General features: G+C 40.0%; 1 protein-coding gene across 2 annotated transcripts; it reads left to right on the top strand.

Moving 5' to 3' along the window:
* The first annotated feature begins 44442 nt into the window (after positions 1-44442).
* On the top strand, positions 44443-117269 carry LOC126456828 (secretion-regulating guanine nucleotide exchange factor). Of its 2 annotated transcripts, XM_050092630.1 has the most exons (6): positions 44443-44553; positions 73370-73732; positions 77073-77259; positions 96351-96584; positions 104349-104504; positions 115185-117269. In XM_050092630.1, exons 1-6 carry the CDS (start codon positions 44536-44538, stop codon positions 115343-115345), a joined length of 1119 nt encoding a protein of 372 aa, XP_049948587.1. In that variant the 5' UTR covers positions 44443-44535; the 3' UTR covers positions 115346-117269. The 2 variants fall into 2 exon arrangements, with proteins under 2 accessions (XP_049948587.1, XP_049948588.1); XM_050092631.1 differs by lacking the exon at positions 96351-96584.
* The last annotated feature ends 1793 nt before the right edge of the window (positions 117270-119062 follow it).

The raw sequence follows: 119062 nt of genomic DNA, 5'->3' as shown, positions 1-119062 counted from the left end.
ACCATGCTCGGTGTCTGCATTGCTCACACGTTCTTTGTCTCACTTCTGACTGGAATTTCGTTGGTTAGGCGTCTGTGGCGCTAGTTGTCATCCCCCAATATTTACACCAAGCTGGATTTTATGATTCCAACAGTAAAATGCCGTATTTGGCTGTTTTCATATTACAATTTGCGTACTAAGAAAATATAATGCTTAGAAGCGCTGATGCTTCAAAGATCTATCCTTTTTTTGTGTAACTTGATGTTGTTAAAATCGGGAAACGCGACCTATGTATGTTCACAGCTCCAAATGAGGGTGTCACAGAAGGAAAGGCCAATGTTAATGGATATGACAAATGGTCATTTGGAGCAAAAAACTTCATATGTACATATGCCCTATTCCGAATGGCTTTCGAAATAGAACACATCTAATGTACACTATTTATTTTTCTGTAAACCAGTATTCAATAGATTGTCAGGTTTACACATGTACAACAGTTTAGGCCCGTCCACACGCAACGATCTATCTGCGCAAATGTCTGCGCACATAACATCTGCGCAGACAGATCGTTGCGTGTGGACAGAAGATTTGCACCAACCTGAGGTGTGTGCAAACCTGGAAGTTGGAGTTGGAGGTTTGAGCGAAACCTCTCAAATCTGTCGGTCCATACGACATCTGCGCAGACAAGCTGGAGCGTGTGGACAGGAGATCGTCGCAAAACTGGCGCGAAACAGCTGTTTGCTCAGTCTAGTGTTTGTATTTGTGTGCACAGGGCATTAAAATGGCTGATACTCGTCAGTGTTCTCAAGAGTTTGTAAGTGAATTCATTGAAATATACAGAAACCACCCATGTTTGTGGAAGATTAAAAGTAAAGAATATAGTGACCGAGACAAAAAGACTGCAGCATACAATGCTCTAATTGAAAAATTGCGAGCAGTTGGCGCCTCGGCAAACAGAGAAACGGTAATAAAAAAATAATTTCGTTGCGAACTGGCGAAATTATTTGCGGATGGATGTCGAAACTTATAATTATCTCATATTATGAGAAAAAATACTTGTATGAGAAGGGCAATTTCTCCTCATGAACGCCTGGCAGCAACATTAAGAATCCTAGCAACAGGAAGGAGCTACAATGATTTGGAATTTTCATCTGCAATATCGAAACAAGCATTGAGTGAAATAATACCCAACACATGTGAAGCTATTTACGCTTTCCTGAAGGATGAGTTCATGAAGGCAAGTCAAGTAAATTAGTCTGTCAGCGAACTGTTTACCGAAAAGAGTTATCCAAAGTTCAGAAATCTAGAAGATCTGGTGTAGGAGTAGATCAAGTATACCAGCCAACGTTATGGTATTTTGATCTATTTGGCTTTCTTAGTGATCAAGAAACGGCAAGACCAAGCAGGAGTACAATTGAAGATGAAATTGTAGTGCCAATGTGCGAGGAAATGGAACACGAGGTTATGTAAAACAAAACAGGTTCGCCCTGCAACTCTCGCAGTAAATTTACGTGACAAAACTGCTTTCGCTTTAGCAGCCACTGTCTGCACCATTTTGACCGCTTTCTCTGTTTCCTGCGGTTGGTCTGAATGTTTTTTGCAACACAAGTTGTGAACACAGACCACAACAGAACTTCCTCCATTTCTATTTTTCAAAATAACTGAATTAAATTTTGATGTTTTCGGGGAGCGTAGTCGCTTGCCACTGATATTTCTTTTCTACACCGACAGATGGCGGGCGAGTAGTAGATTGGGGTTTGTGTTGTGTGAACACACCACATTTGCAGCGATCTTTTGCATGTACAGACATCTGCGCCGATGTCTGCGCAGACAGATCGTTGCGTGTGGACCGGGCTTTACACTGAAGCGCCAAAGAAACTAGTATAGGCATGCATATGCAAATACAGAGATATGTAAAGTCTAGTTTACACGACAACATTGGGTTGCGCATTCGTTGCATGGAATGAGTTGCATGCAAATGGTTTCATATTTGACTGTAGAAACGGCGAAACCAGTATACACTCCAGTTTCATCGTTTTTTGGTTCCTAGGTCGTATCTGAAATGAAGTTTTTGGTATCTGCACGTCGGACGAGTTGTGATGGAGTTGAAACTTGTTGCGTGGAATTAGAGTTAGTTGTACGAGAAGGGGTAAAGATACAGTAATGCATGAAGTACTGTCACCAGGACTGAAATTACGTATCACATTGCATGCATTACAATCGGGAACACTCAGCATGTTATAAGATGCGGTTTTAGTTGATGATGACGCTTTTTCATTAACGCCAATAATTATTAAAATTAACAGTAATAATTATTAACATTAACAGCGCTAATTGCTCGAAGCAGGCTGTGTTAAGAAGAGAATGGTTTGCAAACTACTTTCTTGAAGATAGATACAGTGGCAATATTTCAAAAATCAAACATATGTGAATAGGGAGCACTGCTGCGACCTTTTAAATAGATGAATATTGAATAATGAATGCAGCTTCTTCATTTGTGTAGCCTTCCCAGTCAGCCAACTCGAGCGATGGAATTTTTTAGTTTTATAGATGAGAGCATTTCCACAGCTAGAATTACAGTTGCTTGTATTTTTCTTAATTCAGTTGTATATGTGCTCCTAATTCAATAAATTTTTCCCTGCAGCTCAAACATGGTCAAACTATGTTCTGATCGCACGTGACGGTCTCAGGAGCAGCATTATGTTGCTTATTTTTGTAATCAGCATCACTGAAATCCCACAAACACCTATGCAGAGCATAGATATACGAAAAGCGAACATTATTCTCCGTTCCCCACTTCAAATTTCAGTTTGTTTACACTCTACGAACACACATAACCTCAAAACTCATGTAACTAGTGTCGCGAAAGTTGGAACACGCCGAAAGTGTTTAGTTTCACCGACGAGTTGCGCAAACGCGCGGCGAGCGTGCGCAATGGCTGGTAGCGCAATGGCCTGCAATCTAGTGTTGTCGCGTAAACTACGCTTAAACAGGCAGAATAAGGCGCTGCGTTCGGCAACGCCTACATAAGACAAAAGTGTCTGGCGCAGTTGTTAGAACGGTTACTGCTGCTACAATGGCAGGAGTTTATACATAGCGTTATGCACGAGCAGTGGGACACAGCATCTCCAAGGTAGCTATGAAGTGGGGATTTTCTCATACAAACATTTCACGAGTGTACTGTGAACATCAGGAATCCGACAAAACATCAAATTTCTGACATCGCTATGGCCAAAGAAACATCCTGAAGAACAGGGCCAACAATGACTGAAGAGAATCATTCAACGTGACAGAAGTGCAACCCTTCTGCAAATTGCCGCAGATTTCAAAGCTGGGCCATGAACAAGTGTCAGCATGCGAACTATTTACTTTTCGTGCCGTAGGTCTACTCTTGTACCCTTGATGACTGCTTGACACAAAGCTTTATGCTTCACCTGGGCCTGTCAACACCGACAATGGGATGTTAATGACTGGAAAAATGTTGCCTGGTCAGACAAATCTCGTTTAATACTGTATGGAGTGGATGGACATATATGGGTATGGAGACAACCTCATGAATGGATTGTTGGAGCTGGTGGAGGCTATGTAATGGTGTGGGGCGTGTGCAGTTGATGGGATATGGGATCTCTGAAACGTCTAGATACGACTCGGACAGGTGCCGCATATGTAAACGTCCTGTCTGATCACCTGCACCCATCCATGTCCTTTGTGCATGCTGACTGACTTGGGCAATTACAGCAGGTCAATATGACACCTCACACGTCCAGAAATGCTCCAGGAACATTCTTCTGAGTTTAAACACTTCTGCTAGCCACCAAACTTCCCAGACATGAACATTATTAAGCATATCTAGAATGCCTTGCAAAGTGCTGTTCAGAAGAGATCTCCACCATCTCGTACTTTTACATAATTATTGCCAGCCCTGCAATATTCATGGTAGCAATTCAGTTCCCTCCAGCACTACTTCAGACATTAGTTGAGTCATTGCCATGTCATGCTGTGGCACTTTTGCGTGCTCACAGGGGCCATGCATGATATTAAGCATGTGTACCAGTTTCACTGGTTCTTAAGTGTGTTGTATATTACACCATGCATTTTACAAAGTATCAATTGGAAAATATATATTTTTAAAGCATTTACCTCTTAGCATTATCATACAAGTCACATTACAGCTGTTGCATCCTCCATCTGTGCCGGATTCAGAAGGCCCAGTGGAATTGTCCAACCGCCTTATCATCTTCAATCCACAGGTGTCACTGGATACGGATATAGTGGGACCTGTGGCCAGCACATCACTCTCCCAACCATTGTAAGTAAGGATCAGAGTCGCTACTTCTCAGTCAAGTAGCTCCTCAAAAGATCTCACAAGGGCTGAGTTCACACCATTTGTCAAAATGCTTGACAGACCTGCACAGTCACCCATCCAAGTGCTAGCCAAGCCTGACAGCATTTAACTTCAGTCAGCTGATGGAACCAGTATTTCAACTCCAGAAGGCCTTTGTTACAGTTGTTACACAGATCACAAAAAGTGTTCGAATATCAAACCATCAACTTCAGAGCATTTTGTGTTCGCTGTCTGAGTGCTTCTGTAATGAGGGCAGCAGCCTCCATGATGCAACCGAACAGTTCATCTTGCGTATTTACCTTCCATTCATACCTGCCACGTTAGCCGAGAGCGGTAATGAGCTGCTTCGTGGACTCAGGTAGGCGCACTGGCCCCGGATCGAATCCGCTCGGCGGATTAACGACGACGGACAGTGTGCCGGCCAGCCTGGATGTGGTTTTTAGGCGGTTTTCCACATCCCCATAGGTGAATACTGGGCTGGTCCCCACGTCCGGCCTCAGTTACACGGCTCGCAGACACCTGAGAACTTTCGCATTGTTTCATGGTTTACACTAGTCGCAGAAAGTTGGGGTACTTCCATTCATACAGACTTCATCCAATCCCATAAACCAAAATATAATGCTGCAAGGTGTTGCGATCTAGGTAGCCAGCTAATTGTATTACCATGACCGCCGGCCGGCGTGGCGGAGCGGTTCTAGGCGCTACAGTCTGGAACTGCACGACCGCTACCCTCGCAGGTTCGAATCCTGCCTCGGGCATGGATGTGTGTGATGTCCTTAGGTTAGTTAGGTTTAAGTAGTTCTACGTTCGAGGGGACTGATGACCTCATAAGTTAAGTCCCATAGTCCTCAGAGCTATTTGAACCATTTTTGTTACCATGACCAATTGGGGTAAGTACAGTTTAGATGTTCCATACTACTTGCGTGACCAAAGGAACTTTCTCAAGGTGTTCAAAAACGAATTTTTCAAAAGATACAAGTAATTTTGTCCCATCATTCGCCAACAACTGCACCTATCAACATAATGTGTTCTCTCTCAGAAGCCATTTGGAATGGGGAATATTCCATATGAAGTTTATTCTTCAAATGAGTGTCCCTGTGATATTCCTGAATATTGACTACTCCTCCTGGGATACACTTTGTAATAGTCTTAAAATACCTGCACAAAGTACTTGGAATAAAGTACTGTTCTAGCAGAGCAGAAAAGTGTTGGCTGTGCTGTATATCCACTATACTTTGTAACTGAATTGTTCGATGAAAATGGCTTTTTTTTTGTAAAAGCAATGTTTCTGTTTTAGAAGCATAGCGATTCAGTTTGTGTCTTGTACTTTGAGCATGGATATTTAATTCTTTCCTGTTAGTTATGGTTCAAATGGCTCTGAGCACTATGGGACTTAACATCTATGGTCATCAGTCCCCTGGAACTTAGAACTACTTAAACCTAACTAACCTAAGGACATCACACAACACCCAGTCATCACGAGGCAGAGAAAATGCCTGACCCCGCCGGGAATCGAACCCGGGAACCCGGGAGCGGGAGGCGAGAACACTACCGCACGACCACGAGCTGCGGACAGTTGTAACAGACCTAGATGATTAAAATATTTGCTCATTTCCCAGAGGTGAAAAGAATAAATACAGGAAAATGAGGTCTTCTGTATACATCTTATGACTTTATGCTGTTCATTGCTCTTTTCTGAGTGAGAACAATGTTTCAGTTAGGTGGGGAGAACAACGAAACGTGTTATGCTATTAAACCACCTTAAATCACTCTTAATTCTTGGTCTTAGATATTAAAGTTCAGGAAAGCAGTTCTACAGCGTCAAGTCTAAATTAATCCGCTACATCTAAATTTTTGGATTTCTACATAATGTCAGTCAATTATGCAGAACAGCCGAAGTGCCGAAATAATTCTTGTGTGGTTACAAAGTTTTTCGTTCTTTATTACTTTGTTTTAACGAAACCAGGATAGGAAAGCATAAGAAATCCGTTCACAAAATATATCGTGCATATAAAGGAACGAAAACGAACTACAAAATTAAAACACAGTATGCTACCAGTCTATAATTTACCAAAGAATGACATTCTCAAACTTTATGAGAAGTAAACAACACAAATTCAGAAGTAGCGTGAGGCCAATAGAAGGTATCAGACAGGCACCGAAATGTGTCTTCTGAACGAAAAATGTTGTGCTTCTTGGAAGGAAGATGCAGAAAAGAAATCATTAATTCTGCTAAACCATTATGTATATTTTTAACAAAAGATTTTATTCCATGCTGCTGACCAAATTTGCTTGCTTTTTCACTTTCATGTTCATGCATACAGCATTTACAGATCACACATCATGTCATGAAATAAACAAGACGTTAGAGAATACACAAAGCGTATCAGCATCTCATAAACCACACAATAAAAGCATAATAAGTGCACACTCGTATGTCTGGATTCACGTTAAAGTAACTGGTTTTAATGAAGCATCTGGTTTGAAACAAATTGACTTCCTCAGCAGAAAAGAACATTTCATTTCAATTGCTTAATAAAAGCCAAGTTTATTTACAAAACCTATCGAAATAACTTCCATATACTGCAAGACGATTAATGTCGTTGATAATGTGGAAATAATATAAAAACAGTAAATTTAAATTAGAAACAGATTAACTTAATCTCCCATTATCATGTGAATATATTTTAATTGACTTGATAATTCCCAGTCACAGAAATCCATTTTGTTTTCATTTGATGTGAGAGCTTCATATGAAGTGAAAACAGAAAACACCAATATAAAGAAATGTAAACATAGTCATGAGGAGACTACCTCCACTCCAACTCAGACACCTTTGTAGATGCACAAATCTTGCAGCTTGAGTATGCTCGAAAAATTTCTCCAGATAGATTCTGGCGTCTTGCTAAAAGAGGGTTAGAATAAATGGAAACAGCGTTGCCTGCATATGCTGAAAACAGCCATTAGCTGAAGCCAAGGAGAGGCCTATGCGCATATGCAGAACCGAAATGTTTCTCTGTTTGGCGGATTATGTTAGTGTCAAGATGCTCTGCTTTGTTTGCACATGCTCTTATGTGGTGTAACAATTAATTCTTGTGTTCTTGCTCTTTGTTTTCTGATCTATCGAGTTTTTTCGTTCTGTTTGCCATTAATAAAGGTGAATTGGTCTGTGGCTGTATGTGAAAACTATGCTCAGAAAATTAATAATAATTTTCCCAAATATCCAGAAACTGTGAGCAGTAGACACATCTCTGTGGCATTAGATGATGGAAATAAAGTTATAAATATTGCTACTGATATCTGTAGCATACATTTCAAAGAGAATGATACTGTTACTTCCACACAAAGTCTTAAAGCTTACTGCAGTACAAACATTTCGCCTTATTAAAGCGATATCTACCGATAACATTTCGCCTTATTAAAGCGATATCTACCGATAATGTTGCATCCTCTAGCTAATAGAAATCATAAATAAATGATACAAATAATGCTCACAGAACTCATACAAGTGCTCTTAACATGTTTCCAAGGTCTCAGCTGCAAATGAAAAAAATTACCGGTTATGTATTATTGCAGAATTTATAAAGAAAATAATGATTGTGGCAAATGTCTGAAGAGGAAACAATCACTTTCAAAGAGATCTCTAATGTTAATATCATATGAAAATGCCTCTTATGATATGCTACTATTCCCATTCAAATATGAAATTCTCTTTCTGTATATGGTCCTCAATTATTGAGTATTCGTCCTGTGACAGTTTTCAATTACTCTAGCCAGTAATTATTTTCTTTCTCATCAAAGATTTTTTTTCGCATACTTGGCAAGCTGACAAAACCAGAACAGCAGAATTTACACCTGAAGTAGAACATTCTACCATTCCATGGCAGTAAAACAAATGGGTATTAAAATATCGAACTACATAAGCAATTGTATGATACATGTGAACCCTTAACAAACTGAGCCTGACATAGCACTGCAGGCATACACTGTAGAATCTCATAACACAATTAACTGCAGAGTAAGACATGTCGCATTTTCAATAAAGGGCAGTTTCATTGTTACTACAATATCACATTTGAGTAACAGAATACCTTTAAAGGAAAGACAACCAAGTGACATCTCTGTGAAGCTACATACAATATCCTATTTCTGTGTTACCTATGCAAAACTCAGTTGGTAAATTCTTTAGTGACTGTAAATGTCAAGCAAACAACAATGTTTTGGATCATTGGCAAAATTATGTGAAATATATTTCTCATAATATCGGAAATATTACTTTAATTTGTATTATGAAAGAGTTGAGTGGAATAGCATCTTCTGTAGTTAGCGTTAAAAATAAGCATGGAAATAACACACGACCTCAAAATATACAACGTGGGGAGAGAAAATGAATTTTCGTTTAAATGGAACACAGTTACCATACACCAAGACCGATTTTAACAAAGGTGACAGTTTTTTTTCTCTATCCACTATGAGTAGTTTTCCATGGCATTGTTGCTTACATACTTCCAGATGCTTTAAGTTGTAATATACACTAGATGAATTCCCATACTTAATAACATGCTTTACTACATTTTTGCTTCTGTGTAACTTAAAATTTTGCAAAAATATTTACCATTTTGATCCAGTTTAGCAGCTGTATCCCTACAACCTTCAGCCTTCTTCAGAATGTTCTGGAAATCAGGATCGCGTGTATCATACAAAAAGTTGCATTCACTCACCTTCTCTATAAGTCTTTCTGTGTCGATGTTGCTTGCACTACGAGCTGCAAGACAAAAACTGCCTCACGCCGCTGCTTCCAGTGTGACAACAGATCAGTTGAATGCGCCAACAGAGGCAAGCAGCCGCTCCGGCTTGCGGCGAGTCTGTAATCTGTGACAACCCGGCGGCGGCCGGTGCAGCAGGCCGGTTGGCGGTGGGTCAGAGCCGCACTCTGTGTGACCGCCTCCATACAGTATAACGAGCGATGCAACATTGCAGCCTGCCGGCTGTGGTTTAAGGCCGCATTCTGTCTGGCCAGGCGTTTAAACTGGAGCAAGCTGAGGGTAGGGGGGAGGGAGGAGAGGAGGGTTCGCTGGCCGCTGTGGACGAGCGTTTCTAGGCGCTTCAGTCCGGAACCACGTTGCTGCTGTGGTGGCAGGTTCGAATCCTGCCTCGGGCATGGATATGTGTGCTGTCTTTAGGTTAGTTTGGTTTAAGTAGTTCTAAGTATAGGGGACTGATGATTCTGATGTTAAGTCCAATAGTGCTTAGAGCCATTTGAACCACTTGAGGAGGGTTCATTTCAAGTTTCCAATTCTGTGCTGCCATAATCTGATCAAGCCCTACTCCTCGGACTCTCCTTTAACACTTCCTATTTTGATTTGGCTTATGGATCTTGCGTGTTCACCTTTATAGGAGCAAGCAGTTTACTGGCATTAGGACCTTAACTACATCACACATTTCACGAAGCATGGGAGCATCTTCCCCGTAATTCCACGTGTCCTGCATCTCTGCCTCCACACATTCTTCACATAGACTACATACCTCACTGCAACTTTCACAGCACGTCACCCCCTGTTCTATCTCTTGGTCTCCAGCTGGTGGTCCACTAATATACTCTTCCAAGCGGACTCCCATTATGTCATCCAGGTCCACATACTCTGGTAACAGATAGCTAGGTCGCTAAGGGGGAATTAAACTCAAAAGAAAACATGAGCTTAGCTGTCGTGGTCTTGTGCGCCTTGTGCTACATGGTATTGAAGACAAGGTTAAGCCAATTTATGGACCCATCCCACTGCTTCTGGGACCACGAGCAATATATTATCATAGCTGATTTCAAATTTCTGTTTATGCACTGAATGAACGACAGTGCTTATAACACTGGGTGGTCGTTACATGACGGATTCCGTTGCCAAAGCAAAATTTTCGAAACTCCTGTGACATGAAAGCACCCACACTGTTGCTTGCCAGTACCTTGAGTTGCCCAAGACTATATTAATAGCCGCTGGAACTGTGTATGTTGCCGTAACACTAGATATGGTACTTCTATATGCTTCTAATAGACTTGTGATATTTGGCTCCTATTTTACCCTAATTCATTTCTGTTAATTCTGATGTTACGGGTTATTAACGGCAGTGATGAAATGACAGTTGCAGGAGCAAATGTGGTAATCTGAAATTACACTCCAGAGAAGAAATCGATTATAATCAACTGTTATAACGTACTGTATGCTACTAGTTAAATGTGCCTCAAGTAAACACACACATACAGAAAAATAGTGCAGTTGTGCTAGGTGTCGACAATTGTACTACATTTACAACCAGATTTAGAATATGTGGCCAGAGGGGAGCAGAAATGATATAAAACAGGTAAAACTACGAAAGTTGACGGAAAATACTTATAAAGTGAGAGGAAATACGACAAAGTGCGGAAAAGTTGAGGGAGAATGAGGGAGTATTTACACGTCTGCTCGGTGCAGGAAAACTCTTGCACATGGGAACCGAGAGTGTGACGGCGAGACGAATAGAGGACGTCGATTTGGACACACCGGGAACCAAGGAAACAGTAATTTTTCGTGGACATGAATAAGACGGCTGGAATAGGTTTCTGATGTGGACGACCACGAAAGGTAGATAAATAAATTTATATATATTGGATCACAAGCCCAAGTGTGACCGCAAAGTTACTGGCAACCACCTTATAGATTTTTATATAGTGTCCTGACATGTGACTATGCTAAACTTTGGGTCCTCCTTAGCTACAGAGGATTGTGTTACCATCTTCGGGACTGCGGTCTACAACTACAGAATGGATCGCACGTATGACTCTGAGCAAGACTGTTTGACTGTTTGAAACCTTAACAAAAAGTATTTACAGTATTCTTCTCTGTACTCTACCAATCACAAGCATACGGTGTCAGCTAACAAATAACTTACAGAACAGTTGCTGAATCGTTTTTAACAACATTCTGCAATATGTCTGCTGAGGTAATACGAATACATGCAAACTGAGTGCTGTCTGCCGGCCGCGGTGGTCTAGCGGTTCTAGGCGCGCAGTCCGGAACCGCGCGACTGCTACGGTCGCAGGTTCGCATCCTGCCTCGGGCATGGATGTGTGTGATGTCCTTAGGTTAGTTAGGTTTAAGTAGTTCTAAGTTCTAGGGGACTGATGACCACAGTAGTTAAGTCCCATAGTGCTCAGAGCCATTTGAACCATTTTTTGAGTGCTGTCTTCGATGTGCCTCTAAATTGAAACAGATCTGCGTTAAACCAAGACAGAAAGTAGATGAAGTAATCGGTCCACAGGGATTGCAATGAGGAAAGATTTAATGGTAGACTGATGATGCATTCTAGAGAGAGGGAGATGTTATGGCAGGTCATTTATCTCACTTTTAACCATTTTTTCCGTTGCTCCCACAGGCTGCATCAGTTGTGTGGTATAACCTGCATATGACTCCTACACAACTGTGTATTCTGTGTGTGACTTTTAACAGTATCTACCTGAAATCGTTAACAGCAAACGTCCCATACGACAGTCAGTAGAGGACTTCCAACCCAAGTGTGATGAATCATGTCCACCAAACCCACGGAAAACTTATTTTGGCACCCTCTTCTAGATGAGCGAGGATGAATGCAAGTACTATTTTTCTGTGCCAATGCTGCACTTAAATCGAGTCTTCACTTTCATAACTGCAGTGCTTCCAAGTCAGTGACAGGGGTTTTGTGAGGTATCGCAATACCTGTGTATTCATCTGCTTCAGAGATGTGTGTGGAAGACAGTGTTCTGTTCAGGGAGTTAGTGCAGCAGGGTTGTAATTTCACATATCAAACACTGCTGTTACGTATTTGTCTATTTCCTCATGGGATGTCGTTGTTTCATGCAATTTCCGTTGCTGACGATCATTTTATAGAACTGAAGCGAGCATAGCATAATTTCCAAAACATAATCGGACGTGAACAGGGGGCACTGTACACCAGAAAGCTATGCAGCGCATCTACCACAATAAACGTATGTTCATTTATTTCTTTTGGTGTAGAGGGTAGTAGTTTTAGCATGTTAAATTGCGTGGGACAGAAAACTTGCATGGTGAATGTACGTTATGTGCTGGAAATATATTCCCGGCATTAGGGTATTAACAGTGTTGCATTCCATACGATTAATAGTTGGAAACCACACTGCTTTAACATTATAGCATGTTTAAATGCAGAATACTGTAGTGTTACGTGTCTGTGTTTATGTTATATGATAATTTCCCTCTTTCTAGTACGTTCATGGTATGGAATCCAAACACTACACCAATACTTCAGAACTGAGAGGACAAGTGGTTTACCTAAAATGTTTCAAACTACTTCCACTTGGATCTCCATCATGCATAAACTATACGTTTCTTCTTCATCTTCGTCTTCTTCTTCTCCTTCTTCTTAATCATCTGTTACATCACCATGATACTCTCAAATGTATCAGGCTCGTATCTACTATACTCCAATAAGGAATGCTAATCTCCTCAGTACACGAGAATTTAGAGAGCTCGTGTGCAATCGGACAGGTGCTGTGAGTAAGATGGGTACAGAACAGTTTTCGCAGAATGGCAGTTTCATACGAGGGTTGTCCAAAAAGTAAGTTCCGATCGGTCGTGAAATGGAAACCATGGGGAAAATCCGGTAAAGCTTTGCACAGATGTGTTGGGCAGTGTCTCTAGTATGCCCATCGATCGTGTCGCTTCGCTCTTTTCAGTTTTGAGGGAACAGTGAGCACATAAAGATGCGTAGGGAATAGCATCTCCCACCAAGTATGAGGGCTTGGTTGGAGATTTCGCCTGTGTCATACAGCCCACATAACACAACTGTCAAGCAGTTCTTTCTTCTTGCCAATTCTCGGCCACACACTGCAGGGGCAATGAAGACGCTCCTGCAGCGTTTCCGATGAGAAGAGTTTGATCAGCCTCAATACAGTCCGTAATTGGCTCCCCCTGAGTCTGATCTCTGCTCAAAAGAACCGCTGACTATGAAGACAAAATTTTTCCGCGGACAACGAGCTGCAGACCAGTGCAGATAACTGGCCGAAAGCACTGGCGGCTGCTTTCTACGACGAGGATATTGGAAAGTTGATACTACACTACGACAACACTCGAAACTGTAGCGGCGACTACGTAAAGAAGTAGGTAGAATGTGTACCTGACTGTTGCAAATAAAACGTTTATGGTTTTCACTGTGGTTTCCATTTCGCGACCGATCGGAACTTACTTTCTGGACAACTCTCGTATTAGAATGAGAATACCGTTCTACATCACTAGCGTCTGTCGGTTGTACAATTCTGGAACACATGTTTCCGCACGAAAAGTATCGAAGTGTATTGATTATGTGGAACTCAGCTTATTGTGTTTCTTCACCAGACGTCGAACGTAGCGGGTATATCACCCTCCTACTTCTGGCAAGTTCCAAATTAAATTGAGAACAATGTTGCAGGAAGGGTTGGGTAAAGACAGGGGACGAGTTACGACATGCATAGAGAGAAATCATCTAGAGCTTTGGTCAGAATCCTTGGCCAATAGGTTCAACGAAGGGGCAGCTTGTTTCGAAACAGAGGACAAGATTCGTCTCTTGGGGTGGTAATCATCAAAGGTTTTGGTGAGACGTTTCAGTCTCCGACTTTATCCTACGAATGTGAGAATACTTTGTAACTTCCAACCGCCGCGCGGGACTAGCCGAGTGGTCTCAGGCGCTGCCGTCATGGACTGTGTGGCTGGTCCCGGCGAAGGTTCGAGTCCTCCCTCGGGCATGGGTGTCTGTGTTTGTCCTTAGGATAATTTTGGTTACGTAGTGTGTAAGCTTAGGGGCTGATGACCTCAGCAGTTAAGTCCCATACGATTTCACACACATTTGAACATTTGACGTCCAACCACATAGTGGTAGATGGTCAGCTGTAATAGAATATTACAAAATTTATTAAGTGTTTCGGCTAAGTAATGTAGTTTTTGCCCCTCCTCTCTGCTATTTCCGACACTACAAAACATTATTTGTGGCCTCTGATATAGGCAGTGTAACAGGGTTCACGATGTGTCCACATCTATATTGCATTCGCAAAGCAATGGAAGTGGTACTTTAGCCATGAAACAGAAATCGAGAACCATGCTGCAATGTTGTTGGCTGATAACATCCCGAGATCGACGCGATAAGACGTCTTGTTGACTTGAGACGTCGTCGAGAGGAGTGGTTTTGAACTCGAGTAATGGAGTGAAATGCGTTGAAATTACGGAAAACCTGGTAAAATTGCGAAAATTGTTGGAAAATACGTAAAACTAAGGGAAAAACTGAGAAGAAATAAAAACTTTGAGGTTTGCCGATGACATTTTAACTCTGTCAGAGACAGCAAAGGACCTGCAAGAGCAGTTGAAAGGAATGGACAGTGTCTTGAAAGGAGGATATAAGATGAACCTCAACAAAAGCAAAACGAGGATAATGGAATGTAGTCGAATTAAATCGGGTGATGCTAAGGACATTAGATTAGGAAACGAGACACTTAAAGTAGTACATGAGTTTTGCTATTTGGGGAGCAAAATAACTGATGATGGTCGAAGTAGAGAGGATGTAAAATGTAGACTGGCAATGGCAAGGAATGCGTTTCTGAAGAAGAGAAATTTGTTAAAATCGAGTATTGATTTAAGTGTCAGGAAGTCGTTTCTGAAAGTATTTGTATAGAGTGTAGCCATGTATGGAAGTGAAACATGGATTATAAATGGTTTGGACAGGAAGAGAATAGAAGCTTTCGAAATGTGGTGCTACAGAAGAATACTGACGATTAGATGGGTGGATCATGTAACTAATCAGAAGACACTGAATAGAAATGGGGAGAAGAGGAATTTGTGGCACAACTTGACATCGGTTGGTAGGACATGTTATGAGGCATCAAGGGATCACCAATTTAGTTTTGGAGAGCAGCGTGGAGGTTAAAAATCGTAGAGGGAGACTACTGACGATTAGATGGGTGGATCATGTAACTAATCAGAAGACACTGAATAGAAATGGGGAGCAGAGGAATTTGTGGCACAACTTGACATCGGTTGGTAGGACATGTTATGGGGCATCAAGGGATCACCAATTTAGTTTTTGAGAGCAGCGTGGAGGTTAAAAATCGTAGAGGGAGACCAAGAGATGAATACACTAAGGAGATTCAGAAGGATATAGGTTGCAGAAGGGACTGGGAGATGAAGAAGCTTGCACAGGATAGAGCAGCATGGAGAGCTGCATCAAACCAGTCTCTGGACTGAAGACCACAACAACAACAAGTAAAATACGACAAAAATGTGCATGAATGAGGTTAGTTACATGTTCCTTTGGGTGTATGAAAATCATTCCATTCCATCCCTCTCTCTGTTGTCGTGGCTCTGACAAGGGAACCTCCCCATCGCACCCCCCTCAGATTTAGTTATAAGTTAGCACAGTGGATAGGCCTTGAAAAACTGAACACAGATCAATCGAGAAAACAGGAAGAAGTTGTGTGGAACTTTTAAAAAAATAGGTAAAATATACAAACTCAGTAGTCCATGCGCAACATAGGCAACATCAAGGAGTGTCTGAGCTTAGCAGCGCCGTGGTCCTGTGGCTAGCGTGAGCAGCTACGACGCGAGAGGTCCTTGGTTCAAGTCTTCCCTTGAGCGAAGAGTTTAATTTTTTATTTCCGCGAAGTTATGTTCTGTCCGTTCGTTCATTGACGTCTCTGTTCACTGTAATAAGTTTAGTTTCTGTCTTTTGCGACCGCACCGCAAAACCGTGCGATTAGTAGACGAAAGGACGTGCCTCTCCAAAGGGAACCGAAAACATTCGATCGCAAGGTCATAGGTCAACCGATTCCTCCACAGTAAAACACGTGTGATATATTCTATACGACACTGGTGACGGCATGTGCGTCTCATGACAGGAATATGTTGTCGACCCACCTAACTTGTACACTTGGGGAATGGGTAAAAAGATTGTTCTACCTTCCCCGATTTAGGTTTTCTTGTGGATGTGATAATCACTCCCAAAAAGTGCTGAAAACATAAGAACTTGTCACGTAAACTGCAACCAATAAATGCAACAGTTTCACAGTCGCACAGTTTTCCCTGTGCTCTGTCAAAACGTATGTTTTTAATGTTTTCAAATTTTTCCGTTTAGGTGTAGCGTCCCCATACTACGGCACAGTTACCTCGCATCGGACGGACAGATAATAATTGTCTGAAAATAAAATTTTGAATTTTTCACTCGCGGGAAGACTTGAACCAAAGACCTCGTACTCCGCAGCTGCTCACGCTAACCACAGGACCACGGCGCTCCGAAGCATGCATAATCCTTGATGTTGCCTATGTTGCGCATGGACTACTCAGTTTGTATATTTTGCTTATTTTTTCATAGTTCCACACAACTTCTTCCTGTTTTCTCGATTGATCTGTGTTCAGTTTTTCAAGGTCTATCCACTGTGCCAACTTATAACTAAATCTGAGGGGGGTGCGATGGGGAGGTTCCCTTGTGAGTAACAGAAGTGTACCAAGTGTTTCAGACGGCATGGTACAAGTCAGTACTGGACTCCAGCATACACACCATCCATTGAACTGTGGATCATTTCAGCTGTACTACTAGGACAGAGTGTGGATGAGAATGTACTATTTATCACACCATTGTATGTTGATGCAGCATTCTTGGCGAAATCTGTAGACCAATCCATTTCTTTACGACAGCCCAAGAGCAGAATACCCACAATCTGTTCTCGATTCTGATTGGATGGAAGACCTATACGTTAAATCATTTCGTGGAAGGGGTGAAATCGCGAGATATCCCGCGGGAGACGTTGGTGAAGTGGTGAGGGGCGGAGGGGGGGGGGGGGAGGCTGAGGTGATGTCTTAGTAGAAGTGCTCGCTAGGCCCTTCTAAATTACTCTTTCTACGCTAAGAGTCTCAGTTTTTCCCTCTCTGGCATGTGCCGACTACCGCGCAAGAATATAATATATAACATAAATGAAAGATGCGAGGGCCTTTTAATTTTAATTACGCCCTTTTTTCCTCGACAAGTATGTACTGACGACGAAGTGGTGGGAGGGTTTTGCTATGGCAGGCCGCGCAAAGTGACACCCAGCTGGTGTGAGTGTGGACATACCATAATTTTTCGCATGCCACTTGTTGTGAATGTTATGCTGTTGCAACGTGAAGTTACTGTGGTTAATGTTCCGACATATCACAAGATGTGTGTGGGAAGTGAGCAAACTACTACCCTTGTACAAAATTCTGTATGTCTGCCTGTAACAGGAGGATATATTTGACATGGAAAATAGTGATTTTAAAGCATTGAGGAGTATATCCGACCGTAAGGGGTGATAAATTCATTATGTAAACGTCTGCAGAATATACGAATGCAAGGGTTCAACTGGAACTCCTATGGTGCGCAAACAGGGCAGGCAATACAGCTGTAACATCATGGATACACAGAAGATTTTCTCATCGGCTCTCCTAAACAGATCTTCATAATATGTTCTTTATCGCACTATCGACTGTGATGCTTACTACACTAAACTAACCCAGGTCAGTGATGTCTTTCCAACCCGTTCGTTCGTGGGAGTGCTGTTGATTATTGCACAGTGCGGGATGACTGAGCTTTACAAGGATTGTTTGAGAGTGTCTTGGCAGGGTACAGCACCTTCTGGAAGCACTGACTGAGAAGACTTGCATTCTTTCTCGAATCTGATTGGCTGGAAGATCTAAACGTCAAATAATTTCCTAGAACTGAGGAGATTTGAGACACCTAGCCGGTATGAGTGTGGACATACCACATTTTATTCAGACACTATGCACGTATAAACAATAACTGCACTGCTTGTCTGAAATGTGTGTGTGTGTTGGAAAGTAAAGTTACTGTGCTCAGTATTTTGATATGTGCAAAGAAAATGATGTGGGACGTATAGATTCTCCGATTTTTACGCGGAAAATCAGGATTTCAATGTATGTCCAGCTGTAGCTGTATGAAACATTTATGTGGAAAATTATGTCCAGTCGTAAGGAGGGCATAGATTTACGTGGGGAACTGAAATTTCCAAGTCATAGTTGTCATGAGGAAGTATTTCCGATACTTCGCTCATCGTCAAATGTCACCTGATCGGCGCTGCGATCATAATACTGTATTGTAATTGTAATGTGTGTGTAGTTTCCAAGAACGACTCCGCTTGGCGTCCAAGCGCATGGACATTCCCAGCTTAATGCGCGAGCCGCCGCTGAGGCTCCTGAACCAGTCAGGCAGGGTATGAGGGTGCTCCATTTCGCCCTCTGGGCAGGTGAATAGCGAACTAATACTCAGTATGTTTTGGGCAACCTTCGTGATCGCATGCGTTGCGAATATTCTCCGATTTTTATATGGAAATTTGAGATGATTCAATATGACGAGTATTTACTCTAGAAGATTATTCACCCCCTTGTAAACTGATCGCTTCGCTGCCTGGTGGTCATGGTGAGAGCCTCACCAGTCTTTGAGCACCCAGTATGGTAGGCGTGTGGATGGCAGGAGATGGGGCCATGAAGAGAACCGGCGGCAGTGGTTTAAGCGTATGTTTTTACGAAATGCACTGTCCATGTGGTGGTTACTGCTGTGTGTGGTGTTGAGTGCTCCTCAATACATCCCAACGGACTCTGTCTAGCAGCAGAAAGGTGGTGTTTGTTTAAGCCAAAAATGGTTCAAATGGCTCTGAGCACTATGGGACTTAACATCTGAGGTCATCAGTCCCCTATAACTTAGAACTACTTAAACCTAACTACTAGACCTAACTCACCTAAGCACATCACACACATCCATGCCAGAGGCAGGATTCGAACCTGCGACCGTGGAAGTCGCGCGGTTCCAGACTAAAGCGCTAGAACTGCTCGGCCACAGCGGCCGGCTGTTTAAGTGAAGGTGTATTTGTTGTTGTTGCTATCCGATCACGTGATGGACCCTTTCTCCTCGTTGTTCTTAGTGGTATAGCACAGAGAACCAACTTAGGAATTCTATAGTGCTTTAAAAAATACACTTAGCAGAACTGTAGGTGGTTGGGAACTACACAACTGTGATGATATAAATGCCTGCCAAAATTCGAAATTACAACTGTCATTTTATACAGCACCATTTCCAGTGGCGACATCAAATTTCCGAGTGGTCATTGTATCTTATCTGATAGTGCTATTGCGTTCTCACTCCACTCAAACACCTGCCTTGAGTGTTGCAAATTGTTTAAGGGCATGGCGCAGCTGAGCCGAAATTTGAAAATCTCACTACCATTTTCAGCTACCTCCAACGTGATGGACTTCCTTCCAAAAGACCTAACTGTGCCAATACCCTTCAACAGGAAGCAAGGAAAATCGAGAAGGGAGGAGAGTAGAGTTTGGAAACCAGGCAGTTACGAGATCGAATCCCAGACGGCCCCACAATTTCCCCCGAAATGCCAGGCCTAGTATCCACCAATAGGAAGCAAGAAAAAACTGTCCCACACACAGGATATCGATTTAATTAATCAGTCTGATTGAGTGGGGGTAGCACAAATGAACTATTTCCAAGACATCCGCAGACCAACATTCCTCGGGCATGTGCAAGGGCACTTTGGGAAGCAGATGTACTGTCACGACAGTCCCAGTGAAGAGCAGTAAGGGGTTATTTTTCTAGCACTGTGCATTTGCTTGGAGCTGTTAGCACGGGGAAAGTTTTATAGGGACTGTTTATGGTATATGTGTTAGCCAGGGATTTTCACGTACTTTGGGGAATGTTTAGGTATTTATTAGCAAATGTTTTTTTTGTGATACGTTATTCCCACTGCCAATCTGTAACACTGTAATCAGAGTAGGATATCACGCCTGGTATTTGTGCAACGGAAAGCTAGGGCTTCCTAACATCTCTTACCCGTCGGCACAACTATGCAAGGGGCTGCTGTCACCTGACGCTTTGTTCGGGGATCAGCACTTCTTCTGGTCTACACACCACGTGAGACAGCCCTGAGTGAGTGGGAATACACAAGGCGGCCTGTGCGCCAGCGGTTCCCGCTACTCATGTAGTCCCTGGCCTGTGACACGTGACTGCAGCGTGCAACTTTAGCGGTGTTTACTGTGCTCTGCTACAAATTTAGTGCAATAGTGAGGTAATCAGTGCTCTCAAATGGGACCTATGTAACTGTGAACAGAATTTAATTACTTGTTTTTTGCAATATGAAGATGTGTGTGATGTTCAGACATTGTTGAAGACTTCAGATATGATTACTGCTTTGACATATTTGTAATTACCTGTTTAAGATAAGTGATTCTCAAATCCAGAATGAGATTTTCACTCTGCAGCGGAGTGTGCGCTGATATGAAACTTCCTGGCAGATTAAAACTGTGTGCCCGACCGAGACTCGAACTCGGGACCTTTGCCTTTCGCGGGCAAGTGCTCTACCATCTGAGGTGCCGAAGCACGACTCACGCCCGGTCTCACAGCTTTACTTCTGCCAGTATCTCGTCTCCCACCTTCCGCGAAAGGCAAAGGTCCCGAGTTCGAGTCTCGGTCGGGCACACAGTTTTAATCTTCCAGGAAGTTTCATATCAGCGCACACTCCGCTGCAGAGTGAAAATCTCATTCTGGAAACATCCCCCAGGCTGTGGCTAAGCCATGTCTCCGCAGTATCCTTTCTTTCAGGAGTGCTAGTTCTGCAAGGTTCGCAGGAGAGCTTCTGTAAATTTGGAAGGTGGGAGACGAGATACTGGCAGAAGTAAAGCTGTGAGACCGGGCGTGAGTCGTACTTCGGTAGCTCAGATGGTAGAGCACTTGCCCGCGAAAGGCAAAGGTCCCGAGTTCGAGCCTCGGTCGGGCACACAGTTTTAATCTGCCAGGAAGTTTGATTCTGAAATGTTGAAAATATGTTTTATTACAAAGAAGAATCATTGTAAGGTAGTTCTGAGTTTTTAAGCGATCTATCTGACTCCTGCAAATTGTTAAACAATTAATTTGATAGGGTAGTGCAAATTGACTATTTCCCAGCCAGATCAAGCTCTTTCTTCTGCTTCGAAATCTCTCTGTGTGTAGTACTAAGTTATTTTCGCGCTTTGCGGTTATGATCAGACCATTTACAAAGCGTTTTTCGATGCATAGACCAGTTTATAGGATTGTTTCAATTATCGTTTTAGTAACGTCCCGCCAATTTCGAGTGGTATTGTCGACTGGGGCATACACCAGTTACATTAGTATCTTGTTATTATTATTGTTATTTATTGAGCATCCATTTTACCATATACAATGATATAGGAGTTGTCATGTCACATTATATGTTTTGTTGCTGTGGCCTTCAGTCCTGAGTATGTGGCACAACTTGACTAGAAGAAGGGATCAGTTGGTAGGACGTGTTCTGAGGCATCAAGGGATCACCAATTTAGTATTGGAGGGCAGCGTGGAGGGTAAAAATCGTAGAGGGAGACCAAGAGATGAATACACTAAGCAGATTCAGAAGGATGTAGGTTGCAGTAGTTACTGGGAGATGAAGAAGCTTGCACAGGACAGAGTAGCATGGAGGGCTGCATCAAACCAGTCTCAGGACTGAAGACCACAACAACAACAACAACAACTATTTTTATACTTTTTTATCAGATATGACTTATCATTATCATTGACCACTATAGTAGAGAATAACAATAATTAATTACTTATAGTGTGACACGCAGACTAATTTCATACATTTGTTCAAATATGAATTATCATTATCATTGACCACTATGTGACTATGTTCTGAAAATACATGTACTCTGTAACATTATAAAAACATTCTCTTAATAACATTTTTTAAGCTCATTTTTAAAAATGTAAAACTTTTCTATCGTTTTGATGCTTAAGGAAAGAGCACTAAAATGGATTTTTGGGGTGATATATTGCACTTTTGTGGTGTTGGGCTGTTTTGTGTGTTTCTCTGTGGAAATCATTCCCGTGTCTTGTTGGGTAGTCATGGCACTCACTATTTAAAGAAGAAAATTGGGGTGAGATTTGAAAAAGCAGGTACTTTCGTAGATATATAAAGATGGAAGCGACATTATTTGAAATTCTTTGAAAATTTACCCGCAGGGTTCTCTTGGTGCAGCCCCTTTCACTATTCTTAATGCTCGTTTTTGAATAATGAATGACTGGTTTGCCAGACTTGAATTGCCTCAAAGTAAGACACCATAGAGCAAATGACTATGCATAAGAGCATAATAAGCACATATTACTGTTTTTTCATTGCAGCAGTTTTTCAGCATTCTGAGTATATAGCAGCATTTACTGAGCTTTTCATTGAGCATTTCGATATGTTTATCCTACTTTAGATGCTTGTCTAACCAGATACCTAAAAATTTTGTGGTTGAAGTTTGTAAAATCTTCTGTTCACCAAGTTTCAAAACTATATTTGGCTTTACTTTATTCGATATATGGCTGAAATTCATCCATACTGTTTTTTTCTCATTTAGAAATAAACAGTTATCTCTAAACCATTTCCTTTCTTCTTCTTTTGTTATTTCTACTTTGTGTTGCAAGTCAGTCTCATTTTGAGCTTTAATAAAAAGGCTTGTATCTTCATGTAATTCATTACCAAGTGCTGTGCAGCACATTTCATCTGGGGATCTGTTTTCTCATATTGTAAGTTATTACTAAGTGACTGGTTTGCTCTGTAGTCTCTCTATGCGATTTTTCTTGCTGCAGTTGCTCATAAACATTATGCATCCCACCAAATACTTGGATCTTTTATTGATCTCTTTGATATTTTCTTCAGCAGGATTCTTTCATAAGCTGTTTTGTTTATGAGTTTGATAAATATTTTATAATCATCCTCTACATTGTGATACACTATTAGTTGTTAAATAAAATACTGAGTCCATGTCGAGTTTCGCACCATTGCGCTTCTTTTTCTCCATTTTCCACTTATCTTTAATTTCTTGTCAAACACAGGAGCAACTCCTAAGTTAATTTCGATTGGGAGATGACCTGAAGCCAGTGTATCACTCTGAACTGTCCAGCAAGCTAATGTAGCCATTTCTGGTGAACGTATGGTTAGGTCTACTGCTGTCTGTCGTCTGTCTGGACTGGATACTGTGGTAGGATTTTCTACCATTAAGTAATATTAACCCACAGTCTTCAGTTATCTCTTTCAGATGCGTCCAGTAGCCATTTGTAACTTTACACCCACATAACACATTATGTACATTAAAGCTACCATGCGCTAGATATGGTGGTTGTGTCTGTGTAAAAATATTTCTTCATGTTCTTTCTGAATTCTGGTACTTGACACGGACAGTAACCAGAGATAAGTAGGGAAACTGTACATATGTGAATGACTTCTATCAGCTGCAGCTTGAAGCTCTTTGTGCAGTGGTAGTTGTATGCGTAAAATTGCTTAATAATGATTCCTCTGGACAAGAATCGCTATGCCTCCCCTCCCATCCATTCTGTCCTTTTTTATAGTGTGGTATGTTGCAAACATTATACTTGAAGTAGGCTTAAACCACGTTTCTGAGAGTGATGCAAGATTTACTTCATTTTGTTGTAATTCTTGTAGCAAATTTTCTGTGTTGGCTACTGCTGATCATGCATTCCACTATAAAATTTGAAGCATTATCTTGTTTCATATCTAGTCCGATGTTTTTCGTGATTTTTTTGTTGTTAAATATTTTCACCTCTTGTTGCGTTTAGTTGCATCATTGTAGTCAATATTAAAATGAAGACAAAATCGACTAATTTGTGATCGTCTGTTGGTCTTAGCGATGTTCACTTTGTGAGGTGAAGGTGTGTATGGATATGAAATTTTTGGCTGTGTTGGGCGCTGAGAAGATACATGAGCTGAACGAAATGCACTTCAGTTGCTGGTGTTATCTCGTGAGACCATGTTCGTTCTCATGTTGCATTGAGGTGTGAAATGGATTGATCTAGGCTTCAGTCGTTTTCTTACATTCATTTCCTGGTATGTGTCACGCATTGTCTTTAGTGGAGGAAGTTATTCAGCGCTGCTTATACAGCGCTGCATACCTGACATACTGTTCAGAAGATTCCTGTCCTATTGAATTTTATGTTGCAGTGGTGGAGCTATACAAATGTTCCATGTTGCTTACTTCTTTACACATTGTTGTAGGTAGCTTTTCCTTGCTTTTTTAAATTCTGATATATTTATGGCATCTTCTGTCTTTGGATGAATGATTTTCTTAGCAATAAAACCATACAATGTACATATGTGGACATTCCTGGGATGTGTGTTGTCTACTGCACTTGTCTGTCCTCTGCACTGGTTGCTAAAGGGGCTGTAATGTAGGCATGTGAGGCATTGTCTCACTGCAAGTATACACAGTATACTGTATACACCTCATTCCACGGACATATATACAGAAGTCCGGTAAAGTTAAGCATCATACTCTAATAAACAAGTTTGATATTGCCTGTGTATTTCCATTCCATTTTGCGTGACTCGTTATGAAAATGTTGGAGCCTTCATAACTTTAAATTCACTAATAATAACATTCAGTATTTCGTCATCCCATATTGAAAGGTCAACATCCCCAATTATACATTGTTTGTCCACTCTACACGTGGAAAAGTACACATGTCAATTATTTTCGTTGAAAACTCTTTCCTGTACTACCTGATTTGCTGTATCACTTTCTGCAAGCTCTATTTTTACGTGCTGGCCGATGTGGCCGTGCGGTTCTAGGCGCTTCAGTCTGGAACTGTGCTACCACTATGGACGCAGGTTCGAATCCTGCCTCGGGCATGGATGTGTGTGATGTCCTTAGGTTAGTTAGGTTTAAGTAGTAAGTTCTAGGGGTCTGATGACCTCAGAAGTTAAGTCCCATAGTGCTCAGAGCCATTTGAGCCATCACACACATTAATGCCCGAGGCAGGATTCGAACCTGCGACCGCAGCGGTCGCGCGGTTCCAGACTGTAGCACCTAGAACCACTCAGCCACCTCAGCCGGCCAGCTATTAAAGTCCACCTCAAAGTCGTAAGTCACCTGTTGAAAGTTTATCTGTACTATACAGGCTGTACCAGAAGTCTCATTACCCCCAACTAACTGTGTACTAACTGATTTTTCTTGTTGCAGGTGATATTGATCTGCGAGAAGAATGGATGATGAATCCAATTACAGCTTGGAACAACGAATCATCAGTAGTACCTGGCTTCATGAACGATCTCACGCTTGGAAAACACTGAGAGAGGTTGAAATTATTTCACCATTAGATGTAATATGGCTGCACCACCGAAACCAACAATATTACTGTTGTGGCGTAGGTTAACAGCCACGCCACTCGGAAGTAGCCGAAAGGCACGTGTTAACTCACGCAGGCTAGAGATAGGTCTGAAACAGGATACGTAATGAATGCTATAAAGAAAAGTACGTAGCTGCTGGAATACTTAACTTTAATCCATCCTTGTTGTACATCGCTATTGACGATACAAGTGAGACTCTGTAGATTCAGGCAATAAACTACTAATGGCGCCTTGCTAGGTCGTAGCCATTGACTTAGCTGAAGGCTATTCTAACTATCTGCGCTGCAAATGAGCGAGGCTTCGTCAGTGTGCATCGCTAGCTACGTCGTCCGTACAACTGGGGCGAGTGCTAGTCCGTCTCTCGAGACCTGCCGTGTGGTGGCGCTCGGTCTGCGATCACTAACAGTGGCGACACGCGGGTCCGACATGTACTAATGGACCGCGGCCGATGTAAAGCTACCACCTAGCAAGTGTGGTGTCTGGCGGTGACACCACAATTACATTGGAAGAAGAAGCTGTTTGCAACTGGTTCCATAAAAGACAGGCCACACTCTGGAAGACCGAGAAGAGGAGCAGACACATGTGCGGTAGTTGCAACATCAGATGAACATTCGACGAAAAAGTCGCTACACAAGCGATCACGGGAAATGAATATCCCTGCCATTCGGTCCGAGGGGAGCTAGGAAACGCCTTAAAACCTAGTCCAGGGTGCACGTCAACAGGCGGTGTATGCGCCCGTAGAGAGACAGGAGAGGCCGAAGGGTCGACCTCCATTGCGTCGGGGTACCCGACGCGCGAAGGCGCCATGTGGTCCAGAGCGGGCAAAAGTTCCATGGTGGAGGACGTCTGGTCACGGGAAGCGATCGGCGGCGCGGGACTCAGGGAGGCGCCAGGCGGTTGCAGCGACGCGTCTACTGCGGGCGTCGCTGGCGGGAGAACTGGCGGCGGCGGCGGCGGCGGTGGCGACGCGTCGCCATGGGGCAAAATGGAAGGCAGCGTCGGTAACACCTGGGGATGAGACGAGCCAGTAGATGGGTCCCCAGGGCGCTGACCTGACGGCACCGTCGCTGAAAGCAGACGAGGAGCGGCAGAACCCAGGCGACGACAGAGGCGCAGCTGATTGAGATGCCGACGCACCTCACCAGAGGCCCCCAAAACCAAATACATCGCGCGGCCGAGGCAGCGAAGAATGCGCCCTGCGAGCCAACGCCGTGAACCGCGATAGTTTCGATAGAATACAACGTCGCCTGGAGCAAAAGCAGGAGTCTGCCGCTGCACAGGAACCTGATGCGGTGGATGCAGCAAAGACATCAAGGTTCGATGAGGACGACCGTGGAGCAACTCAGCCGGCGAGCGACCATCTCGGGGCTGAGAGCGATACGATGACAAAAAGAGCAACAACGCGTCCTCCCGAGAATGCGACTCTTTCAACTTCAACATCTGTGACTTGAAAGTCCGGACCAATCGTTCAGCAGCACCATTTGACTGAGGCGAAAACGGCGCGGATGTCAGATGTTGAATACCATTGGCCTTGCAGAAAGACTGAAATTCTGCAGACATGAACTGTGGGCCATTGTCGGAAACAATAGTCTGTGGAAGACCTTCAATGCAAAAGATCGCAGACAACGCTTGGATGGTGGCAGATGACGTCGTGGAAGACATCCGGACAACAAAAGGAAAATTACTGAAGGCATCTACCACAACCAACCATCTAGCATTCCAGAATGGACCAGCAAAATCGATGTGCAAGCGTTGCCAAAGGGAAGTGGCTTTTGGCCGTGCAAAGAATTTCTGCGGCGGTGCGGATTGTTGTTCGGCACACGCCATGCAAGAAGAGCACATATTCGTAATCGCAGCATCGATTCCGAACCAAGTACAGTGCTGACGAGCAAGCTGTTTCGTGCGCACTATACCCCAATGTCCTTGGTGGAGAAGCCGTAAGACAGAGGACTGTAACGAACGTGGGACCACGACTCTGGACTGATCATTATCAGAACGCAACAACAAAACACCACGCCGTACAAAAAGTCTCTCCTTGCGAGCAAAAAATCTGCGAACCAACGGATCCTCTATCCGTGACTTTAACAAGGGCCATTGCGTAGCAACAAAACGCAAAACCGTAGCAAGGACAGGGTCAGCAGCTGTGGCTGTTGCTACACGACGAAAATCAATCGGAAACGATTCGACCACGTCATCGGTTTCCGAATCAATGAACATGCAAGTAAGTTCGGAAGAATCGAATGCTCTATCCTCAGCAACAGGCAAACGGGACAACGCATCGGCGTTTCCGTGCTTAGCAGTGGACTGATACAAGATATCGTAGCGGTACTGCGAGAGGAAAATAGACCAGCGAATGAATTTCTGCGCTGTACGTGGAGGTACAGGCTTGTTCGGATGAAAAAGCGATGTCAAAGGTTTGTGGTCCGTGATGATGGTAAAGTGACGACCATACAAGAAATCATGGAACTTAGTAACACCAAATACGAGAGCCAAAGCTTCTTTCTCTATCTGTGAATAATTTCTTTGCGCAGACAAGAGCAATTTGGACGCAAAGGCAATAGGGCGATCATGCGATCCATCTTTGTGCGCAAGCACAGCACCGATCCCGAAATCCGATGCATCTACCATCAACAAAAGGGGTTTCTCGGGATCGAATGGCGTAAGGCAAGTATTAGAAAGCAACGCCGATTTCAACTGGCGAAAGGCGCGTTCGCATTCCGTCTTCCAGATGAACGGAACACCTTTACGGCATAAACGATGAAGCGGAGCTGAAATGGAAGAGGCACGCGGGACAAAGTTATGATAATAGTTAATTTTTCCCAGCACACTCTGTAGCTGCTTCAAATTCTGCGGCGAAGGCAAGTTTTGTATGGCACGGAGGCGCTCTGGACTGGGATGTATGCCTTGGGCATTAATTACATGTCCCAAATATGGTAAGTCACGAGCAAAAAACACACATTTGTCCTTCCGCAAGCGAAGACCATGTTGTCACAATACCTGAAATAATGTTCTTCGATTTGCTAAATGTTCATCTGCTGTCTTTCCGGAGATCACAATATCGTCCCGATAGTTCGCAGTGTAACGTTCCCTGGCAAACTCACGTTAAAAAAAAAAAAAAAAAAAAAAAAAAAAAAAAAAAAAAAAACAAGAGTTTATTTGTACCATATACGCCGCTCTGGGCAAGTTGTATATATCGTAATTATTGAACAAAAATATTACTGAATGTGGTGTAAAAGACATTTGTTATTCTCCTTATATTTTTTGTTGTAATATTTGTCTGTATTTAGGATAGGAATTTTTCTGTATTTATTATGTGATTGTAAAATGTGTCAGTATTTGCGATAGCAGAGATATGTTGCCAGAAGAGAATAATATCGTCAATTTGCAAAGAAATGTTAATAGTCAGCAATACTATTTAAGCACAACGCATTATGTATTCTTTGGTCTTCTCTGTTCAGAAGTCATTGCGGTAGGACACTGTGAAAGAATTTTTTACGAATGGGTAGACTTCTTTTGTCTCTGTCTGGACTTAGCCGCCATTAGACGATGCGTTACGAATTAATGTGAGTTGTATTGTTGTTTGATCTAAATATATTAGAGTTTATCAAAAGTGTGAATTATTTATGTAAATTAGCTTGCCCACGTCATCTATAAAATTTCTTTAAGAATTTTTCAGCATTTTTTAGCGGTGTTGCTGGGCTGTGCCGCGACCAACAATAGCAAACCCGTAAATCGGGAACAGATGCATAAAAATCAATGGTGAATTAAGAAATTGTTCTTCTTTTTCAGTGATCCTGTGGCTGATAAAATTTGAATTAATTGTACGTTTGTGCATTCGTAGGCGGATAGCTAATGTTAGTTAACATTGAAATTTAAACAGTTTGGTTCTTTCAAAATATCTTAAATGTGTAATGAAGTAGGTTTGATCAGTGATAAATGTCGGCTTGGCAATAATTAAAACATTTTCTGCTAATAGAGGTAATCTTGTGTTCTATGGCTAGTGCCGGGATAAAATTCAGTAAAAATATTTAACAAAAAATCCACTGCATCAGGAAAGTGTATGCCAAGGCCGAATGATTTAAAGGACCCAATTCTCAACCTAATATTCTTAACCAGTTCATATGAGTTCACGTAAATATTATTTTTTCTTTAAATGTACGTAATAATTAAGTAAGTAAAAATTTTTTTATTACCACACGAAAATAAGAGAGTGGTTCTACAACAAAGTTCGCACGAAAGAAAATTAACTTAAAAACAACAGATAAATTTTATTATTCTTCTTTAACGAAATTTCAAATCAATCCCATTCATTACGACCGATTTCGTTAAATTGGCGCCCAACGTGGGGCACGAATATGCAGTGGCCACTAAATACCCGTGAGATAACTAGGGAATTAATATAGTCGAACTTTGTTGCAGAACATTTAATAATTTTTCTATGTATTGTATGTATTGCATAACCAATATTGTGTGGTAATACCTGTGTATGATTTTTTGCATGAGAACACTATGTACCCAGAGGCAAGCTGAAGAAGAGAGCTCAATATTTCGAAAAATTAATTACCTACCACAATATCAGGGGGCAGCTGCACCCAAGATAGATCACCAAAAGGTAAAGCTACAGTGTAGTTGTCCTGTGGGTAGTAAAGTAGCCTCAGTGCAGTGTTCTCGGATCATTAGTGGTGTGCTTGTTGTTAGTAAATTGTTTTAAAATAACAGGACATTTAGGTAGTTAGTCATTGTAGTATATAGTAAGTGTGTATTAGTTAATGTCCATTTCTTGTGTGATTATGTCAGTGAAACCTGAGTGTTAGGATATTTAGTTCAGATTTTATTTCTTTTGTTTACTATGGTTAGATTGCGTAGTCAGAAAGATATCAACATGGATAATGAGCAACAGTCAGTAAGTAGTGATACCGAGTTGGAAAGTGGGACACAAAGTAATGTTAGTGACGTAGTTCAGGATGTACAATGTGAGAATCTGGGGGCAGAAGGACAAGAAATGTTGCCATTGCCACCCAGTGATTCAGTTGATAGCGGAAATACTGTGCCATCCGCAAGCACTGGACACGGACCAGAGAGTGGTGAGGTGTCAGAAGTGCAATCATTAAGAGTTATGTTCGAGCGCATGCTCAATTTCCAAACTGAATTTGTACGTGTGCAAGCAGAGCGTGATAGAGAACGTGATGCTAAACAAGCAGAGCGTGACCAGAGATTGGTAGCTGAATTTGCCAAACAAGCAGAGCGCGATAGAGAACGTGATGCTAAACAAGCAGAGCGTGACCGACGCCTGCATGAGAGGGACTTGCAGTTGATGCAAACTTTAGAAGTTATGCAAAGTGAGATTGTTAGTTTGAAACAAAAATATGAAACCATACCCAAAACGGTGCAAGAATTAAGCGAAAGAGTAGATAGTGTTCAAGTGGCTAACGCCAATATAGTAGAGGAAATCAGTGTCCTGACTAATAGGGTCGAACAACTAGAAATTGACACAACTCAAGTAATTGAGAACAAAGTGATCGAACAAGTGCACAAAGTAGAAAATGAAGTCATAAAAGAAATAGATCAGAAAGTGCACGCCGCAATTGAGGCCAGAGATGTGGGCTCAAGTGCGGATGTGCAAGATCTAAAAAGGATAGTGCACAAAGACATTCCGCTGTGGCAGCGGAGTGTGGACCGTCGTCTTGCCGAGATGGAGCTTAGCTTGCGGCATGACGAGGCACGGGCGTATGTCACGCCAGCCAGGTCCAACAATGATAGGCATATAAATACTGCAGTAAAAAATTGCGACTGCGAGACAGAACAGGCAACCAATGTAAGCGAAACAAATAAATGTCATTCCAAAGTAGTGATTGAAGAAAGCTTGATTAGGAACCGACAGTTTCAAATCTTTACAACGGAGAAGAAATCTGTTCACCCTGTAGTGTTTATCAAGGGATTTAGAAACATTTTGCCTAGCGTTTGGAGTCATACCCAGAAAATACAGTTCGTTATGTCTTACATACAAGGAGATGCTGCATTATGGGCAACCGAAGCAGCTGACAGTTGTGATACATATGAGCAATTTGAAAAAGCATTCTTGGCCAAATATTGGTCAACATGTATCCAGGAGAGATTACGGAAGGAGGTATATAATCCAGAGCCGTATTCTCCACGACTAGGCAATTTGCGAAAATATTTCGAGAAGTACATTAATAAGACCCGTTACTGGGACGAACAGATTTCATCCCGGGATTTGATCAGGCTTTTGAAATCACACTTGCCGATACATGTAAAGGAAAAACTTATACACGTGCCTGAAAATGATATGGAACATTTCTTGTCTGTTCTGGACTCAATTGACCTGATTCAGGAGGACGTTAAGGCAGCCTCTGAACAGGCTAGAAGTAACGGAAATGGTTATAGAAATGGTAGAAATAACACGCCTCCACCAAGTAATGGAAACGGCGGAGGTAATAATAGGAGACAGGAGTATGCACAAAACGGAAATAGAGGTAGAGACCGGAACGGAAATAGTCCGCCGGTGAATAATGACCGGAAAAGGAGGTTCGATGACCGGTATGAGACAGGCCCACCAAGCAATAATAGATGGAAAAATGCCAGGGGGCCGAGCAACACTAATACTTATAATGATGCAAACCGAACTTGGCCGCAGAACCAGAGGCCCAGTCCGGACCGGCAAAACAGTGATAGATATGACAATAACCGACCGCCACCTCAAAATGCGCCAATTGCGCAACCGTGGCGGCCGACGCAACACAACGTGCACATAGTGGAGGTCAGTGACACAGAGCAGCCACGCCCATCCACTAGCAATAATTCAACAAACTAGATGCAGCCGAGATACGCTCTCCATCGTCGGCTGAGGTTTGGAGTGAGAGCAGCCCGACACAGAACAAAACACCGAACAAAATCTGTATCCTTAGGTATAATGACGGGGTACAGATGGGAGATGAATTAATAACTGAACCATCCACGTGCATAAAGGAGCACAAAGACAAAGTACAAGCGATAATAGAGATCAAAATTAACAATATTGATGTGCAAGCGGTCGTAGATACAGGTGCTACTGTCAGTGTTATGAGTATGGACCTATTCAAAGTACTGGGGAAGGAAAGGCGTATGCTGACTTTTCCCGTGAATAATTGTAAAGTCACTGGAGCCATAAGTGCACAGCGACAAATAATTAAACTCCAAGTGCGGGTAGAGATGTATGTAGGGGATGAAGCCATAGCGTGCTCATTCCTGGTAGTAAAGGGTTTAAAGGTAGCCTGCATTTTGGGGGTAGATTTTTTAAGAGAAAGGGACGCAATAATCGACCTTTCTCGGGGAAAATTAAGCTTGATGAATGCTGGTAGGAGAATAGAATTGTCCATGCTCAGATCTGAAGAGGTACCTGTACCTAATTGTAACGCTATTAACATAAGGTGTAGGACTCAGTGGATACTACATTTAGACAATCATTGTCTAGGTCAGAATCTCTATTATCCTGACGTACAAGATGATCAATTAAAAGCAAATGTGGACGCACTTGTGAACAAAGTATCACAGTCCGAAAATTTGAACTCTATGCAACAGCAGGATTTGGTACAGTTATTATCTAATTATGCAGATGTATTTTCAGAACGACCAGGAATTGTTAAGGGATATCAGTACAATATCGAGGTAAAGCCTCACAAAAATTACTGTCGAGCCTCATACTCCATTCCTTGGTCCAAGAAGGAAATAGTAGCTAAAGAAATAAGAAAACTGATCGAGTGGGGAATAATAGAACCGTCTTTGTCCCCTTATAGTAGTCCTTTGGTGGCGGTAGCAAAAGCAGACGGACAGGTACGGTTAGTACTAGATGCGAGAGACATAAATGAAATTATTGTACCTGTTAGGACTCATCCGGAAAATCTTGATGAGCAAATTCAAAAATTTCATGGAGTGCAATATTTGACATCTATTGATATGAGAAGTTCTTTCTGGCAAATCCTGCTCACACCCGAGTCGAGGAAATATACTGCATTTATATTTGGGGGAAGGAGCTACCAATTTAGGGTACTACCTTTCGGCCTAAATGTAAGTGCAGGAGTTTTTATAACAGCCCTCGACGCGGTTTTAGGTCCGGATTTGCTGCAAAGGGTAACAGTGTATGTAGACGATCTAGTGATTGCCACTGCCACCTGGGAGGAGCACGTAGAACTACTGAGTAAAGTCTTAGAAAGGTTTAAGCAAGCGGGAGTAACAGCGAATCTTGATAAATCCAAATTTGGACGTAATCAGATTAAATTTCTAGGTCACATAATAACACCACAAGGCATCAAGCCTGACAGCAAAAAACTTGATGTAATTCGTGTGTTTCCTAGTCCGAGAACTAAGAAACAGCTCAAAGCATTTATAGGTCTAGCATCTTTTTTTAGACGGTTTGTTCCAAACCAATTAATGAATAACGAATCTTTATTGAGCCTGTTGCGTAAAAATGCGCACTGGGTGTGGACAGAAGAATGTCAACGCGCATTTGACGCTATCAAAAATGCCTTGGTGAACGCCAACATACTGCGACACCCAGACATGACAAAAGATTTTTGTATAGCGACAGATTCGTGTTCATACGGTCTGGGCGCGTGTTTATTTCAGTGGGACAGGAGCAACGACCCCACAACAATCAATGTAATCGGATTTGCCAGCCGCACACTAAACAGCTGCGAGAGAGCATTTCCGCTACCGAATTAGAGGCTCTTGCAGTGGTTTGGGCGGTAAAGAAATTTAACTATTACATCTATGGTAAAGAAGTCAAAGTATTCAGTGACCACCAGGCTTTGAGCTATTTAATGACTTGCAAATTATACCATACCCGCTTGCTAAGATGGAGGTTAGCATTACAGGAATATAAAATTAAAATCATGTACCTTAAAGGACAAGATATGTTGTAGCAGACGCCTTGTCGAGGCTTCCACTAGGGCAATCCTCAATGTCAAATATTTTGGGACAATCGGAGGAATATCGAATACTATTAGTACAAGATAAGGTACATAGGAGGGACTTTTTACATATGTGTAAAAATATGTCCATATTGCAGGAAACTGATCCGATTTGGCGAGATATCATTAGTAAAATTAAAGAAGGAACCAATCTTAAAAGTGTTCAGAATTTCAAAATAGTAGATAATATTCTGTATTATAAAACAGGTGTGTCAAATGACCATGGAGTCGTGTGTATACCACAACAGGCTATCCCAGCTGTAGTGTGGCACACGCATTTAGCATGGGGTCACGCTGGGATAGGCAAGACAATAAGGATTTTGTCCAAATTCTGTTATTTTAAGGGGATAAGCCGGCAGACTCGCACCATTATCAGGACTTGTCCTCTGTGCCAAAAAGCTAAGTTTCAAAATAAGTCCACAAGGTTTGAACTGCATCCTATAGTGCCTCATCGACCACTTCAGTTAGTATCTATAGACATAGCAGGACCCTACCCACGAGCCAGGGGTGGATTGAAGTACATTTTAGCAGTGTATGACCTTTTCTCTAAATATTTAAAAATATACTGCCTTAAATCAGCCACTGCTCGTGGAATAGTTAAATGGTTAGGGAAGGAATATTTTACACAAGTGGGTAAGCCTGAAGCGATAATATCGGATAATGCTTCCTATTTTACAGGCCATACCTGGAAAAACTATTTACATGAACAAGATATAAAGCATATACTAATTTCCCGTTTTCACCCACAAGCAAGTTTAGTAGAGAGAACATTTGGAGAGTTAAATAAATTTTTCAGGTTATACATTGCATATAAACACACAAGATGGCCAGATCTGATACCTAAGTTTGTAGAAGTTCACAACGCAACCCCGCATGCTTCTACGGGGTATCCACCAAACGAGATTATAATGAATAATAATAGAGTTTTGAATGAGTGGCTGGCACCTTTGCCTAAGGTCCCAGTCATTCCTGAGCCTAAGGAAGAGAAGATAAGAAAAGCAGGGTGCAACCTTACCAGGTGCGCTCAGAAAAGGAAAGAAAAATATAATCGACATGTGACGAATAACCAAAAATTTAGTGTTGGGGACTTGGTACTCTTACGCAATCATCCTAAGTCCTCGGCATCCTTGAAACAGAATAGCAAGTGGCAATTGGTGTACAATGGACCTTTTAGAGTAGTAAGTGTGCCACATGAGTGTAGCTATCTCTTAGCAGATCCCCACTCAGGGAGAGTACGGGGACTGTATCCGCGTAAGGATGTAAAAGCATTCCTACAGTAAAAGACTAATAGTCCTATGTGGACACCATTCTTTTGTAAATAATGAACATTAATGATGTGTGATCTTTAGAGATAATGTACTAGTGTAGAAGTGTTTAGTTATAAGAATATGATTGACTTTCTCATGTGTATGGATATTTGTGTTATGTACTCTTTTAATTTGTGTTATCTAGAACATGTTCTAAATGTTTGCACAGATAATCTGATTAGTGCAATTATTTTTAGTGTTAAGCTGTGACAGAGTTCAATCAAAAAGAACATTTTAGTAATGATTAGTTAGTGTACTACATATTTTCTATGTGCCCAAATTTGAAATATTTCTTGGCACAATCTTTTCTATTATGTGTATGTATGTATATATGTGTAGCTGTCAGATTGACAGATTCGAACCCAGAATAATATCAATAATATGAGGCCCTGAGAACTTTATTATCTAACCAATGTTATTAGAGAAAATAATGCACCCAGTAGTGACCCGAGGGCACCACGGGAGGCAAACTTGTTGCAAATTTATGTAATGCAAAGTTACGCACAAAGAAGCTTCAATTGAAGCATGTGCAGATTCAAACAGTAAAAAAGAGCTAGCCAGATACAGTCCAAGTCAATTTTTGTCTACAGAGACTACACTGTAGTTACGTAGGACGTTGATAGTAAAGTGTGACATGAGTTCAAAGGAGTTATTGAACAATATGCCTGAATCCGGCTCGAATGCACAAATAAAATCTACTCGAACACGAATATAGATGACTTTTGGGCAAACTAATACCAAATTTTAATATTTTGTTACCATGTACGCAAATATCACACCTTGGTAAAGAGTTACGAATGTGCTATTACAAAAAAAAAAAATTGCACAGCGGACATTGTAAATAAAAATAAAGTAACTTAAACAAAAGTGCAGTATTGTGCGGCAGAGACAGACAGTGACTGTTAAACCTGCAGCAATACGTCACGGAGTAGTTGTGTATAAGTGATAAAAAAACTGTATCATCGCCGTGTGTGCAAATGGACAAGGAACTAGCACGACACAAACAGTGAACCGATAACGGACGGTGGATCAAGCTAGTGTCAAACTTTAACTCTTTGTGTGTCAAGGGACGCTAGGAAAGCGCATTGACTACAGAGATACATTTTGTCCTAAGGTGAAAACTTGCGTGTGACTAATGGCAAGTCATGACATGGTGAAAAATATTGTGTGCCCATAAAACGTGTTACTGTGACAACGAAATATTGTGCAAACCAGACTAGTGAAGGCCTACTGAGTAATAACTGCCACTAACTGTGTGCGTTCTTTCCCACAGCAGGAAAAATGCCTATAAGGATAGTACACTGTTTCTGAACTTGTTGCATGTTTCCTGGAGCACTGCAAGAAGACGTCGCACGGGCGAGCGGATATCCAACGCGCATCCGGCTACATCAGCTTTGCGGCGGCCGCAGCAGCCCGTAGCAGACCAGACAGACAGCCACGCCCCTCCGCGCCGTAGCTGTCAACGCCGGGGGCGGTGACCTACACGGAGTCAGCGCGCCGCGCCGAGCGCCGCTCAACAATCACTCCGCACCGCTCACCAAATACAGCATTATTGATTTTTTTTATGTTCACATAAACTGAATAACATGTCAATGACTTCATTTCGATAAACATTGAACATTTACTACGTAGGACAAGTGACCTTGTAGTGTATCACAAGAATAATAGTATCACACACAAAAAACTTCAGTCGAACTGTATGTGACTGTGATATTGTGTAATTGTGTAACCGTTTGTGACGAACTGAATTTAATTCAAATGAATAACTGCATTTAATTCAAATGACCATGAACCAACTGGGATGGCTGGGCTCCGGCACAGTTTTGCCCAGGTTTCCTGTTTGCCTACGCCCAAATGGGGGAGCCATGAACTTATATAACCCTGGGACTAAATAAAAGAGCCATTCCGTAAAAATATACAAGTGTAAAGAACGTTACGGCACCATTGTGTCAAAGTGTAAAAACTCTTTGCCAAATGCCGCCAGGGGGCAATGTAACGTTCCCTGGCAAACTCACGTTAAAAAAAAAAAAAAAAAAAAAAAAAAAAAAAACAAGAGTTTATTTGTACCATATACGCCGCTCTGGGCAAGTTGTATATATCGTAATTATTGAACAAAAATATTACTGAATGTGGTGTAAAAGACATTTGTTATTCTCCTTATATTTTTTGTTGTAATATTTGTCTGTATTTAGGATAGGAATTTTTCTGTATTTATTATGTGATTGTAAAATGTGTCAGTATTTGCGATAGCAGAGATATGTTGCCAGAAGAGAATAATATCGTCAATTTGCAAAGAAACGTTAATAGTCAGCAATACTATTTAAGCACAACGCATTATGTATTCTTTGGTCTTCTCTGTTCAGAAGTCATTGCGGTAGGACACTGTGAAAGAATTTTTTACGAATGGGTAGACTTCTTTTGTCTCTGTCTGGACTTAGCCGCCATTAGACGATGCGTTACGAATTAATGTGAGTTGTATTGTTGTTTGATCTAAATATATTAGAGTTTATCAAAAGTGTGAATTATTTATGTAAATTAGCTTGCCCACGTCATCTATAAAATTTCTTTAAGAATTTTTCAGCATTTTTTAGCGGTGTTGCTGGGCTGTGCCGCGACCAACAATAGCAAACCCGTAAATCGGGAACAGATGCATAAAAATCAATGGTGAATTAAGAAATTGTTCTTCTTTTTCAGTGATCCTGTGGCTGATAAAATTTGAATTAATTGTACGTTTGTGCATTCGTAGGCGGATAGCTAATGTTAGTTAACATTGAAATTTAAACAGTTTGGTTCTTTCAAAATATCTTAAATGTGTAATGAAGTAGGTTTGATCAGTGATAAATGTCGGCTTGGCAATAATTAAAACATTTTCTGCTAATAGAGGTAATCTTGTGTTCTATGGCTAGTGCCGGGATAAAATTCAGTAAAAATATTTAACAAAAAATCCACTGCATCAGGAAAGTGTATGCCAAGGCCGAATGATTTAAAGGACCCAATTCTCAACCTAATATTCTTAACCAGTTCATATGAGTTCACGTAAATATTATTTTTTCTTTAAATGTACGTAATAATTAAGTAAGTAAAAATTTTTTATTACCACACGAAAATAAGAGAGTGGTTCTACAACAAAGTTCGCACGAAAGAAAATTAACTTAAAAACAACAGATAAATTTTATTATTCTTCTTTAACGAAATTTCAAATCAATCCCATTCATTACGACCGATTTCGTTAAAGCAGCAGTAGGGACCGACGCACAAACAGTTTGTAAAAATTGCTGAAACAATGCAGGGGCGGATGCACACCCGAATGGTAGTCTTTTGAATCGGTACAAACCAAGATGCGTGTTAACCACCAAGACGCGCTGGGATTCGTCATCCACCGGTATTTGCAAGTACGCATCGGCTAGGTCCAACTTAGAAAAATATGTACCCGGGCACAGTTGGTCAAAAAGATCTTCCGGGCGGGGTAAAGGAAAAGTTGCAATCACTAGTTGTGGATTCACTGTTGCCTTGAAGTCCACACAAAGTCTCAATTTTCCGGATGGTTTTGGCAAAATTACTAATGGTGAGGCCCAGAGAGAAGCCTGCACACGTTCAATTACACCTTGTGATTCTAAATCGTGTAATGTTCTTGCGACCTCATCACGCAATGCGTGAGGAACATTGCGCACTCTGAAAAATTTCGGTTGCGCATTGACTTTCAGTTCCAAATGTGCTTTATAGTTCGTAGCGCAACCAAGGCCCGGTGCAAAAATGTCTGCAAATTCTTCACATAGACCAGAAACACAGTATGTAGGCACAATCTAATTCACTGATAGGACCCGATTTACTATAGACATGTTAAACAACTGAAATAAATCTAAACCAAACAAGTTCACTGCAGTAGAAGAACGAAGAACGTAAAATGACACAAGTTTTGTTTGTCCCTTGTATGTTGCAAGAAGAGTGCACTGTCCGAACACAGGGATATGCTGTTCTGAATAACTAGTGAGCTGAACATTTGCGGCATGCAACGGAGGTTTGCCCAGTTGTTTGTACGTGTCGTGATTGATCAATGAAACTGCAGCTCCGGTATCGAGCTGGAATGGTATGACCTTGCCATTAAAGTCCAAATCGACAAAAAGTGTATTGTCCTGCTGACGACAAGAGCGACTGTCTCGTGCAGTTTGAACTGATACAGGTACAGCATCACTTGCTAATTGACGTGATTTCCGGCGACGTCAACGCACACTTTTTGTGGGACGAACACAGTCACTGTTAGAGAAAGTGGCACTGGACGGAGTGGAATTAACTACATGAACGTCCACGGGCGAAGGTCCACGAGCCTGAGTGTCCTTGGTTCGATTCCGGCGCAAAGCAAAGGGCCTGGAATGATTAAAAGTGTCTGATCTGAGCTTTTTCTGGCAAACACTTTGAACATGTCCTTTCTTATTACAGTAAAAACAAATAGCTTGGCGTGACGGGCAATTGTCACGCGAATGTCTAGTTGCACACCGCGGGCATGATTTCACTGCATTTGTATGCTTGCGCGGCACACGTGGACAGCTAGGCGGCAGCTGCGCGGACGAGCGCGAGTGCTGTTTATCGTTCCGTGCAGCGCGCCTGGCGGGCCAGTTAATGTGACACATGGCTGGCGAAGTTTCAAATGATTCCTGTGCAAAGTCAAGTGTGTCTTGTCTATTTAATATGTCTATCACTTGTTGAAGGGAGGGATTAACTAGTTTAAAAATCTGTTTCCGTATACGAACATCAGAAACGTTCTGTGCTATTGCATCACGTACCATTGTATCTGAATAAGGGAGTCCACATTCACACTGAAAAGCACAATCCCTTGTAAGGCCTTGCAAAGTTGCAACCCACTCCCTATTAGTCTGACCAGCCGTACGTTTCGTACGAAAGAAAGTATACCTCTTTGCAACTACATTGACTGTGTCTTTGAAATAGGCTTCTAACGCCGACAAAATTTCTTCATAGGACAGAGTTGCTACGTCGCGTCGGGGAAATAATTTCACTATCACACGGTACGTTTGTACCCCTACACACGACAATAAGTGAGGCTGGAGCTCGTTACCTTGAATTCTGTAGGCGGCGAGATGAAATCCAAATTGGCGTGACCACTCCGTCCATGTTTCCTTAGCTGGGTCAAATGACCGGAACGGGGGTGCAACAGCATGTTGTGGCTGCGGTAGCGGTGAAGCGGCGGCTGCCGCATCGTTTTGCATCGCACGTTGACCCTGAACGAGCTGTCCAAGGGCATCCAATAACGCCTGCGTCTGCTGATTCTGCAAGCGATAAAATTCGGACAGTACATCTGGAGATTGTGGCGAAGCCATGACAAGTAAATTAGGGCAATACGAACGCTAATTCCTCTTTTAAGCCTCGTCGCCAACTGTTGTGGCGTAGGTTAACAGCCACGCCACTTGGAAGTAGCCGAAAGGCACGCGTTAACTCACGCAGTCTAGAGATAGGTCTGAAACAGGATACGTAATGAATGCTATAAAGAAAAGTACGTAGCTGCTGGAATACTTAACTTTAATCCATTCTTGTTGTACATCGCTATTGACGATACAAGTGAGACTCTGTAGATTCAGGCAATAAACTACTAATGGCGCCTTGCTAGGTCGTAGCCATTGACTTAGCTGAAGGCTATTCTAACTATCTGCTCTGCAAATGAGCGAGGCTTCGTCAGTGTGCATCGCTAGCTACGTCGTCCGTACAACTGGGGCGAGTGCTAGTCCGTCTCTCGAGACCTGCCGTGTGGTGGCGCTCGGTCTGCGATCACTAACAGTGGCGACACGCGGGTCCGACATGTACTAATGGACCGCGGCCGATGTAAAGCTACCACCTAGCAAGTGTGGTGTCTGGCGGTGACACCACAATTACATTGGAAGAAGAAGCTGTTTGCAACTGGTTCCATAAAAGACAGGCCACACTCTGGAAGACCGAGAAGAGGAGCAGACACATGTGCGGTAGTTGCAACATCAGATGAACATTCGTCGAAAAAGTCGCTACACAAGCGATCACGGGAAATGAATATCCCGTTAACGACTTTACGGTGACGTATGTGAACAGACTTAAACCTAAAACCGTTCAGACGCTCGTTTGGGGATGAACTGAGTGACCAAGATTTGGAGAACCGACGTGACGCCTGTGCGCGGTTACTGGGGATGTTCGACACAATTCCCAAGCATGGAAAAGTTGTGTTCTCAGACGAATGTGCTGTATACCATAGTGCAAAGATAGACACGTTTATTTGTGAAGTAAAGTGAACCCGTACTTCTTTGAGGAGCTGGATATGAATCCTCCCTTTGTCATGATATGGGCTGCAATGTGTGCCACGCATTTGATCGGTCCATATTTCTTTGAAAATCCATAAACTGATGCTGCCGTACCAGTGAACGTATCACTCCACGCTAAGTGACTGGAACTGGAACGTTTGGGACTTCTTGCTCGTATCTGGTTCCAAGATGGAGCGCCGGCGCATTTTGCAATATGCGTAAGGGAATACCTTACCGATGTGTTCAGAGACAGATGGATTGGAAGAGGATTACCTGCGTTACCGGCATCTCGGAAATTTCCCCCCCCCCCCCTCCCCCACCCTCCAAAGTCCCAATCAGATATCGTGAGATAATGCATTATGGGGCACATCAAACAGAAAATCGCCCAGAATCGTTATCAGACAACTGAGCACCTCAAGGATGCTACTCGGAATGCATTTTCTTCCATCAAGCCAGCAATACTGCAGCGAATATCACATCGCACCTGTAGGCGAATAATTTTGTGCCATGAAAATGACGGATTGCACGCAGATCACCTGGAGTAAATGGTGGTAATCTAGTGGTACACCCTTCTCTCATCAGATTCATTCTTTTGAAAGAACATTTGACTCAGATGTATGAAATGTAGATGGCGAGTAATGGGACTTTTGTTACAGCCTATAATATTCATTTGTAGTCGAGGGTGTCTTACCTGAGCTGTGAGTAATCTCTGATAATGTGCGTTTGTCCTGCATCAGCTCTTCCGTCTCTGTCTTTCTCTTGATGTTACGTAATACGTATGTTTGAGTCCTCCTGCGTGACCTGTACTACACTGGCGACTGTCGCCAGAATTTTAAGATTTTCAGACAAATCCCGATGTCCCCTCTCCATAATCTCCACTAGCTATACCGTAGTATAGATCAAAACATAAGTTTTATTTCTCTTTTCTCACTTTTACAAATTACGCGCACTTTATCGATTGCTAACCAAATATATTCACGTAAATAATTCAGGCTTGTGGAAACGAAACACGGCTGAAATCTCTGACATATCGAATATTGACATTTGTAAATTTATATACGTATAAGATATTTGTATACTTAAGATTTAACTGCCTTCAGTAACCTTAATAAGAAACTGTAATTGATGTATTGTTTCACTACAGTCTAAAGCCCGGTCCGCACGCAACGATCTGTCTGCGCAGACATCGGTGCATGCAAAAGATCGCTGCAAATGTGGTGTGTTCACACGACACAAATCCCAATCTACTACTCGCCCGCCATCTGTCGGTGTAGAAAAGAAATATCAGTGGCAAGCGACTACGCTCCCCGTAAACGTCAAACATTTAATTCAGTTATTTTGAAATATAGAAATGGAGGAAGTTCTGTTGTGGTCTGTGTTCGCAACTTGTGTTGCAAAAAACATCCAGACCAACCGCAGGAAACAGAGAAAGCGGGCAAAATGGTGTAGACAGTGGCTGCTAAAGCGAAAGCAGTTTTGTCACGTAAATTTACTGTGAGAGTTGCAGGACGAACCTAACGACTGGCGAAATTATTTGCGTATGGATGTCGAAACTTATAATTATCTCTTAAAGCTAGTAACCCTTCATATTATGAGAAAAAATACTTATATGAGAAGGGCAATTTCTCCTCATGAACGGCTGGCGGTAATATTGACACTCCAATTTCATCTTCAATTGTACTCCTGCTTGGTCTTGGCGTTTTTTGATGACTAAGAAAGCCAAGCAGATCAAAATACCATAACGCTGGCTGGTATACTTGATCTACTCCTACACCTGATCTAGATTTCTGAACTTTGGATAACTCAATTAGAGCATTGTATGCTGCAGTCTTTTTGTCTCGGTCACTATACTCTTTACTTTTAATCTTCCACAAACATGGGTGGTTTCTACATATTTCAATGAATTCACTTACAAACTCTTGAGAACACTGACGAGTATCAGTCAATTTAATGCCCTGTGCACGCAAACACTAGACTGAGCAAACAGCTGTTTCGCGCCAGATTTGCGGCGATCTCCTGTCCACACGCTCCAACTTGTCTGCGCAGATGTGTTTTGAACCGACAGATTTGAGAGGTTTCGCTCAAACCTCCAGGTTTGCGCACACTTCAGGTTGGTGCAAATCTTCTATCCACACGCAACGATTTGTCTGCGCAGATGCGATGTGTGCAGACATATGCGCAGACACATCGTTGCGTGTGGACGGGCCTTAACTGTTGTACATGTGTAAACCTGACAATCTATTGAATACTGGTTTACAGAAAAATACATAATAGTGTAAATTAGATGTGTTCTATTTCGAAAGCGTGTGGACGGGCCTTAATAAAGATCACCAAATACAGAATGAACTTAAATTAAAAAATAAAGTACATCTCTGGTCGCAGTGTGCACAAGCTGTTGTTTTACTGTTTACAAACATAGTGTCATGAGTTCATAGAAGGCAAAATGAAGTTACTTGCTTGGGTTAGTAAATGTACATCTACAGTAAATTTTTTCTCTGGAGGGCGTCCTAGAGATTAAAGGGTTATGAACGACAATGAATGATAACCGTTACTGTGTGAACTTACTGACCTGTGTGTCACTTTTGGATGCAATTCTTTTTTTTAATGTGAATTAAATTGTAAAACGTAAAAGTGTCCAAAATTTGTGCTTTGTTTGGGTACTTTTTGTATATCAACAAGTAAAGCGAAGAGTATACTTACTGATACAACGTCACTCTATTTGTTTGGTTAACAGCAGTCACTCAGTGTACTCTAACAAAATTTAAATATGTGTTGTCACACTTAAAATTACGTCTTCCATAGACAATAACAGTAGCGTGGTAGTAGTTATTTACAGAACTGATCCTCTTGAAGCCTAAGTAGTGTAACTCATGTAATTCATGTTTTGAAATTCTTAATCTTTTACTAGGACTGTTATACAAAATTCAGCTGTGCTTTTTATATTGCTTTTTTATCGTGTATATCGACAGAATAGTTTTTTTCTGACACAAATTAATTTCAAATGATTACATCCAGTCATAGACCCAGTTTAAGGGCCACAATCCCGCGTTGTAACGCTCGTGATAATCCAGATAAAGGATTTTATTTCATCATCATCATCACGCGATCAGGCCCAGAGGACCGCGCGCCACCACAGTTAGAGCTCTCCATCCGTCTCTGTCTTCTGCTATCTGTCTCCAGTTTTCCGTGACTCCCAGCTGCAACAGGTCTTCTCTCACTCCATCGATCCACCTCTTTCTAGGTCTTCCCACTGGTCTGCTGCCTGACGGGATCCAGTCCATTGTGATTTTGGGCCATCTTGTTGCCTCCATTCTAACAACATGTCCAGCCCATTGCAGTCTTTTGCTTCTCATCACTCCCAAGATGTTAGGCTCCTTGTACAACTCTTCTAATTCAGTGTTATGGCGTCTTCTCCATTCTCCAGTAGTCTGATCTCTGACTGGTCCAAATATTTTCCTGAGGACTTTCCTTTCAAATGTTAGCAGTCGCTTAAGGTCTCGTTTTCGAGTGCTCCAGGTTTGAGAACCATAAAGTACTACTGGCATTATTAATGTCTTATACAACCGTAGCTTTAGTTGTTGCGAGACACTTCTACATTTTAATATAGGGTCTAGAGAGTGATAGTATCTGTTTCCCGCCTGCAGTCGTGTTTTTATCTCTGCTTCAGTTGATGTTACTTCTGTAAAAAATGATCCAAGGTATTTGAACTCTTTCACATGTTTATACCTGGTGTTGTTCACAATTACATCTTGAGAGTTCTGGATCTTTCTTCCTATGGTCATATACTCTGTCTTTTCAGAGCTAATTTGTAGACCGATCCTAGCTGCCAATAACTCCAAGGTCTGGATACTTCTCTTCAGATCTTCTTGTGTGCATGCTAATAGTGCAATGTCATCTGCGTAGGCCAGATATGTAATGTGTTCATTACCAATTTGAATGCCCTAGATGTTTTCTTTGTTGAAATCCCGCATTACCTTCTCAAGTGCCAGGTTGAAGAGGACAGGTGATAGCCCATCTCCTTGGCATAATCCTGTTACCACGTGGAAGCTTTCTGTCATTTGATTGCCTACCTTAACCTTAAGTTTTGTGTCATTTAGGCATACCTCTACCAGTTTGACCAACTTCTTTGGTATACCAAACTCTGTCATAGTTCTAATCAGGCTAGGTCTGTGTTTACTGTCGTAAGCCTTCTTGAAGTCTACAAACAGGAGATGTATCTCTCATCCGTATTCATACATTTTTTCACAGACCTGTTTTAGGACAAAAATCTGGTCCGTGGTTGATCGCCCTGCCTGGAAACCTGCTTGGTATTGTCCAATTATGTCTGTTGCTATAGGTTTTATTCGTTCTAATAGGCAGTTGGAGAAGATCTTATAACAGGTGTTGAGTAGCGCCATGCCCCTGTAGTTGTCACATATGGATTTGTCTTTCTTTTTATATATGGGGCATATCACAGCTACCTTCCATTCCTCTGGTATTTCATGTTTTTCCCAAATTTGCTCGATTAGCTTGTGGATTTTGAAACAGAGGATTTCGTCTCCAGCCTTGAGAAGTTCAGCAGGAATACCGTCCTCACCTGGACTTTTACCATTCTTAAGGTTTTTAATCTGTTTCCTTATCTCTTCAATGGTGGGTGGAGCATATTCTGGGTCTACTGTTACTGGTTCATCAAACTCAAGTAGTTCGGTTGGTTCATCAGAGTTTAGTAATTCTCTGAAGTATTCCATCCATCTTCTTCCAATTTTTTTATCTTCTGTTAACATTCTTCCATTGGCGTATTTTATAAATCTGTGTTGATGGTATGTCCCTCCTTTAAAACTTTTCACTTTTCTATAAAGTTCTTTATACCTATTTCCATGAAAGTCTTGTTCAGCTTCCTCCATGATACTTTTAACATATTTTCTCTTTGCTTTCCTCAATGTGGCTTGGGTCTGCTGTCGTGTTTCTTCAAACTTCGATTTTTCTTCTTCTTGCATATTGCTTTGTATCCACAGTAGTTTGGCCCATTGTCTCTCCCTGATAGCTCCCTCACACTCCTCATTGAACCACACTCTTTTTCCCCTAGTTCGCTTTGGGATTACTTTTTGGGCTGTTTCTTTAATGGTCTCTGGAATCGCCTTCCCGTTCTGATCTACCACAGTATCTCCTTCCTCTTCATTCAAAGCCTCAAAACGGTTTGTTAGTGCTATCTTGAAAGTTCTTCTTATATTATCTTCAGTCAGACTCTCATGGTCATATTGAGTGACTCTTTGCATTCTTTTGTGCTTCCTGGCTCTCCATATTGTTTTCATCCTTCCTCTGACAAAGAAGTGGTCTGATCCACATTCCGCACCTCTTGCCGTTCTAACATTTTGTATCCACTTCTTTATTCTCTTCTCTACAATTAGGTGGTCAATTTGGTTCACTGTTTTCCCATCTGGAGACACCCAGGTTCCTTTATATATTCTCTTCCTGTCGAAATCAGTACTACTTATAAACAAGCCTTTTGCAGCCGCAAAGCTAACCAGCCTAGTGCTTATCACTGCTCACATCATGTAAACCGTGCTTTCTGATGGTCCCCATGAAGGCTGCTTCTTTCCCTATTTTCGCATTAAAATCTCCAAGGATAATTTTGTAATGTTCACTTTGTACATTGTCTAAAACCGTTTATAATTCCTCGTAGAAAGTATCTTTTTTGATGTCATCGCTTTCTTCGGTTGGGGCATGACAATTTATATATGTGAGTTTGTGTTTTCCCGTGTCTATGGTTAGGAGTGAGATTCTGGGGTTGATTGATTTAAAATCTATGAGAGTGGTACAGAGTGATTTCTTCACGGCAAAACCAGTTCCTAGTGAGTGGTTTTTTTCTGAGGCTCCATGGAATATGACATAGTTTTCCATTTCTGTAGCTCTGGTTTCTGTCCACCTTGTTTCTTGCAGGGCCAATAGATCAATTCGATACTTATCTGCCTCCCTTACTACACATTTTGCTGCCCCAGGTTGGTATAGGCTTCTGACATTCCAGGTCCGTAGTTGTATTTCCTTCCATAGTCCTTGTTCTTGCTTAGGTCATTTTACAGAGATCAGTCCTATCCTAGGCTCTTCTGTGATGCTAGTACCGGTGATTATTTTTTCCAGGACGGGTTGGTAGCCCGTCGCCAACCCCCAACCTGGAGGACCAGGATTTTTCATTCGGGGTTTTCTCCCGTAGAAAGATTGGCTTCTCCATGCCTATAGAGGTCTTTCTGCCCTTTTGTACATATACCAGGGAATGACAGGAAAAGGAAATGGTGAGGACAGGTTTGGGATAGGAAAGGGGAGCGATAGATCGTTGTGGGACACACTTTGTCTGGCTCCTCCCCTTTGGCCTGTCCGGCATGGGTGACCCTGCTGGTAGCTACGCTACCGCCGGCATAGCCCTCCGGATCTGGAGCACGCAAACCTCCTCGCCCGCACGGACAGTGCTACGTTAAGGCGGTGTCCCCTGAGGAGGAAGGATTTTATTTAGTGCTACGAAAATTTACAGGACAGTGAACAACATTTTATTTACATAATTTGACATAATCTTTGTTACTCATCATCAGTTCTGTCATTTCCAATCAATTCCACAATGTCTGCAGCATTGTCAGATGAAAGACGAATCTGAAAATAGTGTTAGTGAACAGATGATATGGAGACCAAAAGTTCTTCCATGTCTTCTATTCTCTGTTTGTAACAGCTTGGGCCCTGTGTACAATTTTCCCTGAGGTATATTGCTTAGGGAAACTGTACATCCTTTTTTAGATCCTGGCTTCAAGTCTAACTTGTGGAATCTCATGCCTGTTGAAAGAGTTTCCTTGAAAAAAAGTGTCAATATGTCATTCTATTACAACTTAACCCACCGCATCTTCAGTCATGACACACCGACTTCACAGTAATACTGTACCAATCAGTGGGACAAACTAACTGTTGTGTCTTGCAGCAGCTTTCTGTTGAGGCAAATCACCATCATTGGGGTGACAGCAATGGCCAGTTTTCCTTTTTACTTAAAACTAGTTTCCATAATGTCATGGGTATTTTCCAGTTCTTGCCCCACCCTGTCCAAGTTTCATTGTGCATTACTACATGTTTTGCTGACAGTGAACTTTTTGCAATTTGTTTGATCAAACAGCACCAATTTCTTTGGAATCTCTAGATCCAATCGCCTCATCCCAGCAGTACATGAATCATAATTTTTATGACAGCCTGTGGCAGCCCTAATTGGAAATGCATAAAGTACACGGACTTTCAGTCTCACAAATCATAGACACTTTTCTCAGTCAAAAGAAAAGACACGGTAGGAGATTTCATAAAGTGGTTTCTCAGTGTCCGCTTTCATGGACTTCTGAGATGGATCACCCTTGCATAGATGCAAGTCATCGTCTTGTCGAAGCTGTGCCATTACTTACTCATCTGTTGAATGTGAAATTTTATTAGCAAAAGTATCATGTGGCACACCAGAATCCTCGTGAGGAGCAGGGCAATGTAACTTGAATGCATTAAAAGTTGTACGATAAATGTTTTCTGCAACTGGCTGCTTTCCTAAACTCTCAAAATGGTCTTTTTACAAATTATAAAGCAGTCAGATAGTCAGATTTTCTCATAAATATCTTCTGTTTGTGTTGCAGTATCTCGTATAGTGTGATTGGTAAGACAGGAATAATATTATGGATCACACACTATTATCGTTTTTTCTTCTGGGGTTTTGCTACCAGGAACTTTCTTGCCTCATTTACCTTCATCTGGAAGCTCTATTATTTTTGTCTTTTTTTATGGCTCAGGGCATTCTGCCACAGAGATTTTTAATGTTTCCAGAAATATTTTTTGCATAGTTTCACTTCTTCCATCAATGGTCACAGGAAAAATATTGCAGATTTTATTTTTAGTGTCATTTGTTCATTGATGACGTGCCATTTTATGTTTAATAATGCCATGAAACAGTGCTGAATTTATGTACAGCTCTTATGTCTAAGATGTTGTACAAGAAATTACGTATTAATGTTGATGTAAAGTAACAAGATAATGAGAAAATAAAGAACCCTGCCCAACATTGGATGACTCTTGATGTAATGGAAAATATTCAGTGCAGGATCCATAATCATCCCAATTAATTGATTCCCTAATGCTGTCTATATCACTGTAACTCATGGTGAAACACACCGAACACAATTAAATAAGTAAAATCTTATTACTCGAACACTCTGAAGATTGAACAACCGCAGAAAATAGGGAAGACTCAGAACAATAGCAGGCAAGGTGGAGTAACTCTCAATTACACGACTTCAACTGTCATTCAGATAAATGTGTGTAGTTACAGCAGAAAATTGTGCAATGTGAGTTACGAATTACATGACTTGCACTGTTAATAGAATTCATTTGCAGACATGTTCATTATGTAGTTCACAAAATTTTTCAGCGTAAACAAACAACTAACTCAAGATAAGTACATATATTGTAAGCATAAAATCAAGAGAGTGCTCTTTAGGGACTGTTGCCTGAGAAACGAAGTCTGTTGTAAGACAATATTTTTCTTAATGAAAACGATCAATTTTTGCAAAATAATTTAATTGGATAGATAAAAAATCTACTCACCAAGTGGTGGCAGAACATGCACGTAAAAGAAGGTTATAATTAGACAAGCTTTCAGAACCAGTAGCTCCTCCTTCAGGCAGAAGGGTTGAAGGGGATGGAAGAGGGGTGAAGGACAAGAACTGGAGAGGTCTAGGGAAATGGGTAGATTTCAGGAAAGTCACCCAGAATTGCGGACGAGCAGTTCTGGCTGACTTTTTATTTTAAGTTACTGTATTTTTCTTATAACTACTGAAAGTGAAGTCACTGTAAATCCAGCTAGAGCAGGTAAGAAAAACATGGCATCATAGTCTGGTTTAGAACAGATGTTTAGATGTTCATTTTTTAGCCTTTGAGCATGTTTACCACGCAGCTGGCTTTTTCAGCTGAATCATAGCCAACCATTATCCATTTGAACTAACAACACAACTCAAAAATACACTAAAAATTAAATTAACATCAATTTTGAAATAAACACAGTTATGCATATAAACACGCATGCTATACATTTTACAATAAAGAAAAAAAAAATGTACTTATCAGTCAGAGTCAGCCAGTACACAAATCTAAGCTGGCACTAAGAACAAACGTCAAAAGTCATCAAATCACGCGCCCACACACACACACACTAAAAAGCAAAACAAAAATCCTTACTGTCACCCATTTGTCAAAAACTGTACCCTTCCTAAACCACCACCCTCCACCAACTAATAGCCATCCGAAACACAATACCCAAATAAAAGTACAATGAAAAGAATTAAAAATTCATATCTTTGAAATAAAAAAATTAAAAACAGTCCAAACAAAGTAACTTAATACAATCTTAAAGCCACCTCCTCCTAATCCTTCCCCACCTCCCACAGAAACAATTCCTACATAACATCCAAATCCAAAATAACCCAAGCTATATGAAACAATCCACTGCTACCTATCACAGATTCAACTGCTTACCAATTCCACTCTATTGTATGTGTGCAAACCTATATTCGATTATTTTTAACTTGTAGGCTGTGATTCACAACTAAATTCTGTATACCTGTGGCGCTACATGCCTGTGAATGATAATGAATCTGAAAGGATTGTAGACTACTTCTCAATATAAACCTCAATTAATTCAACCACTCCTCATATTGTCCATCAACCCACCTCAGTACATCCAGCTACTGAAACAACTGCCCCCACACTCACGTTCACATAACACCCCTACCCCTCATTATTTCACCTTCCAAAATGCTGACTCATCAATTCCAACAACAATAACAAGAACAACAACAGCCCCTCCCACTCTCCCCCAAACCATTCCTATACTTACTAAACTCAGAACATACGTTTCAAAAGCCACCTGAAGAGCAATAGCAAAGATAATAGGTTAACAGCAATAGCAAAGATAATAGGTTAACAATCAATATGACAATTGGCTAGCCTAGAGTATTTGAACCAGGAACCCCTCCAAATAGATCACCAAACATTATCATGGTGACACCACCAGATATACTTAACCCTGGTGTGATATGCAGCAACTTCATATAATTACATAAAATCGCAACAACACTTGACATATTCAGCAATCAACCCATGCAACTCCAAAGCCTTTATGGTTGTCACCTGTTGCAACATGCAAAAACCCGCTGGTAAATTTGTCACATCTATACCTAATAGCAAATCACAAGCAAAATTTAGTGTCCAACCATTAACAACACACTGTTGTAATAATAATGCCAAAGCTAAAAATAAATCTGTACTCAATAACTACTAAAATTGAAATAAGTCACTAACAAAGCACCAGACACACAATTCCAATACAAATCCTGGTATACAACATCCACCAATCTAACAGCTGGGTACAATCACACTAAAACAACTTTGTACCATCAAAATTCAACACTAGAGAGCACCACCAAACACTCCAAAACATTCTTTTCAAACACGATCCATTTCGAATACACTGTGCAACCATGACTCTGGTAACAAAACACAGTTATATCGCTAGTTAATGTCAAAGGCAGGTACTGCACTTTTTGGTTGCCTGTTATTAACCTGTGTGTCAGACATAAGGAAGGGATTAATAATTTGTGGTAATTTTAATGTTAATTTCTTAAATAGGACAAGAAAAGTGATCTAGCTAAAGCTGTTCCCCACTTATAATTTAGTATCAGTCATAACTTTTCCTGCAAGAGTTGCTTATATAAGTTATTCATACAACAAGTGGAACTTATAAGGTGTACAACTTTGCTTCCACCATTTTTTCCCCAACATTTGAGGCTTTAATGAAACAAACTGGTTACACATGTGTCATTCAAAGTACTTTCCATCACTGGCCACTATTTTCTCCCATCTTTCGGGCAGTGTACAAATCCTGCATCAAAAAAATTGTTCATCTTTTGAAGCGATCCATGAATCGATCCAATTTGTGGCTTCTTCATGAGATTGGAAGTGTTGGTCAGCCAGGCAATGTGCTATTGATTTAAACAGCTGATAGTCAGAGGGAGCAATGTCTGGAGAATACGGCAGGTGGGGTAGGATTTCCCCTTTTTAACATTTCCATGGGCACATTGACCTCTTTTGCAATGTGGGGCCGAGCGTTGTTGTGCTGCAAAATCACTTTATCGTGTCTGTCGCTGTATCGCGGCCGTTTGTCTTTTAATGTTCTGCTCAAACACATTAATTGCATTCAATAACAAGCACCTGTGATCGTTTCACTTGGTTTTAACAGCTCATAGTAAACAACGCCGAGCTGGTCCCACCAAATGCAAAGCTTGATCTTGGAGCCGTGAATATTCAGTTTGGTTGTTGACATGGAAGCATGGCCGGGATATCCCATGATTTTTTGCATTTAGGATTATCGTATGAACCCATTTTTCATCCCCGGTCACAATGTGATGCAGAAATCCCTTCCGTTTTTGCCTCTGAAGCAACTGTTCACAAACACACATACGCCGTTCAACGTCTCTTGGTTTCAGCTCACACGGGACCCAAGTTCCTTCCTTCTGAATCATGCCCGTAGCCTTGAGATGTTTTGAAATGGTTGCTGTGTCACTCCCACTAATCGTACCAATTCTTCTTGAGTTTGACACGAGTCTTCACTCAGCAATGTCTCCAATAATGCATCTTCGAAAACATTCTCTCTTCCACCACTATGCCAGTCTATGACTAATAGCGTCCTTACCACATGTACTTGAGAGCATTCAATTAGACTCAGCTGCTGTTTTCTTCATATCGAGGGGGGCGGGGGGGGGGGGGGGGGGAGTAACAACTCCTGCAAATGATGAGAATCAGGCTCGTAAACTGACATTTTCAATCAAGAACAACTTTATGATGCAGAGACAAATTGACTAATGTTTGAATGAGGTTATGCTGACTGAGGTCCAAGCTAACTGCCTGATGTCTGCGATCTGTTTCTTTTGACCGCTACTTACCATCGTTACCACCTATCGGCAAACGGCGGAAGCAAAGTTGTACATCTTGTAAAATAGACACTTGCCCCTCCTGTGGTAATTAGATTGTCAGATCGTAATGCACAACTAGTTTCATTATGTTACTTCATTCTATGTAGTCTACAAACACACTAAGAAGACAGTGAGGTGGATGAATGGCAAAACTACTGGATATTCTAAAGAAAACTTAAAAACATGTTGACTGGAATGGACTTCACAGTATGCTTAATGCTAATTGTAAATTTGACATATTTCTTCATGAGTGTAATCCATTTTTGAAATTAGTTTTCCTAAAAAGGTAATTAAATACAGTATTAGACAGAACAACTAATTATTCATAGATACTTTCATATTATAAGCTGTATTGTGACCTATTAAGAAAAAATGTAAAACATACGGGAGTATGCTCATCTTGTCTGAAATAGACAAATCAGACAATAAAATCAAATCAGTATGAAATATTGTTAAAAGAGAGACAGGGGAAGAGGCCATAGAAGATGGCATTATTTCTGTTAAAGAGAGCGGGAGCATTGTAAAAGATAGTTCATGTGTAGCAGATATTTTTGATATTTACTTTTTATAAATAGATGAGAAAATTGGTCCAAATGGTTTAGAAGAGAAAGCAAAACTGTACAACAAAGAAGCAATAGAGAGGAAACTTAATGAAATAAAAGTTAATCTCACATCCCCATCTGAAACAAGGGAGTCTAAAAATCAAAAATTCCTGTGGGGTAGATAATGTCTCCATCAACAGACTAAAAAGTTGTGGCCTTCTAATATGTAACCAGACATATTGGAGTATGTTGTTTTTAGGTTGCTCTATGAGAAAGTAGCTTCACAGATATCAGTAACTACTGCCCAGTGTCACTCCCTACATCACTTCCGAAAATATTTATGTAGGTAATGTACTCTAGACTTGTCACATATCTTTATAGTATGGTATATTTAGCCAATCATAGTTTGAATGTCAAAAGGGCCTCTCTTCTGAGTCAGCTATTTACCAGCAACATCCCACCCCCGAGTTGTTAAAGAATTGAACTACAATGTATAAAACAGCTTCAAACATTGGATTACTTTACAATTGAGTTAGTGTTTGAATATTTCACATTAAGCATGTAAAAAAGTTATGGCAGAAGACACAAAACCCTATTATCAAACACTGGATGAGTATAATCTGCATAATTCGCACTTTGCCTCAAGAAATGCTAGTTTTTCACACATTTCAATGTTCATGGTGTCATACCTGCTGAACTATGTGCTGTACAGTGATATAATTTTGAAATTACATTCAGTCGTGTATTTGGATACAGTCTGCAAAATTTAGTAAAGACAATAAATTAAAATGTCATGCCTGATGCTGAAGTTTTACTGCTTGGTAAACTTTTTTCTTTCATTACTTCGTGGGAGGTGCAAGTGAGGAAAAGTTTTGAAATAGTTTGTTGGAAAATGCTAACTGCTTTCATTCTCAAATACCAGATGAATATATTTGGAGTAATTTGTGCACTGTGAGTTTGCTGACTCAAGACATATACAATTCCTAACGTTAATTCTTGACATTTTGTTTAAATTTTTAACGTAAGATTATACCTCTTAGTGGATAGAGTGTAATAGTGTTCTAAATTTTTGAATTTTACCAGTAATTGTATAAAATACAGAAAATCAAATATTTGTTGCTCCTGGAAGCGATCAGGTAGACAATAAACAATTGGGTTCAGTGATCGCTTTAGCCATTTATTAATGCAGGTACTTTTACTTAACACATAATAAAATCATTTCATGATAAAATGTCCTAGTTAGGATTTTATGTGACTTATTGAAAGCATTTGATTGTGTCGGTCATAATATTCTATAAGAGAAATTAAGTTTTTATGAAATAAGTAGTTTAATACATTCCTGGTTTAGTACTTAAAAAAAAAAAAAAAAAAAAAAACAGATTACACAAAGTTGTCCTTGACAGTTGGAGTAATACAAGTAATACAAAGAGGGACAGCACATCATCTGTATGGGCAGAAATTACAAAGGGAGTCCAACAAGGTCCAATGATTGGCCCACAACTGTTTTTGCTTTATGTTAATGATTTACCATTTTACTTGAACCAGCGTGTAAAATTAGACGTGTTTGTAATATGACAAATGTGTTGTGAAGCCAAACAAGAAGCAGCAACAGAGACAATAGTAAATGCTTTCTCTGTGAAAGTTACTGACCAGTTTTGCACATATGGGCTACCTTTAAACTTTGAAAAAATGTAGTTCATCCAGTTTTGTACAGTCAAAAACATCCCTTCCCCTATTAACCTAGCATATTAACAAGAAATAATAAGCAGGATACAAAATTCTAAGTTCTTAGATGTGCGTATTGATGACAAACTGGAAAATCTGAACATTTATTCAATTGTGAAATTTGTTTTCAACAACCCGTCTGAGTTTGAGAGTGAAAGAGATGTTCACAAGTATAACACTAGAAGGAAAAATGATCTACTTTACTGTTTAGTGAACCTAACTCAGGCACAGAAACATAGGAAATATGCATCTATAAAACTAAACAATGCAAAATCCAGGATGAAATGTAACAATATTATGAAAAGGAAAGTTGTCACTCATCATATTGTGGAGATGCTGAGTCGCAGAAAGACACAACAAAAAGACTGTTATAAATAAAGCTTTTGGTCAGTAAGGCCTTCGTCAAAAGTAGACGTCTCACACACACACACACACACACACACACACACACACAGACTGCAAGCAGCAGTACCAGCGCATGATGGGAGTCGTGACTGGGTGGGGGTAGGGAGGAGGCTGGGTTGGGGAGGGGGAGGGATTGTAGGGCAGGGGTGGTGGATAGTGAAGTGCTGCAGGTTAGACGCGGGCCAGTGGAGAGGTGGGGAGGGGGGGTAGCGCAAAAGGAGCGAGTAAAAAGACTAGGTGTGACATTGGAATGAGGGCTTCGTAGTGCTGGAATGGGAACAGGGAAGGAACTGGATGGGTGAGGTCATTGACTAACGAATGTTGAGGCCAGGAGGGTTATGGGAACATAGGATGTATTGCAGGGAAAGTTCCCACCTGTACAGTTCGGAAAAGCTGGTGTTGGTGGGATGTTTCCATATGACACAGGCTGTGAAGCAGTTATTGAAATGAAGGATGTCATGTTTGGCAGCGTGCTCTGGAACAGGGTGGTCCACTTGTTTCTTGGCCACAGTTTTTTGGTGAACATTCATGTGGATAGACAGCTTGTTGGTTGTCATACCTGCATAGATTGCAGCACAGTGGTTGCAGCTTAGCTTATAGGTCACATGACTGGTTTCACAGGTAGCCCTGCCTTTGATGGGATAGATGGTGTTTGTGACCAGATTGGAGTAGGTGCAGGTGGGAGACCGTATGGGACAGGTCTTGCATCTAGGTCTATTACAGGTGTAAGAGCCTTGAGGTAAGGGGTTGGGGGCAGAGGTTGTTTAGGGATGAACAAGTATATTGTATAGGTTCGGTGGACAGCGGAATACCACAGGAAGGGTAGAGGACAGGGCATTTCTCATTTCAGGGCACAATGAGAGATAATCAAAACCCTGGTGGAGAAAGTAATTCTGTTGCTCCAGTCCTGGGTGGTATTGAGTTTCAAGGCGGATGCTCCTCTGTGGCCGGATGGTGGCACTTTGGGAGGTGGTGGGAGACTGGAAAGATAAGGCATGGGAGATTTGTTTTTGTACAGAGCTGGGAGGATAATTACGGTCTGTGAAGGCTTCAGTGAGACCCTCGGTGTATTTAAAGAGCGACTACTTGTCACTGCAGATGCGATGACTATGGGTGGCTAGGCTGTATGGAAGGGACTTCTTGGTCTGGAACAGGTGGCAGCTGTCGAAGTGGACGTATTGCTGGTGGTTAGAAGGTTTGATATGGACAGAGGTAGAGATGGAGGTCAACATCTAGGAATGTGGCTTGTTGGGTTCAGTAACTTTATTTGTGACAGTCTTTTTGTTGTGCCTATCTGTAACTCAGCATTCTGCTATATGGTGTGTGGCAACTTTCCTTTTCATAATATTGTTGCAGATATAAAACTCTTTGATAATCTACCACCGGTAGTAAAGTATTCGATAGATATCAGAAATATTTTCAAATGCAGATTGCAAATGTTTCTCGCTAACAACTCCTCCTAAACCACAGAGGAAGTTTTAAAAAAAAAAGTCTCTTTCTTCCATTGACATATTCCGCATCATAAGATGTATAATGATTATGAGTTATGGAAAATCTAAGGTTCTAAAGCTTTGGGAGACAGTATATAAACCAAGAATAGACGTTAATTCAGAAAATACTTATTAAAGTGGTTCTAAAAATCATTGTCACTTAACTGTGATAATCCATGTGACTATTTGGGTCTTACTGTATGATATGTAAATATTTTTCTCAGTACACCTTGGTAAATACCTGTTTGGTCTTTGAAAAGGGTTCTCTATAGAGAAAGTAACGCATGATCTCTCAAATGAAATCTTGGCAGAAATATAGATATATATAATCACACGGGGGAAAACAAAACAGAGTGAAATACAATGTTGATATATTCTGTGGCATTGCCGAAGTCTCTGATTGTAAAATACCAATTAGAAAACTGAAATGTTAAAACATTAATGGTGTTCGTCTTGCTTGAATAAACAGCCTTCATAACAAAAAGCAAAAGGATCACATTGGTGAATTGCACCACAGGAAGGAAACTACATATTTTAAAAAAGGGGGGCATAAAGTATGGAGTCTCATAAGTTTGGTGTTGTGTCTACCCCATTTTAATTCTTAACATAATGATTTTCAAGAAACCTTCAAATATCACAAGGTTTCCTAATGACACAAACATATTAATCAAAGGCTCAGATCTAACCACACCAGAAACAGCCTATATGAACGTCGATGAGGCCTACAAGTGGTCTCAGCAAAGAGCTAGAAAACCGAATTTCAGAAAGATTTATAGTGTGCGGTATGAAAGCAGTAAAAAGGACGTGTTAGCACCAGAAATATGCATTAAATTGCCCAGTACATGCAAACTTCATTGAATTATATATCAACAACTAGCTAAAATGGAAAAACCTGAGTAACTGAATGACTTCATTTCAACATGTTTTGCACTTAGAAGGACTTCTAATTGTGTTAATTTGAGGAAAAGGGTAAGGGCCTGTGTTTCATAGTTTCACTATCAATTATCTAACAGAATTATGTACTGGAGGCCCTACAGCTAAAGTAAAGAAAGTATTTATTCAGCAGTAGCAAGTGGTAAACGTATTGTATAAAGTATACAGTAGCTCATCTTGCTGAAACCTCTTCAGTTATCTGGAATTCTTTAATTCACTTTACTGTAAATTTACTCTCTAGTAGTATTTGCTGCTGGTAATAAAAATGGAAATACTGTATAGAACATGTGACATTGCCTGTGAATGGAATGAAAGAAGCAATAACACCTTAGAACATAAGTAAGCTAGTGAAGAAAACTCCATAATTGCTGAACCTTTAAAATGGTATAAATCAAAATTCATACAAAAAAATCTAGAAAACAAAGATGATCTATAAAATGGTATGTGGCATTAATTCACCCATTGGACAAGAAAAGTGACAAATAAGGTAAATAACTAAAGAGAGATATCCATTTTGGCAACAGCTTATGCGCTATTCTTAAATATTTACCGGTTACACTTGACAGTCAATTGTATTAATATTAAGTTGGAATTAGAGACGGCAGCTCTTGCTTGGAACAGGTGTTCAATTTGTAAGCCTTACTTCATCGTTAATAGCCAAACACTGAGGACATTGTCATGACTTTAATTAAATTTTAAAAGGTATGTGGGACTGTTGTCAGGGAAATGATGGATAAAATAATTCAGGAATTTGTAATTAAATCTGAATTAATGAATCTTAAATGTGAATCTGTCACAGATACTGCCTCAAAGTAAAACGTGTGTGTGAAATTTCACAATATATACAAGAGCAAGATTAGGCAATGCTTATTTCTAGTCCTCTTCGGTTGTGTTCTGCAGAAAATTGTAAGAATCTGGAAAGTAAAATTATTAGAATGTAAAATTCCACAAATAATACTGTGAAGAGAGAATGACAATATTAAAGTTAATTGCCAGACTGTTGTTGTATTGTGAGTTTTGTAATTTTCTGAGCATATTCAGTGTTTGGTGACATTTCTGGATTACAGCTGGTCATATTTTACTACCTTCATGTTTTTTTTTTTTTTTTTTTTTATTTAGGCACCTACCAGACACCTTCAGCTGAGTTATCCAAGACAAACATCAGTTATCCACTTTGCAAAACCATTGTAACAGGATCCTTTTGAAAAGATATTTTCCAAAGGACCCTGTTACACTGGATTTTCCATCCACCATTAGGATGTTGTATACCTCACACACCACAGAAGGACATTGCCTTGAAGAACAATGCATTCGTCTTTTGCAACCTACAAAATTTGCATTGCCGAACACTGTATTACCACTGGACATCAGAATACCATAAAGCAACAATTTTGGATACTGCTATTTCTGTCTGGGGTTCCATTATCAGAGTGTCTGAGATGTGAATGGTGGCAAACTGTATTAACTGGGACAGAGACTGTAACTTGGTTAACACATGGAATCCCATTGTTTCCACGGTTTCTCATGTAGGCAGTGTCATCCTACAGGAAGAAATAAAATTAAGGTCAGGCAACGACGATGGAGTACACTGAGGGACTCAATGACTGGAATCCTCTGGACAGCTGAGTTTCACATTTCCGTCATCTAGGGCACTGCCTGCTGTGTGGTCAGCCTCACAATTACGACTATGACGCATGCAAGAAATGCATACTGCATGCTAATAATTTGTGTTATATGAGCAGTCAATATCAATCTTTGGTAGCTCTGCTGAAGATGCCTGGCAGGTGCCCAGATAAAATATGGTGCGAGGTAATAGATGATGACCGGCAACACTTACAATAAAAATCAGAAATTTGGAATCATTGAGTATTTGCTGTATTTACAGAAAAATGTAATAAGTGAAATGAAGCAGGCCAGTATCTTGAAAGAGATTACCACAAAAATATATTTAATGTCTCTTTAAAAAGGACTAAATTTATTATGAACATTAATAAAGAAACCTCAAAAATCATTAAGTTGAGATATAGGTTGCGTAGAAAAAATAAAAAAATCTAATATGTGCATATAATAATTGAAGAAATTGCTCTGAAAAAAGTCTGCTATAATGGAAAGTATCTCCATTCATACCTGCACCACAGTGAAGTGCATGGCAGAGGGTAATTCCCATTGTGTTACGGTTTCTTCCTATTACATTCATGTAAGCAGCACAGTAGGAATCACTGGTTACATTACTCTGTGATTAATCTGATATTTTGATGGTCATTTCAGGAGTGATATGTATTTATAGTTCTTGAAAGGTTGTAAGTAGTCTTTCAGAGGACAGTTTATGTCTTTCTTTAAGCATCTCCAGTCCATTTTTTTAGCATTACCATGATGTTCTCCCATGGGTCAAACAACCCTGTGGACTGTAGAGATATGATACACATCTCATTTATTGAACATGATGTCCAAGTACTAACTCAAAGGATAGAACTAAGTCCAAGTACAGTCACCATCAGAGAAGCAGCTGTATCACAGCAGATTAACATTAAGAGCGTAAACATGTGAATCAGCTCAGCTCCCTGCACTGCTCGTCTTCTGTGGCCCCAGAGTTTGCTGGTCTGTGTTATATAGTACCGGGGTGTGAGAAGGGGTTGGGAGTTTGTGTGTCATAAAGCCTGCTCTCGGTGCAATATTTCAGAATTAAAACTTCTCCACCTCCTGCTGACTCTATGTCCAAGATAACAAGCTACACTTTCCGTACTAAAAAGCTCTCAATCCAGTCATAAATTTAATTTGAAACGCTATATGATTATACCTGTTAATAAATGTTGGAATGGTACTAAGTCAAATGCTCCTTCTACCTTACTAGCTTTATTCTTTGTGTTCACAATTTTGTGTAAGAAAGCTGCAGAAATTGTCGAAAAAATAATTAGTGGGAATATGACTCTACTAATGATACAAAGGCCATGCCTACTACAGTAGTACAAGTTTATATGCCAAATAGCTCTCAGATGACAAAGAAATTGATGAAATGTATGATGAGATAAAAGAAATTATTCAGATAGTGAAGGGAGACGAAAATTTTAATAGTCATGGGTGACTGGAATTTGGTAGTAGGAAAAGGAAGAGAAGGAAACGTAGTGGGTGAATATGGATTGGGGGTAAGAAATGAAAGAGGAAGCCGCCTGGTAGAATTGTGCACAGAGCATAACTTAATCATAGCTAACACTTGGTTCAAGAATCATGAAAGAAGGTTGTATACATGGAAGAAGCCTGGAGATACTAGAAGGCATCAGATAGATTATATAATGGTAAGACAGAGATTTAGGAACCAGGTTTTAAATTGTAAGACATTTCCAGGGGCAGATGTGGACTCTGAAAGTAATTGCATGGAGTGTAGCCATGTATGGAAGTGAAACATGGACGATAAATAGTTTGGACAAGAAGAGAATAGAAGCTTTCGAAATGTGGTGCTACAGAAGAATGCTGACGATTAGATGGGTAGATCACACAACTAATGAGGAGGTATTGAATAAAATTGGGGAGAAGAGGAGTTTGTGGCACAACCTGACTAGAAGAAGGGATCGGTCGGTAGGACGTGTTCTGAGGCATCAAGGGATCACTAACTTAGTAAAGCCTTTGCCTTTACAAATGTCTGCTTGTGTCTGTGTATGTGCAGATGAATATGTGTGTGTGTAAGTCTTTCCGCTCCTGGGATTGGAATGACTCATTACCCTCTCCCTTATAACCCACATCCTTTCGTCTTTCCCTCTCCTTCCCTCTTTCCTGATGAAGCAACCGTTGGTTGAATTTTGTGTGTGTGTCTATATATATAGACACACACACCACACACACTTTCGTCTTTCCCTCTCCTTCCCTCTTTCCTGATGAGGCAACAGTTTGTTGTGAAAGCTTGAATTTTGTGTGTGTGTTTGTGTGTCTATCGACCTGCCAGCGCTTTCGTTCAGTAAGTCACATCATCTTTGTTTTTAGATATATTTTTCCCACTATATATATATATATATATATATATATATATATATATATATATATATATATATATATATATATATATATATATATATATAAAAAAAAAACAAAGATGAGGTGACTTACCGAACAAAAGCCTACAGCCTAGGTCTTCGTGGCAAACGAATCTGCTCCAGTCCGGAATCCCTGAATCATTACACCAACAACCTGAAAACAGCTTTCGCATCCCGCAACTACCCTCCCTATCTGGTACAGAAGCAAATAACCAGAGCCACTTCCTCATCCCCTCAAACCCAGAATCCCCCACAGAAGAACCACAAAAGTGCCCCACTTGTGACAGGATACTTTCCGGGACTGGACCAGACTCTGAATGTGGCTCTCCAGCAGGGATACGATTTCCTCAAATCCTGCCCTGAAATGAGATCCATCCTTCATGAAATCCTCCCCACTCCGCCAAGAGTGTCTTTCCGCCGTCCACCTAACCTTCGTAACCTGTTAGTTCATCCCTATGAAATCCCCAAACCACCTTCCCTACCCTCTGGCTCCTATCCTTGTAACCGCCCCCGATGCAAAACCTGTCCCATGCACCCTCCCACCACCACCTACTCCAGTCCTGTAACCCGGAAGGTGTACACGATCAGAGGCAGAGCCACGCGTGAAAGCACCCACGTGATTTACCAACTGACCTGCCTACACTGTGATGCGTTCTATGTGGGAATGACCAGCAACAAACTGTCCATTCGCATGAATGGACACAGGCAGACAGTGTTTGTTGGTAATGAGGATCACCCTGTGGCTAAACATGCCTTGGTGCACAGCCAGCACATCTTGGCACAGTGTTACACCGTCCGTGTTATCTGGATACTTCCCACCAACACCAACCTATCCGAACTCCGGAGATGGGAACTTGCCCTTCAGTATATCCTCTCTTCTCGTCATCCGCCAGGCCTCAATCTCCGCTAATTTCAAGTTGCCGCCACTCATACCTCACCTGTCTTTCAACAACTTCTTTGCCTCTACACTTCTGCCTCGACTGACATCTCTGCCCAAACTCTTTGTCTCTAAATATGTCTGCTTGTGTCTGTATGTGTGGATGGATATGTGCGTGTGTGCGAGTGTATACCTGTCCTTTTTTCCCCCTAAGGTAAGTCTTTCCGCTCCCGGGATTGGAATGACTCCTTACCCTCTCCCTTAAAACCCACTTCCTTTCGTCTTCCCCTCTCCTTCCCTCTTTCCTGATGAGGCAACAGTTTGTTGCGAAAGCTTGAATTTTGTGTGTATGTTTGTGTTTGTTTGTGTGTCTATCGACCTGCCAGCGCTTTTGTTCGGTAAGTCACCTCATCTTTGTTTTTATATATAATTTTTCCCACGTGGAATGTTTCCTTCCATTATATATATATATATATATATATATATATATATATATATATATATACACACACACACTCCTGGAAATGGAAAAAAGAACACATTGACACCGGTGTGTCAGACCCACCATACTTGCTCCGGACACTGCGAGAGGGGTGTACAAGCAATGATCACACGCACGGCACAGCGGACACACCAGGAACCGCGGTGTTGGCCGTCGAATGGCGCTAGCTGCGCAGCATTTGTGCACCGCCGCCGTCAGTGTCAGCCAGTTTGCCGTGGCATACGGAGCTCCATCGTAGTCTTTAACACTGGTAGCATGCCGCGACAGCGTGGACGTGAACCGTATGTGCAGTTGACGGACTTTGAGCGAGGGCGTATAGTGGGCATGCGGGAGGCCGGGTGGACGTACCGCCGAATTGCTCAACACGTGGGGCGTGAGGTCTCCACAGTACATCGATGTTGTCGCCAGTGGTCGGCGGAAGGTGCACGTGCCCGTCGACCTGGGACCGGACCGCAGCGACGCAAGGATGCACGCCAAGACCGTAGGATCCTACGCAGTGCCGTAGGGGACCGCACCGCCACTTCCCAGCAAATTAGGGACACTGTTGCTCCTGGGGTATCGGCGAGGACCATTCGCAACCGTCTCCATGAAGCTGGGCTACGGTCCCGCACACCGTTAGGCCGTCTTCCGCTCACGCCCCAACATCGCGCAGCCCGCGTCCAGTGGTGTCGCGACAGGCGTGAATGGAGGGACGAATGGAGACGTGTCGTCTTCAGCGATGAGAGTCGCTTCTGCCTTGGTGCCAATGATGGTCGTATGCGTGTTTGGCGCCGTGCAGGTGAGCGCCACAATCAGGACTGCATACGACCGAGGCACACAGGGCCAACACCCGGCATCATTGTGTGGGGAGCGATCTCCTACACTGGCCGTACACCACTGGTGATCGTCGAGGGGACACTGAATAGTGCACGGTACATCCAAACCGTCATCGAACCCATCGTTCTACCATTCCTAGACCGGCAAGGGAACTTGCTGTTCCAACAGGACAATGCACGTCCGCATGTATCCCGTGCCACCCAACGTGCTCTAGAAGGTGTAAGTCAACTACCCTGGCCAGCAAGATCTCCGGATCTGTCCCCCATTGAGCATGTTTGGGACTGGATGAAGCGTCGTCTCACGCGGTCTGCACGTCCAGCACGAACGCTGGTCCAACTGAGGCGCCATGTGGAAATGGCATGGCAAGCCGTTCCACAGGACTACATCCAGCATCTCTACGATCGTCTCCATGGGAGAATAGCAGCCTGCATTGCTGCGAAAGGTGGATATACACTGTACTAGTGCCGACATTGTGCATGCTCTGTTGCCTGTGTCTATGTGCCTGTGGTTCTGTCAGTGTGATCATGTGATGTATCTGACCCCAGGAATGTGTCAATAAAGTTTCCCCTTCGTGGGACAATGAATTCACGGTGTTCTTATTTCAATTTCCAGGAGTGTATATATATATATATATATATATATATATTATTTGGTTAAAACATGTGTGTGCATTTGAAAGATTAACAATCATATTATTTGTTCTCTACCAGTTCTAAGCACGTTCCATTTTTCTCCTAGCTGTACATGATGCACGATGCTTTTATATGCCCACTACTTTAGTTTATGTAGTAGAATTTTATGATCTATACAAACAAAGGCATTAGCAAGATTACAGGACGTACCAACAGGATAATTTCTCTTGTTTAGTTCTACCGGAACTGAATATGAGAGAGCTTATATTGCTTTCTTTGTAGACCAGATAAAAATATGGGAGAAAATGGATCATAAGTAGCAGATCCATTAGAGTTACTTAGACAAGCAGTTGCTACTTCACCAGTAGATAGAGCTTGCACAAAATAAAGTGGCACCTAAGCAGAAACACGTTTTTGTCCTGATAGTTGGATAAATGTATGCTGTTGTTCCAAAGGCAGCTGTCTCAGTTGCTTGTCGCCTTCCAATCTGTGTACTTCATGCATTCTTTTTGCTCACTCTTCACTACACAGCTTGGCATCGTTCTCTCTACATGGCGTGAGTGCAGGAAAAGTTCATCATAATCAGGTGCATGTCATTACATATTGTACCATTTAATTTATTCAGAAGAAGCAGAGCGGGAAACAAAAAGCTCATTGAAAACTGTCTTTGAGAGGGCTGTAGGAACCAGTAGCTATTCTTGTTGCACAAAAAAGAGAATAGAAAATGGCAAAAAATTAGCTGAAGGTACTTTTGACCCACATTCTTTCTATGCATGTCCAATATCATAGTAAGTGGTGTTGTCTCCTATGTTACATTTTTTATTGATTCAACTTTTTTTGTATGGTAATTCTTTGTTTATACAGCTATTCATTTTTCATGCTCTAGTGAGAAATTGGTGACTCTGAACCTTTATATTTATCTCTTTATTGGTCGTATTGACATAATGTGTTAATATCATTATTTACAGACTTGTTAGCTACAGCTTATACATCATGTGCAATATACGTTCGCGCATAGGGTTCAGCTATTTAACAGCACCTTCCCTACCATGTGGTGGTCGCCGAGTCTGGAACACCCACAACTAACAGTGTCCCCATTCCTATCATGCCATCTGTCCAGTCGTGGACCAAATTATTTTCTGCACACTATATGAGCTCTGTGCTGTAACTGCCAGTTTTGTCTGTGTACTACGTCGTAGTTCGCTTGTGAAGTCTGTGCTTGATTTGGTCAATAGAGCCCAGCCAGCCTGCTAATACAACATTGACAGCAGTTGTGTGTGCAGACCCCTAAGCACCCCCTGCTGAAACTAATGAATATATAGGTCAGAGCGCCAGGCTCGACCAGCCACTTGTGCATTGCTTATTGTATTCTACTAGTCTTCTTATTGTATTGTACTTGTCTTTCCCGTGTGAGTACTGATAAAGCAATAAATTACAGTGTTCTTGGTTTAGAACACATTGCCAAATCATGTCCCTGTGCCATTTCTTCCTTTTATAGTTCTAAGAAATCTCATCTCTGAAGTTTCAAAGTGGCTCTTTTAATTTTTTTGTAATTCAAAATTTCCTTTTTTATAACTTCTTTGGGAGAACCATTATTTTATAAAATATCATTCTGGCTTGTTTTTTATGTTCTGGTTCTAAAGTGCCCATTTTTTTATTTGACACATATTCTCCAACTTCGACAGAGATTGAGGCCAATACTGGATTGATTGCTTTGGAAATAACGTATTCAGTTTCTTTCTCCATCTTTGCCCAAAGAGATATGTTTTTCTAAAGTCATGTCACATCATTACAGGTTCTTATTTATGACTGAAATTTTCAAAACACAATAAATGCATGAAAGAGGCAAATACTTTTTCATACTGCTACTGTTACTCTTGCAACATAGTATCAGGCAGAGCTCTTTTTGATGGCAGTTCTATGGTCTCTTCTTTTTGGTTGGTTGTCTTTAGCCTACTATTGCTTAAAGTTTGACTGAGTCAGTATATGTATGTAATTTAGCGTTGCCACTTTTTGGGACTGCTAGTTTTCTTGGTGAATTTCACTGACAAAATCTTCTCAGGGTGTCAGCTGAGTGGCAGCATCATTTTGTAGCAATCAATCAGTGAGCTTCGTATTTGTCATCAGACTTTGCCTGGAGATGATGCATGTTGTTGTGGTCTTCAGTCCTGAGACTGGTTTGATGCAGCTCTTCATGCTACTCTATCCTGTGCAAGCTGCTTCATCTCCCAGTACGTACTGCAGCTTACATCTTTCTGAATCTACTTAGTGTATTCATCTCTAGGTCTCCCTCTACGATTTTTGCCCTCCACACTGCCCTCCAATACTAAATTGGTGATCCCTTGATGCCTCAGAACATGTCCTACCAACCGATCCCTTCTTCTAGTCAAGTTGTGCCACAAACTCCTCTTCTCCCCAATTCTATTCAATACCTCCTCATTAGTTATGTGATCTACCCATCTAATCTTCAGCATTCTTCTGTAGCACCACATTTCGAGAGCTTCTATTCTCTTCTTGTCCAAACTATTTATCGTCCATGTTTCACTTCCATACATGGTTACACTCCTTACAAATACTTTCAGAAATGACTTCCTGACACTTAAATCTATACTCGATGTTAACAAATTTCTCTTCTTCAGAAATGCTTTCCTTGCCAATGCCAGTCTACATTTTATATCCTCTGCACTTCGACCATCATCAGTTATTTTGATCCCCAAATAGCAAAACTCCTTTACTACTTTAAGTGTCTCATTTCCTAATCTAATTCCTTCAGCATCACCCGATTTAATTCGACTACAATCCATTTTCCTCGTTTTGCTTTTGCTGATGTTCAGGTTATATCCTCCTTTCGAGACACTGTCCATTCCGTTCAACTGCTCTCCAAGTCCTTTGCTGTCTCTGACTGAGTTACAATGTCGTCAGCGAACCTCAAAGTTTTTATTTCTTCTCCATGGAGATGATGCATAGGGAACTTTAAACATTGCCACAATATTATGCTGTCACTCAGCTGATATCCTGAGTAGATTTTGTCAGTATTGTCATTATCTGTAATTACATAAGAAACACTATTGTTACTCTTCTCTGTCCACTTGTGTATACCCTCTAAAATGCCATTAGCTTTGTGAGCCAATTGTCTGGAATGTTATCAAAATTGTTATATTGCTATTGACAGCAAATAGAATTATCTCTTCCATTGTGGCACCTTCAGGGAAGTCTTTAATATAAATCAGCAGCAGGATTGAGGTCAATATATTCCTTTTGTTCTTTCTGTTATTCAAATGATAGATTCTACTGTCAGCATCTCTGATTTCCATTGACGTGTGACACTTTAGCTCTGTTTTTAAGATGTAACGTAAAGCACTTGTTTGCTGCTTTCCTTATTCTGGTTGGCTCCAGTGTTGAGAGTAGTATTCCATGCTCTGTGTCAAACACATTGATGAAGCCTAACAGAACACTTGTAACACAGTTACATCTGTTGAAGGTCTCCATTATGATTCTTGTAAATTATGCTATGTATTAATCTGTACTACTGCTTTCATTTCATTGTTTCACTCACCGTGTTCTGTAGGTACCATCAAGAAGAAGGAGAACCCTCAGGGATATAAAACAAGACAAGGTTATTAACAAAAGACAAGAAAATTATAGAAAATGAATGTATATACTGTATTAATAAACTATCATTATACTGCTAAAGTCAGTTAAATTTATTCAAGTAAATATGAAACAAAGTGTCTACTTTGAAAAAAGCTGTTGTCTCATCAGTTGTATTAAATAGCTGTCATTTATTTCTTATTAGTAGGGTTCAGACTTGGTAAACAGGTCACTTATTAAGCACAGTACACTTGTTATACAGCCCACAAGTACACTACTTAGAACTAATTCCATGTATGGTCAGTTGTAAGCTGTAGGTTAGAATCTGGGTGCACAGTAGACCTCACAATGTTCCAGTCGACTGCAGTGGTCATTGTATAAACAGCAACTGGATCATGGAGTCTCAGCATTGAATAAGTGCAACACACACATGGTCCTCTGCTAGGCATGTTGGTTTCTTTATTCTGAATCAGAAGTAGTTTCCTGACACCACATGATCCTATGTGGCACTAGGAGTCATGTTCCTGGCTTGTAACATCATTTGTAGTGTAAATGCTGTGATTTGCACGCTGCTGGTTGTGGGACAATGCAAAAACAATTGCTTATATCAATATCTGAGTTGTTGGATACAACATTGATTACATTTGTATTTTTCAAAGAAAATAGCTACCTACATTGGTAAGTATTGACTCATGTATTTACAATACTTTACTGCTTATCATGCAGCTTTACAATGAATGCCAGTATTTGCCATTAAGCCAACACATCTTTTCAGACCTTGATCTAGGTATTCAAATAATTTGTAGAAATATTGGCTTATGGGGGAATTTTCCGTTTCTTGCTTTGTGTTGGATTGGTGCTTCCTAAATATTTTTTGCATAAGAGTACATAACTCTACTCTGAACTCTCGACAAGGAGACAAAGACTACATTAAAAAAGTATTTCTGTACCTTATATCATGACTGTGTAGATCAGAGTTCAGGTTAGAATGGTTTTTATTGCCAGCAACAAAAACCATTAATGAATAAATGTGTTGGGAAGAGAATGTAAGAATTCCAAGATCTTCATAGAGGCTTGTGTGATGTGTGTGGCTGTTTACACAGCATTCTTACTGCTCACTTCTAGTGAATAAACATTTCCTTATGGGCACTTTGAAAGTTGCCTCTGCTGTTTGCTGCTGGAGAGTGCTTAACCAGGGTACCAATTCTATGAATGTGACCTGTCACTCGTATGTTTGTAATTACCTCTACCACTAAACATTCTCTTTCTGCATTCATGTCACTCCTTGAAGTTACGGTCCTGCTGAACAGTGCCACTCGTAGCTATATCAAACTTCTTCACCATCAGCAGGAAAGTGCTGTAATAATGGAGGAATATGTTTGCTACACTAGTTACGAAAACATGTAACCACTCCCATTAAGAATCCTTCTGTATTTTACAGTCTCCATAACACTTTCAACGTATCAATTAAACATTCACATTTAAGCTCTTAATATCCAAACTCGTCGACAGGCAGATCGCTAATATCCCAAAGCCAAGAAGTAAGTAAGTAATTAAGTTAGTAATTCCATACAATCTTCTTTTGTTTTTCTTATTTGGAACAAAGCCATTGTCATCCTGACCTCTGCTTCTCTGGCATCAAAGTATAAAGGGCCCCTTCCCCCTCAAGAAAACATTAGCCCTCTGTTGTGCCTTGTGACTGTACTGCACTTATATTTGCATTTCTTCTATGCACATAAATAAAGAATATGCATGCAGTATGTGGTCTTTCCTTTACTACTACTACCATAAATTAAGGTTTCTGCATGACCATCTTTCATCACCACAGAGAAAGGATGTGGGAAATATTGCTACCTTTGAATAGCAACATGTACCACCACACACTGCCCCAAAAGATAATTCCATGAGAGAACAAGGATCAAAATTTTGCAAAGTAAGCCAATGCTCTTCTTGCTAGGTCAACACACTGAGAGAAGCTTCTAAGTGGAAACTGAATTTCTTGATTAATTTAGTTACGTATTGAATCCATTATACTTGTTATGTAACTGTATTCCAAAAATTTTACACAGACTGTTTCATGTACTGTGTGGCCAATTAATGTCTGCTTCTGTTGCTAACAGGTCACTCCTATTTGTTAGAAACAGCATAATATGAATTTGTGCGTGATTAAGGTTTAAACTATTTACTGTGAACCACTTGTAAGCCTGTTCAGCTACCATGTTAGCTGTGTTTGATAAGGTTAAGTTTGAACTCTTGATTCATATTTTTTGTTTGGTAATTTGGGGGAGCGGACCAAACAGCGAGGTCATCAGTCCGATCAGATGAGGGAATGATGGGTAAGGAAATCGGCTGTGCCCTTTCAAACAAATCGTCCTGGCATTTACCTGAAGTGATTTAAGGAAATCATGGATGGCCAGATGCGGGTCTGAACCATCGACCTCCTGAATACGAACCCCGTGTGCTAACCATTGTATCATCGTGCTCGGTCTTGATTAGTATGCTTCTTTCATTGGCAAAGCATTACAATTTTTGAACCATCCTTTAAAATCATTGGAAGACCATGTATGAAGGTTAAGAATAAGAATGGGCCTAGTGCTGATCCTTGTGGGAACGTACATGTTGTTATTGCAAAAATGCAAAATGGTTGAAGATGGGCCACTTTCTTGTTAGACCCCAAATTTAATTTCAAACCAGTTTCATTGCCTGTTGTTATTAAGGTTATTAGCGGTACTGTAGAATTATTGGAAATGATTTTTTAAATAATTTTTATCACCAACTGCAACAAATTTGAAGATGCACAATACCTGGTTTCAGATTTGGCATATTTATCTTCAGAGTGCATTTGCAGAGTTATATGCCAAAGCCTCATATTCTAACCTAATAGCAGTGTGATGCTGTGAAATATACTTTTCAATGACAAAATTGTCATTTGTGAAGATCAGGTATTTGTATGAACAACACTGTGTGCATTGTTACTGCTACTTCACAAGTAACTTAAGTACAATATAATAATCGGCATTATCACATATTGGGCAAAATACATATTTTTATAAACTTGCCACACTTGCTTCTGTGTAACATAATTGAAACATGAGACTGCAGCATTTATGATTGGTGGGATAGGGAGGGACAGAGGAAGAAAAGGTTCAGATCTTGTTTTCACTGAAAACTTCAAGTACCTCTTTTCTTGTGGAGATTTTAGTGTTATCATTGATCAATATTTTGTTTCTTTTTATAACATTAAAGGATAGGACAAGATCAGAATCAATAATGAAATTGAACAGACAAGACTTTAAAGAAAAAGGAATTAAAAAGTGCTGAAGAGGCCAATCGGTAAATCAAAGGTAAGGAAAGGAAAGATAAGGAAAATGACACAGCAGATAAAAAGATGGACACACATGCCAAGAAGAACGCCTGTCTATGGGGTCCACATTAATTGCTTCTTTCAAGTCAATTTTACATTTGCAGATTCACATTGTAGTTGTCTTCTTTACAGGAGGTATGTTTCATTATTTTTAATGTGTAGTAAATTTGTCTGACTGTTATGAAAATTATTTTGAGCAAATAAGGAAAGCTGATGCATTGAACTGACAATTGCTTTTATTCAGATTCCTTCAATTTCACATGGTGATTTTGCTTCCTTTTGGCATATTTTTAATTTGTTCTGTTTACTTACTTCCTGGTTTCTAGTAAAATCTGGCTTTCACAAAATTTTATATTTATTCCAGGGTGCAAATACATATGGTCAGCTTGGAGTTGGTTATAAATCTGAGCTTTGTGCTGAACCTGTTGAAGTGAGAGCTCCAACAATTGACCCAAAGTTGCTTACAAGACTTTGTGGAGGAGGAGGCCATACACTCATTTTGGATAAAAATGGAAACATTTATTCCTGTGGCTGGAATAACAAAGGCCAATTAGGTCGGTCTGTGGAAGAACAAGCAACATCTTTTGAACATATAGCAGCTCTTTCAGGCCATCATATCATTGATATCAGTTGTGGCTGGGAAACAAGTTTTGCTCTGACAAGGGATGGGAAATTATTTGGTTGGGGCTCCAATGTCTATGGACAACTGTCTCTGCCAAGGGATCAGGTTAGTGTGTTACAAGATTATGCCGAAATTTACTTTTCCTGTGATGAAAGAAAATCATCTTGTTAAATGTTGTTGATTGCTCAAACCCAGCCACTACTTTGCCACTGTAATTCCCATGATTGGTCAGAGCATCTGTAACTCACATATCTTTAAAGATCTTTGGTAGACTTGCCTCACAAACTTTTACCCAAAACTGAGCTTGACTCCTTTACATATTTATTGCTGTTCTTGCAAATTCATACATTTCAAGGTAATATGCAAAGAAAGGCTATTAACAGTGATCCTGAGCAGACTTCTTGATATTTGTTGGTGATGAATCATTTTGCCATCCTCTCTATGTGGTATATAATTTAAAAACAATTGAGAATAAACAAACAAACATATTGTAGTGATACTGAATAATGTTTTAGTTTTTTTTCTTTCCAGGTGAAATATAGTAAAAAGTTGTATATTATAATGAGATATATACAGTATTAATTATGTTGAGTATAACGTGTATTTTAATTTTATCAATTACACATTTACTATTGTCAGCAGTTGATGTAATTAACAATGGTGTGTTACAAGGTGTGTGAAAAAAATAGTGAGACTGAGCAACAGTCTTGTCACCTTCAAATTAGTTCCCTTCAGCAGAAGTACACTGGCGGAGTCATCAGTTTTGGTAGCAGTGCTGAAAGGCTTCAGCAGGTAGGGCCTTGTTGGTCACATTCTATTGAAAGTTCTGCAGAGTCCCAAAATGACATTATTTCAAGACTTTTTCAATTTTTGGAAAAGAAAAAAGTCACAAGGACTCAGATCAGGTAAATAGGGGGGCTTTGGAGCAACAGAAATGCCTTTTGAGGTCAAAAATCCCATGTGGAAGCAGCCGTGTGACACAGGGCCTTGTCACTCTGCAGCATCCACTTGTCTACACTGTTCAGTCTCACTCAAGTCATCTGTTTCTTGAACTTTTCAAGAATGTCTTTGTAAAACAGTTGGTTGACAGTTTGTTCTGGAGGAACAATTGCACGAGATCATGCACACGTTTGAAATTTCCATTGATTTTTGACGTTGACGGTCTCCCTCAGCGAGGTTCATCTTCAACATGTTCCAAAAGTGATTTGTGCCAGCGAAAAACTTCTGCTGTTGATAAGAAATTGTGCCTACAGGCCTGTTTCAACTTTGCAATGGTGACACTTGTGGATTCTCCAAGTTTAACACAAAACTTGATTACCTAACGTTGCTTTAAATTCCTCTGTTCCATTTTTGTAACACACAACAAAAACACAGCTTCACTGATGATGCTCTCAGAAATCATGCGAGGGCTGTATAGAGCTGAAACTCAGACTAAGCATCTGGAAGAGATGAATACTCCGTTGTCAGTCTGGCTATGTTTCTCAAACACCTTATGTGTTACCTGCTTTTATGCACAGTGAAAGGGTCACTTCATTAAGTGAGACACTACATTATCTCTGAAACAATGTAGAATCAGCTTTTCTGGAGAAGTCTGTAAACTTCAGATGTGAATTTTTCTGAGGGCACATCTCTTTTGTGAAAGTTTGATTTTGTACAGTCTTACTTAAGCAGAATCAAGGTGTCTGTTAACAGCAGTTTTGTTTTTCTAATTTATGAATATATTGCCTTTCAGTGTGTCCTGATGATGTTGGTCAGAATTTTTTTTTTTAGATGTCTGTGGTATTTACTTTGTGTACACCACACATTTCAAGATACTCAAAAGGGAAAGAACTCTCAATTCCTTAAAAAGTGCTTTGTAGTTTTTTAGTCTGTCTCTCTTTGCTGTTAGTTGTGACAGTAACAGAAATTCCTGGATGGAAAAATACATAAAATAAGGGGGAAATAACTCCACATTATATAATTAAGGGGAGACTGGCCAATGATCCCTTCAGTGTAGATCAACACCACACTCGAACTCTTATGAAAATTGGTGAAACGCCACAAGTAATGAAGGTAATGGGCAAGGGCACTACGTCAAAAGTGTGCAGGTAAGTTGAGAATTTGGATCTGATGAGAGGCGTTCTGGGGTAGTCCATGCAGTTGACAATGACCACTGTTTCTGAATGGCTCAGTGGCCAGAGCTTCTACATAGTAAGCAGGAGACAAGAGTTCGAATCCCAGTCTGGCACAAATTTTTAACATTTCCTGTTGTTGTAAATCAGTGCCCATTAACAGCTACATGTCATAATTCGTTTGAGTCTTGTGTCAAAATGGTTTCTGTGGCTTTCCAAGTCACCTGACATCCAACCTATTTGGAATAATTTTGATGCCGTCAACTGGGATGTGTGTCCTTTGGACCCTGCTCCAATGAATTCTCGTGAGTTGTGGGTACCAGTTGAGTGCTTATGGATTAGGGATGGATCCTTAAGAGTTTTGGTGTCGTGTAGAGTTCTGTCTTATGTACTGTTGCCATCATCAGGGTAAAAGTAGGTGCTACACGCTACTAGCAGGTATGTCTAATTCAGTTGTTTGTAAATGTTTGTCGTAAAGTATTTACATCTACATTATTCAGAATAATGATCACTGATGTACTGAAGAGGCAAGATAAGAGAGACCTGTAAAGAATAGGCTGAGCTGGAAAATAAATTCATCTGCTGGACATACAACATGCATTAAAATAATTCCATGCAATAAAATTATGTTCATGAAATTGTCTGCCAATAAATTAATTAAAAATCCTGAGAGAGAGATCATGAAATTTTTTGATTACAAAATTACTTATTTTACTGATGTGTTCTAACTATTAGAGTTGTATTGTAACATGGAACTAAGTTTTATGGTATCATTCTATTAAAAGAGATGTGTACAATATTTGCTTTTCTGTGCTCTATGATCTTTCTTACCCAGTTATTTACATGTTCAATGTAGAATAAGACGCATGATGACAGTTTTCACCTACACAAAGAACAGTCAGAAATAAAAGCCATGATAAAATCTAAAACCGTTTTAGGCCCAACTCATGATTGCAACAGGAAACTTTGAATTTGTAGTTTCACACTTATGCCACAAAACCACACACTGTACATCACATAATAATTTATTAATATAAGTATGGTTTTTTAAACAAATTGTAAACATGAGCTTGACAGTACCTTGTGCTCCATAGAGAATGTCTTTAACAGCAAATGTAGATAATACAGAATGTAATTGCAATTGTTTTCTTTTTAAATCTGAGCCAAGAACTAAGTGTATTTGATCTTAAATATTTTAAAATTGTACAAGTAATACAACTATTTAAATAGCCAAATGTAGGTTTACAATCACTGGAAGAATGTATCACTCTTACAATCAGTTTGGAGGTATATTTTCATGTCATACTGACCAACTAATTACAATTTTTTTAAAGGTTACATTCAGTGCCTCACCTCTCCAGTTGACAGACCATAAAGTGAAACAACTTTCATCTGGTCTAAGACACACAGCAGTTGTCACTGAACTGGGTGATGTATTTGTTTGTGGTAGTGGAAGAAAAGGGCAACTAGGAATTGTACATCATGGCCAGCCACTTAAAGAAAGTTATACTTTACAACACGGTAATTATTAATTGTAGAGAGTAATACTTCATGTCTGTTGTTATAATATGCTGACATTTATTTTCTTACGTGCAGCAACTTTGGAAAATATATTTCAGACAGTATCCCCTAAGTCCTACTTTTATGTCGCACTGCACATGTAATTGTTTGAAAATTAATTATATTTTTCATACTACGTCATCACATTTTGTTCATGTGTGTGTCTCAATGGCTAATATTTATTTTGTAGTTTCATGTGATAGTATTTTCAACTGAAATGAATAATTTACTTGAATAGAAGTACTTGTTTTTAACTGCAGAATTAATGTGCTAGGTGTTAACATTGGCTCCACTAATTACTGCAGAAGGTTCAAACAAGTTATCTTCTAAAGCTGTTTTATAGATAACTTAAGTGTTTTGGGATAAACCAGACAACTGAAACCATCTGCAAATATCGCCAAACTCTTATCTATACATATTTTATGATGCAGTTTATAGTAGATTCACATTTTTTAAGCAACTTAAAGTTTTTTAATTTTTGACTGATTTAAGTATGGCTATTTTCAGCAAGAAGTTTTCTCATATTTATTATATAGACATAATTTACAGACCTATTTGTTCTGATTCTTTATATTGTGCTTCATAATGTATGTTACATAATGAGAGCAAGCTGTTCTCGCTTGGTCCACTCCCCTTATGAAAATACCAATTGATGACTGATTTTTATCCTGTGTGTGTGTGTGTGTGTGTTTTGACTTAACCACGTTATCATTTCATAATACGTTGTATATAAAGAAGAAGATTCAATGAACAGAATGAGTTCTCCATTGATGTATGTTTCAACATCTATGATGAACTGCTCATTTTTGTTCGCTGTGCTGTGCTCCTGACATCCTGTTATATACAGTGCCCAGTTGCAGTATCCAACCACCATGTACTGTTCCCTCCAGCCTGGCTTGCTATGAAGAAATGACACCCTGACAGCTAGGCATAATGACAAATTCAGTGCCTCCTAGGTGTCAGTGTGCACCTCACAAACGTTTTTGCTGAAGAACGTAAATGCAGATAATTAATTTTTTTGCCTTTTATATGTAACTTTGCTGAAATTTATTCAGTATTTTTAATTTTTTTTAAACTGTTAAAAAAAGTAACAATAAAATCAGTCAGAGTAGATATTCCTTATGCGAATACAAACAAAAATGAGTTTTCACTCCACTTACAAAACCTCAGTCTTTATCTATTATTGACTTCAGTACTGTTAATGATGCATTGGGAATCACTTGCAGCATTTTTATTTAGGTATTATTTAATTCTTTTTTATCATTCCACTAGTGAGTACGCGACATGTTGCAATGCCATTCAAAGAAAGAAATTGTTTATGCTTAAATTCTGTTTGTTGAAGTGCTTTTGAATACATAATATTTTTTGTTTTACTATCTGGTGCTTACAAAAATAAATCAGAAGGTTTTCCAAAGCATGAAAAGGCCACTTGTTAAAAGCATTTGCCAAATTAGTCCACACACCTGTAACGATTGTCCATGTGCTTTGTTGATGGCTATTGCAAATCGAATTGTATGATTTTATTCCAAATATCAAATGTTTTGCAAAACATTTACTGGATGCATGTTGTAGTTGTACATACATATTGATCATCAAATTTAATTTCTGTACATCTCACCATAAAACTGATGATCTGAGACATAACTGATGATCTGAGACATGCATGACATTCATCAGTGGCTGTTGAACATGGTATAATTGATAGAGTTTGTTGAAAGTCACCAGAAAATGCAGTGAGTGCATCACCTAGCATCTGTTCTTCTCCTCTCAGTCCTTTGAGTGTATGATGAAGTGCTCCCAGTGTATTTGTGCACCATTGTTCATTCATCCTATGTGATGCTTTGATGTATTGGAATGCTTTACACATTCCAGAACTTTTGTTGATATCGCATATCGGTATCTCTGTGATTTGTGTGTTGGACAGGAATTCACTGCTAATGCATTGTTTGGATTCCACCAAAAAGAGTTGCCACAATTCCAGATAATGTGATTGCCAGTGGAATGTTATTGCATCATCGTATGATTGTCAAAATAAGAGAAATGAGAAAAGTTTTCCCTGTTTTCCTGGAAAATACAATCTACCACTTTGGCTTGTAATTGCGATCATAATTCTGTCATACACTACTAGAAAATATTTTTCTGGGCCATATTTTGAAAGATTAATTTGAACAAATGTATCCAATTCATTGGCATTAAAGTGTGTTTCTCATTTCAAATCATGATCTAAAAGGTTGTTAGCAGATTGATTTGGTGTAGCCTTTTCCAATTGTGCCTTGTGACTGCTAGATATATGTCCTCAGTCAAAACCTATGCCTCATTATACGTGTCTGGTCTGAATTGAATGTCCAGTTTTTGGTTCATAGCATGTAAATGATATAGAGTGTCTTCACTTATGTAGTCTTCACATTTAACCAAATATATGAACTGACCTGTCACTGTTTGTATTTGATTCAATTCAGTTATGTCATGCATGCATACTCATCCACCAAAAACACATTAACCTGCTAAACTATATGAAATACACACTTGAAACAACTCACATGTCAGATATTGTAAAATGGTCGTACTGATTCAGAAGCCTTCGCTGGTAGACGCACAACAACTCACCAAAGTTTCATCAAAGTTGGATGAATAGTATGGGAATGTAAATGGGTCAAATGGAGAAGCAGAGAGAGAGAGAGAGAGAGAGAGAGAGAGAGAGAGAGAGAGACAGGGAGTCCTCTTTTTATCTACTGACAGTCTGAACATGAGCACTAGCTTGTTGAAACCGATAACGGCATTATGAAATGCTCTTGTGGCTGTGTCAAAAAATATAAAAACAAAAGAATGTAAGTCAATTACTTTATTTCCAAGAAGTGTCATTTTTCCAAAGAATGAGAAAGGATGCACACACACACACACACACACACACACACACACACACACACATACATTTTATTGTTTGGAGAGGCTCAGATTAAAACAGAAGCAGCAGAAGAGAGTGGAAATATAAAACCCAAGAAAACTTGCCCATGAACAGGCAAGGATAGTTGCATATTGCATACTGCCATATCAGCCGGGAGGTGGGGGCAGAGTGTCAGACTGAGACAGAGGGACTCAGCTGAAACAACAATGTAGATTATGATTCATAGACCTAACAACCTTACTGAAGTGGGGGATCAAATCAGAGGTATATGCATGATAAGAGCTGATGGAGATTGAGGCTAGTAATTATGAGTTACTCCTTCTCTTCATCTGCTTCTTATTTTCTGTGTTCCTTTTTCCCTTTTTAAAAAGTTTTCTTGTTATTCCCTACAATTTGTCTGTGAAATTGCTATATACTTTTCCCATCTCTGAGAAGAGTCTTTATGATTTTCAGAATGTAAGAACCTTCGTGTTCTGAAATTAATATCAGATTATTGTGCTCTAATCAGTGACAACATGTCAAACAAGATTTTTTTTAAATTTTATGGTTATAAATGTAGCTTCCATTTAGCCAATTTTGCATGGAATTAAAATGTAGTATATTTAGTACTTCTAGTTTGTAGACACACTACTCTTATGCTTTTAATGAAACTGATAAGCTACATTGCTGTCAAGCATGCGTAATACTTTATAAAACACACAGTAATTTCAGAGGAAAAAAATAAAACAACTTGAGTAGGCACAGCATTAAAATACTTGCCTTCTATTCAGGAGGAGTTGGGTTCATATTCCAGTGTGGACATCTTGTTATAGATTCTTTTGACAATTCTGCTGCCATTGCTGTATGCCTTTCTTCTTAAACTTGGGTACTTCTTTGGTGTTAATGGCTGTAAGCTTTCTAACGGCCTGTTCTGCAGAATGCCATGAAAAGGACTGTATCCTCTTCTCTTTACATAGCATAACTTTTAAAGAAATTTTTTGAGTTTTCTTTCTCCAATGCTTCAACTGGATTTTTTCCCCTGTTAATTTATTACTTAATTATCTGACCTAGAAGACTAGATAAACTTATTTTTCAGAAAATAATGATTATTCTACTCCAGAATCACAGAAGGTTGGAGCAGTCAGCAAATGCTTGTTATCAAATTGCTTACACATGGCATTGTTTGTAGGTTTTCTGTCCTTAGATATTTGATGGAACCATTGCTGATTCTTAGTTGTGAGACACGCATTGTTTTCTTTTCCCTGCATATGACTTCGATAATTGGCTTTCCTAATGTCCAATTTGACGGTGAATTCTCACATATGTTATCTTACATGTTGTGACATTCGTGGATGGTGTGCATTTAGTATCTATGTCATTATTTTTCATATCAATAACGGAAATTCCTGGATGGAACCATACATAAAATGAGTGAAAGGCAACCACTTACCTATAGCATATGTATGATTCATAGACATATGTAACAAAAAACAGTGCTCATTAGCTTCTGAGGTCTCTCTTTTTCCAGTATTTTCATTGGGGGGGGGGGGGGGGGGGGGGAGATGCAGGGGAGGAGCCAGTGGTCATTCTAGTGAGACCCTCCCCTGGGAATGCAGAATCTGTAGTAGAAATAAGTTGATAAAGAAGCAGGAGCATAAGATCTGTGCCCTTCAGGTGCAGTTACAATACACAAAGGGGGAATTAGATAGGTTGAGGGAGGTGAAGGGTGCTGGGGAATAGGAACCGGCTGTTGGTAAGAAGGCAGCTAACAGGAGGAGGTATTCAGACAGTTGTACTTTGTGTATATGCAATCGATTTGACCAACTGTCAGAGTTGAGTGGAGAGGAGCCTCTTGTAGCTGAAGGTGAAGGAAACATGCAGTAGTCCTCAGCAGTTAGGAGGGCTAAGTCAGTTGCAAAGTCTAATAGAAAGAAGGTCCTGCTGCTGGGCAGTTCACATGGTAGAGGTGTGAGCCAGCAGTTGCAGGAAATGACTACTCAAACTGGTGGCACAAATGTGCATTTCGTGCAACTGTTTCAGTGTCTGCATTTCATACAACTGTTTCAGTGTCGTGATCGGCCTTGTCGTAATGCAGCTGTAAGGTGCGTTAACAGAGGGCTGGAGAAGGCACTGATAGCATGGATGAAATTTCAATGGTGCTAGTTAAGTCTAACAGTAGATCGGGTTTCTTTTGGCATGGCCTGCACCTCAGTAGGTGTGGGAAGGGGAGGCTGGGAAAGCTTATAGGTGACAGTGTAGTGGGTGGTGGTGGTGGTGGTGGTGGGATCACTCATGGAAAAATTCTTGTAGTAGTTGGTGTTAGATCTGCACCTTTTTTTAGATTGAATTCCAGTGATAGGTATACCTGCTTAAAGGAAACCCCTCTAACTAAGGGATCACATTCAGAGGATGTCATGTTTCCAAGTAGAGAAGGAATTAGCATATTTCATCAAAATATAGGAGGTATTAGAGATAAAGTTAGTGAACTGCTTATAGATGTTGACTCTGAAATTATTGGTATATGGAAGCACCACTTAAATAATTTGACAATTCAGATATGCTTCCTTTACCAGGATACAGATTAGCTGGGTACCTTGTGGAGTGTGGGAGTGACCATGTACATAAAAATAGTATTCCATTTAAGTCCATACATAGATCACGGCATTGCACTGAACAGGTATTTGAATGTTGTGCAGGGGCAGTTGAATTTAGTGAAACTGAACATCTAATTTTTGTTGTTTATAGGTCTCTTAACTCTTGACTTCAGAGCATTTCTGCTCAGGCTAGAGAGGGTTCTGGATTCACTTTATAGGAAGTACCAGAAATTAGTTATGGGTGGTGTATATGATTGTGCAAGAAAAAGGATGTTGGTAGATCTTCTAAGTTCATATGATCTGATGCAGACTGTGTTTTTCCAACTAGTGTGCAGGGGAACAGTAGCACAGCCATAGACAATATTTTTATTCATTACTAGATGGGCATTCTGTTAGTAAAAGAGTGAATGGCCTTACAGACCATGATGCACAAATTTTAACACTAAAAGGCTTTTTTACTTGAACAAATGTCACATATAATTACAAACTATGTAGGAAATAGAGAGTTTTTTAAACCTCATCAAGGAACAAGAGTGGCATGATGTTTATAGTATCAATAACATAGATGACAAATATAATTCTTTCCTTAGCACATTTTTCATGCTCTTTGAGAGCTGCTTTCCATTAGAACATTCTAAATGGGATACTAGCAGTAAAAGGCAGCCTGGGTGGCTGACTAGTGGGGTAAAGATATCATGTAGAACAAAGCGGGAATTATATCAAAATGTTAGTAGCAGTCACAATTAAGCCACAGTAGCCCATTACAAACAGTATTGTAAGGTGCTTAAAAATGCTATTAGGAAGGCAAAGAGTATGTGGTATGCAAATAGAATAGCTAATTCACATGATAAAATTAAAACCATATGGTCAGTTGTGAAGGAAGTGTCTGGTCAGCAGCACAAGGTTGACGATATAAAGTCAGTAAAAATATTTCTGTAACTGATAAATCAGATATATGTACAGTATAACAGTCATTTTCTGAGCATTGCTGGTGAATTAAATAAAAATTTACTTTCTACAGGGAATCATATAACTCTATTGGCAAATGCCTTTCCAAGATTAACGTCTCAAATACTCCTCTGTGATACAGACAGGGGGGAGGGGGCGGGGAGATTGAGTCAGTAATTAAATCACTGAAGATTGAGGACTCTCGTGGATATGAAGGAGTGCCTTGCAGAATATTAAAGTACTGTGCTGCACATGTTAGCCCTGTACTTAACCATATTTGTAATTTTTCCTTAATGAATGGTCGGTTTCCTAAACATTTAAAATACTCAGTAGTAAAGTCGCTTTATAAAAAGGGAGAAAGGGATGATGTAGACAATTTTAGACCTATTTCTATGCCATTAGTGTTTGCTAAAGTTATTGAAAAGGCTGTGTATGCAAGGATAATTGATCATTTTATAACACATAATTAGCTGTCAAATGTACAGGGATGGGTTAAACAAAAAGTTTCAGATGCTAGGCAAATGTTTTGATTTAACTAAAGCGTTTGATTGTGTTGATCACAAAATATTGCTCCAGAAGTTGGACCATTAAGAAATATGGGGAGTAGCTCACAACTGGGTCACCTCTTACTTTAGCAACAGACAGAAAAAAGCCATTATTCACAGTGTTGAGAATGGCTGTGATGTAGGGTCTGAGTGGGGTATGGTCAAATGGGGGGTGCCCCAGGGATCAATGCTGGAGCCACTACTGTTCCTTATTTATAGAAACGATATGCCCTCTAGTATTACAGGTATCTCTAAAATATTTCTGTTTGCTGATGACACGACCTTGGTAGTAAAGGATGTTGTGTGCAACATTGGCTTGGTTTCAAATAGTGCAGTTCATGACATAAGTTCATGGCTTGTAGAAAATAAACTAATGCTAAATCACAGTAAGACTCAATTTTTACAGTTTCTAACACACAATTCAACAAAACCCAATGTTTTAATTTTACAGAATGGGCATGTGATTAGTGAAACTGAACATTTCAAATTTCTAGGTGTTCAGATAGATAATAAACTGTTGTGGAAAGCCCACGTTCAGGATCTTGTTCAAAGACTTAATGCTGCCATTTTGAAAATTGAAATGGTATCTAAAGTAAGTGATTGTTTGACATGAAACTCAGTCTACTTTGCTTATTTTCATTCACTTATGTTGTTGTTGTTGTGGTCTTCAGTCCTGAGACTGGTTTGATGCAGCTCTCCATACTACTCTATCCTGTGCAAGCTTCTTCATCTCCCAGTACCTACTGCAACCTACATCCTTCTGAATCTGCTTAATGTATTCATCTCTTGGTCTCCCCCTACGATTTTTACCCTCCACGCTGCCCTCCAATACTAAATTGGTGATCCCTTGATGCCTCAGAACATGTCCTACCAACCGATCCCTTCTTCTGGTCAAGTTGTGCCACAAACTTCTCTTCTCCCCAATCCTATTCAATACTTCATTAGTTATGTGATCTACCCATCTAATCTTCAGCATTCTTCTGTAGCACCACATTTCAAAAGCTTCTATTCTCTTCTTGTGCAAACTATTTACCGTCCATGTTTCACTTCCATACATGGCTACACTCCATACAAATACTTTCAGAAATGACTTCCTGACACTTAAATCTATACTCGATGTTAACAAATTTCTCTCCTTCAGAAACGCTTTCCTTGCCATTGCCAGTCTACATTTTATATCCTCTCTACTTCGACCATCATCAGTTATTTTGCTCCCCAAATAGCAAAACTCCTTTACTACTTTAAGTGTCTCATTTCCTAATCTAATACCCTCGACATCACCCAACTTAATTCGACTACATTCCATTATCCTCGTTTTGCTTTTGTTGATGTTCATCTTATATCCTCCCTTCAAGACACCATCCATTCCATTCAACTGCTCTTCCAAGTCCTTTGCTGTCTCTGACAGAATTACAATGTCATCGGCGAACCTCAAAGTTTTTATTTCTTCTCCATGGATTTTAATTCCTGCACCGAATTTTTCTTTTGTTTCCTTCACTGCTTGCTCAATATAAAGATTGAATAACATCGGGGAGAGGCTACAACCCTGTCTCACTCCCTTTCCAACCACGGCTTCCCTTTCATGACCCTTGACTCTTATAACTGCCATCTGGTTTCTGTACAAATTGTAAATAGCCTTTCGCTCCTTGTATTTTACCCCTGCCACCTTTAGAATTTGAAAGAGAGTATTCCAATCAACATTGTCAAAAGCTTTCTCTAAGTCTACAAATGCTAGAAATGTAGGTTTGCCTTTCCTTAATCTATTTTCTAAGATAAGTCATAGGGTCAATATTGCCTCACGTGTTCCAACATTACTGCGGAATCCAAACTGATCTTCGCTGAAGTCTGCTTCTACCAATTTTTCCATTTGTCTGTAAAGAATTCGCGTTAGTACTTTGCATCTGTGACTTATTAAACTGATTGTTTGGTAATTTTCACATCTGTCAGCACCTGCTTTCTTTGGGATTGGAATGATTATATTCTTCTTGAAGTCTGAGGGTATTTCGCCTGTTTCATACATCTTGCTCACCAGATGGTAGAGTTTTGTCAGGACTGGCTCTCCCAAGGTCGCCAGTAGTTCCAATGGGATGTTGTGTACTCCGGGGGCCTTGTTTCGACTCAGGTCTTTCAGTGCTCTGTCAAACTCTTCACGCAGTATCGTATCTCCCATTTCATCTTCATCTACATCCTCTTCCATTTCCATAATATTGTCCTCAAGTACATCGCCCTTGTATAGACCCTCTATATACTCCTTCCACCTTTCTGCTTTCCCTTCTTCGCTTAGAACTGGGTTTCCATCTGAACTTTTGATGTTCATACAAGTGGTTCTCTTATCTCCAAAGGTCTCTTTAATTTTCCTGTAGGCAGTATCTATCTTACCCCTAGTGAGATAAGCCTCTACATCCTTACATTTGTCCTCTAGCCATCCCTGCTTAGCCATTTTGCACTTCCTGTCGATCTCATTTTTGAGACGTTTGTATTCCTTTTTGCCTGCTTCATTTACTGCATTTTTATATTTTCTCCTTTCATCAATTAAATTCAATATTTCTTCTGTTACCCAAGGATTTCTACTAGCCCTCGTCTTTTTACCTACTTGATCCTCTGCTGCCTTCACTACTTCATCCCTCAAAGCTACCCATTCTTCTTCTACTGTATTTCTTTCCCCCATTCCTGTCAATTGTTCCCTTATGCTCTCCCTGAAACTCTGTACAACCTCTGGTTCTTTCAGTTTATCCAGGTCCCATCTCCTTAATTCCCACCTTTTTGCAGTTTCTTCAGTTTTAATCTACAGTTCATAACCAATAGATTGTGGTCAGAGTCCACATCTGCCCCTGGAAATGTCCTACAATTTAAAACCTGGTCCTAAATCTCTGTCTTACCATTATATAATCTATCTGATACCTTTTAGTATCTCCAGGATTCTTCCATGTATACAACCTTCTTTTATGATTCTTGAACCAAGTGTTAGATATGATTAAGTTATGCTCTGTGCAAAATTCTACCAGACGGCTTCCTCTTTCATTTCTTAGCCCCAATCCATATTCACCTACTATGTTTCCTTCTCTCCCTTTTCCTACTGTCGAATTCCAGTCACCCATGACTATTAAATTTTCGTCTCCCTTCACTATCTGAATAATTTCTTTTATGTCATCATACATTTCTTCAATTTCTTCGTCATCTGCAGATCTAGTTGGCATATAAACTTGTACTACTGTAGTAGGTGTGGGCTTCGTATCTATCTTGGCCACAATAATGCGTTCACTATGCTGTTTGTAGTAGCTTACCCGCATTCGTATTTTCCTATTCATTATTAAACCTACTCCTGCATTACCCCTATTTGACTTTGTATTTATAACCCTGTATTCGCCTGACCAGAAGTCTTGTTCCTCCTGCCACCGAACTTCACTAATTCCCACTATATCTAACTTTAACCTATCCATTTCCCTTTTTAAATTTTCTAACCTACCTGCCCGATTAAGGGATCTGACATTCCACGCTCCGATTCGTAGAACGCCAGTTTTCTTTCTCCTGATAACGACATCCTCTTGAGTAGTCCTCGCCCGGAGATCCGAATGGGGGACTATTTTACCTCCGGAATATTTTACCCAAGAGGACGCCATCATCATTTAATCATACATTAAAGCTGCATGCCCTCGGGTAAAATTACGGCCGTAGTTTCCCCTTGCTTTCAGCTGTTCGCAGTACCAGCACAGCAAGGCCATTTTGGTTATTGTTACAAGGCCAGATCAGTCAATCATCCAGACTGTTGCCCTTGCTACTACTGAAAAGGCTGCTGCCCCTGTTCAGGAACCACACGTTTGTCTGGTCTCTCAACAGATACCCCTCCGTTGTGGTTGTACCTATGGTATGGCTATCTGTATCGCTGAGGCACGCAAGCCTCCCCACCAACGGCAAGGTCCATGGTTCATGGTTCATACAACTTATGTTGTATGGTATTATATTGTGGGGAACTCTTCCCATTCTAAAGGATATTTTTGGCTCAGAAACGGGTGGCTTGGGCAATAAGTGGTGTAAGTTTGCAAACCTCTTGTCAACCCCTGTTCATTAGTCTGGGTATTTTGTCGTTGGCCTCTCAATATATATATATTCTTCACTGCTGTTTCTTGTTAGAAATATCAGCTTATTCCCAAGAATAATTCACTCAGTTAATACTTGGCAGAAATCCTACCTGCATTTGTATCGGACTTCCTTAACTCTTGTGCAGAAAGATGTGCAGTATACTGGTGCATCCATTTCAATAAGCTATCACAAGAATTCAAAAATCTTAGCTGTGATCCATGCGCTTTCAAATCGAAACTGAAGAGTTTCCTCCTCGGTCACTCCTTCTATTCTGTTGAGGAATTCCGTGAAAAATTAAGCTGATTCTTATGTTATGTTGTTGATTGCATTTACTTAAACTTATGGCTTGACTCTTTTTGGATTCATAAGTATTTTATTTTTATCTGGTATTACTTTTATGTTGCAATTTCAGTAACTGACACGTTCCATGTCCATGGACATTTGCTTCTGTGGAACTTGATGTGTAAATAAATAAACAAATAAATAGTAGAAAGTACACACACAACCATGCAGACATCCAAACACACTCTACTGCAGCTGTGACAACATTGAAAACTGATTATTGAGTTATTGAGAGCAGTTACCTGGACTGATGGATGTGTGTGGGGGGGGGGGGGGGGGGTTGTAGGGAAGGATGCGTGATGCAACGAGGGGGTATTGATGTAGTGTGAGATGGGAATGGAAAAGACAGATGACTCAGAGACAGGGAGGGAGGAAGGGATGGATGGATGGATACATACATACATACATACAGAGAGAATTTCCATTTGCATAGTTTAGAGAAGCTTGGGCTGGAAGGGAGTGTCCAAATGGCCCACATAATAAAGCAATTGTTGAAGTCATTTGTGTTGTGGTGTGGAGCATGTTTGGCAGCTGAATGGCCAAATTTGCAGTTGGCCACAATTTGGCAGTGGCCACTCATGAGAGTAGACTGCTGGTTATATGTTGGTTGACCAGTTGATTTGGGGCAGGGACAAATAGCTAGGTCATCAGTCCCATTGGATGAGGGAAGGCTGGGGAAGGAAGTAGGCCATGCCATTTCAAAAGAACCATCCCAACATTTGCCTGAAGCGATTTAGGGAAATCACGGAAAGCCTGAATCAGGATGGCCAGACTCAGGTTTGGACTGTCATCTTCTCGAGTGCGAGTCCTCACTGCACCACCTCGCGCTGTTGGTTACATGTCATTTCCACATAGAATGCTGTACAGTAATTACAGCATGGCTGATACATAACACGGCTGCTTTCACATATGGCCCTGCCTTTTATGGGATAGGTATTGCATGTGGCTTCAGTAGGAGATGGTGGGAAGGTATGTGAGACAGGTCTTGCATCTGAGGTGTCCACAAGGGAATTAACCATGGTGTGTAGGACTGGGAGCAGAATTGGAATAGGGATGGATATTCTATAGGGTGGGTGGGTGGCACAACAGTACTTGGGGTGATGTGGGTAGGATTTAGGGTAGGATATACCTCACTTCAGGGTACAATGAGAGGTAGTCGAAGTCCTGGTGAAGAACGTAGGTGAGCTTTTCAAGGCCAGGGTGACACTTGGGGATCTAAGGAGTGTTGGTTGTGGCTGGTTAACAGGTTTACTGATGTCAGTGGAGCAGATAGCATGGAAGACCTGTTTATGGGTATTGGTTATTGGTACAGTTTGACAACTCCTGCTTTCCACTGCAGATATGGCATTCACTGGCAGCAAGACTGTAAGGAAGAGACTTTTTGACATGAAATGGCATTGTGTAGGCACTGTTGGTGGTTGTGTGCTTGATACAAACAGCCCAATTTATATAGCCACATGAGACATGGGGATCAACATCTAGGAAGTTGGCAAATTGAGATGAGGACCAAGTGAAGTGTATTTAGAAACAGGTGTTGAGGTTATGGAGGAAAGAGCAATGGTTGTCCCCTACCACGGGAACAGATTATAAAAATGTCATCAATGAATCTGAATCAGACAAGGGGTTTTAGGTGTTGGCAGGATAGGAGGGATTCTTCCAGATGACTCATAAATAAGTGGCATAGGATGGTGCCATGTGAGTTCCCATGGCAATACTGTGGATTTGTTTATGGATTTGGACTTAAGAGAAATAATTGTGGCTCACGATGTGGTTGGCCAGAAGGATTAGGAAGGAGGTAGTGGGACTGGTATCAAGAGGATGCTGGAAAAGATAGTGTTCCACGGCCACAAGGACATGGGCATGGGGGATGTTGGTGTACAGGAGGATTGCATCCATAATGACCAACAAGGAGGTAACGGAACAGGACGGGAATTGTGGAGAAATGATGAAGAAAGTGAGAAATGTATCGGACATAGAATGGAAGGTTATGGACAATAGTTTGGAGGTTTTTGGTCAACAAAGGCAGATGTTCATTCCATGGGAGCACTGTAGCCAGCCACAATGGAGTGACCTGTAGGGAGACCTGTGGGGTTGGATTTGAGGAGTTTGGGGAGTAGGTTAAAGGTACGAGTGCAGAGGGTTGCTAATGTGGAGAAGGCGATGGATTCAGATCTCAGGTTTTGGGATGGACATAAGGTCTTGAATTGCCAGAAGTCATGTTGGACTTCTGGGATGTGATTGTGTTTGTAAGGTATGTATTCAAAGGTGCTGGAAAGTTGATGTAGACTCTCAGCCACATTGTCACCAAGATTGGTCACTTCAGTAGCAGAGCCTTTACCTGCGGGAAGTTTGATAAGGTTTGGACAAGTTTCGAGGTCACGGATTGCTGTGTGTTCCATAGGAGTGTTGATGGACTCACTATGGCGATATTTAGGGAAAAAAGATGAAACCAGGATAAAAGTGAGGAATTCTTGAAAGATTACCAGGGGATAAGTGGGTGGAAGGGGACAAGGATAAGCAGTTGGATAGAGGTTGGAACTGCTTTAAACATGGTTCTGCGTGGGGTTTTGGTTGACTGTTGTTAGCGGTGTGCATGCGAAGAAATGTCTGCACTGAAGGTCCTTTACAAGTCCAACCTGGTTGAACCTAGGTTTTGTGCTAAAGATGAATCCTTTGGACAGTACACAGACTTCTGCAGGCATCAGAGTTTTGGCAGAAGGGTTGACACTAGTGTTAGTGAATGGTGTTCAGTGGCACTGTTTTTCAAGGAGAGTGGATGATGTTTTTGGGGATGTGGATGGCAGAGTGGGTTAACAAGACAAGGTCGGGGAGCTATGAGGCCTCAAAGGGAGAATGGGGTCAGATTATTAAGCTGTTTATTGGCTAGGGGAGTCCCATGTGGCCATAAGACAGGATTAGCTGGGATAGCTTTCTCAGATGGTGCTGGGAATGCTGACCCAACTGTTGAAGGCCAAGAATTTTCACTGCAGTGATAGCATTCAAAAAGTTGTGCTCACAGAGTAAAAGGATTTTGTGAAAGGAGTAGAGAGGCTGAGGCTGTCAAGTATGGTTTGAACTTGGAGTGCTTGATTATGAAGGACTGGATTGGTGAGGATGAGAGACTGATGGAACTGGAAAATGTGAAGGTTCTTGTAGTAGAGTGAGTGACAGCTCGAGACATAAATTTTAACAGTAAGCCCATTAGGTGGCCTACCAGGTGCCAGACAGTATTTCAGAAAGAAGATGTGTGGCTGGAGTTTTGCCAGGAAAAATGAGTTTCTTTTTCTTTCTGTTTTAAATTTAACCACACTGTTATATCATGAAGATTGACAGCAGAAATATTAAGAAATAATTTCTTGGCTAGAAGAATTTGAGAAGTGAACCTGTGCAGTATGTCAGTACTGCAGAGAAACAAAATAAAAAATTCACTAGCTTGACCAGTTACTGGCAGTTCTTATGTCTGTTGAGAGGTACAACAGAGAAATCTTAATATGTAAATGAAGTGATATACATAGGCAATGCTCTTCAAAGGTTTTCAAGGCTACCCAAAAATTTGAAGAAAAATTACAATTAGAGTTAGAAGCAATGCATTGAAAACAATCGAAGTTTGTTTTGTATGTTACTACAGTATCATTCAATCCATCCATGAGTAGAGAGTTCACTGCGCTATACGTTCTATCAAAAGACTGTGGCATTGGGGCTTGCCTCAGCTGTGAAACAGTGTGTTATTTCGCACACTTTTTAGTCCTGGTTTAACAAAACTTGTTTTAGTATTATAAATCATGACTGCATGTGATTAACTGATTATATTATGGCTTGTTAAGAGGGGAACTTGTGTCTTTATTTGGGAATTAGATGAAAAATCATTTTCAGGCTGGACTTATGAAACAAAGTGCATCTATAAAGATAAGTGATTCACACCACACCTAGACATTGGAATAGTTGGTGGGAAACAAAACAGAAAATTTCAATTTTCTTGGTGTAAAAAATATCCTTAGCCTACAGGTTGCTCTGTAACAAATAAATTATATTGTTACACATGTATTTTGCTTAATGGGTCTGGGATTGAAAAAGAATGGACATCAGCTTCTTTAAGAGTATGGGTGACAAAAATTTTGAGAGAAAAAGCAAGAAACACCAGAATTCAAGGATGCACCTTCAGAATCAAGGGAATTTTTAGTTTTTGGGTCATGAACAAATTGAACATTTGATTTCTGAGTGAGCCAAATTTCTAGGTGTAAAACATAATGTGTCTGTGAAACAAGCTAAATTCGTAATCGAGAGATTTATTGAATGTTTGTTTCTTGGGTGAGCAAGAGTTTGCATGCAGGTGACACCTTGATGTAAGTTTCAACAACAAAGGGAATTACTTTGCATTATTGGACCTTCTGTCTAGACAGGAACAGTTTATTCATGATCACTTGCAGAGCACTTCTAGTTTCAACATAATATCAAGCACAGTTTGAAATGAATTAATTGAATCAATTATCGATGTCATTAATGATAACATTGAAGAAGTGTTACAGTCATGTGAATTTGTGGGAGTGCAAGCAGATGAAACCCTAGCAATTTCTTATAAGTCACAAATGGGTGTAATTTTCAGGTTTTATACACAAGATGGTCCCATAGAAAGATTTTTTGGTTTTCATGATGTTTCCAAAGACAAAACTGCTCAGGATTTATCAGAAATTGTACTAAATGCATTTGATGTTTGGGGAGTTACTGACAAAATAGTGAGCCAAACTTTTGATGGAGCCTCAGTAATGGCAGGTAAATATGGAAGTGTGCAAAATGTTGTCAGCAAGCTATATTTTTGCACTGTTATGCTCATAAAATTAATCTAGTGCTGTTACATTGTTCAAGGCATTCCATTTATTTTTTAGCATGTCCTTAAATGGAACACAACTCTTAGAAAATAAATGATTCACATTGCCTCAAACATGTGCTACATGCTGGAATTTTAATTCATAAGCTGCTCAGACAATATATCTTGAATACCATGAGTTGAAAGACATTTTTCAAAAATAATCAGATATGGAGATTGGGATGCAGAGTCATTCAACAGTGCTTCTGGCTTGCACAGCATTCTTAATAAAACTCAATTCCTCTTCCTGGTTTGTCTTTACAAAGAAGTATTTACATATGTTGACCATCTCAATGCACTTCTGCATGTGCAATGTTCATATAAAGAAGACCATCAGTTTGTTAAAGGATATGAGAGCTGAAGAAACTGTGACCTAATGTACTGAAAGCTGTAACCAGAAATTTCACATTTAAGTAAGTGTTAGGTAGCATGACTTCCAGTCCCTTAAGATGTTACCTTATGAGATCTTAGATAACATGGAAATGCATTTTGGAGATCTTCAGAATATTCAGTTTATAGAGTTGCTTGATAAGGATCAGTTTGGAAATTATAAATCAAATTTCCCAACAAGGAAATTGAACCAGCCTTCTCACAACTTAGCCATTCTTCAAGGTCTAAAATATAAATCCATTAATAAGTTTCAGTTTCTCAGAGTACAGAAAGAGACTTTGAGCTGGCACTCATTGAAGTCAGTGAGACAAATAATGTTGTAGCATATATTTATCGCTCCCTAAATGTAAATTTTGAGTCATTCCTAAATAATCTTGAATATGTACTAAACAGGCTCCTCTGGACAAGAAATCAATAGTGATGTGTGGGGACTTCAACGCTGATTTTCATGTAACCAGCAAAAGAAAAGAGCTATTGCTCAACCTCACAGATACTTTCAACATAAAACAGACTAAAACAACCCCAACAAGAATTACAAACACTGCTGCCACTGCCCTGGATCAGATATTTGCGAATGCAGACTGTACTGCAAAATGTATAAGTACTAGGTTTAGTGGTCATGAAGCTCAAGCTGTCACCTCCAAAGCCACTTGCTACCCACCCACAATTACAAAACAACTGTATCAGCAAGAAGTTTCAGTACATGTAATACAGAAACATTCAGTTCCCTATAATTAGGAGAAACGTGGGAGGAAGTTTTTCAAACAACAATTCTCTAGCAACTTCAGTGATTACTTTGAAATTTCATTCCTTCTCAAAACACAAGTAATAATACAGTGAAAAATAGACAGATCATAAAATGAAAGATGTAGAAAACTAAAATGGAATGAAGAAAGGTGTGGTTACTGTGAAGAAATGCTGAGACTGAGAAATGATAGTAAATTAAGGCCAGGTGGGTAGCAAGAACCAAGAACATGTTTGAGTGCTAGTTCCTTTCTTCACTCTGTTTTAGCTTTCTACATCTTTTATTTTCTGACCTGTCTGTTTTTTGTCATCCCCCTCCGACCTCTGTTATGTACAACACAATTAGATTTTCACTCATGCATGATGTTTTAGCAGTAATCTCTGTCTTCCATATTACCCTGTCTTCCATGTTTAAGCTCTCAGGTTTTCAAATCTCATCCGGTGCAGTCCCCAACATGAAGTCTTTCCTTCTCATGCCGTCCAGTATGGCTTCCCTGACCTGCAGTTCTGGGTGATTTTTCTGAAATCTACCCCTTTTCCTAAATCTCTCCAATTCTTTTCCTTCACCCCTCTTCCTTCCTCTTCTGCCTGAAGAAGGATGCACTGGCTCCGAAAGCTTGCATAAGTATAACCTTCTTTTATGAGTGTGTTCTGCCACTGCTTGGTGAGTAGATTTTTTTTATCTATCTAATGTATCAGATTAGCATGATTTATCAATATATCTGAAGTACAAGAAAATATATCACTTGTTAAATTGCAAATGATGTGAAAAGTAAATTCGTGAAATTTGGTGTTGTAGAGAGAACACTTTTTGGATTTAAAGCAGCTATTACAGCTCTGGACTTGTCCATAAGCTCAACATGGAGAAGTACATGGTCAAACTACAGTTGTGTCCAAGGAGGAATAGTTGGCAGTCAGGCATATGACGAGAATGATCATTCAAAGCAAAAAAATCTACTAAACATGGGCTCTAAAATACATGATGTGAGAGCTATGAACACTAGTTTGTCTTTGATACTGTGAAACAAATCTCTTCTACTGCAAGCTCTTTGCTTTCCATATTTCGAGAAGTGGTAGTATGGACCAAAACAGGGAAAAAATGTCCGGCAAACAGGGGCTCTAGAATGCATATGTTAAGAGCTATGTGTGTTTGTTTATCTTCGCTATTGTGATACTTATGTCTTCTCTCTACTGGACAAGTGCTCAGAGTTCTTAAAGTATGCATTCTAGAGCCCATTTTACTACACATTTTTTGTTTCGAGTGATCATTCCTGCCATATCTCTAAATACTGACCATTTCTTCTGGGACACCTGGTATAATACACCCCCCCCCCCCCCTCCCCAATCCACCTGTTTGAAGCAACTGCAACACTGCGCCATCCCTGTGGTTTTGTTTCTGTCAGTTTGTCTAGTATTTTGAAATTTAAAAAGAAATATTCAAATTGAAGATAGGTTATGTTTCTTTTTATTTGAAATTTGCATGAAACACATAATTTGAAAGGGTTCTAGACAAGAAATGGAATTATTACAGTTTTCCAACTTATTTACTGGTTCTGAAACTTCTATAGTTTGTTGTTTAAAGTAAATGGGTTAAAGTCACGCGTTTTATTATTGCTTGTTTTCTTTTTAAAATTTATTTACTATTTGTTTCACTCTTTCAGTTCCAGGCTTGCCACCAATTAAGATGGTTGCATGTGGTCAACACCATACCATAGCTTTGTCAGTGTGTGGGAAAATTTTTGTATGGGGAGACAACAAGTTTGGACAACTGGGATTTGATCCTTTACTACATCACAATTTTGCCTATCCTATACAGCTTGATTGTTCTGGACGTGAAAGTCTTCCACAAGAATGCTTACTTTCATGTGGATGGACACACACAGTCTTAAGAACAGGTACAATGACTTAGGGTCTTTATGGTATGCCGTTGTGGCAGTTACAAAGATTTAGAAACTTGATAAAAGATTAGTGTGTCTCAAAGAGCTTATGTGCATATTGCATTTCTTTTGAAATATGCTTTTACTCACTTTTCACCTTTGCACGAGATTTGCTGAAACCGTGGTGTTATGTTATTCTTCAGTTAATTTCAGACTGATCATTTGCTTTATTTTATATCTTAATATTGGGTCCATTAAAAATTATAATTTGTACATACTCATATCCTCTCACTATTATCTACAACCATTCAGGAAACTGTGACCCTAACACAAAGCAAGCTCACCTTTGTCGTCCTGGAAATTTGAAAAAGTTCTTAGCATTGTGACTCACCATGAAGAGCAAGATTAAGAATTAAAAAGAAACAGCACACTTTTTGTCATAAAAGTGCATTTTATTGCTGCTTTTTGAGCAAAGTGACAGATTCATGTTTGGCATATGTCCCATTTGCCTTACATCTTTATTAGAGAGGCGTTTCTGTTGAGGCACAAATTCAGATTTTGGTGGATTCCTACTTACAAGCCCGCATCTCGTGGTCGTGCGGTAGCGTTCTCGCTTCCCACGCCCGGGTTCCCGGGTTCGATTCCCGGCGGGGTCAGGGATTTTCTCTGCCTCGTGATGGCTGGGTGTTGTGTGATGTCCTTAGGTTAGTTAGGTTTAAGTAGTTCTAAGTTCTAGGGGACTGATGACCATAGATGTTAAGTCCCATAGTGCTCAGAGCCATTTGAACCTACTTACAAATTAAGATCTATATTTTCCATGGTTCTCAAACATCACTTCAAGCAGATGCCATAATTGTTCCCCTGAAAAGGACGTACAGTTGCCTGTGTAACCTTCCTTGTGTTACATCCATAACAAGAGATTTATTGTATTAACATGCACAATTTTCCTCAGTTCCATTTGCCCTTGAGCACTGGTCTTGTTTTGTGCTCTTGACATCTATTCTGTTTCTTACCATTATTATCTTCCCTTTTTTTCTATTTCCCCTTTTTCAAAGTCACATTTGTTATGATGTTAATTGTCATAATTTAAAATTATTATTTATTTATATATTCAGATTCAGTGATATACTATGTGAAGAAGATCTGTGTCTTATGGTGTAGCATTTAAGATAGGGCAATTACAATGAGAAAGCAGAAGATAAAAGATGATTAAGAATGAGGTTTTAGTGGTTTTGGGAGGAGAAGTGGTAGCATAGAGTTCCTGGTCACTGGACTTTGTGCTGATGTCCTGGATTAAATTCAAAATCTCTTCACAGTGTCTCAAGGAGTGAAGACATGTGACATAGTTGAACCTAGAAGGTCCCTTTGGTGCTATTTTAGAGGAGTATACCATGTGACACCACTGAGTTTCACACTCTCCCCTGTCATTCGTCACTGTAATCACCACCATCACCATCACCAAACCAGGCAATAAACTAGACACACACCCATGTACATCTACACTACGCAAACCACCTTTCCATGCACAGTCACCTTCAACGAAACAGTCACATTTAGGGCACAACACTCAAACTTTGCACATAAAAGTATTCATTGGATGCAAATAAAGAAAGCTTTTGTGATTTAGGTCACTGTATCCAACTCAGCTATACTATATGTTATTTAATTAATTAGAAACTAAAAACGTAGCCATTCATTCATAAATAACAAAATAAAGATATGCATAATTTAGAAACCAAATGAAAGACAGATAATTAATATTCAGCAGAAGGCAAAAGATAGAATAGTGACAGCTATATTTCATGCTCAAAAAACTGTGAAAATATCAGATCAGAAATTGACAAAGAGAGATTAATGTCACAAGAATATTTCTTTTCTTATAATTAACAACAGATGTTTCTGATTTGATGTTATGTTTTAATCTAATATTCACTGTTTCTGGTTTGAAAATTCAAAGAATAATGTAATTAGTATATTCGCTTTTTCATAAGTATGCATATAAATTAATTTGTTGTCATTTTTTATTTGCAACTTAAATGAAAAGCTGCACACGTTGGAACAACAGGCTGAACACAACAACACTTATAAGCTCAATTACTTTGTCAAAATAACAAGAAACTTGCATGCTCACTATTTTTCAGCTGCTGTGTACTATTTTGAAGTTTTTAACAATGTGATGACAGTGGAAGAACTAAAGGTAACCAGACACAGTATAAATGAAATGGTGAGAGAAACACTCATAGAAGGATGGAAACGGAGGGGTGTAGGGAATGTAGGATGACAGCAAGAGAACTGGATAGGAATATGGTACCAGCAATGAGCCCACTGACAAGCAGATGGTCCCTACTGGTCATCACCGATTTATTTTAAATTGATGGTATATGCAGGGCTTGGCCATAAATGAAAGTGACAGAAGTGGAAGCATCTGCGGCTTGTGGGTAGTGCTTGTGCCTCTGGATCATGGAGTCCCAGGTTCAATTCCCGGCCGGGTCAGGGATTTCCTCTGCCTGAGGACTGAGTGTATGTGCTGTCCTCTTCATTTCATTATCATTTGGCGAGATTGGACAGTGAAACGAATAGGAATTTCTGAGGGCACTGATAACATAAAAAATGTTCCACTGCATATCAACAGAAATAATTGCCAATATTTGACAAAATGATGTGTTACACATGGTTTGCTGCCAAACTGTGCAATGACAGAGAACCTTTTATAAATATAAAGCAAGTTGGTTTTTCTATAGAAACTTTAAAACAACCATGAAGTCGTAAAAAAAAATGCAGTGTTTGCAATGGGTACAAGATGCTAAGAAAATTACTACTTCCCCTTTCATTACTATGAATAACATCCCAAGTGTAAATCATCAATTATAGAATAATAAAAGCCTGGAAATTTATTTGCAATCACAAATTTTCCTCTCCCTTTCCTTTTCATGCCTTTTATGAAAATGTTAATCAATACAATATATTGAGTATTACTTTGGTTTATTTTCAGAGTACATAAAGTAAAAATTGGAGATAAAAAATAATTTCTGCATTGGGAGTCGAACCCACGACCATCGGATTATTGTTCTGTACTCTTCCAAGTGTGCCAATCACTGCTGGAAACTCTGTGAAGAGGAACAGCTCGTGCCTTGCCTGGCACACACCAAAAATGCTATTTTTTCCAAGCATTTTGTCATCTGGAGTCCCCATTTCCATCACTTTCATTTTTGGTCAAGCCCTTCATGTCATACATTTAGATGAAATCGATGATGATGTGTAGGCACAGTTCTCTTGTGTTTGACTTCGACATCCTAGTAGCCAAAGTAAAATATTATGGCATAAATAACACAGAGTTAGAAATAATCGACTCTTATCTACATAACAGGAGAAAATTTGTGTCAATTTAAAACAGACACTCTTCTATGAATAATGTCACATCTGGTGTATCTCAGGGCTCTGTCCTTGGTCCTTTCTTCTTCATTGTTGCAATTAATGATTTGCCACCTTATGTTGGGTCTGAGTCAGTTAACAGCTATGCGGATGATACAACCTTAATCAGCACAGATCGAGATTTATCAAAGCTACACCAGAAATCACAGGACACTCTCATCTTAACACTAAATTGGTTCTCTGCTAACAAACTTCTGTGTAATCCAGAGAATACTCAGCATCTGTAGTTGGGACTGGCTAAGGTTGTAGAATCAAAATCCGTAAAACTGCTTGGAATACACACTGATTCCAAACTGAAGTGACAACCCCATATCAACCAGATCTGCAAAAAGTTATCGAGGGTGTCCTATTTTATCTGGAAACTGTCTGATCTAGTGAGTAACGAATATCTCAGAACAGATCAGTTTGGACTTTTTCAGTCTCATATATCTTATGGGCTGTTACTATGGGGCCACTCATGTCATGTCAGTGATGTACTACTGATGCAGAAAAAGGTGCTATGAATAATGTGCAAGGTTGGTCCCTTATTCATCAAAATGGAAATAATGACAGTAATAAATCTTTATATTTATGCATCACTGATATATGCTAGAAAGAACAGAACAAAATTTAACACCAGAGAGAACAAACACTTACATGACACCAGAAATAAAGAGAGTATTGACATTCCTAGACATAGGCTGACAAAAACAGGCAACTATCACAAAGTGAACTGTTTGAAATTATTTAACAAATTAGCACATACTGCACTCAATACACCTTCAATAATTTTAAAAGTAAACTGCACAAATGGTTAATAGACAATCCATACATCTTACATAATTCTTGGATACTTGTAACACAGAAATTGAATTTTAAGTCTATTATTGCAATACTGTACAATTGATTAATGTAGTATAAATAATTTGTACTTGTAACATAAACACTAACTAATGTAGTAACTTCTTATGTATCTTGACATAATTGTAATGCTTATTTCACTCCATGTGGTCAACGGCTTTTCCACAACCTGAGCCATCTGGATTCCACCCAATTACAGCTTTTCTGAATTGTGTAGCTAAGAATTTTCCTCGCAACCCATTCTTCGATCATGCAATCCTCCTGGCCACAATATCCACTCCTCCAGCCCTTTTGCCCATTTCACTGTAGTCCAGTCTGTCTACCTTTTAATCTAAACCCACCCTGTTTGTTCAATGCTCTCCTCTTACTCTGTTCTATCTTGAGACTCCTCGTCTCCTTCCAATCCAACTCCTGTACTTCATTATGGGCCACACACAACTTTTACTTGGTGTGGCAGGATGAGTTTACCAGTGCCACATTTATATTCCATTCCCTTGCAGCCTCTGCATAGCCTAGTTGGGACACAGTGCCAGGACAGTGTAGTGGTGTGTGTGTGTGTGTGTGTGTGTGTGTGTGTGTGTGTGTGTGAGAGAGAGAGAGAGAGAGAGAGAGAGAGAGAGAGAGACTTAATTGTATGCCAGGGCTCACCTTTACTCTTTCAACTTTTTGTATTCTGCCCAATAACCTAGCAGTATAACGGCCCGAGATGATGAGAGGAAAAGCACTGGTGTGAAGGATAATGTGAGTATAGAGAGTGGCAAATGAGGCACAAATAAGGAAGTACAATAAGGAAGTAAGATTAGGGTTTAAAGCCTCCTTCATATCAAGTGGAGACATCACTGGAGAAAAACAGAGAGGAGAGAAAATGTGAAAAAAGTCCATTAGTAGAATGTCCAAGTTAGGATGACATGAAAGAGAGAAAGGATGAAGCTAGACCACTGGAAATGAACGTGAGATATGCCCAAGGTAAAACAAATAAAGTGAACAGTAGAAGAAGGAATGAAATAAAGGAATGCAACAGCTGACAGTATATGGAAGTTAGAAAAGAGGATGCTGGGTAGCATAGTAAAATGGAGTAAGAAAAGATTTGTATCTGGAACAGCAACTAGCCAGACGTATGGTTAAAAAAGGTTAATTTGAATTCAAATAAAACTTTTTAAACCATACTTGTGGCTGATTATTGTCTAAATTACAAATCTTATAGTATGTGAAACAAATACTAACAAAGAGATAGAGGGACTGGCCAGTACTTACCTCAGCTCAGTACAGCTGATAGATACACAAAACAGAACAGAAAATTTGCATTCCTTGCTCAGAGGGAAGCCAAAGATATTCTATTGTAAGTACTGTGCCAGTTTCAAACCAAAGAGGATGCATACAGAAGTAAAGAGATATATAGTATAAAGATAAACACAACTATGTAGGATGAAATGATGCGTGAATGGCTAAAGAGGAAAGGGGAAAAGGAGAAGACTGAAGAGTAAATGGGAGTGAGGTTGGTTAACATAGGTTCGGTCCAGGGGGATGGCGGGATGAATGAATGTGTTGGAGTGCAAGTTCCCATCTCCACAGTTCCGAGGGACTGGTGTTGGGCGGGAGAGGCCAAATGGCATGTACAATGTAGCAGGTTCCTAGGTCCCTAGAATTATGCTGGAGGGCATGCTCTGCTACTGGGTACTGGACATCTCCTAGGCGGACAGTTCGTCTGTGCCCGTTCATGTACTCAGCCAGTTTAGTTGTCATCATATCGATCTAGGAACACAAATTTTCTGTTCTGCTTTGTGTATCTATCGGCTGTACTGAGCTGAGGTAATTACTGGCCAGCCCCTCTATCTCTTTGTTAGTATTTGTTTCACATCTTTATATGAGATTTTCCATTAATCATTTAAATCTTATAGTATAACAGTTATGATTCTCAAAATGTCAATTGTCGACAAAATAGCAGTAAGAGAAGGGTTGGTAAATAAATAAAATAAAATTAAGAAGTTCAAGTATCATCAAACTAAGCACATCAGCAATCATCCATGATGAGTGCTGCATAAAGCGATCCGTAACAGACTCAAGTCTATTAAAAATAAATAAGCAAAATAAGGAAGTTGCAGAGGTGATAAGTCGGGTATAGGTGTGTAAGGAAAATAAGGCAATGATTAGATTAGATTCAGTTTTTGTTCCCCACCAAAAAATGAGATGATTCTCATGGGTGTGGAACGTACCAGAAAGTATGACATAAAAACACAAAACATTTGAATATAATACTTACCCTGATCATTTGTCAGGAAACTGTCGAAATAGATGAATACAATGTGGTAAACTGGAACAGCTAATATTTACAGAATTAACACGCTGTCAGAATTAAACTTATTACACACAAAATACCTAATCTTGACTGTTATGACCAAGTGCTGTCAGAACTGAAATCTAACAGACATTTTTATTTAAACTGGCTTAACAGTCTCTTTTAAGGTATTCATCTATAGAGTAGGAGTTGCCTATCAAAAAGTCTTTCAAACTCTGTTTAAACTGTGCTTTGTCTGAAACCAAGTTTTTAATGGTTGCAGGCAATTTATTGAAAATGTTTGTTCCTGAATGTTGAATGTTTAGAGAAAAGGGGAAATCAGTGTCTCAGGGAACCCACACAAGTGGACAGTGTCTGGTGCAAGTTGCCATGTTAATTAAAGTCTTTCCTGGGGAAAAAATAAATTCCTAACCTATGGAGCCACTCAGCTCTATCTAAATTCATATTTATTTTAAGTAATGGGTTGTTTACAGTTTCTGGACTAGTATATTTCGTAACATATATTTTGTTAATAGCTTGCATACAGTTGTATTACTATCAGTGAATTATCTTGTTTCCATTTGCCAGGTACTCTGAGTTAAAAAATTAACTTTGAGTCCACCTATTTAGAATAAAACATTGCCTTCCACATTCCTACCCTCTGATACTCTCTTTCCAAACAATGGAAAATCAAGGATGGAATATAATAATATTATGAAAGAAAAGTCGCTACTCACCATATAGCAGAGATACTGAATCGCAGATAGGCACAACAAAAAGACTGTCACAATATAAGCTTTCGGCCATCAAGGCCTTTGTCGAAAATAGATGACAGACACACAAACAATTGTGCTTGTGTTAGTGTGTCTGTTGCCTATTTTTCACAAAGGCCTTGGTGGCCAAAAGCTTATATTGTAGCAGTCTTTTTGTGGTACCTATCTGTGATTCAGCATCTCCGCTGTATGGTGAGCAGCAACTTTCTTTTCATAAAATAGATACTCTCTTTTCTGTTGTCAAAATATTTTTAAGAATATTTTTCAGTTCTGGCAAATGAATTACCATCACTTTTTTTCCATCAGTTTTTCATCATCTCTCATTTTTTTTTATGACAGGATTTTTATCGTGGTTACAGTCTACTCTGTCTTAGCACCAAATGCTGAATAATAATAAATTTTTCTTCTTGTATGTGCCACTGAATTTTATATGCTGATTTACTGTTTTATTTGCAAGAACAGAAGAGGGAAAGATAGTTAACTGGGGAAGAAATAATTATGGACAGCTGGGCTGTGCTGAGAAACAAAGACTTGAAAGCTGGAAGCCAACATTTCTGAATGATGTTCCCAGTACAAAACAGATTGCAGTTGGATCCGAACATAATGTGGCTTTGTCTGGTAAGTTTTGGCACATCTTTTTGATGCTGCTGCATGGCTACAACCATTCACATAATTCCACTTTAAAAGTTTCAGGCAGTTCAGCAGTATTATGAGACTGAAATGTTACCTCTTTTCAGAAACGTTTGACACAAAGAACTATTTTGTATGCTATAATACACTAAAAGTCTCTCAGTCTGACTCCGATAAGGCTGGTGTCTGAGGAATACTATAAGTAATCTCATTATCCACTTTAAATATTATTTTTTCTGCTCATTTTTGCGGACTGAATACTTGCTTTACAGCATAGAGTGGAAGTATGCGAAAAAACCTTCTGATCAAAGCTAGGCCATCAGTTGTGACTCATGTATGTGGATGAAATTTTGGGCTTATATATGTGGATGAAATTTAGCACAGGTCTTTGCCACTGTCAAAAATCAACATTTGCTTTGTTTTTCAGTTCAATTCCTTATAATTTCTGGAACAATTTTATATAGAAATTTTCTGTCCTACAAGTTCTAATGATTACAACCACTCGACAAGCCAGTTTGATGAATGTATTCTTTGGATTTGTGGACTCAAGTTCAAGCTCCCATTTGGGTTTTGATGAAACTTTAAAGTATCTTTTCCGCAAACTGATCACGTTTATATATTCATTTGATCTGGAATAATTAGTGAATATTAATAAAATTAAAATTTTAATTTCAGTAAGAGTTATTTCATATCATGATAAAAGTACATCTACATATAAGTTTAAACCTAAATTGTGTTGTTTTGTGACTTGAAACTAATTTTTATACATACATTTTGTGCTTCACAGGCGTTATAGTATAACAGAGAACGACTGATCAAAGAAATCTGTTCTTTTCTTTCAGAATATCTCTTTGAACAGGTTATTAAGTAACGTAGTCAACACTAATGTATTTTGAAACTCACCATCTATTAACAAAATGTGTTACACAGCATTAGTATGTGCCTGTCTTTATGTCTGCTCAGCTTAACTTCCACCAGGAGAAGACAAATTATGTCTGCATTTTTCATTTATTTTAAGGCAACTGAAGATGAGATGGCAGCAGAGATAAAATGACTCAAGTGAGCACCTAATAAATAGTAAGCAAAACATGCTAAGACAAATTAAGATGTAAACACTACATAAAGCCATGAAACAAAACAGAAAGAGTTATGTCACAGCGAGCAGAGGTGCGATATATTAGTGTTCAAGTTGAACTTGTGATAAAAATAGCAGAAACACAGTAATTTGTTGCAACACGTTCAGTAAATGAATGAAACTACCTCCACCCCCTTTCCATTGGCAGTTGTTCCACAGGAACAAACAGAAAGACCTTAATGAAACTGCAAACTCACTTTTCTGTTATCTAATTTGACACAAATCAAGCAAACAAGTTACTATTTTGAAAATCTGATGTAAACAATTGTTAATGTAATTTTACATTCTGGTGATGTTATTTTACATTAGGAAAATAGTAGTTTTGTAAAATAGAGCTGTGGCCATGAACCTGAGACCAGAAATCCACATTTAAGATTTCTTTACCAATTTCCACCAAATTGGTTCAACTGATAATCTTCAATAGAATTTATTTGTCAGTGACAAAAATTTGTACAAAATTTCGTCCACATATAGGACCCACAATTGCTAGGCTCCACTGATCAGTGTCAAACATACCAAATGGAGTTTCTTGAACAGTTTATCCTTGTTAGATCTAGCTTAGCTTGTTATCCAGCTTGGTCTCAAAAAATTAATATATGGCATTCCATTAATATAAAGATATGACTATTAATATCCCCCCTCCCCTTTCCTCTCCTCTCCACAAACACAGACAGATACTTAACTAAAGAAAACATGGTTATATTTACATATTTTACTATAGGAAAAAATACAAATTCAGATTTGGGAACTTGCATAACAGAAAGTGGGTCCCATGAACAAATGAAGCGAAAACTGTGGACAATAAAATGTGACACATGACAAGGTGTATTGCTATTGACATTGTACTCTTTCCTTCAAGTACAGATAAACTACAACAATCAGTGCAAGTTTTAAAGTAGGTCTGAACATCAACTATAGAAACATGAAAACAGTACAATCAACACATCAAAAAGAAAGTAGTACAAGTTGACGGTAAACTCATAGAACAGTTGTATATAGGACTTCAAAAATTACGACTTAATGGACTGGAAAATAAAAAAAAAAAAAGGCCTGGAGTGTCCAGTATTGCATGCTATTCTGTAGGTAGTGACTGCAGTGGTACACACTGAGAGAATGTTGTGGAGTATGGTGCCATGAATGAACATATTGGATGACACATTATATAACAATTTTTTGACCAAAGAATGGGTGCTGTTGTTCGAAATGTTATCAACTTTTTAAGACATGATATCAGTATAATTTGTGGGAAGCACAAGCAATGGACAGTGAGTGAATAGTCTTCATTATTCTTTCGCTGACCACCTGAGTTGTGTTTTCCTGTTTATTCTTCGCTTGAATGTTTTTGACAGTTCTCTGTTTGTCTGTTGTTAAGTGGTAATTTTCATGTAGTTATTACTGACACATTTGAAATTATATTAAAATATTATGTGCTGTATTTTTGCCAATTCTTGTGTGACATTCACTCTGTTCTTTTACATATGGAACAGACAAAAAGAAAATAGCAAATAAATAGCTATTGGTTGGTATTCTGGGGAGTTCTGTACAGCATGAGCAATACCTACAAAATTGTGACTCCAAAAGCACAAAAGGGAACAACAAATTCAAGGATGGCGCAGTGTGACTTTGTGTTAAGAGTCTGTCCAAGACCGGATGTAAGAACAACTTTCACACTTGCAAGATGAGCTAGAGAGAGACAGATCAGGGAGCTGCAAATGCGAAACATGTTGCGCAATGACAGGAAGTTGCGTTGACTAGCAGTATATACGGCAGATGAAGGAACTACAGCATCTAACATGGCTGACAATTGACAATGAAAACACAAGTGCTAAAGTTCCTACCAGAGACACCCAAACTATGGTTTGCGATGTTATAACAGTGTCACGAACAACTATACAAAGTTTGGTTTGCAGTAGCAGTTCACAGCTTGGACACTTGAGTGGTGGAGACGATGAAATACATTTTGAAGCTTCCTACAAACAATTGATATCAACACTTGTGGGACATGATGCTCCAGCATGTGGGCAGATGCAACAGATCCTACAGTTTGAACATACAGGCAACAGTAAGCTTTCTGAATTCTGGGGGCATCTCTGAAGTATTGTGAATGGGACAGCAATGTCAGATGAGACACTTTGGCATGTGTGGCTCATGCAGCTGCCACTGTCAATGAAAATGGCAGCAGTTGCATGTGGGACAGACAACATTAGTTCTGTACTGTCAGTTGCCACCAACATGCATGTGATAGTGGAGCAGATGAGTACCGCAGCAATAACATAGGTAGATGAAGACTGTAATACTAGAGATGCCACAATTATACAACAGGAGCCAAGGAAGTCCGACGACAAATGGCCTCACAGTCTAAGGTTACAGTTGGATGCAATGCAATAACAATTATCGGTACTCAAGTTGAACAAATAAGGCAATGTTGAGAGGTTAAGCAGAGGGGCATTCATTAGGCCAACACAAGCAAGGACTCAATGGCTAGATGGTCGAGTATATTACCACTACAAAAGATTTGGTGGGCGAACAATGAGATGCACATTTCCCTGCGCATTTCCAAATGGCCCCAATGGCCTGCAGTAGGTGTAGCAGGCTGTGTAGCTTTGCAAGAATGCTTATATATGAAGGGATGGCCATTATGTCCACAAACAGTGATGGTGGGGTGACAGAAGACACGCAGGGTGCGGCACTCGAGGTCAGCACTGTTATTTTAGACAATCCTCCCATGACCATGCAGACGTCTGATTAAGCTTGCCCACTCATGTTGCCATGTCACTTGTATGTGACAGACAGAAAGGCAAATTGATGTCACCTGGTCAACTTGGACTCATAAGTTAGCATGTTTCCATTTAATCGTAATCAGAAAAACACGGTGGTCGCAATATTCCACCTAACTGCTGCTACTCACCAATCACAACTTATGGCAAACATAAGGTGACAGTGGACATAGGTTTCATCATGGTTTTCAAATGGAAGTTCATATTGGTGCGTGATCAGTTCACAGAAGCAAAAGCAGAATTTGACAACATATTGCAAGCATGTACGAAGATCAGATAGCCCATGGGCATCACCACAGCACTGTGTTAGAAGAAAATGGCATGGAGAGGCCCAGTGGAGATTTTCAGATACTGAATACGAGAACTGTATCTGACTGCTTTTCCGTACCTGACTTGCATGATTTTATGAACCTCTAAGCTGGGGCTGCAGTCTTCAGCATGGTGTACTGGAGAAAGTGTACGACCAGATTCTGGTTGCTGAAGAGGATGGTCCCAAGATGACTGTCATAATGCCTATAGGGTTCTTTGAATACTTCCACATTCCATGTAGATTGAAAAACGCAGCTCACAGCTGGCAGAGATTTGTGGATGAAATGTTGAGGAGCTGAATTTCTTCTTTGTATAGCTAGAAGACATTTTAATATTTTCACAGACAGCCAAGTTACATGAAGGTCACCTCAAAGTAGTATTTCACAGGATAAAGAAATCTGAGCTTGTGGTAAATGAAAGAAAGTGTGTTGTCTACCAAACCCAAGTGATGTTTCTTGGACACATGGTATCTGCCCACTCAAGAGGAAGGTGGAGGCCTTACTAAACATTCCTCGGCCAAATTATTATCAGCACTTATGAAGATTCCTCAGGATCATCAACTTTATAAATGCCATCTAGTGGGAGCAGTGTAGATATGGATGCTGCTTACAGATGCACTAGTAGGTAACAACACTACAGGCATACAACCCCTACGACGGAAGCCCAGACTAAGTGGAGTCCATATGATTGGGAATTACTGGTCACTTATGAAGCCATACAACACTTCTATCCTTATGTTGAAGCCCAGCCATTTATGATCTACACCAATCATAAGCCGATCACGTTCACTTTCTGTGGAATGAAAGGCTATTCTCCTCGGCTGTTCCACCAGCTGGAGTTTATTGGGCAATTTACTACTGATATAAGGCACATTAAAGGGGCAGAGAACATAATGGCCAATTTTTTCTCAAGAACTGGTGCAATTTCTGACTTGATAAATTACAACCAATGGAGAATGGAGCAAGCCACAGATGAGCAGTAAACAGTTGTTGCAAAACTACCCAACATCATGCAAGCTCGAGCCAGAAATACCTTATGTGTTGCAATGTGTCCAAGTCCCCACCTAAGCCATTTGTGACACGGTTACTGTGAAAGTCAGTTTTTGACAGCATCCACAACAGCTTCATACATCCTACCATGAACATCACCATCAACATGATGGTTAAAAAATGGTTCAAATGGCTCTGAGCACTATGGGACTTAACAGCTGAGGTCATCAGTCCCCTAGAACTTAGAACTACTTAAACATAACTAACCTAAGGACATCACACACATCCATGCCCGAGGCAGGATTCGAACCAGTGACCGTAGCAGTTGTGCGATTACAAACTGAAGTGCCTAGAACCACTCGGCCACTACGGCCGGCTCAACATGATGGTTGAGAAATTTTTATGGCCCAGTATGAATAAAGATTGACACGTGGATGAGGGTGCATTTGGCCTATCAAAGATGTTAGTTGGCAGACATATGCACCATCCAGTGGAAGACTTTTCTATGATGACAAGTTGGTTCTCTCACATGCATACAGACTTCCTGGGCCACTCCTGCCATCAGAAGGATATTGATATTTTTTTTTATGGCCATGCATAGATACACATGTTGGGCAGAAGCAACTTCTGTAATGAACATACTGGCGGATGCGGTGGCACGAGCATTCCTGAGTACATGGATTTTCCACTTTAGATGTCCCACTCACATCATCACAGACTAAGGGCAACAATTTGAGGCAAAGTTTTTTCTTGAGCTATCTAAATTATGTGGGTTCCAGCACTACCATAACAACAGCTACCATCCCTCAAGAACTGGAATAATGGATAGGTGGCCTAGGAAACTAAAGGCAGCACCTGTGTGCCATGATAGTTGCTGGACAATTGCTCTACCACTAGTCTTGTTAGGACATCATACAGCAGGACACTGTGGCATAGACTGTGAAAATGGTTTATGGGAAAAAGTTGCATCTGCCGTCAGATTTTTTTTCGGTGCACCAGGCATCTATGGGACTGGAATCGCCATATATACTTCAGCAGGTGAAGCTCCAGATAGACAGGCTACCCCCATCTCCAGCATTATATCATGGGGTTTCAAAATTTTCATACATAAAGACATTGCAACGTGCTCCCATGTGACGTGGAGAACGTATAACCAGCAGCAATGCCACATTTGCTATGACAGATGAGCTGAGACCAAGGACCATCATGTTGGCATCCCACCCCCCTCCTCCCCCTCCAAAAAAAAACAACCAACCAACAAATGAGCCCACAAGAGGAGTCGAAGAGACTAGTGACTTACACAAGGGCAGGTTGACGAGTACAGCACAAATTTCCACACATTCAGGGAGTTCTGCGCTAAAGTGCAGGGACTGTGTGGGAAGAATCTGTTACAGACAGTGAGTGAAGAGAATTAGTTATTCTTTGGCTGACGGGCTGAATTGTGTTTCCGTGCTTATTCTTTGCTTTAAAATAATTTTTTTTTTTTTTTTTACTGTTCTCTGTTTAGTCCACAGGGTTCTAAGTGCTTTGATAAACTAGATGACGACTTCAAAACTAAGCTTCTGATGTACATAAAAGGAAAGCCTACAGTCAGGATGTATTACAAGTTCCGTATTTGGGGAGTTTCTGTACGTCTAGAGTAGTCTGCGAGCAACACATATGAATATACTAGAGTTTTCTGCATTACGAAATTTTAAGGGTGCTACTTAAGTATATAGGGTACTTGAACAAGAGTTTGTTTTCCATAGTTGAAATCTTTTGATTTGAAAACTTACAATTTGGAAAAGAATTTTTTTGAAGGCACTTATGGTCATATTTCCTGTTAAATATAGCCAGGGAAGCCATTTTGTGCATGCAAGGAGGCAGGGTTGTGTTGATGTGGATAACTTAGGCTGCCTCCTCTGGAACTTGCCATTTATCGCAGAAGACTTTTAGATGGCATATGAAGACATGTAGGTGGTATATGGGGAAGTTATTGAGTTGACTTTAACAGTGTAGTCAGTTAAGTCAGCAAATGTGCTAATAAACTACACAAAAAACTAATGATTAACTACAGAGACCAAGGGGGAAGCTTACATTAATGTTTTGTTAAGTACATGGTAAAAAATGCAATAAACGATTGAAATTTTAGGCAGATACTTACGGGGAGATTGCTACCTGTGGTCAGAAGTGGTCACTGTCAGTGAAACTTTGAGTGACAGTGATTTTTTAGTGCAAGTTTTTTTAAGAAACAAATGCTGAAAAATGTGTATCTCCCCTTTAAAAGACTGTATATCCTATCCATGTTTGAACAAAGTCAACAGGATTCTAAGTGCTTTGATAAACTAAATGTAGTCTTCAAAACCAAGCTTCTGGTGTACATAAAAGGAAAGTTTACAGTCAGGATGTATTACAAGTTTAGATGTAATATGGGCATGACAAAATTAAAATGAAGTCATACAGAACATGTAACTAGCTGAGAGAGACAGAAAGAGAGAGACAGAGAGAGAGAGAGAGAGAGAGAGAGAGAGAGCATGCTAATTTTATGTTTTCCATTAGAAATGGATGGCAAATGCCTGTGACAGTAAACACAATGTTTTGTTTGTTGAAGAGAAGATATGTCTGATAATCCCCAAGGAAGTGTTATAGACACTCTGCTGTTCCTAATCTGTATGATTTAGGAGACAATCTGAGCAGCCCTCTTAGACTGTTTGCAGATGATGCTGTCGTTTGCTGTCAAGTAATGTCAACAGAAAATCAAAACAAATTGTAATATGATTTAAGATATCTGTGTGGTGTTAAAAATGGCAATTACTCTAAATGATGAAAAGTGAGAGATCATCCACAGGAACACTAAAAGTAGTATTTCAGCTACACGATAAATCACACAAATCTAAAGGCTATTAATTCAGCTAAATACGAGGGCGGTCAATAAGTAATGTGGCACATTTGTTTCTGAAAGCAGGTTGATTTTATAACCAGTTCCAATACACCATATTATTCCCCACTTATTTGGCTACAGAACATTATTTTTCATCATCACCTCCATTCAATGCAATGGTCTTATGCCATGTTACTGGGAAGGCCTGTATGCCCCCATCGTACCACTCTACTTGTCTACATCTGAGACGTCTTGCAGCATCAGTAACCTCCGCATCATCCACCTTCCAGCGCAGTGCATCCTTCATTGATTATGATCCGTTGATCACTTTGAATGAGAGTGTCCGCACGTTCCAACATTGCGGGGTCACAGCTGTGTATGGCTGGCCAGCACAAAGGGGATCGGACAGGTTTGCACAACCTTGGTATGATGATGACAAAACATGTCAGACAATGATTCACCGAGCTTTTGTTCATTGCCAGGTCTCTTTAGGCATCATACAAGTGCTTATAAATATCTACAGCACTCTGGTTTACTGTCAAAAGTATCTTTATGAGAGCTCTCTGCTTGGAACAAACCTCTATTACAGACACCATTTTGTAGGCCATGTACAGCACCGCCACCAATTGGAACTTCATGAAACAATAGGGGCTACAATAGGAATATTCCACAATGTACCACAAAAAATGCTGAATTTTTTCCAACCTAAATTGGCCGAGAAAAAAAGTGTTTTGTTTTGCTCATTGAACACCCCTTGTCCCTAGGGATTACAATTATGAACAGTTCAATCATACAGAAAATGCATCCTAAAAGATGCAATACATCTGCTAAAGAGACTACCTGTACTATACTTGCCTCTCCTCTACTGTAGTGTTGCTGCACAGTATGAGATCCTGACCAGAGAGGTTTGACAGAGGACATCAGAAAATTCAAACATGGGTGCTCATTTTGTATTATCACAAAATAGTAGAGAGAGTGTTACAGACATAATAATGTGAGTTGGGGTGGCACAACAAAGGCATTTTTTGTTGCAACAAGATCTTTTCAAGATATTTCAGTCACCATCTTTCTCCTCCGAACGCAAAATATTTTCTTGGCTCCCACTTTCATATGGTGAAATGATCATCTTGATAAAGTAAGAAAAATCAAAGCTCTTACAAAAGATTTAAGTGCTTGTTTTCCCACCCACTGTTCAAGAGTGGAATGGTAGAGAAATAGTCTGAAGGTGGTTCAGTGAACACTCTGCCACACACTTAAGTGTGGTTTGCGAAGTAGTCATGTGCATGTAGATAAAATAACATTTGCTTAATTTTCCAACAAACCATTTTAGGAAACAATTCCCAGTCCCATATGTATTTTTCATGTATCAAGCAATGGAAACTCCAGGATGGAATGTAACAATATTATGAGAAGGAAAGTAGCTACTCACCATATAGCGGAGATGCTGAGTCGCAGATAGGCACAACAAAAAGACTCTCACAATTAAAGTTTTCAGCCATTGGGCTAGATCAGCAATAGACATGCGTGCGCACGCGCCTAAACACACACACACACACACACACACACACACAAAACTGTCTTACCACCACCACCACAGCCAGTCTTTTTACTTCTCTACTTTTCCACTACCTTGCCCCCCCCCCACCCCCCTCTACACCTCTCTCTCGACCTCTGTCTAAACTACAGTACTTCACTGTGCGCCACCCCTATCATTCTATCCCTCCTCCTCCCCGCTCTGGCCTCCTCATTACTCCCACCCAGTTGCCACTCCCTCATGCACTGGTGCTGCTGCTCACAGTGTGGTTTCAGTTGCTGAGACTGCAGTCATGTGTGTGAGTTGCATTCGTGTGTGTGGATTGTTGACAAAGGCCAATGGCCGAAAGCTTTAATTGTGAGTCTTTTTGTTGTGCCTATCTGTGACTCAGCATCTCCACTGTATGGTGAGCAGCTACTTTCCTTCTCATAATATTGTTTCATGTATCAAGACATTTTTAAATATGATGTGTGAACTGCAGCATTAGTCTTGTGCCTGCACTACAATATAAACACGGACATGGATAATTCTGTAACTGTGAATTTCAAAATAACTTTTTTCTTTGTAAGAGCACAACAAGGAATCCTTACTTAATAGTTATTTCCAAATTTGCCATATCTATAGAGAAACATCACACACAAAAATGCTTACGTGCAAAGCACACTTGTGAATGGGGATTACTTCTTGAAACATTTCATACAGAAAATAAGTAAAGGAAAATTATAACTAACAACGACAAATGTTATTTTATAACAAACAAAACTTTCTTTATGTTCTTATATGTTACCAAATTCTTCCTCTACACAGTGAGATGTTGCCTTTGTTCACACAATTTACATTTACTTAAGTGTCATTCCAGCCACTATAAACTGTATGCTAAGTTGGACTTCAGTGCCTGCCATTTCTTCTGTTAATTTGGTGCAGACATTATTGAACCTGTTGTTCATGCAAGACTGTTTAAAAATTAGTTGTTTTAGTTCAGGAAATATGAAAAGGGCACAACAAATTGTCTTCTTTGTGATTGGCAAGCTTCTCAGGTTTTTTATGGATTATGTTATTTCCAGAGAACAGTGAAGTGCTATGCTGGGGCTGGAATGAACATGGCAGCTGTGCGACAGGAGCTGATGTGGATGTGAAGAGTCCCAAGAAAGTTGAAAATGCACAGAAAGCTGTTTTAATAGGGACAGGAGGTGCCCACAGCTTTGCTGTTGCTAGTCTGGACTGATACTGAAATTGGTGACTGATTGTTTTTGTTAATAAAATTACTTTCAATGGCATTGCTCTGTGAAGGCATCAAGGATACATCCTGACATTTGAGTAAAATTCACGTCGACAGCAAAATGGTTCAAACTGAGACTTAATGAGAGAATGTCAAGTTTTTATACTAAACCTCTTAACAAAAATAATATAAGTCTACAAAAATTTCTCTTAAAAGCCTTTTGTCAGATCATTCCATATAAACCATCAGCTTTGAAGCAAAACGCCAACAAAAATAATGCAGTACAAAATAACTTTCATTTATATGGTATGTGCTATGGGATTAAGACTAGCTTGATATAATTTTTGTGTTTTATTCTGGTCACATGGAACTATGTATTGCCATTAAAAATTTAAGTTTTGTTGCTCACTCTTGGCTGTTTGACTTATCGTATATGATATACAAGGGTAAGCCAATTATTTTTGTTTATTTTTGTAGTACTGTGCTAGGTTAGTTTCGTTATAGCTGCTGTGCTGGTAATCATGGCTGCTTTGCTGTCTATTTGCACCATAGAAGAGTAACATTCAGTGATCTGGTTTTTTGTGGTTGGAAGGCGTGGGGCCAAAATTCATCAAAGACTTTCGGTACAGTACGGAAACAGCATTTTGCCACAACATAGTGTGTACGAATGGAATGAAAAATTCCAAAATGGTCACACAAGTGTTATGCATGATGAAGGAGCCAGATGATAATTTACCGCCACAAATGAAGAAACCATTGAGTGTTCACGTGAAATGATTCTCTTAGACAGAGTGGCACATTGTCTGCAAATTAGTCATGGTTCTGCCTATGAAATCATCCACAACAGACTTCGATTTCATAAAGTTAGTGCAAGATGGGTCCCAAAAAACTCATACAGTTGCATAAACAAATGCACTTGGACATCTGCAAAAAACATTTGGATTGCTGTGGTAACAAACGGGACAACTTCTTAGAAAGGGATCACTACTGGTGACAAAACATGGATCCATCATTACGAGCCAGAGAGTAAACAGAAGAGTATGGAATGGAAACATCCAAATTCGCCATGCAAGAAAAACTTCAAGACCCAACCGTCCGCAGGAAAACTGCACTTATGGTTTTTTGGGACACGCAAGGTCCAGTGCTGTAAAATTATGGGGAAAGGGGCACAACAATAAACAGCCTACATTACAGTGAGACGCTTACTGCCAGGCTAAAGCCTGCAATTCGAAGCAAACTCGGAGGATTGCTGTCAAAAGGGGTTGTGTTGTTGCTCAACAAAGCATACTGCTGCCCACACTGCTGAAACGCTCCAGAAACTCAAATTTGAAGTACTGGATCATCCTCCATATAGTCCCGATCTTGCCCCAGCTGACTATCACTGTCTGGTCCATTCAAACATGCATTAAGGGGCTGTCGATTTGCCTCGGATCAAGCAGTGAAAGAAGTGGTGCAGTCCTGGCTCGCAACTCAACCGAGAACCTTCTTTTATGAGGGCATCAGGAAGCTTGTACAGTGATGGACCAAGTGCTTTGAAATGCAAGGAGACTATGTCGAAAAATGATGTTCTTGTAAGTTTCCTATTTGATTACAAAAAAAATTTTATAACTACTTTGCGGATAATAATTGACTTACCCTCGTATTTCATTCAACAGAGTCACTAACTATATCACCATTTCTTATGAATGAATGTGAGTAGTACATTACCAAACAGAATGCAACTGCAGTCTAATGTTTAGTGTGTCGACCTACTTATGTGGAGTTTCCAGGTTAGATTCTATGTGACCACATATTTTTCTGCAGTAAAATGATCCTGAAACAGATCTCCCATTCTCACCAGGCTGACTGAGGACCTGCTTTAGTAAAGAAGTTGGGGACTAACATGCAGCTACTGAAGTGGCATCAACTCAAAAAATTCGTGCCAGATTGAGACATACAGTGGCGGTCGAAATAATAGAGCCACCTCTATTGACGAGATTAAGAACTAGGATATCTATTAGTTCGCGAAATCGCCACGAGTGCCGTGTTGTCAGTCCCTTGTAGACAACATCAGGGAAGACGTTGCTGCTATCTTTAGTCGTCCGAAAGGAAGCGTTTGAGCTAGACGTGTGAAAAGAGGCATAAAGGTAAGAATCTTGTGGGTCAAAATAATAGAGCCGCTTTACACATGTGCCTTTAAATTGATTTTTATGCAGTTGTTTTGTATGTAAATTGACGTGTGGTTTTGTTTACATTCGTCTAGATGGGCAGAGCAAAGCATACCAGTGAAGATGAGCATATAGTAATGTTCCGGATGTTCAAAAGTGGGATGTCCATGAATAAAATAGCCAATGTCTTGCACGTTTCGCGAAAACGAGTCCAGAACGCCATGAGACGGTCAAAACAAACAAAGCCGCAGGTGGAGAACAGGGGGCGACCTCGTGTAACTACTCCTCGCGTAGACAGACTCATCACTAGGGAAGTGAAGAAAGACCCATTTTTGTCAACACCACGACTGAAAGCCATTTTGTTTAGCGACGAACATGATGTTCAACCATCAACCTCAACGATTCAAAGACGACTGAGATCTGCAAAATTGAATGGGCGCATTGCAAGAAAGAAGCCACATGTTTCACAAGCTAATGTTCGGAAAAGGTTAGCCTTTGCCCGGAGAAATGAACAAAAACCTAATACTTGGTGGAGGAACATCCTTTGGTCCGATGAATCCAAGTTTAATAGGTTTGCCTCAGACGGAAAAGTCTATGTGCGCCGCCCACCAAACCAGGAATTTAATCCCAAGTACACTTTAAAAACTGTGAAATGCGGTGGCGGAAGTGTTATGGTATGGGGATGTTTTTCGTGGTACGGCATTGGTCCAATACACCGTATCAACGGCATAATGAACGCAGAAATGTACAAAGACATCTTGGCAAATGTGATGCTGCCTTATGCTGAAGAGGAAATGCCGCTGAAATGGAAATTTCAGCACGATAACGATCCAAAGCATACTGCAAGGATCATAAGGCAGTTTGTTCAAGAGCACAATATCGAAGTATTAGAGTGGCCACCTCAGTCCCCTGACGCATCACCCATTGAGAACTTATGGGAGATCTTAGACAAGAGAATTGACCGCTCAAAAGCTACATCTTCAGAAAAACTGTGGGAAGAAATCCAGAGAGCCTGGTATGCGATCAGTAGTGACGAATGCAGGCGTTTAGTAGACTCTATGGGTAAGAGGTGCAGGGCAATCCTCAAAAATAAGGGTTATCCCACGAAGTACTAATGCAGTCATATGCAAAAAAGACTGTTCCTGTACGTTTCATAAGACTGAGATCAAGTACAATATATTTGTTTCAATTGGCTCTATTTTTTTGACCCTGTGGTCTGGTATTCTTTTGAATATTATTGATTATTACTGATTATTTTGTGTTGTGTTATCGATATAACTGACTATAGTACAATGTGACTCGGTTGTAATGGTTTCCATCATAGTTCAAACATGTCTAGTAATAAATGTGCACTTTATTCCAAACCTTTGCCAGGTGGCTCTATTATTTTGACCGCCACTGTATGTGACCCCCACCCCCCCTTTTTTTACTGTCCTCACCCCATTGCTTTTCTTCTATTTGGAGCATGTTTCTCTGACTTTACAATCATCTGGTCATTGTACAAATGGAGGACATTACCTTTTCACAGAGATGATGGAGGATCCCTAATGCATTTTCTTCATTTTCATACAATTTA

This window comes from Schistocerca serialis, chromosome 2 (genome assembly GCF_023864345.2).
Source record: "Schistocerca serialis cubense isolate TAMUIC-IGC-003099 chromosome 2, iqSchSeri2.2, whole genome shotgun sequence".
NCBI lineage: Eukaryota > Metazoa > Arthropoda > Insecta > Orthoptera > Acrididae > Schistocerca > Schistocerca serialis.
Note: the sequence above shows the minus strand (reverse complement) of the source record. Positions and strands in the feature narration are given on the sequence as shown.

Coding starts and splice junctions, on each gene's coding strand:
- LOC126456828 (XM_050092630.1), top strand. Junction 73,733..77,072: donor TGTCTCTGCCAAGGGATCAG/GTTAGTGTGTTA, acceptor ATTTTTTTAAAG/GTTACATTCAGTGCCTCACC. Junction 104,505..115,184: donor ACATAATGTGGCTTTGTCTG/GTAAGTTTTGGC, acceptor TGTTATTTCCAG/AGAACAGTGAAGTGCTATGC.